This window comes from Pyrus communis, chromosome 4 (assembly GCF_963583255.1).
Source record: "Pyrus communis chromosome 4, drPyrComm1.1, whole genome shotgun sequence".
Classification (NCBI taxonomy): domain Eukaryota; kingdom Viridiplantae; phylum Streptophyta; class Magnoliopsida; order Rosales; family Rosaceae; genus Pyrus; species Pyrus communis.
This window is the reverse complement of record NC_084806.1, coordinates 4615509-4756475: the sequence shown is the minus strand read 5'-3', so window position 1 is coordinate 4756475 and position 140967 is coordinate 4615509. Positions and strand designations below refer to the sequence as shown.

Sequence of the window (140967 nt, the reverse complement as noted above, 5' to 3'; positions counted from 1 at the left end):
TTACGGAAAGAACGGAATCGAGGATATCCATGTGTATGTAACCAACTGTACTTTGTTGCCTAATTATGATCCGAGTTTTTTGTATTTCTAATTTTTAGAAAGAAAAATAGCAGGATAAAAAGTTTGAAAACTAACCAAATATGTTTAAGAGTATGCTGTTTGGCTAAAAAGAGTCATCCCCCTCGTCTGCAAATGGCTGAAATCAACAAAAACAATAACATGATGGCCTTACAGTTACATTATAAGTACTTTTTTCATAATTAATATGTCAATGATATCTATTGTCGCCAAAAGCTAGTAGGACAACTAATAACTTTGCGGGAGTGGAAGTCAATGGTTAGGTCGTAGTTAGACATAATACATACAGACCTATAGCTGTTCACCTATAATATGACTACATTCACTATGGTTGTATTTGTATTGACTATTTGAAGAGCTATGACATTTATATGGAGGGGGAGAGGCTTGAGAGCTCTCTTTGGGGGTTTGGACACTTCTCTCCCTTTCTTGTGACTGCCATCCCTCCTAGTGACGGATTCAGGATTTGAATTTTGGAGGTCATAGTGTTAAATACAAGTTTTTTAGATAAGAACAGAAAGCGAAGCATGTAAAAAACAAATCCGTTTATTCTTATGGTGGGCTTGTTGTGCACATGTCTACAGATATCCGACATATACTGAAGTAATCTGATGAGTGATATAGAAAGAACTTGTCGAGTGTTATCCACACAACATATTAAGTTATCCCTAGCATGCATTACATTAAATATTTAATAAGCACAAAGTAGACCTATACCAAAGATTCAGAATGTTCTCAAAATATCTTTATATTGTTATAAAATCGGCGTTATGTGTGCAGTGGAATAAATGAAACAAGACACAAAATTTACGAGGTTCCTCTACAGTCAGTATGACTAGAGTATGTCCTTGGGGCAGCAGCGTGCTTTCATTTATAATTTGAAATAATAAGAGTATAAAGATAACTCTCTCTATTATCTCCTCTTCTTCCTCTCTTTTCTCTCTTCCTTATGTTTCTTTTCTCGGCCAAGAGTTGTGTGTCAACTCTCCTTCTCATTCATTTTTATAAGCAAAAGATTACTGTAGCAATACTATTTACTATATAAATTTTCGGAATTGGATCCTCTCCGAGGCAATGCCTCAGGATTCTACTGACTGGACAACATAGGCCGTTGAAGTTTGATCCAACGACTACAAACAGGGGGTCCCTCTAAAAGTTATAATAATTGTAGCCGTTGGATCAAAATCCAACGGCCCATGTTGTTTGGTCAGTAGGATCCCGAGGCATTGCCTCGGAGAGGATCCAATTCCCAAATTTTCTTCAAATGAATAGTAACTCATATGTTTTTCTTCATATGAATAATAATCCATTTGATTTTTCTAATAACAAACTATTCATGTGGGCGATCCACATATTATATTACAACATATATGTATATTTTCCTTACTTAGATAGTCTGGGACCATCCATCTTTTACTATTTTTTGCTTCTTTTCCCAAACCTTCCCCCGAAAGGTTTCTAGATCCTAAGCAAGGAATTTTTTTCAGCGTGTTCATAATATAAAATAATATATAAATTGTGAGATATTTGTATTAAAAAATTACAATTTAAATTAAATTTTCTTCACTTAAATAATAAAATGTGATGTTCAACCATTCTGTCAAAATGTTAAAATTTTAATAAGCATGTTCACCTCTAAGTTATCATCTCTACATTTTTTTGGGAATTTTAATAAAAAGCTCCATGTACTGTTTATTTTAATAAAAAATCATATTTTTACACTAAAAAGTTAATCATGGTACTATTCACTATACCTTTTATTTTGTCGAGCTCAATGTTTTTTTTTTTGTTTTTTTTTTGGGAGGAAATATGTGCTCACTTCTTAACTAGGGGTGTGATATTCACACACCCCTAACTACTTTTCCCACACCCTTCCTAATTTTTTAATACTTAATTAGTATCCTGCAATTTAATCTTCCATATATGCCCTTCATACTTTTTGACTTTTGAAAGTTGTTTTTTATTGGGAAAATTTGAAATAGGTTCAATTTTATGGGCCATCTTTTGAAATATGTCCAATTTTTAGTGATTTTTGACTTTTGAAATAGGTTCAATTTTAGTTATTTTGGACCCATATCAAAAAACCCCTTTATTGTTTTTGATTTTTTCACTTAGGAATAACCAACACTCAAAGACACTCAAAAAATCAACAAAAATATATCTACCTTCATGTGTTCTTTACACATCTAAATATATTTATCTTTGAGTGTTGGTTCTTACTAAGTGAAAAAATAAAAAATAAAAAACAACTCTTATAAGTCAAAAAGTAGGAATGATACATACGTGGAAACCAATTAAATACTAAAAAATAAGAAAGGTGGTCAGGAACTTAGGGGTGTGTGAATATCACACCCCCTTAACCATACGAACGGCCATAATGGTCGAACGCGTAGACGTGCAAAGGAGGCAAATGGCGGGAGAAGACGACGACGGCGACGCCGTTTCGTCAACCCCGGGTGGCTTCCGGCTACGCTGGGACGTGTTCCTGAGTTTCAGAGGAGAAGACACGCGCTCAACAATCACGAAGAGCTTGTACGAGGCCCTCAAAAGCCGCGGCGTCCGAGTCTTCTTAGACAACGACGGTTTGGACCGCGGGGACGACATCGCCCCGAGCCTGCTGGAAGCGATCGACGACTCGGCGGCCGCAATCGTCGTCTTGTCGCCGAGATACGCCGAGTCGAGGTGGTGCTTGGAGGAGCTGGCTAAGATATGCGAGAACAGCAGGAGGTGTCTGATTCTGCCTGTGTTCTACCAAGTGGATCCCTCCGACGTCCGTCGACAGAGGGGCCCGTTTTCTGAACATTTTTCAGCTCACGAACTGCAGTATGGAAACGCCGTCGTCTCGAGGTGGAGGAGCGCCATGGCCAAAGTCGGTGGCAAAGCCGGTTACGTTTGCGACTCCTCCAGGTAGTAATTAAATCAGTAATAGTACTAAAATTGATTCATAACTAATTTCTGTTAAAATCCCACTCAAGCAGTTAAAGATCTGTTAAAACCCTAGCTAGCTAACAGCAGCATGCAGAAATTGAAATGATTAGGAATTTGATTATTTAATGTTTAAGGTTTTTTGGAGTCTATTGGAAGTATGAATTAACTGAGTAAATCTTACGGCCTAGTTTACTATTTGTTTATTCATATTCATATATAATATGGTTCGAGTTTTGGCTGCTGCATGCATTTGGATCTGGGGATTTGAGACTCATTCAGGTTACAATTTAAAGTTTCACTGTCAAAATATCTAAGATTAAGATTATGGCGCAAAACCGAGCGCAGTAGCATTCTGGGAGTCATACAGCGGCCCCATTTCGTAGGATAAAGCTTTGTTGTTGTTGTATGATTGAAGCAAAATGTTAATCAAATTAAGTTGGTCATAGTTTTTTTTCAATTGATCACGTGATTCCTCTCTTGGTTAGTTTGCTTCATGTCTTTGAAATCTTAATCCAAAAGATTAGAGGTGTAAAAGCTAAAGTTATCTTTTGTGCTCATCACCCCAAGAGGCAAACTAATGTAGTTGTGGTCATGTAATTTGACAGCGAGGAAGCAGAGGTGGTTCAGAGGTTGGTCAAAAAGGTTTTGAATGAAATAAGGAAAACCCCGGTAGGTCTTGCTTCCTACACAGTGGGACTTGATTCTCGAGTTGAAGATGCGATGAGGTTGTTGGATGTTCGATCCAATGGCGTTCGAGTGCTCGGAATTCATGGCATGGGTGGTGTTGGCAAGACGACTCTTGCCAAGGCCCTTTTTAACAGACTTGTTGCTTACTTCGAGCATCGCGGCTTCATCTCAAATGTTAGAGAAACTTCTGCAGGACACGAGGGGTTAGTAACGCTTCAAAACAGACTTATCGGTAGTCTTTCTACTCTGAAGACGCCGGTAAATGAACTTAACGTTGGTATTTCTGCAATAAAAGCGACTGTGTACGAGAAGCGAGTTCTTATTGTTTTGGATGATGTTGATAATGTAGAGCAACTAAGTGCTTTAGTTGGCAACAGAGACTGGTTTTATGAAGGAAGCAGAATCATTGTTACCACAAGAGATAGAAGTGCCTTGCCCGATCATCTTGTGAACAAGTTGTATGAGGTCAGGGAGTTGGATTCGTCTCAGGCGCTTGAACTGTTTAGCTACCATGCGCTGCGAAAAGAAAAGCCCCCTGATGATTACCTGGCCCTGTCCGAGCAGATTGTGTCTCTCACAGGTGGGCTACCGTTGGCTCTTGAAGTATTCGGCTCTTACCTATTATATCGGAGGAGAATAGAGGAATGGAGAGACAGTCTGCAGAAACTGAAACGTATTCGTCCCGGCGATCTTCAAGATGTGTTAAAGATAAGTTATGATGCTCTAAACGACCAAGAGAAGCGTATCTTCCTTGACTTTGCATGTTTATTTGTGAAAATGAATATGAAGAGAGAAGATGCCATTGACATACTGAAGGGTTGTGGTTTTGATGGTGAGATAGCAATTGCTGACCTCACCGCAAAATCTCTCATGAAGGTTTATGAAGACGGTATGCTGTGGATGCACGATCAAGTTAGAGACATGGGAAGACAAATCGTTAGACATGAAAACGTTGAAGATCCTGGCATGCGTAGTAGACTTTGGGATCGTGATGAAATCTTGAACGTCTTCAAGGATGATAAGGTACAGAATCCACTATGGTACTTTTATTGTTCACATATTCATGTGAGACAGTTTCTAGATTAGATGATAATTGGCTTGATATTTCTTCACACAGTTTCTTATATATGTTTCGATACCTTGACAACAGGGAACAAGATGTATACAAGGGATAGTCTTAGACTTCGAATCATCGATAAGGATGGTGCGGGATCCAAGTGGTGACAGAGTTTCGTGGGACAACTTTCGAAAAAGCCCCAGTTTTTGCTCTGCAGTAACATACCTAAAGGAAAGGCACAAAGCATATCTTCAAAATCAAGCAGAGAAAAAGAGAGAGGTTGTAATTTGCTCCAAACCCCTTGGAGCAATGGTCAATCTTAGACTTCTCCAAATTAATTTTGTGAATTTGAAAGGGAAGTTCAAGTTTCTTCCAGCTGAGTTGAAGTGGTTACAATGGAAAGGTTGTCCTTTGAAATTTCTTCCTTCGGATTTTTGCCCTCGGCAACTTGCTGTCCTTGATCTTTCAAAGAGCAAACTTGTAAGTTTGTGGTGCGGGCGTTACAAGGTATGCTTCACTATTTGATCAATCATCTGCTTTATCCTTTTCTATCCTACTCTTTGGATGCTTTACACTTTTTATGATTTTCTAAGCTAGTTTTCTCTGTAATACAAAGGGCGATTTTGATTGTATTCCAGGTGCCACAGCAATTGATGTTCTTGATTCTACACGAATGCTCCTATCTAACTGCTATACCTGATTTATCTGGTAACCGCACCTTGGAAAAGATTGATCTTGAGCTATGTGTTAATCTCAATAAACTTCATCCCTCGGTTGGGAATTTGAATACATTAGTCCACTTGAACCTTGGAGGTTGTTCCAACCTTATTGAACTTCCCAGTGATGTATCTGGCCTGAGAAAACTTGAGAAGCTAATCCTCACCGGTTGCTCAAAATTGAAAAAACTGCCCAGCAACATGGACAGCATGGTATCATTGAAAGAACTTCTCCTTGACGAGACAGTGATAGAAAGTCTTCCTGAATCTATCTTCAAGCTTACGAAACTCGAAAGGCTCAGCTTGAACCGATGCAAATTTTTGAAAGGGCTACCTGAGTTGATAGGAAAGTTGTGTTCTCTCAAAGAAATATCCCTTAACGATTCAGCTTTAGAAAAACTACCCGATTCATTTGGATCTTTGGCAAACCTTGAGAGACTAAGTTTGCTCTGGTGTAATTCACTGACCACCATTCCAGATTCCATTGGACACCTGAATTCGTTAGTGGAATTTCTTACTTATGGTAGTCCTATCAAAGAACTGCCTGCGTCCATTGGTTCTTTGTCAAACTTGAGGGAGTTATCAGTGGGGAGAGGCGAGTTTATGAGAAAATTGCCTGATTCAGTTGGAGGTTTAAATTCTCTAGTTGTGCTACAAATAGATGAGACATTAATCACGAATCTCCCACATGAAATCGGTGCCTTGAAAACACTTGAGAAGCTTGAGATGAGGAAATGTGGATTTCTTAGATCATTACCGCAGTCAATCGGAAGCATGAGGGGACTAACTGCTATAGTCATAACCGATGCTACTATCACAGAGTTGCCAGAATCAGTAGGGATGTTGGAAAATCTTACCGTGTTGCGCTTGAACGGATGTAAACAGTTACGCAAGCTTCCAGCTTCAATAGGACAACTCATGTCCTTGCACAGATTGCAGATGGCGGATACTGCGGTAACAGAACTACCTGAGAGCTTTGGAATGCTTTCTAGTCTGATGGTTTTAAAAATGAGAAAGAAGCATCAAAACAGGGAACACACAGAAGAGATCAATTTTATACTCCCATCTTCTTTCTCAAATCTGTCCTTGCTATATGATCTGGATGCTTATGGTTGTAATATATCTGGCAAAATTGTTGATGATTTCGAGAGGTTGTCATCACTCAAAACCTTGAACTTAAGCCGCAATAGTTTTTCCAGCCTTCCAGCCAGTCTCAGGGGACTGTCCGTTCTTAAGAAGCTTTTGTTGTCTCATTGTAAAAAGCTCAAGTCTCTGCCTCCGCTTCCCTCGAGTTTGGATGAAGTGAATATTGCAAACTGCACTTCATTAGAAAGCATCTCTGATATTTCAAACCTGCAAAACTTGGTGGAGCTGAACCTAACAAGTTGTGATAAAGTTGTCGATATTCCAGGCCTTGAATGCTTGAATTCCTTGGTGAGGTTGTATGCGAGTGGTTGCAATGCTTGCTCATCAGTTGTTAAGAAAAGACTTGCTAAGGTCCTCTTTCTCTCTAAATCTCTCTCTCTCTCTCTCTCTCTCACACACACACACACACACACGCATGCACCGTATAGAAATGGTAACTCAGTCATAGGTTTGGAAATTTTTGTTGCAGAGCTACTTGAGAAAAATACGCAATCTTAGCATGCCAGGAAGCAAGATACCAGACTGGTTTTCTCAAGGTGTGGTTACATTCTCTGAGAGAAAAAACTGCGTTCTCAAAAGCGTGATCATAGGCGTTGTAGTCTCTCTCAACCAACAAATACCAGATGAAATAAGAGAAGAACTCCCTGCAATAGTGGACATTCAAGCAAAGATCCTTGTAGTGGATTTTCCTACCTTCACTTCAGCATTGAACTTACAGGGAGTACCAAACACAAATGAAGACCAATTTCACTTGTGCCGATACCCGACTGGCGTTCCCTTGGTTTCTCAGTTAAAAGAAGGTTATAAGATACATGTGTCGAGGAGGGATCCGCCATTGATGAAAGGCGTCGAGCTGAAGAAGTGGGGGGTTCGTTTTGTCTACGAAGACGATGATGATTACGAGGGAGATGAAGAGTCATTAAATGAAAGCCAGCAATCCTTGTCACAAAAACTGGCCAAGTTTTTCGGCTCGTTTGAAGAAGGTGACCGCACCTGCACTCCTGAATCTAGTTCTAGTGCACTATGAAGAAATAGTTCAAGAAACCAAAACAAGTGAACGACGATTATCATTATATGATCGAGGGTACTTCATTTCTTGCTTCGTAGTGCTCCCCCTCGTCTTTCTGTCATTGAGTTGGTTATGGCGGTGGCTATCAACTTAAACTGTCTGGTATCCTTCTGCGCTCGAGGTTCTGTATTTGATTCTCCCCTCCATTATCGCCTTTATCAAAAGCAGTCTGGTATCCTTCTGCTCTGTGAAACTTTAAAACTTTTATTTAGATGTGTGGGATCCATTAAGAACACGCTTTGATATTGGTGTGCTTTTTAAGAGAATTATTTCTGTTGCTGCGTGAGAATAAATAGTTGTAAAATAAAGTTATTGATTGTTTGGGTTTTTTTTTTATTTTTTTATTTTTTTTATAAAAGTGTTTTTAACAAAAAAAAAAAAAAGTCTTATATAAATTAGTGTGAATATGTTAGATGATTAAAAAAGATATGATATTTAATGTGATATAATAATTGTCAAAAAAATAATGTAGATGCAAAGATTGTAATTTTGTAAAAGATGTGGGGGCATGCTTGCCATTTACAAGTCTCTCTGCGACGGCTCCCTGAATCAAACCCAGAGCTTTGGCATCCTTCATAAGTCTCTCTGCGAGAGTCATCTTCCCAACACTGCTTGATTCTTCTTTTTCTTTCTTCTTCATATCAGATTCATCATTCTTCTTCGAATCTGAGCTCTCAAACCCCTTTTCAACAAGATCCCACAACCCGTGAGACTTGAAAATGGTTTTCATCCTCATACTCCAAAACTCATAGTTATCGCCATTGAAGTTCCGTGCTCTCAACTCGCTACTACCAGACCTTGCCATGTTAGACTTAGGTCACAGACAACTCAAGCTCAATTTCGAGTTTCTTGGTAGTTCCTTCACAGATCCAAACGTCCAGTATCAATTGACCGAACCTGGCTCTGAGGCTATGTTAACATTCATAAGACTATTATCTTATATATGAAATCAATCAATGAGAATTGGAGATTATGAATTCTGTAATTTAAAGGAAGTTGCAGAGAGAAGAAGAAAATGGAAAACGTGATTTTGCATTCATTCCTTCACACGCACACACTGTGCACTTGAATATCGTTAGAAAGATGAGAGAGAATGGAATAATCTCTCGTTACATCATGTAAATCTAACAATCCGTTTCGTATATCGTATGAGATAGTGACACGTGGCATAAACCATCACTTACCCTAAAATTACATTTTAGCTGCACACTTAGACTGTGATCCAAGGGTTTACAGTAAAACTGAATTTTACACTTAATCTTTCTACAATTCCAGCAATTACACTTAAACACCAACATCAAATATATGATCTAATTATTTTATATATGATATGAGAAAATTTCCTTCTTAATGAAATTGTGATTTCACTGTGACAAGAATTGAGTTCGATGATAGTTCAGTTTATAATACGTGAATTAATAAATAGTATGTAATGACAATTGCACTATGTATTTTCTCGACGTCCAAAAGTAAACGATTTCGAATTAATATACTCTAGGAGCTTATAATCAATGGCGACCTCTGTGATGAAATTAGGAAATTTGGAAGCAAAATCAGTCAACTTAGTGGTCATTGAAAATAATTTTTTTTTTTTGTCAAATCACAAAGTTTATGCCTTTGATATTCTGGACCAGCTGTCCAGCTAAGGTAGATACCTTAAATAATAATATGTATGAGATTCTATCACAAAATTTGTATACGTATGTAGTTTCATCCACTATAGGCACTTATAGAAGGCATCCCTATATTATATAAACAAAAGTTAAGTTTTCGGTTTTCAAAAAGTGAAAATAAAAATAAAAAGTTGAAGCTGAAATAGCTATTGACAGTTTTTAGAGTTTAATTACGGTTCTATTGATTTCAACGTTGGTTGCATGCTTAACACGTGCAAGTCAAGCGGGAAATGGTGTTTCCAGAAATGGCCTTTAATTATTAAGTTTAAAAACAGTTTAAAGTTACATAAAAAAAGATGAAATAACATCTAATTAACTTATAACACGTGAATTAATATAGTGTGACAATAATTGCACTACGTATTTTTCCAATGTCAAAAAGTAAACAAATTGGAATTAATATACTCTAGAAGCTTATAATCAATGGCGACCTTTATGACGAAAGTAGGAAACAAAATCAGTGAGCTTGGTGCCCCTTTTTTTGTCAACGGTGGTCAATGGAAAATCAATTTTTTGTCAAATCACAAGTTTATACCTTTGGTCATCTGAGCCAGCTGTCAGCTAATGTAATCATCTTAAATAATAATAATAATTTTGTATGAGATTCTGTCACAAAATTTGTACAGGTATATAGTTTCATCCGCTATAGGCCCTTAATAGAAGGCATCCCTATTAGCCTATATATATACAAACAAGATTTCGGTTTTTTTTTCCTCAGTTTTCAAAAGAGTAAAAATAAAAACAAAGAATTGAAAACGAAATAGTTATCAAACAGGCCTTTAATTATTTATTTGTTCTTTTTGTATTTTAGGATTCGTACACGACAAGTTAATTAGTGAAATGTATCACACTTATTCTATATGATTTTAGTTTTCAGTTTTCAAAAAAATGAAAACAAAAACTAAAAACTGAAAATGAAATAGTTATCAAACGACCTCTTAACTGTTCATTTGTTCTTTTTGTATATCAGGATTTGTACACGACAACTTAATTAGTGAAATGTTTCCCACTTATTCGATATGTTTAAGGCTCGAATAAAATCAACATGCATGTAACATCGCAAACAAAACCCCTCCAAAGATATTATTCTGTTCTTCATATGCTTAACCATGCTAATTAAGCATGATTAGATTAGATATTATTACTCATTTCGTTCAGACTTCCACCATACATCTCTCTCCTGCGAGATTCTTTTGCGACTGTTTAGAGGTCGACAACTCTTAGGAAAAATGGAATCTTATCATCAATTATATAATTGGAAGTTGATATATATATATATGTATGTATGTATGTATATGCTTTTTCTCTTCTTTCTAATTGGTTTATGTTACTATGTAGGAATGAAAGACTAGGGTACAATATTAATAATCACGATAGTCATATGCATTTTAAATTATCATATCATATGTTTAGTGGCTAGTTAATTGTGATTAGAGTTTCTCAAAAGCAAAATAATTTTTTCTTGTGATTAGACCTTTCTTGATGATGTTATATAAACCAACGAGTATGATATGAGAATTCACACACAATGAAATTGTGCGTGTGCAAAAAAATTGTCCATAATATGATTTTATATACAAACTTTATTGTTGTAAATCAGTTATTTCTCGTACTTTTGTTATAAAAAAAATTAAAAAAAAAAAAAAAAAAAGGCATCTTCATAGAAATTTAAAACAAATTAGGAATTGTTAAGACATTTAACTATAATCAAGAAAATAAACGAACATGATAACATAGACAACACTAAAACGACAACCATTTAATTGAGTAAGTAAACGATTCAAAATTTGAATAATTCTTTCTCACAAATATTTTTCAAAGAAGACCTAAAATGAAACGGTTTGGACCATTAAACGTAAGGAACTTTAACGAAAAGCTTCCAGTATTGTTTACTTTAATGAAAAATCACATTTTTACATTGAAAAGTCAATCATGATCCTATTCAATTTACCTTTTATTTTGTCCTTATCATTAAAATTCAAAGTTTTCAAATCCTTTCAATTAGTTTTTCTTTAAATTATAATGCGGTGTAAACAAATCTTATATGACCTGAACCGTAAACAAATCCTATCCGACCCGAACTCTTCAACCGCGCCTACGCGCAACCAAAGAGCGCCAAATTAACGGAAAAACCCGCAAAAGCACGAGAGCCACGAAGCATGTTCAGTCACAGCAGAGCAAGCGCGAGTGCGCTCATAAACGGGGCAAAGGAGGCGGTGGCGCTCATCACCCAGCCACGCACGTTAGCTTCTCGTACCCTCTTCCCTTCTCGCTTAGCTAACGAACGCCTCGCATCCCATTCTCACCGCCCCTACGCCACCATGAACCGAGACGACAACGACCCAATCGAAGCTATATTCCGGCAGAAGCGGTTGCTCCGGTCCAGAATCCGCAAAGAGCTCAAGAATATGGACCCGGTTCGGAGGTCCGAAGAAGGTAGCCCGTTCAAGTTCGAGCTTCCTCAAATTGCCCTCTAAGTGTTTGTGTCTGACTGAAACTGTTGAATTCTCAGATGCTGCAATTCAGAGCATTGTTTTAAATGCTCCTTGGTTCCAATCTAGTAAGAGCATATGCGCTTACATAAGCTCTCCTGCTTTACGAGAAGTCGATACGTCAAGAATTGTTTCAGAAATTCTATCCAAACCTGCCAATGGTGCGTGTATAATATAGCATTTGTGTGTGTTCATAATTCGTCTGCATTTTGTTGTTGTGCTTAAACTTTTGGAGATCCTTACTGTTGGTTTCAACTCAAGAGGGTGATGTGCAGAACAGGAAAAAGCTTTATGTTCCGCGTGTGGAGGATAGGAATAGCAACATGAGGATGCTTAGGATTTCCAGCGTTGATGATCTGATCGTGAAGTCGATGGACATTTTGGAGCCAGCTCTTTTGGATTCTGATGGGAAACAACACGAAGATGGTACCCTTTTTCTAAACTATAATTTGCACGAGTAAATGTTCTCGATCTGTTTATACATTCATTTGTGCTAAAATTTGTTTTCAATATTTTCCTATTAGAAGTAGTTTCTTTTTCGGTTGTTGGTAATGGCGGTTAATTATATGAAGGACCTGAAGGACCTATTTGTTGCAGTTTTGGAGGCAAGCGATCCAGTTGACTTGTTCATCCTACCCGGTGTGTATTTTTTCTTAACCTTGCTTGTAATTACTTACCTACCTCAGAAAACACCGATTGTGGGAGACTTAAAAGTATAATTTCATGTTATCTCACTTCAGTTTTTATTCTAGGGCTTGCATTTGACAGATGTGGAAGGCGTTTAGGCCGTGGTGGAGGGTAGGTTGATGCATCTTTGCTTCAGATTTTTACATTATCTTCATTTCTAACCACGATAGAGTTCGTGTGATTTGTTCATTTATGATGCATGATCACTGGACTCTAATAAGGCTGTTAAGTGTTTGATGATTTGAATTGTCGAACATGGAAGCTACCTGAAATCTAGACCCATAGCAATGCATCTCATTCATTAATTTCTTTTCTAAGATACTGGTATATATTTGCTGAACTATTTGATTGCCTGGTTGAATCTTGAAGTTACTATGATTTGTTCCTAAAGAAGTACCAAGAGCTTACAAAGCAACGACAATGGAAGGAGCCCCTTCGAGGTAAATAACAATTGTTGTTAGTTCAACGGTAACTCGTAATTATATATGGTCTTGGACTTGCTGCTAGTGCTTGATAGTACAGTTTTTTCATGATGTCGTCTTCTCTATGATTTGGTTGCAGTTGCGCTGTCATATTCTGTACAGATCGTGGAGGAAGGAGCCATAGCTGTCACTTCAAATGATGTTTCTGTGGATGCTCTTGCAGTCTTGCATCTCCAGCCGGTGTCATTCCCATAAGCCCCGCTGCTCAGGAGAGGTGAAGCCTGAATAATGATTTCGGCATATCCTATATCTTTCTAAAATCCACCGGGGCAAATCGGGATCTCACAGCTCATCTTTTATTTGCCTCTAATCTAACAGGAGCATGGGATAATCAACGGATTTGTTTTCAAGATGGACCGCAGTACAGAGCGCCATCATTGTTGCAAGAATCTGTTTTAATTAGCTGCTTCATCTGTCTTCCAAGATAGTCTTGTCAATTACTAAGCACAAGCTAACGGACATAGCCACCTTCCAGCGGTCCTGCCTCATCGACGATTGTCAATTTGGAGGTGCATAATGCATAAGAACCTTGTTTGCTGGATTTGCATCCCGTCGAATTCCTGAAAATTTTGTTACGGAAAGAACGGAATCGAGGATATCCATATGTATGTAACCAACTTTACTTTGTTGCCTAATTATGATCCGAGTTTTTTGTATTTCTAATTTTTAGAAAGAAAAATAGCAGGATAAAAAGTTTGAAAACTAACCAAATATGTTTAAGAGTATGCTGTTTGGCTAAAAAGAGTCATCCCCCTCGTCTGCAAATGGCTGAAATCAACAAAAACAATAACGTGATGGCCTTACAGTTACACTATAAGTACTTTTTTCATAATTAATATGTCAATGATATCTATTGTCGCCAAAAACTAGTAGGACAACTAATAACTTTGCGGGAGTGGAAGTCAATGGTTAGGTCGTAGTTAGACATAATACATACAGACCTATAGCTGTTCACCTATAATATGACTACATTCACTATGGTTGTATTTGTATTGACTATTTGAAGAGCTATGACATTTATATGGAGGGGGAGAGGCTTGAGAGCTCTCTTTGGGGGTTTGGACACTTCTCTCCCTTTCTTGTGACTGCCATCCCTCCTAGTGACGGATTCAGGATTTGAATTTTGGAGGTCATAGTGTTAAATACAAGTTTTTTAGATAAGAACAGAAAGTGAAGCATGTAAAAAACAAATCAGTTTATTCTTATGGTGGGCTTGTTGTGCACATGTCTACAGATATCCGACATATACTGAAGTAATCTGATGAGTGATATAGAAAGAACTTGTCGAGTGTTATCCACACAACATATTAAGTTATCCCTAGCATGCATTACATTAAATATTTAATAAGCACAAAGTAGACCTATACCAAAGATTCAGAATGTTCTCAAAATATCTTTATATTGTTATAAAATCGGCGTTATGTGTGCAGTGGAATAAATGAAACAAGACACAAAATTTACGAGGTTCCTCTACAGTCAATTTATAATTTGAAATAATAGGAGTATAAAGATAACTCTCTCTATTATCTCCTCTTCTTCCTCTCTTTTCTCTCTTCCTTATGTTTCTCTTCTCGGCCAAGAGTTGTGTGTCAACTCTCCTTCTCATTCATTTTTATAAGCAAAAGATTACTGTAGCAATACTATTTACTATATAAATTTTCGGAATTGGATCCTCTCCGAGGCAATGCCTCAGGATTCTACTGACCGGACAACATAGGCCGTTGAATTTTGATCCAACGACTACAAACAGGGGGTCCTTCTAAAAGTTATAATAATTGTAGCCGTTGGATCAAAATCTAACGGCCCATGTTATCCGGTCAGTAGGATCCCGAGGCATTGCCTCGGAAAGGATCCAATTCCCAAATTTTCTTCAAATGAATAGTAACTCATATGTTTTTCTTCATATGAATAATAATCCATTTGATTTTTTTTAGATAAATAGTAACAAACTATTCATATGGGCCATCCACATATTATATTACAACATATATGTATATTTTTCTTACTCAGATAGTCTGGGACCATCCATCTTTTACTATTTTTTGCTTTTTTTCCCAAACCTTCCCCCGAAAGGTTTCTAGATCCTAAGCAAGGAATTTTTTTTCAGCGTGTTCATAATATAAAATAATATATAAATGGTGAGATATTTGTATTAAAAAATTACAATTTAAATTAAATTTTCTTCACTTATATAATAAAATGTGATGTTCCACCATTCTGTCAAAATGTTAAAATTTTAATAAGCATGTTCACCTCTAAGTTATCATCTCTACATTTTTTTTGGGAATTTTAATAAAAAGTTTCATGTACTGTTTATTTTAATGAAAAATCATATTTTTACACTAAAAAATCAATCATGGTACTATTTACTATACCTTTTATTTTATCGAACTCAATGTTTTTTTTTTTTTTTTGGGAGGGAATATGTGCTCACTTCTTAACTAGGCGTGTGATATTCACACACCCCTAACTACTTTTCCCACACCCTTCCTAATTTTTTAATACTTAATTAATATCCTACAATTTAATCTTTCATATATACCCTTCCTACTTTTTGACTTTTGAAAGTTGTTTTTTATTAGGAAAATTTGAAATAGGTTCAATTTTATAGGCCACCTTTTGAAATATGTCCAATTTTTAGTGACTTTTGAAATAGGTTCAATTTTAGTTATTTTGAACCCATATCAAAAAACCCCTTTATTATTTTTGATTTTTTCACTTAGGAATAACCAACACTCAAAGACACTCAAAAAATCAACAAAAATATATCTACCTTCATGTGTTCTATACACATCTAAATATATTTATCTTTGAGTGTTGGTTCTTACTGAGTGAAAAAATCAAAAATAAAAAACAACTCTCATAAGTCAAAAAATAGGAATAATATATATGGAAGATTAAATCGTAGGATACCAATTAAGTATTAAAAAATAAGAAAGGGCGGGGGAAAAATAGGAAAAATAGTTAGGAACTTAGGGTGGTGGGCAAGGTATCAGGAACTGAGGGTGTGTGAATATCACACCCGCTTAACCATACGAACGGCCATAATGTCGAACGCGTAGACGTGCAAAGGAGGCAAATGGCGGGAGAAGACGACGACGGCGACGCCATTTCGTCAACCCCGGGTGGCTTCCGGCTACGCTGGGACGTGTTCCTGAGTTTCAGAGGAGAAGACACGCGCTCAACAATCACGAAGAGCTTGTACGAGGCCCTCAAAAGCCGCGGCGTCCGAGTCTTCTTAGACGACGACGGTTTGGACCGCGGGGACGACATCGCCCCGAGCCTGCTGGAAGCGATCGACGACTCGGCGGCCGCAATCGTCGTCTTGTCGCGGAGATACGCCGATTCGAGGTGGTGCTTGGAGGAGCTGGCTAAGATATGCGAGAGCAGCAGGAGGTGTCTGATTCTGCCTGTGTTCTACCAAGTGGATCCCTCCGACGTCCGTCGACAGGGGGGGCCGTTTTCTGAACATTTTTCAGCTCACGAACTGCAGTATGGAAACGCCGTCGTCTCGAAGTGGAGGGACGCCATGGCCAAAGTCGGTGGCAAAGCCGGTTACGTTTGCAAATCCTGTTGGTATTTGACAGTTTACTAACTCAATACCAAAATATGTGGGTGATAAGTTTACAAACTCTATCACACCTCTTTCACTTTCCACTCTCAAATAAAATTGGACAAAGAAAGAAATAGAGAAAGGAGGGAAGCAACAAGCTTTGGCTAAACACTTGGACTTTGATATATGAAAAGGTTTACAAACTATTGGAATAAGAAAGCTTACAAGCTTCTTCACAATTGGAAGTGGGATTTGGATGGGATGATTTACAATGCTTGAGAACTAGGGTATTTATAGCAAATCAAATGATTAAACTAAGATTATTTATTACCACACAAAACACATTAATTGCACCTAATAATTTTTATTCAACCATACCTAACATTGCCTAACTTTCAATGCCTAACTTTGACATTGATTTTCAACAATAGCATCCTTGTTTGATTTGAATTTCCAACACACCTCCTCAAATCAAAACGCCTTCATTCCTAGCATTTCACGCAGTAGCCGGAATGTTTCAATTGGCAATGGCTTTGTGAAGATGTCTGCCACTTGTTCCTTGGTGTGACAGTAGACAAGTTCAATTGTCTTTTGCTTCACATGGTCCCTTAGAAAATGGAACCTGGTATCAATGTGCTTGCTCCTTCCATGTTGAACAGGATTCTTTGCAAGTTTGATTGCAGACACGTTATCTACGTGAATCACAGTCGATTCCACTTGTGGATGACACACTGACTTCAACAGATTTCTTAACCAAATTGCCTCACACACGGTTGAGGCTACAGCAACATACTCGGCTTCACATGATGACAAAGCAACAATTGATTGCTTCTTTGAAGTCCATGAGAAAGCTGTTGATCCTAGAAAAAACACATAGCCAGTTGTGCTTTTCCTTTCATCTTGGTCACCTCCCCAATCACTATCTGAATAACCAAATAATTTTGCATCTTCACCAAAATTATAAAATAGACCATAGTTTAGAGTACCTCTTATGTACCTCAAAATTCTCTTGGCGGCCAGCCAATGAGACTCCCTTGGTGTTTCCATGTATCGACTCACGAGTCCAACACCATAAACTATATCAGGTCTTGTGATTGTAAGGTACCTTAGGCTTCCAACGAGGCTTTTGTACACTGTTGAGTTTACAAACTCACCCTCTCCTCCTTTGGACAGCTTCAATCCAGTTGCGACTGGGGTATTGACAGTGTTGCACTTGTCCATATTGAATTTCTTCAATATGTCTCTCATGTACCTTTGTTGAGAGATGTAGATACCATCACTTTCTTGCTTCACTTCTATGCCAAGAAAGTATGACATTAATCCATTGTCAGTCATCTCGAATTCACTGAACATGGATTGCTTGAACTCATGGAACATTGCCTCATTGTTTCCTGTAAACAATAAATCATCTACATAGAGACAAATAATTAAGAACTCCCCTTTTTCACCATTCTTCATGTAAACTGAATGCTCGTATGGACATTTCTGAAATCCATTTTGGTGAAGGTAGTTGTCGATCCTTGAGTTCCAAGCTCGTGGTGCTTGCTTGAGGCCGTACAAAGCCTTCTTCAAACGATACACCTTATCTTCTTCTCCTTGTACTTGGAAGCCTTCCGGTTGTTCCACGTACACTTCTTCCTCAAGTACTCCATTAAGGAAGGCTGACTTGACATCTAGTTGATAAATTTTCCATTTATGATGTGCGGCAAGAGAGATTAGCAATCTTACCGTGTCAAGTCTCGCAACTGGAGCATAGACTTCATCATAGTCCACTCCATACTTCTGTTTGTAGCCCTTTGCTACAAGCCTTGATTTGTATCGATCCACACTCCCATCTGCAGTGCGTTTGATCTTGTAAACCCACTTGACACCAATAGCCTTCTGATTTGGTGGGAGCTTTGTCAGCTCCCAAGTGTCATTCTTCTCGATGGCATGGATCTCTTCTTCCATGGCTTTCTTCCAACAATCTTCTTCCACAGCTTCATTGAATGAGAAAGGCTCGTGGTCTGCATACAAGCAGAAAAGGTTGGTTTCTTCTTCTTCTTCTTCTTGTCCATAAATCTCTGTGAGACTCCTTAACCTCACTGGAGTTGAGGAGCTGCTTTCCTCACTAGATGTAGGACCACTCCTTGCAATTCTGTGCACTGGAGTTGTTGTGATTGTTTGAGCAGGTTGTTGCTCAATCGGTGGTACAACTTCTGGTTCTTCAAAATTAGTGGAGACGATCTTCTCTTTACTGACTTCTTTGTTGTTCCACGTCCATGTCTCTTCCTCACTGAAGATGACATCTCTACTAACCACTAGTTTGCCAGTTAGTGGGTTGTAGAGCTTGTATGCCTTGGACTCTTCACTATAGCCCACAAACACACACTTCTCACCTCTATCATCAAGTTTCCTCCTCTTGGCTTCTGGAACTTGAGCATATGCAACACACCCAAAAATTCTTAGGTGTGTAACATTCGGCTTGTATCCACTCCAAGCCTCTTGTGGTGTCATCTTCTTGACACTCTTTGTTGGACATCGATTCAACAAATAAATCGAACAAGCTACAGCTTCTGCCCATAACTCTTTTGGCAAATTCTTCTCCTTAAGCATGGACCTTGTCATGTCAAGGATGGTTCGATTCTTTCTTTCGGCTATCCCATTTTGCTGTGGGGTATAGGCAGCAGTAAGTTGATGCCTAATTCCTTGCTCCTTGCAGTATGCTTGGAAAGCATTGGAGGTGTACTCTCCACCTCTATCTGATCTCACAGCCACAAGCTTGTGGTTACTTTCTGCCTCTGTGAGTGCCTTGAACTCCTTGAAAATTTTTAGGGCAGCTGACTTCTCCTTGAGAAAATAGACCCAAGTCTTTCTACTGAAATCATCAATGAAGGTAATAAAATACCTATTACCTCCATAAGACATGGGATCCAATGGACCACATATATCTGTGTGCACCAACTGCAGTGGTGCCTTTGCTCTCCATGTATCACCAACAGGGAACGATAGTCGTGCTTGCTTGCCAAGCACACAACCTTCACATACTTGGCGTGTGGCTTCAATCTGGGGTAGACCACGAACCATTCCTCCACTTGACAGCAACTTTAGGCCATTGAAATTAAGATGGCCAAATCGAAGATGCCATTTCCATGACTCATCTTCCATTACACCGATGTTGCAGCTTCCAATCTTTGTGTTCAAATTCAACGGAAACATCCGGTTCTTTGACATTCGAACACGTGCAATAAGCTTTCTCCTTGCATTCCTGAGAGTGAGAAGCATGTTCTCCATATGTATAATGTACCCTTTCTGGAGCAGTTGACCAATGCTCAGAATGTTGCTCTTCATACCTGGTATGTAGTAGGTATCGGAGATGTATTCTTCTCTTCCATCCTTCTGGATGATCTTGATCTTCCCTTTGCCTTCAACTGGCAACTTTGAGGAGTCACCAAGACTTACAGATCCATAGGCCCCTTTTTTGAGTTCGGCAAAAAACTCCTTCTTTCCACACATGTGATTGCTTGCACCAGAGTCCAAATACCAAACATCTTGTTGGCTACTGGAATCATGGTGTGCTAGTAAGACTGTAAGTTCTTCATCAGTATTTCCACTTGATTCTGCTATGTTGACATGCTCACCATTTTTATGTGAACATTCATTGGCATAATGTCCATATTGCTTACAGTTGTGACACTGGATATGCGCCTTTCCTCGAGTAGATCTCCACTCCTGAGACTGACCTTGATTTTGTGCATAGCCTCGACCTCTTCCTCGGGCTCGTCCTCGGCTACGGTTGGATGAGCTCCCACGACGTGAGTTCCACTGCCCACGACCTTTATTTGGTTTGTCAATATTCAACTTTGACTCCAAAGCTTGCTCTAGCGTTGTGGGGCTTGCATTCTTCTGAATGCGTTGCTCGTGAACTAGGAGGGATCCTAGTAGCTCTTCTGCGCTCATCACCTCCAAATCCTTGGATTCCTCAATGGCAGTCACCACATGCTCAAACTTAGATGTGAGTGACCGGAGTATCTTCTCCACAACTCGTACTTCATCGAGTCTCTCGCCATTTCTCCTCATCTGATTTACTATCACAATGAGCCTTGAGTGATAGTCGGAGATGCTCTCCCCTTCATTCATATGAGCAGTTTCAAAATCTGCTCGAAGTGATTGTAACCTCACTTTCTTGACTCGATCTACTCCTTTGTAAATTGTACTGAGTGTATCCCATACTTGCTTGCTCGTTGTTGCTTCTGCAACCTTCTCGAACGTTGAATCTTCCAAACCCTGGTATAGAAGATACAGCGCCTTTTGGTCCTTCTTTCGTAAGTCCTTGAGAGTGTTCCTTTGATCCGCAGTATATACGGCTTCTTGCTCGGCAGTGGGTACAACATACCCACTACTGACAACTTCCCATAGCTCCTGTGATCCAAACAATGCTTTGAATTGGATGCACCATCTTTCATAATTTTCTTTCTTCAATGTGGGAACTTGGAGTTGCACTAAGTTGGACGCCATAACTGCTGCACCTGCCAGAATGGTATTCTGGCTCTGATACCAATTGTTGGTATTTGACAGTTTACTAACTCAATACCAAAATATGTGGGTGATAAGTTTACAAACTCTATCACACCTCTTTCACTTTCCACTCTCAAATAAAATTGGACAAAGAAAGAAATAGAGAAAGGAGGGAAGCAACAAGCTTTGGCTAAACACTTGGACTTTGATATATGAAAAGGTTTACAAACTATTGGAATAAGAAAGCTTACAAGCTTCTTCACAATTGGAAGTGGGATTTGGATGGGATGATTTACAATGCTTGAGAACTAGGGTATTTATAGCAAATCAAATGATTAAACTAAGATTATTTATTACCACACAAAACACATTAATTGCACCTAATAATTTTTATTCAACCATACCTAACATTGCCTAACTTTCAATGCCTAACTTTGACATTGATTTTCAACAATAGCATCCTTGTTTGATTTGAATTTCCAACAAATCCTCCAGGTAGTAATTAAATCAGTAATAGTACTAAAATTGATTCATAACTAATTTCTGTTAAAATCCCACTCAAGCAGTTAAAGATCTGTTAAAACCCTAGCTAGCTAACAGCAGCATGCAGAAATTGAAATGATTAGGAATTTGATTATTTAATGTTTAAGGTTTTTTGGAGTCTATTGGAAGTATGAATTAACTGAGTAAATCTTACGGCCTAGTTTACTATTTGTTTATTCATATTCATATATAATATGGTTTGAGTTTTGGCTGCTGCATGCATTTGGATCTGGGGATTTGTCAAATCTCAGTTTTATATAATATCTTCTTCCCAATTAACTATCCTTCTCATTCAGGTTACAATTTAAAGTTTCACTGTCAAAATATCTAAGATTAAGATTATGGCGCAAAATCGAGCGTAGTAGCATTCTGGGAGTCATACAGTGGTCCCATTCCGTAGGATAAAGCTTTGTTGTTGTTGTGTGATTGAAGCAAAATGTTAATCAAATTAAGTTGGTCATAGTTTTTTTTCAATTGATCACGTGATTCCTCTCTTGGTTAGTTTGCTTCATGTCTTTGAAATCTTAATCCAAAAGATTAGAGGTGTAAAAGCTAAAGTTATCTTTTGTGCTCATCACCCCAAGAGGCAAACTAATGTAGTTGTGGTCATGTAATTTGACAGCGAGGAAGCAGAGGTGGTTCAGAGGTTGGTCAAAAAGGTTTTGAATGAAATAAGGAAAACCCCGGTAGGTCTTGCTTCCTACACAGTGGGACTTGATTCTCGAGTTGAAGATGCGATGAGGTTGTTGGATGTTCGATCCAATGGCGTTCGAGTGCTCGGAATTCATGGCATGGGTGGTGTTGGCAAGACGACTCTTGCCAAGGCCCTTTTTAACAGACTTGTTGCTTACTTCGAGCATCGCGGCTTCATCTCAAATGTTAGAGAAACTTCTGCAGGACACGAGGGGTTAGTAACGCTTCAAAACAGACTTATCGGTAGTCTTTCTACTCTGAAGATGCCGGTAAATGAACTTAACGTTGGTATTTCTGCAATAAAAGCGACTGTGTACGAGAAGCGAGTTCTTATTGTTTTGGATGATGTTGATAATGTAGAGCAACTTAGTGCTTTAGTTGGCAACAGAGACTGGTTTTATGAAGGAAGCAGAATCATTGTTACCACAAGAGATAGAAGTGCCTTGCCCGATCATCTTGTGAACAAGTTGTATGAGATCAGGGAGTTGGATTCGTCTCAGGCGCTTGAACTGTTTAGCTACCATGCGCTGCGAAAAGAAAAGCCCCCTGATGATTTCCTGGCCCTGTCCAAGCAGATTGTGTCTCTCACAGGTGGGCTACCGTTGGCTCTGGAAGTATTCGGCTCTTACCTATTATATCGGAGGAGAATAGAGGAATGGAGAGACAGTCTGCAGAAACTGAAACATATTCGTCCCGGCGATCTTCAAGATGTGTTAAAGATAAGTTATGATGCTCTAGACGAGCAAGAGAAGTGTATCTTCCTTGACTTTGCATGTTTATTTGTGAAAATGAATATGAAGAGAGAAGATGCCATTGACATACTGAAGGGTTGTGGTTTTAATGGTGAGATAGCAATTGCTGACCTCACCGCAAAATCTCTCATGAAGGTTTATGAAGACGGTATGCTGTGGATGCACGATCAAGTTAGAGACATGGGAAGACAAATCGTTAGACATGAAAACGTTGAAGATCCTGGCATGCGTAGTAGACTTTGGGATCGTGATGAAATCTTGAACGTCTTCAAGGATGATAAGGTACAGAATCCACTATGGTACTTTTATTGTTCACATATTCGTGTGAGACAGTTTCTAGATTAGATGATAATTGGCTTGATATTTCTTCACACAGTTTCTTATATATGTTTCGATACCTTGACAACAGGGAACAAGATGTATACAAGGGATAGTCTTAGACTTCGAATCATCGATAAGGATGGTGCGGGATCCAAGTGGTGACAGAGTTTCGTGGGACAACTTTCGAAAATGCCCCAGTTTTAGCTCTGCGGTAACATACCTAAAGGAAAGGCACAAAGCATATCTTCAAAATCAATCTGAGAAAAAGAGAGAGGTTGTAATTTGCTCCAAACCCCTTGGAGCAATGGTCAATCTTAGACTTCTCCAAATTAATTTTGTGAATTTGGAAGGGAAGTTCAAGTTTCTTCCAGCTGAGTTGAAGTGGTTACAATGGAAAGGTTGTCCTTTGAAATTTCTTCCTTCGGATTTTTCCCCTCGGCGACTTGCTGTCCTTGATCTTTCAAAGAGCAAACTTGTAAGTTTGTGGCGCGGGCGTAACAAGGTATGCTTCACTATTTGATCAATCATCTGCTTTATCCTTTTCTATCCTACTCTTTGGATGCTTTACACTTTTTATGATTTTCTAAGCTAGTTTTCTCTGTAATACAAAGGGCGATTTTGATTGTATTCCAGGTGCCAGAGGAATTGATGTTCTTGATTCTACACGAATGCTCTTATCTAACTGCTATACCTGATTTATCTGGTAACCGCGCCTTGGAAAAGATTGTTCTTGAGCTATGTGTTAATCTCAATAAACTTCATGACTCGGTTGGGAATTTGAATACATTAGTCCACTTGAACCTGAGAGGTTGTTCGAACCTTATTGAACTTCCCAGTGATGTATCTGGCCTGAGAAAACTTGAGAACCTAATCCTCACGGGTTGCTCAAAATTGAAAACACTGCCCAGCAACATGGACAGCATGGTATCATTGAAAGAACTTCTCCTTGACGAGACAGTGATAGAAAGTCTTCCTGAATCTATCCTCAAGCTTACGAAACTCGAAAGGCTCAGCTTGAACCGATGCAAATTTTTGAAAGGGCTACCTGAGTTGATTGGAAAGTTGTGTTCTCTCAAAGAAGTATCCCTTAATGGTTCAGCTTTAGAAAAACTACCCGATTCATTTGGATCTTTGGCAAACCTTGAGAGACTAAGTTTGCTCTGGTGTAATTCACTGACCACCATTCCAGATTCCATTGGACACCTGAATTCGTTAGTGGAATTTCTTACTTGTGGTAGTCCTATCAAAGAACTGCCTGCGTCCATTGGTTCTTTGTCAAACTTGAGGGAGTTATCAGTGGGGCGAGGCAAGTTTATGAGAGAATTGCCTGATTCAGTTGGAGGTTTAAATTCTCTAGTTGTGCTACAAATAGATGAGACATTAATCACCAATCTCCCACATGAAATCGGTGCCTTGAAAACACTTGAGAAGCTTGAGATGAGGAAATGTGGATTTCTTAGATCATTACCGCAGTCAATCGGAAGCATGAGGGGACTAACTGCTATAGTCATAACCGATGCTACTATCACAGAGTTGCCAGAATCAGTAGGGATGTTGGAAAATCTTACTGTGTTCGACTTGAACGGATGTAAACAGTTACGCAAGCTTCCAGCTTCAATAGGACAACTCAAGTCCTTGCACAGATTGCAGATGGCGGATACTGCGGTAACAGAACTACCTGAGAGCTTTGGAATGCTTTCTAGTCTGATGGTTTTAAAAATGAGAAAGAAGCATCAAAACAGGGAACACACAGAAGAGATCAATTTTATACTCCCATCTTCTTTCTCAAATCTGTCCTTGCTATATGATCTGGATGCTTATGCTTGTAATATATCTGGCAAAATTGTTGATGATTTCGAGAGGTTGTCATCACTCGAAACCTTGAACTTAAGCCGCAACAGTTTTTGCAGCCTTCCAGCCAGTCTCAGGGGACTGTCCGTTCTTAAGAAGCTTTTGTTGTCTCATTGTAAAAAGCTCAAGTCTCTGCCTCCGCTTCCCTCGAGTTTGGATGAAGTGAATATTGCAAACTGCACCTCATTAGAAAGTATCTCTGATATTTCAAACCTGCAAAACTTGGTGGAGCTGAACCTAACAAGTTGTGATAAAGTTGTCGATATTCCGGGCCTTGAATGCTTGAATTCCTTGGTGAGGTTGTATGCGAGTGGTTGCAATGCTTGCTCATCAGTTGTTAAGAAAAGACTTGCTAAGGTCCTCTTTCTCTCTCTCTCTCTCTCTCTCTCTCTCTCACACACACACACACACACACACACACACACACGCATGCACGCGTATAGAAATTATAACTCAGTCATAGGTTTGGAAATTTTTGTTGCAGAGCTACTTGAGGAAAATACGCAATCTTAGCATGCCAGGAAGCAAGATACCAGACTGGTTTTCTCAAGGTGTGGTTACATTCTCTGAGAGAAAAAACTGCGTTCTCAAAAGCGTGATCATAGGCGTTGTAGTCTCTCTCAACCAACAAATATCAGATGAAATAAGAGAACTCCCTGCAATAGTGGACATTCAAGCAAAGATCCTTGTAGTGGATTTTCCTACCTTCACTTCAGCATTGAACTTACAGGGAGTACCAAACACAAATGAAGACCAATTTCACTTGTGCCGATACCCGACTGGGCATCCCTTGGTTTCTCAGTTAAAAGAAGGTTATAAGATACATGTGTCGAGGAGGGATCCGCCATTGATGAAAGGCATCGAGCTGAAGAAGTGGGGGGTTCGTTTTGTCTACGAAGACGATGATGATTACGAGGGAGATGAAGAGTCATTAAATGAAAGCCAGCAATCCTTGTCACAAAAACTGGCCAAGTTTTTCGACTCGTTTGAAGAAGGTGACCGCACCTGCGCTCCTGAATCTAGTTCTAGTGCACTACGAAGAAATAGTTCAAGAAACCAAAACAAGTGAACGACGATTATCATTATATGATCGAGGGTACTTCATTTCTTGCTTCGTAGTGCTCCCTCTCGTCTTTCTGTCATTGAGTTGGTTATGGCGGTGGCTATCAACTTAAACCGTCTGGTATCCTTCTGCGCTCGAGATTCTGTATTTGATTCTCCCCTCCATTATCGCCTTTATCAAAAGCAGTCTGGTATCCTTCTGCTCTGTGAAACTTTAAAACTTTTATTTAGATGTGTGGGATCCATTAAGAACACGCTTTGATATCGGTGTGCTTGTTAAAATAATTATTTCTATTGTTGTGTGAGAATAAATAGGTGTAAAATAAAGTTGTTGATTGTTTGGGTTTTTTTTTTTTTTTTTTTTTTTTTTTTGTAAAAGTGTTTTTAACAAAAAAAAAAAAAAAAAAAATCTTATATAAATTAGTGTGAATATGTTAGATGACTAAAAAAGATATGGTATTTAATGTGATATAATAATTGTCAAAAAGAATAACGTAGGGGCAAATATTGTAATTTTGTAAAAGATGTGGGGGCATGCTTGCCATTTACAAGTCTCTCTGCGACGGCTCCTTGAATCAACTTTGACATCCTTCACAAGTCTCTTTGCGAGAGTCATCTTCCCAACACTGCTTGATTCTTCTTTTTCTTTCTTCTTCATATCAGATTCATCATCCTTCTTCGAATCTGAGCTCTCAAACCCCTTTTCAACAAGATCCCACAACCCGTGAGACTTGAAAATGGATTTCATCCTCATACTCCAAAACTCATAGTTATCGCCATTGAAGTTCAGTGCTCTCAACTCGCTACTACCAGACCTTGCCATGTTAGACTTAGGTCACAGACAACTCAAGCTCAATTTCGAGTTTCTTGGTAGTTCCTTCACAGATCCAAACGCCCAGTATCAATTGACCGAACCTGGCTTTGAGGCTATGTTAACATTCATAAGACTATTATCTTATATATGAAATCAATCAATGAGAATTGGAGATTATGAATTCTGTAATGTAAAGGAAGTTTCAGAGAGAAGAAGAAAATGGAAAACGTGCTTTTGCATTCATTCCTTCACACGCACACACTGTGCACTTGAATATCGTTAGAAAGACGAGAGAGAATGGAATAATCTCTCCTTACATCATGTAAATCTAACAATCCGTTTCATATATCGTATGAGATAGTGACACGTGGTATAAACCATCACTTATCCTAAAATTACATTTTAGCTGCACACTTAGACTGTGATCCAAGGGCTTACAGTAAAACTGAATTTTACACTTAATCTTTCTACAATTCCAGCAATTACACTTAAACACCAACATCAAATATATGATCTAATTATTTTATATATGATATGAGAAAATTTCCTTCTTAATGAAATTGTGATTTCACTGTTCCTTAAAAGGGATACAATTCAGGCAATGCGAGGAGGCTGGAGGAATGAGAAGGGATTTAACTTTGATGATCCCAAAGCTTATGCGAGGAGGCTGGAGGAATGAGCCTAATCCTGATCTTTGTAAGGTAGATTTTTTTATTTGTTAGAAGTATATTGAAATATTTTCGTCGTCGTTACTGAGGTGTGGAGCATGCTAAATGTTGGAAGTTCTTTTCTCCTTTTGTTTTAGGGGATTATGATAGCTGTTTGCACTCTGTTGAAGTTTTTCTCTCTGTCATCTTGTTTTTTTAGTATAACTATATATTTTACACCTGAAGATAGGGAGAGATATTTTCAAATCTAGCCGTTGTATTTTGAGTACAACGATTATGGTTAATTTAATCAAACTACCGTTAAATTTGAATCAATTATTCCAAATAAAGAGCTAGACCCCTAAAAAGGGGTTATGGCCATTTCTAACCGAATGGGCTATGTTAAGCTCCGTTTAGATTATAGTCCTGTAAGAAATTATTTTTTAATAAATATTGTCAGACCATATTTATATCTCATCTCTAACCAGATGGGGCTATTTTTTAGCCTCTCAATAATTTTTTTTTTTTTTCAAGTTTGTTCTTCAATTTTATTGTTTAATTGAATTAAACTACTTTATTAAAATAAGGTTTCCGAATATATTTTGAATGCCACTTATTGGTAAATGAATAAACCCCACGACATATTTTGAGTGCCACTTGAAGATGTGGCCATTTGAAATTTACTAAAAAAAATTAAAAGAAAGTTTATTGGAAGAGGTAGGAGAGGAGCGTGCATAAAAAGAGTGTTTGATGTCAATAGAAGGTGAATAATTGAAATAAAATGAGATAAGATAGTATGGAAAGGTGAAAAGGATGCGAGAAATAGTGTAGAAATGTTTTAGGTATTTATAGGACGAAAATTAGAATTTTTTTTTTAAATTTTAATTTTGTCTTAAAAAAAAATCCAACTAGGCTCAACTGAAGAGGCTGGATAAAGATGGCCAGCCCCCTGGTCATATGGTTGGATTTTTTGGCCCATATCTCTATTGGAGATGGGTTTTGCGTAAAAAAATATTTATCCTTTGGTCTATGGTCCTATGACTGACTCAGTTGGAGATAACATAAAAGAAGAACTACATTTGGGCAACTTCTTTAGCCAAATAATGACCTAGTAGGCTTTATATAATTATAACTCAAACATTGATTAGAGATCAATTTTTTAGCTCTATTGGAGGTGGCCTAAGTCACCAACTCTCCATCCAATCTATTACCCACCAGTGATTTAGCTCATGGTCAATAAGTCTTCATTCATTGGTAACGGGTAACGTGGACAAGGTTGAAGAGTCTTCCTTTCCATGTGCATAGTATCTATAGCATCAATAATGTCCATCTAGGGACCAGTGAGGCAGGCTCCTTCACACGAGGAATATTTTTATGTATTCGAAATACGAAATGATATATTATGTGTTTTAGTAAAAGTAAAAATATATTTATGTTAAAAAATTAATAATTTAAAAAATAAATTTTTTTTTACAACTTATATAATAACGGATGATGTAACACTGTATTATCGATATAATGAAAAATTTATGCTTCAATGCAAGTTTGAAATATTTCTGTAATTTAGAATAGGGGTTTTTGAACTTTAATCATTGAAGAAGATTAAAATTTAATAAAAATCTGATGTTAGATTGGATATGATTTTAGTCCTCTAATGTGTACTTAATTCAAATTTATATTATATTTATATTTTACTATTTAATAGATATCTTATTTAATGTCATTATATTAAAATTAAAATTATTTATTAATAGATACATTTTAAATCATTATATTTATTTTAATTTGTCTAATTAATGTACTTAAATGTCCATATCATAATATATTTTACCAAATTAGTGTATCGAAATGTTTGTAGCTAAATATATTGTAGTGAATTATTGACACATAATAAAATATGCAAAAACATAGGTGTTGTGACATCCCACATCACTCAGGGGAGCGATCCTTATATGTATATTCCCATCCTTACCTAGCACGAGGCCTTTTGGGAGCTCACTGGCTTCAGGTTCCATGGGAACTCCAAAGTTAAGCGAGTAGCGTGCGAGAGCACTCCCAGGATGGGGTGACCCATTGGGAAGTTCTCGTGTGAGTGCCCAGAAACAAAACCGTGAGGGTGTGGTTGGGGTCTAAAGCGGACAATATCGTGCTACGGTAGTGGAGCGGGCCCGGGAAGTGATCCCCCCGGGCGGGGATGTGACAATTTGGTATCAGAGCCTAACCCTGGCCGTGGTGTGCCGACAAGGACGTCGGGCCCTTAAGGGGGGTGGATTGTGACATTTCACATCACCCAGGGGAGTGATCCTTATATGTATATTCTCATCCTTACCTAGCACGATGCCTTTTGGGAGCTCACTGGCATCGGGTTTCATGGGAACTCTGAAGTTAAGCGAGTAGCGTGAGAGCACTCCCATGATGGGTGACCTATTGAGAAGTTCTCATGTGAGTTCCCAGAAACAAAACCGTGAGGGCATGGTCGAGTCCCAAAGCGGACAATATTGTGCTACGGTGATGGAGCGGGCCGGGGAAGTGGTCCCCCTAGGGCCGGGATGTGACAGGTGTACCGAAAAATTTCATACCTAAATATATGATACTAAACTAGTGTATCGAAATGTCGATATCTAAATATATTATAATAAATTAGTGTACCGAAATTACCGTACCTAAACATATTATACTAATTTAGTGTACCGAAATATTTGTACCTAAATATATTGTAATAAATTAATGACACATAAGAAATATGCAAAAACATGTGTACCGAAAATTTTTTATGAAAATATTTTCTTATATAAGATACTTACCATAATGAGAATTAAAATTTATAATATTTTCATAAAATTTAATTTATGAACACCATAAAATTATAAATAAAAACCATTTAATATGCTGGCATTAAATAGAATTTAGAGGCTAAGATCAATTTTTAATCTTGTATAATACATTTTTCTAAATTTCAACTTATTTTGAGGATTAAAATCTAGTTTTTTATTTAGAATATCCCACGTAAAAGAAAAGCAAACAGATCCACTTAACGGTGATTCACGTAAGCTCAGAGTAACTGTGCCCACATCTTAGCTAAACGAACGGCCATAATGTCGAACGCGTAGACGCGCAAACGAGGCAAATGGCGGGAGAAGACGACGACGGCGACGCCGTTTCGTCAACCCCGGGTGGCTTCCGGCTACGCTGGGACGTCTTCCTGAGTTTCAGAGGAGAAGACACGCGCTCAACAATCACGAAGAGCTTGTACGAGGCCCTCAAAAGCCGCGGCGTCCGAGTCTTCTTAGACGACGACGGTTTGGACCGCGGGGACGACATCGCCCCGAGCCTGCTGGAAGCGATCGACGACTCGGCGGCCGCAATCGTCGTCTTGTCGCGGAGATACGCGGATTCGAGGTGGTGCTTGGAGGAGCTGGCTATGATATGCGAGAGCAGCAGGAGGTGTCTGATTCTGCCTGTGTTCTACCAAGTGGATCCCTCCGACGTCCGACGACAGAGGGGCCCGTTTTCCGAGCATTTTTCAGCTCACGAACTGCAGTACGGAAACGCCGTCGTCTCGAGGTGGAGGAGCGCCATGGCCAAAGTCGGTGGCAAAGCCGGTTACGTTTGCAACTCCTCCAGGTAGTAATTAAATCAGTAATAGTACTAAAATTGATTCATAACGAATTTCTGTTAAAATCCCACTCAATCAGCTAAAGATCTGTTAAAACCCTAGCTAGTTATCAGCAGCATGCAGAAATTGAGATGATTAGGAATTTGATTATTTAATGTTTAAGGTTTTTTGGAGTCTTTTGGAAGTATGAATTAAATGAGTTAATCTTACGGCCTAGTTTACTATTTGTTTATTCATATTCATATATAATATGGTTTGAGTTTTGGCTGCAGCATGCATTTGGATTTGGGGATTTGTCAAATCTCAGTTTTATAATATCTTGTTCTTCCCAGTTAACTATCCTTTTCATTCAGGTTACAATTTAAAGTTTCACACTGCAATTAGGGCTGAAAAACTAAGTCAAAATATCTAAGATTAAGATTATGGCACAAAACCGAGTGCAGTCGCGTTCTAGGAGTCATACAGCAGCCCCATTCTGTGGGATGAGGCTTTGTTGTTGTTGTATGATTGAAGCAAAATGTTAATCAAATTAAGTTGGTCATAGTTTTTTTCAATTGATCACATGATTCCTCCCTTGGTTAGTTTGCTTCATGTCTTTGAAATCTTAATCCAAAAGATTAGAGGTGTAAAAGCTAAAGTTATCTGTTGTGCTCATCACCCCAAGAGGCAAACTAATGTAGTTGTGGTCAAGTAATTTGACAGCAAGGAAGCAGAGGTGGTTCAGGGGTTGGTCAAAAAGATTTTGAATGAAATAAGGAAAACCCCGGTAGGTCTTGCTTTCTACACAGTGGGACTTGATTCTCGAGTTGAAGATGTGATGAGATTGTTAGATGTTCGATCCAATGGCGTTCAAGTGCTCGGAATTCATGGCATGGGTGGTGTTGGCAAGACGACTCTTGCGAAGGCCCTTTTTAACAGACTTGTTGCTGACTTTGCATATCGCGGCTTCATCTCAAATGTTACAGAAACTTCTGCAGGACACGAGAACAGACTTATCGGTAGTCTTTCTACTCTGAAGATGCCGGTAAATGACCACCATTCCTTGAGAGACTAAGTTTGCTCTGGTGTAATTCACTGACCACCATTCCAGATTCCATTGGACACCTGAATTCGTTAGTGGAATTTCTTACTTATGGTAGTCCTATCAAAGAACTGCCTGCGTCTATTGGTTCATTGTCAAACTTGAGGGAGTTATCAGTGGGGCGCGGCGAGTTTATGAGAGAATTGCCTGATTCAGTTGGAGGTTTAAATTCTCTAGTTGTGCTACAAATAAATGAGACATTAATCACAAATCTCCCGCATGAAATCGGTGCCTTGAGAACACTTGAGGAGCTTGAGATGAGGAAATGTGGATTTCTTAGATCATTACCGCAGTCAATCGGAAGCATGAGGGGACTAACTGCTATAGTCATAACCGATGCTACTATCACAGAGTTGCCAGAATCAGTAGGGATGTTGGAAAATCTTACTGTGTTCGACTTGAACGGATGTAAACAGTTACGCAAGCTTCCAGCTTCAATAGGACAACTCAAGTCCTTGCACAGATTGCAGATGGCGGATACTGCGGTAACAGAACTACCTGAGAGCTTTGGAATGCTTTCTAGTCTGATGGTTTTAAAAATGAGAAAGAAGCATCAAAACAGGGAACACACAGAAGAGATCAATTTTATACTCCCATCTTCTTTCTCAAATCTGTCCTTGCTATATGATCTGGATGCTTATGCTTGTAATATATCTGGCAAAATTGTTGATGATTTCGAGAGGTTGTCATCACTCGAAACCTTGAACTTAAGCCGCAACAGTTTTTGCAGCCTTCCAGCCAGTCTCAGGGGACTGTCCGTTCTTAAGAAGCTTTTGTTGTCTCATTGTAAAAAGCTCAAGTCTCTGCCTCCGCTTCCCTCGAGTTTGGATGAAGTGAATATTGCAAACTGCACCTCATTAGAAAGTATCTCTGATATTTCAAACCTGCAAAACTTGGTGGAGCTGAACCTAACAAGTTGTGATAAAGTTGTCGATATTCCGGGCCTTGAATGCTTGAATTCCTTGGTGAGGTTGTATGCGAGTGGTTGCAATGCTTGCTCATCAGTTGTTAAGAAAAGACTTGCTAAGGTCCTCTTTCTCTCTCTCTCTCTCTCTCTCTCTCTCACACACACACACGCATGCACGCGTATAGAAATTATAACTCAGTCATAGGTTTGGAATTTTTTGTTGCAGAGCTACTTGATGAAAATACGCAATCTTAGCATTCCAGGAAGCAAGATACCAGACTGGCTTTCTCAAGGTGTGGTTACATTCTCCAAGAGAAAAAACTGCGTTCTCAAAAGCGTGATCATAGGCGTTGTAGTCTCTCTCAACCAGCAAATACCAGATGAAATAAGAGAAGAACACCCTGCAATAGGGGACATTCAAGCAAAGATCCTCGTAGTGGATTTTCCTACCTTCACTTCAGCATTGAACTTACAGGGAGTACCTAACACAAATGAAGACCAATTTCACTTGTGCCAATACCCGACTGGGCATCCTTTGGTTTCTCAGTTAAAAGAAGGTTATAAGATACATGTAACGAGGAGAGATCCGCCATTGATGACTGGCGTCGAGCTGAAGAAGTGGGGGATTCGTTTTGTCTACGAAGGTGATGATGAGTATGAAGGAGATGAGGAGTCATTAAATGAAAGCCAGCAATCCTTGTCAGAAAAACTGGCCAAGTTTTTCGACTCGTTTGAAGGTGACTGAACTTCTGAATCTAGTTCTGGTGTTGAAGAAGGAGAACCGAGGAAGTGAACAAAGATTGTCATAATATGATCGAGGGTACTTTATTTCTTGCTTCGTAGTGCTCTCTCGTCTTTCTGTCATCTAGTTGGTTGTGGTTGTGGCTATCAACTTAAGCAGTCCGGTATCCTTCTGCACTCAAGGTCCTGTATTCGATTCCTTCCTCCTTTATCGCTTTTATCAAAAACAGTCTGGTATCCTTCTGCTGTGTGAAACTTAAAAGTTTTATTTAGATGTATGGGATCCATTACGGGCTTGTTTGGTATTATGATGTTTTTTTTTAAAAAAGACAAAAACTGCTTCTATTGTGTTGTAAGAATAAACAAATGTAAAATAAAGTTTTTGAGTGTGGTGAACTTTTTTTTTGTGATAGTGCTTTTAACAAAAAAAAGTGTCTCGAGTCTGTGAATGTGTTAGATGATTAAAAAAAATATGATATTTAATGTGATATAATAATTGTCAAAGAGAATAATGTGAAGACAAATATTGTAATTTTGTAAAATATGTGAGGGTATACTTTTCATTTGAAAATTTCATTAAACGGGCACCATTACTATGCTTTGAGAAAAAAGAACGCTTTTTTAGAAGCATGGTAGAACACATTTTTTTTGTTTTACCGAACACATTTGATGTTCCAAATTTATTAATAAACTCCTTTTCTTCCCAATTCAGGCTTAAAATGACGCTTTGATTGATAAATCCCTTTGATCTGTTCTTTTTCCTGACTGAAATTTCACATTTTAAGTCAGACGACGTCGTTGTTGAGCCAATGTGATGCATCGTGTTGATAGCGTTTAGGGTTCGTAAGCGAAAACCCAAGAACTTGATGCAGCGGATGTTGAAAATTACGAAGCGAAAAATGATACGAGAAAACTGTAGGACAAAGATACAACCTCGATTGAGAAAACAGCGATCGAGAACGAAAAATGGTTGAAATTTAGTTTCCCTTACACCGGAAAAGAAATGTTCTTCTCTAAGTTGAATTACTTCATGTAAATGTACAACCGTGACAAGCCTGGACATACCACTACAGTTCCCCAACACATAAAAACAGATACTGGATATATCAAAAGAGCTAGAACTACGGATGATATGGCACAACTAATTACAACTTTTCCTACCCCTCAACGTCGAAATGACAATTTATACAAAAATCTTCTTAATCCGGTTTATTTCTTTTTCGGTGTCCTTTTCATGCTGGCTCTCCGAGCGACATCCCATGCTTTTTGAGGGGCATGGACTCCCAGCTGGGAAGCGAAAAATGATTCGTATCCAGGCGAGTCAAAAGCAAATCCAGTGTGTTTTGATCCCTCCCTGGGGAGTTGAGCTACGGCAAAGCTCCTTGCCTCAGCTGGTGTGAGCTGGTTTCCGATTTCCAGTAAATCTTCCCTGCTTCTACCTTCGGGCTCATGCCTGTGAACTTCCTGAATTATTTGATAATCGAACGGGAAGAACCATCTCTGGATCCTGTATCCAAAAAACATCGATTAATTCATCAAATAACGAAGGGAAAACCACCCCTCCCCCTATTGAAAAGCTGCAGATTGCAACGGAGATCTCATTTTCTTACCCTTGGTAAACGAAGTCGCCAAAAAGTGCAAAAACTGGGACTAGCAGAAGTGTAAAGTAGAAATAGAAGGTACTCATCAGGACGTATATGACGTAATAAAGATTTTTCTGCAGTACAAATAAATCAGTTAATATCTCAAATCAAAATCTCCACGAACAAACCAAATACGAAGATAAAGAGACCCACCTTCTGGTCTATGATACAATATACGAAGATAAATATAAACCACGCTGCAATGCTTCCTCCAACACTAATATAATGCCACCTTGTGATTGAATTGCACATCATAATCAAACGAAAGTTGACTGTCACTACAACACAAGTAAAGGCCATTGTGCTGACATCCCAAAGTCCAAACATCTTTCCGGATGAATTTTGACCACGATCACTCGAGGAAGTGACAAAATAATAGAAGATTAAGGATTGGTAAACTGAGAAGAAGCCCCATACGGCCACAACCCTCCATTTGAAAAATGCATTTCTTATTCCCTCCTTGTATAGTTCAGGGTACTTCTTGGAGAGGGCTGCACTCACATCCTGATGATAAAGAACAGAAGTTGACAAAAAAAGAGTTTATACGCCTCGTCCACAAAAAAGCAACGGCCCAAACAATAATTTCTCCCAGGGCGCAATTTAAGAAAATTGGTATTATTGAGTGTATGGACAGATACAATACCTTGTCAAAAAGCCCGACAATGATTACAGGCAAGGCTGTGAATATGACATTATACAATGACTGAAACCAATCATCGTAGAATCTTTGACCAGAAAATCCAGTTTGGAAGGTGAACCAAAATTGAGTCAGTGTGAATGTAAGATTCTTGTAAAAGAAGTACGTAATAACCTGAAAAATGCAATAAGATTTGTCAGCTCGCGCCCACCCGACAAATGTTAAAGTTTTGAAAGTTACCAGAAATCCATACCTTGCATAATCTAATATATGACCACCGTCCATGCACAAGCAGTAAATCAGTAAGAAAACGGAACTGGGCAATAGCAAAATCACTAGCCATCACTGCTTGCATTCCTTCTTGCCCACTTATTCCAACGCCAACATGAGCAGCTTGGATCATGCTCACATCATTGGCACCGTCACCAATGCTCAGTGTTATCTTCTTTGCACCTTTTTTTACCATACTTGTCACCTAAAGACAGTGGCAATGTTATTAGTAAACTACATAAATATTATATATATTAGAGACAAAATTTTAAGAACTAAAACTCGTTTCCTTATGCTTCTCTAGTGCAGATATTTTAGCAACGTTACATCCTTAATTAAACCATGTTAAACAAATAGAAATTCATAAAGGTACTATATAATTCAATTCCATTTTCATCACAGGCTTATTACTCAAACACATAATCTTAAGAGTTAAAATTCCATTGGAAAACTCACCTGTGCTTTCTGTAAAGGGGAAACCCGACAGCAAACAACTGAGTTACAATTCAAGCTCAAGTTCAGTAGCGTCACTCGTAGAATGGGGTCTAAGGCATACATCAAGCACTTCCCATCTATTACAAGTGCTAGTTTTGGGTGAGACACACTGTGAAGATAGTTCTGCGCTTCCTCAAGGCACCTCCTTAGTTGTTTTTTTACTTCTTCTCTAATGACACGTGCAATTTCCACTTGGTCTCCCTAACACCAGAATCAGAACATATATGTAAGGGGAAAATATCGTGGTTGATAGTGATTTCTAATGTATGTAAAGGCTATACGTGCAAGCTAATAACTTTTTGCATACCCTGTCCTCAACTTCCCTAATCAAATCAGTTTCTGAACTGATAATGAACTGTTTCATTTCATTGTTGATCAAATTGCAGGCTGCAGCAAATTTAAGGAAAAAAAAGAGATAAATGATATCAGAGAGAGAGAGAGAGAGAGAGAGACCGAAAGAGTGATGGTGAGTGAACAAAGGTGAAGGGAATAAAGAAGCCCCAGCTCTCATAAGATACCAACTCACCATAAGCTATATTTATTGCAGTTTCCATCTTGTCCCCCGTTAGCACCCAAATCTTAATACCAGCTCTTGATAGAGTCTCTATGCAATTTGGAACTCCTTCTTGAAGCTTGTCTTCAATGGCAGTGCATCCAATCAAAATGAGATCTTTCTCTATGAGTTCTGCCACCTTCATTGATTTCAAAATTATTTTCAATAATTAATACCAACATCAATAAATAATGAGAGAGAGAGAGAGAGAGAGAGAGAGAGAGAGAGAAAGGGAGGGGGAGGGGTTGGTTGTTAAAACAAAAACGAAATGGATGCATAGAGGAATAAAACAGAAAACGACTCAAAGAAATAAAGGTAATGAAGTTATAACAGTTCATGCCAAATCTCGAAAGTGACACCGCTATACTACCAAAACCAGATTCAACAGAACATACCTCATCCAACTTCTTTTCACGATCCCTTAGAGAGGATTTAGCCTGAATAAATTTCTCATTCCAGCTTTCATATGTATCAGGACTTAAATCTCTATAGGCCAGGCAAAGAGTACGTAATCCAGCAGATCCAAATAATTCCAAGTGTTCCCTAGATACTTTTTTCAAATCATCTTGTCCATATGCCAATCTCTCGTAGATTACATTATCAGCACCCTGTCAATAACAGGTTCCTGACATAATGTTAATTTATTTGCCAACTTCTTAGCAGTTTTCATCAAATATAAAAGCCTCAATACGGTATTACCTTGCAGTACAAAACAAGCCTGCCATCTGTGTAACGGCATACAACAGACTGACGCTTCCTCGTACTAGTTAATCAATAGAAATTGCAATAAATGTTAAGTCAATCAACCATGAAATTATATAAGTACGTGGCCCACAAAATAAAAGTGAACAAATGTGTTCAAGGACATAACCCACCTATTAAATTCAAGTACATTGAGAATCTCGTAAGACACATCTTGGACTTTACCGACTTTCTCGGTGTGAGATTCACGCACATATATTGTTGTCGGTGTACGTCTGAGAAAAAGGAAGATATCAACTTTAAATTAAGCTAGACTAACTGATAACAGCTCTCTCAAAGCACTTCTAGCAGAACCAGAAAAAGAATGGAGAGCAACATTTTATTAGCACAAATAAATAGACACCATTCAAACATTTGAAATATAGATCGGATGGAAACAAATTCATGGATCAAATAAAAAAAGGTTGGTGTTAAAGGATGTGAAACTGAACCTCCCTTCACACATCTGTCACTATGTGACTTAAAAGTTGAAATATAGACAAGTATGACAATAGCAATCCCAGTCAATAGGACAGAACTGAGAAGTGTATACCTGTAAAAGAAGAAGCCGAAGTTCTTTGCAGCAATTACCAAAGCAGACTCATCAGGGGATGCAGCTTGATATGTGATTTTTTCCGGGGACTCATCACCCTCAGGAAGCACCGTGTGACATATAGCAAGGCATCTGAAGAATTCCTACCAATAGAACAAAATCTATCAATATAAGTATTATAATATGCCTTTCTGGTAAGTTAGAGAATCAGAGAAACTAATTTAGCTGTCGCAAGAATAATCCTGTATGGAATTCCCTCTAAGAAAATAAACTCCCATAAACCCTACAGACCCGTAAAACAAGATGCAAAGAGAAAAACTACAAGAGAGTGCAAACAGCTATCATAATCCCCTAAAACAAAAGGAGAAAAAGAACTTCCAACATTTAGCATGCTGCATGTAGCTCCACACCTCAGTAACGATGACAAAAATATTTCAATATACTTCTAACAAATAAAAAAATCTACCTTACAAAGATCAGGATTAGGCTCATTCCTCCAACCTCCTCGCATAAGCTTAGGATCATCAAAGTTAAATCCCTTCTCATGGGCTGCATTGCCTGAATTGTACCCCTTTAAGGAACAGTGAAATCATAACTTCATTAAGAGGGAAATTTTCTATCTCATATATAAAATAATTATATCATATAATATATACATGTGTATAGAGAGAGAGAGAGAGAGAGAGATACCTCATCAAGTTTTATACCATTCTGCTCTGCTATTCCCCTTTCAATTTCAGTGATACCAGTTCCATACACCTCCCCTCCAATTGAACACTTAAAGAACTCCATCAAGTTTCTTGTTAGAGTTCCAGTTTTATCAGAAAAGATATATTCCACCTGACCAAAGGATAGACTATCACCATTAAAAAAAGCAAATTGATAGATTTCAATAAAAACATTCCTCAGTTATACTAAAACAGTGCAAATTTTTCTAATTGCGCAGAGTAAGTAATAAATAGCATAGTTAATAAATTCGAGTATTATAGACTACATGTTTATAAAAAAAAACTTCCCTTTTCCATACACGTATTAATGATTCGTTAAATTGCACGTTTTTTAAAACTCCAGCGTACAATACACGTACTTTTCATGTTTAAAACACATTTTTCGTTAATATACATATAAAATTCAAGCATTCTACCCGTATTTTAATATATTGAATAAATAAAGGGAGACCCAAGCCAACAAGGCTCCCCGATAAAAATGTATAAAAAAATTTAAATAAATATTAGTTAAAAAGTATCGGCCGAATTTTTTTTAGTATTATTTTAACAAAGTTGCCGAATAATGCAGTACGTATTTTTCACGTTACTAACTGTGATAAATAGTAATAAGATTACAAAGTAAACAAAAATAGTAACAAATAATTGTTTTCCCCAGAATAAATTAGAGAGAAAAAAAACCTTGTGCTATTAGAATGCCAGTTTGGGATTAACTTACCTGTCCAAGTTCCTCATTCAAATTCGAAGTCCTAGCCAAAGCAGGGGTATTGCTTTCGACATGGTACATACGCAAGTCATTATTGATATATTGGGTAGACTGGATAAATTTGATCATCTGCAATCCATAAAATATTTTAGTAGAGTTTTCTACCCATCAAAAATAGCATTATACATTTAAGTAGCAGGCAGATGCATCATTGACCGAAGAAACTTGCCTCAATGGAAACATAAAGAGAAATAGGGATTATTGTTGAGTACAAAGTAATGAGGGTAAACATCGTCAGAAGGATAACCTATAAGACCGATAAACAATATAAGCAAAAAGATATAGTACAACATGAATTACTCAAAGAAATCCACTCTACAACAATTATTCTGCTGAAGCTAGAATGTTACCAGAAAACGGTTATTAGGGTCAAATGAGCTGTATGATGAGTCAGCATTCTTTTTCCCCCGGAGACCTAAGTAGTAGTACTTGTGGTTGATGAATACACCACTACAAAATTTCATAAACCAAAAACATCATCATGATGTGGAAAAAAAAATGTAAAGAATTTGAGTGGAAATATAAATTTCAAAGGAAAATACACAATCAAATTACAGGATAGCATATTCTCATACCTGCCAATAGCTCCAATCAAACACAACATAAAGAGAAAAGCAAAAAGTGCGAGTATCAGTTTGTCAAGTTTCCTCTCCAGTGTACTTCTTTTCGAAGGAACATTCATGGCATTCATCATAACCTGCAAACCAAAATAGAAGATTACCAATAATTCATTGGTATGGACAGAATATACATAATGAAGGAGGAGGAGGAGGAGGAGGGGGAGGGAAAACAGTGGGTACCAATAGGATAAGATGGAAATGCAAGTAGCTTCTTATAACACACATGAAACATACTTTAAAATTAAGGACTTGATACCCTTCAGAATCAAAGAGAAACAACTAAGAGGAATGGGACATGTAAAAAAAGCATGTGTAAGACAATAGCACAAAAGTACTTTTTTCTGAAGGGGAATCTGAGTCACAAACATCTACTGAAGTAAGAACACTGACAGACAGAAGGAAACTGCTCCAAGAATTCACGTTTACTACACTCTACACATGTAAACATAAAGGGTGGGAGTTAAAATAAGAGGCATTTAATTTACTCCACTTCTTGATAACATACCTTGGTTTCATGACCTGTAAATATAACAGTCGCAACAATGTACTCAGTATTCCTGAGACTGCAACCCTGTAAAAATATAGCAAAGTCGCAATTCCAATGAGTTTTCCAGGTCAATTTCACAGGTATATAGGAGCCGAAATCAAATCAAACAAACGATACAAGACCATTGGGGATCAATAATACAAAGATTAACATGGTTCACAACTCTATAATTAGTAGTTGACAAAAAACAATTCATGCACACCAACTAGTTCCACAGAAAATTCATATGCAAGATTGTAAAACGTAGACCATTTTTATCAGCAAAAATGAGTGCAAATCCATGAGAAGTTATTAAAATCACGTTCTAAAATAAATTCCAATACTGAGAAACAAAAACAATATCATACTCGCAGCAAAAGTTGGTTTGGAGATAGAGGTAACGTCTGCTTGTCAATAATGAGATTTCCAGTGAAGGTGTACAATGAATTGTTAGGTTGTTCACACTGCACTTCTCCTGCAATTAGGAATTAAACGTTCATCAGTAAGGCATTCATCAGAATCATCACAACTGCAACAAATGACTGGTCAATTTAGCAATCAAGTTTCACACCCATCGCATTTAACAAGATTACTTAAATCATTGTTTGAAGAACACTCAAGTATATGAATGTACAATTATAAAGACTTGCTGAATGGCAGGTTAACAGGAAATACTAAACCCTTGAATTCAGATGCTTTCTCAGGAGTCGAGTAATCCCAAGTCTTTTCTAATGCTTTTCGGATCTTCAAATTAGTCTCCCCGTCCAAATTTGCAGTCTGTTACAAAAAAAAAAAAAAAAAAAAACAAACAAACAAACAAAAACAAAAAGCAAACAAACAAAATATTTCACTTATTATTTATTTTGAAAAAGGGTGAGTCCATCCATGTTAAACATGGCACTACTGAATATTCAAAAATTAAAAGAGATGAAAGAATCAAAGACCTCAATGTAGCAGACACCATCGGGGTTTGTACCAGCAAGAAAAAGCAGATCTGCAGGGAAATATCCGTTCTGCTTGATCTGAAACCAATACAAAAACATCGGGTTCTAGGTAGTGCCAAATAACATTCCTTTTTTAATGGAAACAACATGCAAATATATAAACAGAACAATTCAAAAATTTAAATGAAAAACAGCAAACATCCAAGACAATATGCATCAAATATCTTCTGATTGCTAGAAAGAAAAAAAAAACCATCATAACCATATAAAGCATTACTCAATTCCATGTTTCTAAAACTTTGGGCAGCAAGTAAAGAGCAAGAGTGGGATAGATGAAAAGTTACAACTAATGGGAATTTCCAACCTTCTCTGCCATCACAAGACCAAGTTTATTTAAAAACATCATCATGTTGAAGAGTTACAATTAAAGAGCACTTCCAACCAATTCAACTATCACATGGTCATGTTTGCACTTTGCACACATCATCAACAGGACAAAACCTCTCTGATAGCAACAATCTCTATTCTGCTATAGTGCCAATTCAACTATCGCGTGGTCACATATGCACACATAATCAACATGCCAACAAGACCACGCATCAGCTGAACTGCAGCACTGAGTAGTTTCTGTCCCCTGCCACCCTTGTTCCCACAAAGAAAAATTAATTCCCGCATAATTGGGTTGTCAATAGTGCCAATCATCTTGGAGACTTGTTTATCCATAGAAAAATATCAAAATATAATATGACAGAGCAAAACCTCCCAATACAGAGTTTTTAATAAAGGATGCTAGGATACGAAAATTCACAAGCCTACAAAGTTCTAATGTGCAATAAACAATGATGGGAATAGAAGGGTAAATGAATAATACGATAAACTGGAGAAAAACAATCAGCAGAAAGTGAATAGATGCACCATAAGGTGAAAATGAGATGGTGCTCAAATGCTTATATAATAAATGGGAATCTTTTTTTCTGCACCAGGGTTGGGTGGGTAAGGTTTTACAACATGCAACAACTATCATCACCCACAGAAGTTACAACTGATATCCATGTTACAGGATAACACAATAACCTTATAGAAGTGCATATATCATATTATGGCGCATCAAATGCATTTCCAAGAGGAAACTTAAGTAAGAAGTACACTCACCCTAACAATATCTCCAACCTGCAACTTTTTCCAGGGAATACTTTCCCATTTTTGATCTTGCAAGACATCAACAGAAGCATTATTTATGGTCATATCATTCTGGAAGCGCTTCTGTTTAACATAAATTCAAAATAAAAAGATACATAGTTAAACATTCGTCCACAGTTTCATACTTAACTGCATAAAAATGGTAGATAAAACTTCAAACCACAGCTATCACACACACACACACAGAGTTGATATTGGAAATACAGAAAAAACAAAAAAGGTAAAAATCAAGGCTGCAGGATATAATAAGCAGACTGGTACTCACCCAATCCTCAAATGCTTCCTTAACAAGAGAAACAAAAAGCACCAAACTCAGAGGGACCACATTGGTTACAGGATGCACAGGACTGCAATATTACACATACTTGAAAACGTTATGCTTAGAATTTAACAACTATTATAAATTATTACAGTGAATCAGTTGTAGTCAGTACCCTTCAGATTCAGTGATGCCAAAGCAAATTTGTAAGCAATATTTCCAAAGTGCACGTTAGTGTGCTAATAACAAATAAAAGAACCCAAACTGAAGAAAATAGGGTTCAAACATCTCTCCTTTATGTTTGGAAACTAAAAACAAACTTCCACTTAATAATGTGCATAACTGAATGCAAAAAATAAACAAATAAAACTGGCATCTCTTATACTCAGGTGCATTTTCCCCTTCATAAAGGTTCTACCCAACACATATACTGGTTTTCATGTTAAGACTTTGTAATATAACATTACAAGATAAGTACCAAACCAAATAAAGTTAAAATACCTGATTGGCGTTGTTGATAGAATTGAGATCGTAAGAAAGTACAGGTTAGCTACCCGCCTGAACTGTCAGTGTAAACAAACAATTTCTCAGGACCATAACAAAATAAAATCATAGGTGTTGGCAACTCTAGTCAATTTGTTTTATGCATATGTAACCCATCACAGAATGATATTCCTACACTTCACTACAAACAAAACAGATAAGCTTCGAACTGCATCAGCAAGCAGGTTGATTTAAAACTAAAGTCAAATTCATTGATATTGCCCTTAATTTTAAGATTTTCAACTTTATCCACCAGGGGAATGCATCTCCTATAAACTTTTCTTATCCATCTAGTCTAGTTGTCAATACTCCAAAACAACCATAATAAGATTTAGTACACAAGCTATGGTTCTAACTTCTTATTTGGTTGGGTCAGAAATTGCCGCACCAAATCATATTATAACTTTACATTCTAATATAATCATATTCATCTATGTAGTTCAAAGGCCCGTGAATTACCTGTTCAAAGAGTCCTTTTGGCAAAAAAGTAAAGAAGTTGTACTTTGTAGTTGATATAGAATTCCCCTGGAACAATTGAACACATAATACTTAAAACCGTATACAAACAAAACGATGTAAGATTTAAAGTAGCAGATAACAGAACATAGATTATGTATCCTATAGGTTTATAGTCAAACAACCTGTTGATGGTACATGGTGGAGCTAAAACAAATCCTGAAAATATCCACCGTGCTAGCAAAATATTCTAGATTCTGTTAGGCCAAATCCTAATCTACTGTTCTGGGATCCAGATAAAAAGTGGGGAGCTAACAGCCTAACACTCTAAAAGAACAATAGTGAAGCCTCAATCAACCACAATGAGCGGAAAACTACCCACATTGATACTTCTATACAGGCGGATAATCTTGCTTGCCTATCTTTATTCCTTTTTGTTGGTAGCAAAATCCAGAAAATAATTAAATAAATTAGAAAAACACAAACACTTAAAGCAGCTTAAATTTACTTCCACAACTGCATTGCGCTTTGCATGAACATTGAGCATTCCTTAGAACCATAAGGAAGCTTCATGTAGCATAAACAGCATTTTTAGCATTAAATTTTTTTTTTTTTCCGTTACGGAAACCCTAATCTCTTCAATACCACACTATCCACTAAAACCCGACAATAATTAACCGCAACTAATTCAACGGAGAAAAAAAATAACGAAAGCAGTGAAGTTCCAATTTTCCTGGACGTTAACTGAAGAAAATCAACAATCCAACATTTCAATTTCGATTATATTCTCTCCCTAATTTTCTCGGAACCCAAACAGAAAATACAGTAAACGGAGAATATGAGGACAATAGGTAGAAAAATCGAGTCACCTACCGAGAATCTGACTGGAATGTTAGCCTCGCGATCGTTGCAGAAAATAGTGCGGTGACCCGGCGCCTGTGGCTGGACTCTCCCGAGCCGAACCGTCCGAGTCGTCGACGTCCGCTCGGGCTGCGAACTCGAATTGCGACCACCCAGCCTCGCTCCTCTCGAGGACCGATTCCACCCACTCATCTTCGGCCCGATCCAAACTCAAACGACGAGTCGTCTCCAAAGAATAATCTCCGATCGGACCCTCAATCGTCCACTCCCCTATTTCTCGCCGGTAAACGGTGGTTCAAAACGCTTCGTCCAACGGTGCCGGAGGAAGTGCGTCCGTATTCAACGCCCCCTCAAACCTGCTTTCATTTTTCTTCCTTTTTTTTTTCGTTTGAATTTTCTTTTTCGCGTAGACCGTGAATGAGGTAATTTCTCAGCGCGAGTACTCTGTGCGCGTATGGCGAGATCTGGCGGCTTTCTAGATGTGGTGACTGGTGAGAAACCGAGGAGAAGGACTGTGACCTGACGCGCGAGTGGGAACGTGGTGTTTGAAGGGTTAATACCTTAAGCGCAAAGCAGGACCTGGTTCTCCCAAATTTCTATGCGGCGTCGTTTGGTTCGCCGTTGGTAAATGTAACGGTTAGTTCAGACTCGGAAGAAGACGCGGGTCGTGGCGGTCTTGGGGGCCTGGGGCGGTTGACGGACTTTTCTAACTACCCCCTTTACGTTAGATTTTATGGGGCACATTTAGGATTTAATACCATTTTTTATAAGATGATTTAATAGCATTTTTAAACCTTATTATTTTTGTATTTACAAGCCACTTGCCGCGAAGAAAAGCTTGTGTGAGGCTCTTAATGGATTTTGCTCAATGACACTACAATTCAGTCAAAATTCATCATCTAATAAGTTTAAAATAGAGTACCATTTTATCTTTTTTTATTTTAAAATTTTCATAAGCATCTCTTGTGGCAAATTTTATTTATTTTTTATAAATATATATTTTTTAAAAAAGAATAATGCTAGAGAGATCAAATTTTTAAACGAACTTACAAACTAAATGAGATGTCACAAATAAGAATGAAACATGTTAATCGATACTTAATCAATAATCTAATCATCTATATACACATCGTTTGGTTTAAAAATTTTGATATTCCTAACATTACTCCTTAAAAAATAATGAACTTACATGCAACCCACAGTCTCACTACGTAATTTGGGTCTATTACATTTAGTAAAAATTTGCATCATATTCATGTGATTTAACTGAAAATGTCAAGTAAATTATTACCTTGCCTGTGACTATTTTGGTCCACAATTTGTTGCAAAAACCTTATCTTAAATCTCATAAAACCTCAATTAAATAATAGCATTAATTTTTACAGTCGAAGTTACAAATTTTGAATTCTATTTGCCCTATTACTTGTATGAAAAATGCTTATGAACAATAGTCATTCGGATAAAAATAAAAGAAAATGGATGAAAAAACTTTGAAAATTTTGAGTTTTAACGATAAGAACAAAATAAATGGTAAAGTGAATAGTACCATGATTAACTTTTTAGTGTAAAAATGTGATTTTTCGTTAAAATGAATAGCACCATAAATTTTTCGTTAAAGTTTCCTTAAATATAAAATTAACCCTATTATTGCTCGTACTGTTATTAATTTATCTCCATATAAAAAAAAATTTAAAAATTGAATTTCTCATTTATTTGTTACGACTTACGAGGCCAACTTCTTTGTGCAACTTTTGTTTGTTGGGCTTTGGGCCTAACAATTGTCCCCCCTTTCTTTAGCACTAGGCCCAACTTGTAAACAAATGTGCTCTCCCATGTCAATGTCTTTTCCCTGTACTCACTGCTCAGTGGGTATTTACATCAAATTAGAAGGATGGTAGCTGTAGTTCTAAGCTGAAAAACATTATATCCCAGCGAGAAAAATAGGATTCCAGAAAGCCGAACTAATTTTATTTAATTAATGTTGTTTCAGCTTAATAACAAATCATCAATGTTATATCAATGTTTACACAAGACGTGACGAGAGCAGAAAATATAGAACAAGCAGCATTCTTTTACAAGAACATTACTAATTGCCCCGGGGGTTTTTGTTTCGGTATTTATACGGAGAAGAATATGTAGCCTGCTATAGAGGCGCGATGATACACGAAGTTAAAAGTTCGATTTTTCAACACACAAACACATGGAGATGTTTAGTTACATTACTAACTTAAGCTGCATTGTAGACGGAAATGATCACAACTCCATGCCTGATGTAGGGTGTGAGGAGGAGGTCTTCGTTGATTTAACATAACGCGGTATACTTTTTTAGACAGCTACTGAAGGAGGAAGCGTTCCCTTTGTGCTTTTATTCCCAGTTTGAAGACGAGTTTTCTAGGCTATGTTGTTCTATCGAAACCACCACCAACCTGCATATGCAACCACTCGGGTGAATTGCCGCGGTTATATTCCCTTCGAGGCTGTGTACCGAAAGCCATTGCAGCACTATCGAATGTTTGTTGACCGAACTGAAATGATAAAATTGATCTGTTATGAGAATGGCAGTCCATAAAATAGAGAAATGAATCAACTCCCACCAACACATCAGTATTTTTCGGCTTTTGTTTCTTAACCCAACATAAGATTCACATTCACCAATAACTTGGACTCTTAACTCATGAATTCCTATTGTGATCGATATGGTAGCTTCATCTAGGAGAAATGCGTGCGTGAATGTGAACAGAGTTCTGACGAAAGAGAACGAAACTGTGGTCCAAAATGTTGACGGACATTTTCAAAACACAGAAATCTGGTTTTCCGTCATTAAAATGGACAACGATGGATAACAACACAGACGGGCAACTTCACATAAGTCATATTGCTTCGGTTTTACTTTACCGACTTTCAAATAAGACAACTGACATGTACATGTTTAGGCTGATGAATTTGATGTGTGCAATAATACATGGCATATGGAAAAAAGTTGGAAAAAGAAAACAAGAAGGTACTACGATGAAGCACTCAGAGAGAAAAAAAGCGAGGTGAAAGCGATTTTAAACGCTTAACAACTGCATATAACCTATAGACTTACATCTTTAGCAGGAAACGCCTCAATTCCACGGTTCATTCTTGTATTAACTGCTTCAAGCTTCATCGACAGGAACTGCAACATCCCGAACATGGACAGTGCTCGAGCCTAAGTTGCACGTTGAAAAATTCATAGTAAAAATGAAGAACGACTGCAAATTATAAACATATTCATACCTCAACCTGCCGCTGTAGCGATTGGATGTAATTAATTATCTCATCAAGCACAAGTGCTTTTCCAATAACCTGAATCGGATAACTTACCATATCAGCAGTTTTCTACATGTTAATCCAAGGCGGAAACCAACTCGGTAAAAATAAAAACCGAAAAAAATTCCATGAGCGCTATTTCGAACATATTGAGATGCAACTGGTAGTTGACTAGTAGATGAATTTATTAAGAGGATGGCCATACCCTACCTTGTTACAACCAGGGACCAGATCTTGGAGGATTTTCATCCTCTCGCTTATCTTCTCTCTTCTAGCCTGTCGACCACATATTTCCAAATTTTCAGTCAGTATCTATCATTTAATAGCTCAAAAAGATTGTTCGAAAATTCAACCAAAATCGACGACGGTGTTATGTGAACAAAAGAGAATGTTATGGATCATAAGTGCTTGATTCATGTCCTGTTTCTCAAATTTTAGCCCTTAGTATAAAGTAGCTGACATTAACAACCTAGAGTTCAATTTCAGGTCTCGTAAATTAGAGTAGTTCATAATATCGCTCGAAAATATTGGACTTGGACAAATGAAGTAAATTACTCTTTCTGCAAGACTGTGGCTATCAGTAGCTTGACCCCTTCTAGCTCGGACATGTATGTAGTCCTGCTTAGGCGGATCAGGCGGCTGAGCGTTTTGCTCCGCCGGCTTGCCTGAACTGGTTTCCACTTCGGCTTTCAGCTCGCGAGTACTCTCATCCCTGCAGCGAGCTGATCTTTTAAGCCGTTTCCCATCACAATCACTCTACCAAGACAAAATTTGGAACAAAAATATGCAGATTTAGAAATTGTTCGATTAAAGGAGAGGACTAATTCCAATTACACGTGTAGATATAGAAATTTCTAATAAAACCATTAGAAATTTCAAAGAAAATCACTAATCACAAAGTAAACAGAAATAGTTTGCTATAATTAGCAAAAAGCTAATCAGAGTTTTTAACTAAATAAACAATTGAATTATATATTGAATGAAGAAACAATAGAAATACCGCGCCAATATTGCCACTGCTTTTTGGAGACTCGTCGTCGGCCTCGCGCCTTTTTCTCGCGGCACCGCCATGCCCTCTCATCGGATTCGGATCACTACCGGCCAAGACGTCCCGAATCGCACCCGAGACGTCCCCAAACTGCGCGAAACTCTGCGAAAAGTTAGGCCTGCGCAGCCCCAAAGCTCCGCCGGAGTCACCGGCGCTCGCGCCGGTTCCATTCATCGGGAACTCCCACATCTCAGAGAAATTAAACGACGTCGCATTGGCGTTGGAGAACGAGCACTCGTTTACGAGCGTCGGCGGATCCATGTTCACACTCCGATCCGGTTCAAGTTCGGGTTTGGATTCGGATTAACGTTCGCATTCGCCGGATTCAAATAGTAAGTTCAAATAAATCTCAAAGTCGACGGATGTAGAGAGAGAAAGTGTTTGGTGCTGTGCGTGATCTCCGTGGACAGTGGAGGTTGGTGCGCACTGTGCCTACTGCGTACTGGAGAGTTTTACTCTTACTTTTCTCTTCCGCCTGCGCCTCTTCCTCCTCACAATTTCACAACACGCAAAGCACTTGGTTTTTTCATCGACAGCGACCTCGGAAGCTGCAAAGCGAAGTCACTTACAGAGAGAGCTTTTCTCGGAGCCTCCAGCGTTTCTCTGTCCCTTTCTTTTCATGCCCTCCGTCCCCCTCCCTTCTCTCTCACTCTTCTTTTTGTAAACCTTCTCCTCGCTTCTCCACCGTCCGATCAAAGTACGATCCCAGTCAATCACATTGACGGTGGGGAGACACTTTGGAGCATTAGTCATACGATCACGTGAGATAAGAACTTTTAAGATACGAATACATTGTTTGAAATGGAATACTACTATGACAGTGTATCCAAAGTTGTCCCACCATGTGTGGTGTTATTCACATATTAAAATATAAATGGATTATAAGATTATATGTCACTAGCCTATGTTTACTTATTAACACGACTATATCAAAGGTGAGCCATTGCAATAAAAAAACTACAAGTTCCGATGTAAACGCTCTCGACTACTTGAGTAACAACACTTTTACAACTTATGCATGGTATTACTAAAGAAGATATGTGTTATAACATGAATTAATAGTTAGCACCCATTGATGAAGTAAAAATTGTACTGAAAAAACTTCTTACTACGGAGAATATACAAATTTTTTTAAGACCAATTTGCACGTCCTTACGATCAAATAATGCAATAACATGTGGAAAAAAAAATTATACAAAAATATTATATTATTGGACCGAAACACCATGACAGTCAAATTCAATCCCTAACATGATCACTATTTCTTGGGTTATGAAAGATGGGGTGAAGCTGAAGTTTTCGCTGGCTAGCGCCGAGTGGAAGTTCAATGTACTCTCTTGTTTGAGGTCTCGGGTGACGATATGTTGATTATTAAGTGCATGGATTAGGCTTGTTTAATGCTTGATTAACGTAGCTTATGATCTCCTAAAAGGTGGGTTAGTGGGTTTTCTGTAGTTTAATCATTGTTCTGATTATGATGTGTGTTAAAGGTCTAATTAATATTAAAGATTCGACTAATCTATACATTTAGATTTGGGTTGGGGGAGAATTGATTGGACAAGGTGGAGGCCCCCCTTAACTGGCCTATCATGATCGTTGTTTCCCAAAAAGGAAACGTTGCAATTCCCTTTTTTGAAATTAGATGTTTATTTTTTTCAACTAATCTCGAACTCAATCTTTAACCAAATATTTACATTAGGAATATCCAAATATCGTTAGTGGATGTATGTTTTCAGGGTTTTTTTAATGATAGAGTTCGTAAAATTTGAAAATAAGAATTTTCTATAAATACCATAAAGATTGTGGATCACTAAATCAAACGTCCATTTATAAATTTATATCGCATATTTTAACCAAATGGTATCCCGTATTTTCCAATTATATACTATAAAACACTCATTATTATCGAGCTTATGAAAAAGCTAAAGGTGCATTATTAAAAACTTTTACGGTCACATTTGACAAAAAGAATTAACGGCGTTTTGATTAAAATTTATAGTAAAATGACTTATGAGCGAATAAAAAATATCTTAAATTATCTTTTTTTTTTTAAAAAACGGTAGCATTAGTGAGTTTAATTGTTGGTTGTCAGGCGGAAGAAATTTGCAGAGATCAAACTTGCACTAAGATGCATAAACATCATTACTTTTCGTCATTGCAATAAAGAATCATCTAGTCTAGTCTGCAACCTTAAATTATCAGTTAAGTTGAAAGAAAGTAGGAGCTTTCCATTCCAATTTATCTCAATCCGTTTGGAATTCTATTCCAAACCAACTTTGACAGAGAATCATTACCCCTCTAGAGGAAAAGAATCAGTGACAGCAATTCTAGCACTCACCAAAAAAAGCTTCGAATTTGGTATACTCCACGTGCAAATATATATACATAGAGATATATAGAGGTGTGCATGAAATATTGGGCAGATGCTTTTTGGGTAAAATAAGATTCCCATTGCACGCACATTTCTACCGAGTAAGTGTGCTTGTCTGTTGCTCGAGTATAGGATATAACCTAGGACCACTTCTCAGCAATACTTTCCTTTCCGTGACTAAAATGTATTTCTCACGTGTTAGAAAAAATATCAACAATATCCATTGCATATATGCATGAGAGCATGACTAAGGTAAATCATACATGCGAATGTTGATCCTGATCGTTGATGTATGCAGAATTCGTAAAGTATTGATGATTAGGATCACCATTCGAATGCATGGACGACAATCAGGATCAGTTTCTTACATGCAGTGACGGATGCGTGTTGGGACAAGGTGATTCCAAGATCACCTAGAGTCTGAGAAATACATTTGAAAGTCTTTTGAAGACCCTTCAAATGTTTCGTACGTGTCTTTTTTGTGCCCACCAAGTATTTGACGAAATGTTTCTTGCATAGTGCTTCGACAACACTTGACAAAGTTCTCTCAATAGCACTCATCATATTGCTTCGGCATAGATCAATATCTTTTAACATGTGCGCAACTTGGTTAAGCTAACAATAACAAGCCCACCAAGTGTTCAACGAAATGCTAGTGAATAAATTGAATTTTTTTTTAAAGTTTTGCGCTCTGTTCTTTCTATCTAAACAACTTGGAACTATAACATTGGGACCTCCCAAAATTTGAATCCTAGATCAGCCATTGCTTGCATGCATGCATAGAGTTTTCTTTATTTTATTTTATGTTATCCCTAAATAAATGTGAGATTTTGAAATGAAATTAGAGGCTTCGAAAAGGCTCTTGTACTCATTAGTACCCCTAAAGAACAATCATAAGGTCGGTCTTGCATGTGCGCAGGTTGCAGGTTGATAATGACGATTTATGCATTTGTAGCTCACAATGCATCCACAATCAAAATCACCGCATAATTAAGAAGCGTAACATAAATAAACATGTGAATTTGGAATCGGTTATTGGATATCGTACTCGTACTTATCTTTAACAACTCTTTGATATAGCAAATTGAAGTGGTAAGGTTGTGTCATTGGCCTGACCTATTGTGGTATACATACAACACGCATTTGTCAAAACTCATAAGATAGTAATTGATGGATATGATGAACGCTTCGAGTACAAGTCGTGCCAAACCTTTGCCTCTTTCTACTATCAATTGTGGTTAGGCACGCGCAGTTGCCGGAAAGGATATGCTGCCCTTGCTCCAAATAACTACCACACCTTAAATCGAGAAATTCAACTCGTGCAGTTAATCTATTTTATCACGTGCGTTGATTGCGACACTGGTCCTTTTTTGTCGTCTGTGTTCAATCCGATGCAATGGATATGGCTAACAGCTACCAGCACAGCAAAGGGAAATAAGTTTGGTAGCCTTGCCTTTTCAAAGATTAACAACACTATGTCCTCTTCATCCATCATCATCGATATTGATATTTTAACGCGCTAAGTTAATATTTATAACTTTGTATTTGAATTTGTTTCGAATGTAATGTTGAGATTAATTGATCGGAAATATTTTACTCTCATCATATTTCGTTTTATGTTACTCTTCATATCGATGTCTCTTGATAGACTCTTTTCATGTTGTATTGCATAACATCGTAAATTTTTTTACTTTTAGAATTCAGTAGTATATCGCTTCTTCTTTAAAACCAAAGTTTACTTTTACATGGAGGAATTAGTTCAATTAGGCATGCCATGTGGGAGAATAGTAAAGATGGCAACGAAATCACCATGCGATTTTGTGCCAGATGCTTGTACTACGAAATTTCTGTCGACCATTTTCTCATTTGGGTGGATGTAGCAATTTTATATAGTAAGTAGACAGATGGGATGGCACCATATGTGCGATACTATTCTCAAATCGTGAGCAAAATGAGTCATATTGGGGTAAGAGCGCGTTTGGTCGACATTTCATTTGAATTATTTAACGAAATGATACTCAATCTTTGCTTTGTTAGTGAAATTCTAAATATAAATTTCATAAACAATAATTGTAAATAAAAATAAAAAAAATAAAAATTTGATGCTATTGATAAGATCCGCAACGATTATCAATTTCTGCATAACTAGATGATCATTTAAAGTTGCCAGTTAACGACTCGTATATGATGGTTTAGATCGACAAAAAATTGGACCACTGACAAAAAAAGGGGCTTAATGTTAAGGATACTTAAATGGGACCTAACTGGCCGTGGATGATAAAGTGTTTGATAACTGTAGATGTCAGAACAATTTTATGGAATTAATATGCACCTATAGATTGTCAATTTTCAATCCAATTTCCTCAATTATGATTAATGATGGATATTTCAATGCTGGGAAAAAAGTAGTTGTATGGGGATATTATCACTCGCGGGTTTTCTTAATTGGGGAGTAATCATAAATTATGGAAAAAGGAAAAATTGATGAGATTTGACAAGTTGCATGCATAAAGCGTGTGTTTTTTATATCTTACAATTTTAATGTCTGTTTGGAATTTGATTTTGTAAGACGTAAGTTTACAACAAAGTTTTTTATGTTTGGGATTGTTTTTGTAAGATGATAATTTTTTGTGTATGTTTTTTCGTAGATGATAATTATGATATAGTGTTGTTAGATGAAACACATGTTTAATATTTGATGGAAAGTGTTAGAATCTAAAGGTATTCATTTAAGTAGGTCAAAGACAGAATATATAAAGTAAAAGCTCAGTGATAATGAAAGTCCAAATAAAATAAGAATAAGGATAAAAGATCAGAAAGGACTAAAGAATTGTGGCACATATAGAGTGCAAGTTCAGTGCAATCCTAACACATCCTTGCATTATATCGGTAATCGATTCTTTCGGGTTATCGAAAAAGGGAATTGTTATTAGTACTTTAAAAATCTCATTTGGCACTCCAAATTTTCCATAATTGAAAAGAAAAATACACTTATGAGGCGTATAGAATAAAATTTTTAAAGTGCTAATAACAATCTCTTTTTTCTTTTGACGTTAAGAAAAAGGAGGAAGAAAACAGCTCGCGCTTAGCTGCACCACATTAATAATTTGGACTTTTATCTAGCTGGGGCATATATCAGTATATCACAGTTGCAGTGTACGTCTGGAATGAAAGTATGTACTGTGTCCTGATTTCGACCATATTTTTTAGCCCAACAAAATGACATGTGGCCCAGGAGACACTGGGCTAATCATAATAATTCGAAGATTAGATATGGGGATTGGGATCCAAAACATCCCATCGAAGGATCTCTTTCACCAAAACCATCAAATCAAATTTCATCTAACGGTCGACTTGTTTTGACCATTTAAAAGCTGTGATAATTTTTGGCCGTTAGATGAAATTTGGAAAGTCTAAATCACTTGATCTAGTGGCCTTGGTGAAAGAGATCCGGAAGTAATCTCTTTCCCTTTTTATCTACCAATTAAAAAACAAACATGCACATCTCTTTGTCAAACGATAGATTTTGTAAAGTTTGTTGTTGCTGGTAATGAATGTTACATTTGATTAAAAAAAAAAAGAAAAGATTTTGTTAGAATATTATATTAGTTACCTATTGACACAACCCGATCTAAAATCAAGACGTGCTGGCTGTCACGCCTTGATTTTAGATTGGGGTGTGTCATCTATAGAATTTGAACTCACATCGTCATATAAGGGCTCAACACATTTCTATTACTATGATAAATGATCACTTATATTTTTTAGATTCTTTTGAATTATTATTTTTGTGTTTGAAATGAAAGCTGTTAATCCTGATTATTTGGAAGATAAAGGCAAATGGTGCCAGACAGCCCAAGTGGAGAGTGGACAACCAGATGGGGAACATATGTGATAAGTTTTTGAATTCTTTCTCAACATGCTTTCATCATCTTTGCGACCCTGTTTGAAGCTAACTCCAGACACAGTTAATTGGCCGGAATGATCAAGCGTTGAGAGTGTAAACTCTTCCGCTGGATCCATCAAGTGATATCACAGGCGCATCCACGATTCCAACTTTAGAAGTCACAATTACAAAAATCTAGTATTTAGAAAGAAACAATATGCTAAGTGTTGTCAAGACTTTGTGCTGCTTGATTTACCAAGGTATATCGAGCATATATTATTTCAAACACTTGGTGGGCTTCATTGACGTGCTTTTCAGCCTCCAATGGGTCCCAATACAACACCTTGGTTCATATGTGGATCCAACTTTGTTGGTGATGATTGATGCATTGTGGACCTAAGGTGTAATTTTGATAATAAACATACATGTTATCACTTGTTCATTAAATAATATCATTATATGACGGTATAACTGTTACATCGAAAAATTTGTCATCCGAACTTTTTCTATTAAGTATAATTGATGGCCTAGAATGGACGTCCACCATGCATACTTGGCATACCTTTTGTTCCAAACGAGAGATCTGATCGTTGTGATATACGTCATCAAATTAATTTCAGTAATTACTTACACAATGGTTGCCCACGCTTCCATAATAATAGAGACTATTTGATGTTGAGGTAAAAATAATTATAATAATAAAAAAAACTGGTTTATAGTTTCGAATTAATACGTATAAAGATTTTGTTGACCAATTTTTTCTTATTATTTTCACTTTATTTTTTTTGTGATATTAATTTGGGCCTAAATTTATTCAAAATTTTATCAATCGAGACATTCCGATTTATACACATGACTCGATTTCTATACATGATTTAATTTCTTGGAATAAAAAAAAGTAGTGTTATTCATACACTTATTTTTACTTCTTACATACCCTTTTCAATTTTTGTCTGGCAAATCGAATAAATTGAAGAAGATTAATGATAAAAAATTATTAAAGGTGTGTAAAAAGTAAAAATAGGTGCGTAAATAACATTTTTTTTTTAAAATCGTTGTCACTTGCACACTCGATTAGAAATTAATATTAATTAACAACATTATTTAATTGTGGCACGCTTGCACAATCAATTATTGACATGTTACTCTAGTGAGGTAAACTCTAAAGTAAGGGGCATTACTTATAATTGGCTAGTCTTGAGGGAAAACACTATTCTATGCACTCAAATTCAAATTTAATTATATTGCTTTGATCGAATTTATTGTCTTGTTAAAATAAAGGAGGACTTTGGATGCGGTCCCTAGTTATGAATATTCTTTGACTGAAACCTTGTTGGTTTTCAATTTTTGATCAAAATTGTCACATCCCGGCCCGGGGGGGACCACTTCCCGGGCCCGCTCCACCACCGTAGCACGATATTGTCTGCTTTGGGCCCCGATCACGCCTTCACGGTTTTATTTCTGGGAACTCACACGAGAACTTCCCGATGGGTCACCCATCTTGGGAATGCTCTCGCATGCTACTCGCTTAACTTCGGAGTTCCCATGGAATCCGAAGCCAGTGAGCTCCCAAAAGGCCTCTTGCTAAGTAGGGAAGAGAATATACATATAAGGATCACTCCCCTGGGCAATGTGGGATGTCACAATCCACCCCCCCTTAGGGGTCCGACGTCCTCGTCGGCACACCACGACCAGGGTTAGGCTCTGATACCAAATTGTCACATCCCCGCCCGGGGGGGACCACTTCCCGGGCCCGCTCCAACACCGTAGCACGATATTGTCTGCTTTGGGCCCCGACCATGCCTTCACGGTTTTATTTCTGGGAACTCACACGAGAACTTCCCGATGGGTCACCCATCCTGGGAATGCTCTCGCTCGCTACTCGTTTAACTTCGGAGTTCCCATGGAACCCGAAGCCAGTGAGCTCCCAAAAGGCCTCGTGCTAGGTAGAGATGAGAATATACATATAAGGATCACTCCCCTGGGCGATGTGGGATGTCACAGAAATCCCTAAAATTATTGTGATAATTTATTTCTATGTATGTTACTATATTTTTTAAATTAAAAGTTAAAGTTTATAGTTGTTTATATTAATGAGATTTTAAATAAAAAAATCATAATTTGTGGGATTAAAAATATTAAAATATAATTATACTATTGTGTGTGTGTGTACACACACACACACACACACACACACATATATATATATATGTATATATAAACATGGGTACATTCATCAAAATTAACCAAAAAAATTTTGTACCAAAACATGGGTACATTCTTCAAAATCACAAAAAAAAAAAGATATTAGGCATAATAACATTATTAAATTTCTTCGATTAAACTTGACATGAATACATTCTCAAATTAAAAAAAAAAAATGCACCCATATAAGTTTAAAAATGGATTAGAAAAAAAAAATGAATTAGAAAAAAAGAAAGAATAGATTTTATATAATTTTACATATAACAAATTGATATATTTAAGAATGATTACATTATAAGATTAAAAATTTGAAAAAAATTACATGAATGGGTACATATGACACACCCCTACCCGGAATGTCCACTAGGACCCCAAAATCGAGCTATGTTAGCCGACACCTGGAAGGTGACGAAGCCATAAAGTGTGATAATGTATAAAATGTGAATAAATTTGAACTTAAAAGTGTCTAAATACCAGAGTAAGCTATGAGTAGTAGCGAACCCATTTCACACGCGATGTCAAAGCATAAGTAAAGTGCAGTAGTGTGAGTAAGAATCATACCCTTAAAAGTAGACACCAATACTAAGATTAGCCATAGATCCTCGTCAATACGGACTTAGCAGTTATAACCTGGAGGGGTACAAAACAGAAAGTGTGAGTAAGCAGTAAAACCAAGCTTCCCAAAACTATTACCTTTCTAACAGTAATAACCTCTCACTATAAATCCCTTATTGTTTTCTATAGAATAGTAATACACACATATATATATATATATATATATATATATATATATATATCTATCTATATCTATATATCCACCCATGCTAAAAAAAATGGCCAAAACCATGGGTATGCCATGTCCATAGACTCTACAATGCATTAACAAGTAGGCCAAATGAACTTAATCGATATAAAATGATACATCAGTTGGAATCACCTAACGTGACCTGTACGACTGTACTCATATCACATCAATCAATGTTAGCACATAAGTTGGGAGTCACTTTTAGTGACCTGTACGACTTATCCATATCTCATTGATCATCCCTGCACACGAGTCGGAACCACCTCTAGTGGTCTGTACGACAAGACTGGGTGTAAATAAGTACGCTCAAGTGCTACGATCACGTGAAGACTGGGTAAATAATCTCGTGTCACCTACGAGTCGAAACCACCTATAGTGGTCTGTACGACAGGCCTGTGCACTTACCTCGAGTCCAAGGTGAGTGTAAGGTGCTGGAGGTGAACATCACGTGAAGGATTGTGCCCTGACTACGGGCAGGAGCACTAATACCGGGGTGCAGGTATCCATATCTTATCAATCAATGCTAGTATACAAGTCGAGAGTCACCTATAGTGACCTATACGACTTAATCTATAGCTCATCAAACATCCCTGCACACGAGTCGGAACCACCTTTAGTGGTTTGTATGACAGGACTGAGTGTAATAAGTACGCTCAAGTGCTACGATCACGTGAAAACTGGGCGAATAATCGTGGGTCACCTACGAGTCGGAACCACCTATAATGGTCTGTACGACAGGCATGTGCACCTACCTTGAGTCCAAGGTGAGCGTAAGGTGCGGGAGGTGAACATCACGTGAAGGACTGTGCCCTGGCCACGAGCGAGAGCACTAATACCGGGGTGCAGGTTTATGAGCTCTCAATGCATCTCAATATAATATGTACAACTCATGGGCAAACAGTACGACAATATCGGAGTTGCTTAACACATAAATGTAGTCATGCTATAACTCCATCAATTCAACTAATACCATAAACTCACCTGAACTTACCTGGGTGTCCTGCGTTCACCTTTGCACTTCAAAGCATTCACAATAATTATGTGCAAGTAATATACATATGGATATACCATGATGCAATCAAATACTCAACCATGTCGTAGTATTTTAAATTATATACAATACGGTGTAAAATGTACAATCAATAACGCCCTACTCCCGAACTACTTATTTTCAGGGATAATTATCCGTGACAAGCCCAATTAACATTAATTTAACTAACTAATTCACAAAACTAAAACTTGCCTTTACCAATTTCCTTCGCATTACTCAATTTCCCAAATCAGGCTTTTGTCTCAAATATATTATGGCTGCATCTAACGTCTCGTTAGACTGCCTACGTACCCTAAATAGTGATCAAGCCATTCATAGTTCATATAGTACTTCAAGCATTCACAATAATTATATGAAGGTAATATACCTAAATCAATTTAAAAGTGTCGATGGAACTATCAATAATATGTACGATAAAAGGAAAAGATCCATTCACCTGAAGTACACGTTATGATTCTCTAGTGCACGCATCAAGGCATCTCGAATGATTGGCGCCTGCCACGAAGTCCAAAAGTGGACGGAAGATGGTCAATTTTGCATACAAAGTCGGCGGGTGCCTAAAGCTTCCCGGTGTCGATTCGTCTTCTACAGTGGTCTAACGGGGTCAAGGTTCGTTGGGTTTTTCTCCTGGGATGATGGGCTACAAAGCCTAAGTGGTGGCATCGGCCATTGCTTTGCCGATTTGCCAGAAAATCGAAAAGAGTGGCCGGAGCACCGTAGATTTTCGTCGACTTTCATCGCCTCCAACCGTCATATACCATGGTTAATCAAGGTGGTTCTTGGGTGAGTTTTGTAGAGGGGAATGAGAGCTTTAAGATGGTGATGGTGGCGTCGAAAAACTCCACTGGAGTTGGTCGGAATCGGCCTTGGAAAATGGGAGCTTGCGGTGGGTGTGGGTCGATGGGAAGGCTACTTCCCTTTTTTTTCTCTTTTCTTTCTTTCCTCATTTCTGATTTGGCTTCACCCCACAAAGTGGGGATTTAATTTAATTAAAACTAAACCTTGAATAACCAATTTCGAACGTCCGTAACTATATCGTTATAATCCGGACTCACAAACGGTTTTCGCCTATACGTTCGTACCAACGAGTACTACGAGGATATGCTAAAAGAATATGTCCCACATCTCTCAAGCCGATGGTCAACGGAAGTCAAAGTCCTTGCCTCTAGGGCAATTTCGTAAATTCATGCTTTTAAAATAAAATAAAAACGTAAAATTTGTAACGGGTTGTCACAACATATAAGATTAAAAAAATTGAAAACATTTTTTTTAAAAAGCTAATGGGTACAAACTTATTCTAATTTTTCTTATTTATTTTGGAAATGTTTTGAATTGAAAATTAGTTAGGAGTTTAATAAAGGTGTGAGTATTAAAATTCTAAACTAATTATTAACTTTTATTTTAAAAAATTATGTATTGACATGTAAATTCATTATTACATTAATGTTAGAAACTTGGATCAAAATATGAAAATTAATAAAATTTTAGTCAATGAACATTAATAAATAGGGACCGGATACAAATTTTTTCTAAAATAAAAGTTCGTCACAAGCATGTACAACTTCATGTAATTGCTTAGGCACGAAAATACAGTTTGCTCGTTTACACGACCAATAGTGTTAAGTCCACCGAAGCTCCAACATGTTAATCAACCCTAGATAGTAGATTTCCTAATACAAATTGTTAATTCCTTTCGCCTCTCCTTAATAATTAGGGTTCTCTTTACTTTCCGACTTGGAATTAGGTTTTCCTTTTCGCAGAATAACCCGGAGAAGGTAATATGTAATAATTAATAACCTAATAAAAGCCCTAAGTTATGAAGGAATCCTACTACTTACAGGAAACTTCCAATTCCGAATATAATTAGGGTTTGTTTCCCAGTGGGAGCCAATGGAAACTATATATAGAGGAGTCGATCAACTTTTCTTAGAAACAAGAGAAGCCAATGGAGTCGTCACTTGGAAAGTTGATTTCTAAATCTCTAAAGAGACCTGGCGATTTATTTTTCCCCACCCATGGCAGCGAACTGGCCCCTCCTGACCTGCAGACTAAAAAAATTCGCATGACTTACAAGGCAAGCATGGAGTACGGTGAACTTAAACCGACGGCTAATCGACAAAACCCCGCTGCCGACTGCGATGAATCGTCCAATGCTCTTCCCCTTGATCCAAATCCTACTACTGCGAGGAGTCATTCAAGCACCCAAGGAGATCAAAATGCTGATTTGTTTTTGAGTCCATCTGCAACCCCCAAGGCCAAGGCGCCGATTAATATTGCTGATGCCACTCCAGTTTTTTCTGCTCATGGTTCGTCCCGTTCCCACGATCAGAGGTGTTTAACAACAACGCTGGATTTAGCCCGAAATTGGCCACGTCCCGTTTGGCATAGCCCGTGGAAGATTTACAGGGTCATCAGTGGTCACCTAGGATGGGTTCGCTCTGTTGCTTTTGATCCAAGCAACAGATGGTTCTGTACAGGATCCGCAGACCGGACAATCAAAATATGGGACGTAGCAAGCGGGACGCTACAACTTTCTCTTACCGGACACATTGGGCAAATACGAAGCCTTGCCGTTAGCTCCAGGCAACCCTATTTGTTCTCGGCTGGCGATGACAAACAAGTCAAATGCTGGGACCTTGAACAGAACAAGGTTATCCGTTCGTATCACGGTCATCTTAGTGGCGTCTACAGCATGGCTCTCCATCCGACTCTTGACGTTTTAGTCACCGGGGGACGGGATAGCGTATGCCGTGTTTGGGATGTTCGTCTCAAGAATGTGCAAGTTCATGCATTGACTGGACACGAAGATACAGTTTGCTCCCTTCTCACCCGCCCAACGGATCCACAAGTTATTAGCGGGTCTCACGATACAACTGTCAAGCTGTGGGACCTTAGAAAGGGAAAAACCTTTTCAACTTTAACGCATCATAAGAAATCGGTGCGAGCACTGACACATCATCCTAAGCTAGATCGGGGTAATTGCTTCGCATCGGCTTCAACAAACACCATCAAAAAGTTCAACCTTCCGAGGGGTGAGTTTTTGCACAACATGCTCTCCCAACAGAAGTCCATTATCAACGCAATGGCTGTCAATGAAGATGGAGTTATGGCTACAGGAGGCGACAACGGTAGCTTGTGGTTTTGGGATTGGAAGAGCGGCCACAACTTCCAGCAATCCCAAACAATTGCACAACCGGGCTCGCTGGAGAGTGAAGCTGGGATTTATGCTCTTTGCTACGATGTCACTGGCACAAGGCTGGTTACTTGTGAAGCTGACAAGACAATCAAGATGTGGAAACAAGATGAAAAGGCCACCCCGGAAACTCATCCTCTAAATTTTAGGCCTCCTAATCTTAGAGACGTCGGGCGGTTCTAGCTCACGGTGTGCTTACTTTGTTACTACGATATTGAAGTTTACAACTTTTTTATGATGTTTATTTTAATTCTGCTTCATCATGTATGCGTTACTATCAGGCCTTGAATTTTATATGCGTAATTCAATTGCTTAATTGTACTTCAAAACTTGGTTTGCTCTAGTTAAAAAAGTAGCTAAAGATTGAGGTTTGAGGAAGTCGTAGGAAAGGAAGCGAACACTTAGATTAAACATGTAAAATTTACTTGCCTCTGACAGGTACGAGTCGAACTTATTGTTCCATCTCTTGTAACTTGTTCTGATCAGCTGCCTTGCACTTTTGCGATAGAGGTGAAGCTGCCTGCATTTTTGAAATATCGAATTAAGTAGAGTACGTAGTAAGATGGTCATCCCTTGGAAATGAGTTTGATTGCATTAAGCATGTATTTAAAGTTAAACTGAGACAATTTCTTCGTCCCAGTGAATGTATCATTTGCTAATACCACAACGTAACTATCTCATGACGGTATAAGATCACAGCATAAAAGCATGTACTTAAAGATCACATATAACATTATTTACTAGATTGACCAAAATGTCTCGTTCAATACAACTTCATACATGAATTAGTCAAGTGACAAGATATGGAACCATCATACTTTGAAATGTTCTTCTATCCATCACTTAAAAGGCATGGGGGCATAGATGTTTTAAGTCCAGGTATATGTATCATCAGTACCGTATCTGTTCATAGCTGAACTTGATTGCGGTGTCGAGCGGTGTCGGGTGGTGTAATTGGTGTTGGGTTTGAAAGGTTTCAAACTTCTCTACCTCTTCGTTCGTTCATACTTGTAACATTGTCTTGAATCTTCCTTATGATGATCCCCAAGCTCCCAACTTCGAAATGCAATGCCTGGTCATGGGGAATGTCAAGTAGAGTTTAGAACTCAACAGAAAAAAGCTGGTTAACAATTCGAAAATTCAACATTTGTTAAGTTACCAGAGCTTTGTAATCGTGAAAGAATATGTTTGGATTTTTACTAACCCATTCACACATCATCTATCAAGCTTTGACTCTTAAATCCTAAATTCGGTTGGCTAAAAGGGGTGATTTTGAGGTTTTATAGCTCCATAGATGACGTTCAATTTATTTCTCAACACCATCACTTAAAGCTAGTGACGTTATCGATCACATATATCTAGTTTTCAGTCTCGAGACATTTTTAGGATAAACTTTTATTCCAAAATGTTAATTAACCCTAGATAGTAGATTTCCTAATACAGGTGTTAATTCCTTTCCCCTCTCCTTAATAATTAGGGTTCTCTTTACTTTCCCACTTGGAATTAGGTTTTCCTTTTCGCAGAATAACCCGGAGAAGGTAATATGTAATAATTAATAACCTAATATAAACCCTAAGTTATGAAGGAATCCTACTACTTACAGGAAACTATTTTAGATTCCAATTCCGAGTATAATTAGGGTTTGTTTCCCAGTGGGAGCCAATGGAAACTATATATACAGGAGTTGATCAACTTTTCTTAGAAACAAGAGAAGCCAATGGAGTCGTCACTTGGAAAGTTGATTTCTAAATCTCTAAAGAGACCTGGCGATTTATTTTTCCCCACCCATGGCAGCGAACTGGCCCCTTCTGACCTGCAGACAAAAAAAATTCGCATGACTTACAAGGCAAGCATGGAGTACGGTGGACTTAAACCGACGGCTGATCGACAAAACCCCGCTGCCGACCACGATGAATCGTCCAATGCTCTTCCCCTTGATCCAAATCCTACTACTGCTAGGAGTCATTCAAGCACCCAAGGAGATCAAAACGCTGATTTGTTTTTGAGTCCATCTTCAACCCCCAAGGCCAAGGCGCCGATTAATATTGCTGATGCCACTCCGGTTTTTTCTGCCCCTGGTTCGTCCCGTTCCCGTGATCAGAGGTGTTCAACAACAACGCTGGATTTAGCCCGAAATTGGCCACGTCCCGTTTGGCATAGCCCGTGGAAGATTTACAGGGTCATCAGCGGCCACCTAGGATGGGTTCGCTCTGTTGCTTTTGATCCAAGCAACAGATGGTTCTGTACAGGATCTGCAGACCGGACAATCAAAATATGGGACGTAGCAAGCGGGACGCTACAACTTTCTCTTACCGGACACATTGGGCAAATACGAAGCCTTGCCGTTAGCTCCAGGCAACCCTATTTGTTCTCGGCTGGCGATGACAAACAAGTCAAATGCTGGGACCTTGAACAGAACAAGGTTATCCGTTCGTATCACGGTCATCTTAGTGGCGTCTACAGCATGGCTCTCCATCCGACTCTTGACGTTTTAGTCACCGGGGGACGGGATAGCGTATGCCGTGTTTGGGATGTTCGTCTCAAGAATGTGCAAGTTCATGCATTGACTGGACACGAAGATACAGTTTGCTCCCTTCTCACCCGCCCAACGGATCCACAAGTTATTAGCGGGTCTCACGATACAACTGTCAAGCTGTGGGACCTGAGAAAGGGAAAAACCTTTTCAACTTTAACGCATCATAAGAAATCGGTGCGAGCACTGACACATCATCCTAAGCTAGATCGGGGTAATTGCTTCGCATCGGCTTCAACAAACACCATCAAAAAGTTCAACCTTCCGAGGGGTGAGTTTTTGCACAACATGCTCTCCCAACAGAAGTCCATTATCAACGCGATGGCCGTCAATGAAGATGGAGTTATGGCTACAGGAGGCGACAACGGTAGCTTGTGGTTTTGGGATTGGAAGAGCGGCCACAACTTCCAGCAATCCCAAACAATCGCACAACCGGGCTCGCTGGAGAGTGAAGCTGGGATTTATGCTCTTTGCTACGATGTCACTGGCACAAGGCTGGTTACTTGTGAAGCTGACAAGACAATCAAGATGTGGAAACAAGACGAAAAGGCCACCCCGGAAACTCATCCTCTAAATTTTAGGCCTCCTAATCTTAGAGACGTTGGGCGGTTCTAGCTCACGGTGTGCTTACTTTGCTACTACGATATTGAAGTTTACAACTTTTTTATAATGTTTATTTTGATTCTGCTTCATAATGTATGCGTTACTATCATGGCTTGAATTTTATATGCGTAAGTCAATTGCTTAATTGTAGTTCAAAACTTGGTTTGTTCTAGTTGAAAAAGTAGCTCAAGATTGACGTTTGAGGAAGCCGAAGGAAAGGAAGCGAACACTTGGATTAAACATGTAAAATTTACTTGCCTCTGACAGGTACGAGTCGAACTTGTTGTTCCATCTCTTGTAACTTGTTCTGATCAGCTGCCTTGCACTTTTGCGATAGAGGTGAAGCTGCCTGCATTTTTGAAATATCGAAGATCTTACGTAGTAAGATGATCATCCCTTGGAAATGAGTTTGATTGCATTAAGCATGTATTTAAAGTTAAACTGAGACAATATCTTCATCCCAATGAATGTATCGTTGGCTAATACCACAACGTAAAAACCGTGATTAATACCATCTCATGACGGTATAAGACCACAACATAAAAGCATGTATTTAAAGATCACATATAACATTATTTACTACATTGACCAAATGTCTCGTTCAATACAACTTCATACACGAATTAGTCAAGTGACAAGATATGGAACCATCATACTTTGAAATGTTCTTCTATCCATCACTTAAAAAGGCTAGGGGGCATAGATGTTTTTAGTCCAGGTATATGTGCCATCAGTACCGTATCTGTTCATTGATTGCGGTGTCGAGCGGTGTCGGGTGGTGTAATTGGTGTTGGGTTTGAAAGGTTTCAAACTTCTCTACCTCTTCGTTCGTTCAAACTTGTAACATTGTCTTGAATCTTCCTTATGATGATCCCCAAGCTCCCAACTTCAAAATGCAATGCTTGATCATGGGGAATGTCAAGTAGAGTTTAGAACTCAACAGAAAAAAGCTGGTTAACAATTCGAAAATTCAACATTTGTTAATCGTGAAAGAATATGTTTAGATTTTTACTAAACCATTCACACATCATCTATCAAGCATTGACTCTTAAATCCTAAATTCGGTTGGCTAAAAGGGGTGGTTTTTGAGGATTGATAGCTCCATAAACGACGTTCGATTTATTTCTCAACACCATCACTTGAGGTTAATGACGTTATTGATCACATGTATCTAGTTTTTAATCTCTGAGACCTTTTTAGGATAAACTTTTATTCCATGTTTTTGGTATTTTAGGAAATGTTTAGGATTTTTTAATTTGCTATTTTATTCTCCCTTGGAAGTTAGAGTTTGTTACGATTATATAAACAACCTTTAGGGTTGTATTTTGACAAGGGTAATATTAGAGAAACTAAATTTATAGACAAAATTTACAAACTAAATGATATGTCACCATTAAGAATGAGCACATTTATCAACCGTTAACTAATAAACCAACTATCAGCTTCTATGTTTTTTAGTTTTCAAAATTTTGTTTACAAATTTAGTCTCTGTAGTATTATTCTTTTGACAATCATTCATACCATTATCAATTAAGCTTTAAAGTTCTCCATATTTTCTAGATTGCTGATGGAATTTAGCTTATGTTCTAAGATTTGACGATAATCGATTCTACCAATCCCGTTTCTTGCCGTGTCACAGAGGAAATCGTCATGTGTTTCTCCATGTTTACCAACACGTAACAAATTAGGACATTGGGTCAATAGGTGCTTAAAGTTATTTTGTAGGACGGGATTGAAAAACAAAAGGAGAAAAGAGCTCATGTTCTTGTCCTGGTCTTCTTGTGTAGTGTTTGGTTTGGGCCTCTATATGCACTTCTCGTGTTTGGTTCGGTCCTTTTAATGAGGCCTTTTGCTTTGCACAAGTCAGTTGCAATCTTTCAAAAACTGGACCATCGACAAGGAAAGATTTTTCAATGTAACGAGCACACGAGATGGTACATTATATATCATTATACAAATAGTGGAATATATGTGTTAAAAAGTTAATAATTTAAAAGTAAAATTTTACACCACTTACATAAAAACACATGATGTACCACATGTATTCGCGTAAACTTTGTGATAGAGGGAGTTTTAAACCAGCAGAGCAGAGCAGTGTTGTGTGTTTGTGAGCGTCCAAAAGAGAACCGATTTGGAATGCCAAATTACAACCAAGACCATTCTCCTCCGATACCAAGTAGCTAGCGCAATGTATGACGAAACTTGTGAACTGGCGCTCCAGAACTAGATGAAAGAAAGCAGGAGAAGGAAGCTGCCGCCGGCGCGCCGCTTTCCCCTTGAAATTGCGGTGGCACTAGAAACAGGTGATGGTTTCGTTTCTGCAAGCACTCTGTTTCGTCATGCAACTCTTATACTCTGTCTCATCATCTTACCTTTGTCAATGCCCCCTGCTCGTTTCTGAGTCGTCACAGGAACCGTGCGTGCCTGCCCAGAATCAAGTCCAATTTATACGTAGCATGATCAATTCATTAAACGAGGCGGGTAAAAGTAACATCCTCATTCACTAACAAACCCAATTTAGTAAAAAACAAATAACAGCCAAGGTTAATAAAAAATTACAATCGAGTTTTTGAAAAACAGATCATGAGCGGGAACGCCGGGAAGGGTATAAATCAGTGGTATCACCTCAAAGTTTCTTGCTTCCAAAGATACAAGTTCAGCATTGTCATCTTTCTCTCTCTAAACCCATTTCTCAAGTTCTTTTTCTTCTTGTTCAAACTTAGAAAGGATGAAGAAATACCCACTGTATTTTGATAACCGCACCTCCTTCGGCCCGCCTATGTTTTCAGTCCAACTGGGATTCTCCGAAAAATTAAGCGACTTGCAGAAGAAGATCCAAGAATCGCACGGGATTCCGTTTGATCAACAGAAATTTTTACAACATCGTCTCCAGGGGGAAACCATGTATCTTGAAGACGATTCCGTCCCATTAATCGATTTGGTATCGATACCGAACTGCTTCCTCTGCGTCACTGGGTAAACGTTTTCTTTCAGTTCTTGATTTTCCGTTCTTTGTTTATCGGAGAAGAAATATGACATTGTAAATAGGAGCAACTTTCTCTAAGTCGATTTTGTTTTTGATTGGCAGTGTAACTCCCATAGCCGCCGCCGGAGGAGGAGAAGAAGAGAAAGATGAGACCTTCGAAAAGGATTGGCCGCGCGAAATCAAAAGTAGCATGCAGATTATGGACAAGTTCGTCATTAACTGGTTCGCCGCCCTTATTCTTGTTTATTTGACGTCGGCTTTATTTTCCTTCCGAATTTCGGATTATGGCTTCAATTTCTTGAACTTTTCACGGTTATTTAAGTAGTTAAATTGTTAATAAAAAGCCAAACTCTGGGCAACGCCGGCAACCCACCACCGGCGGCTCCGCTAATGTAGCTCTGGGACTCCGGAATCCGCCCGTGAGGTTGTTTCCGCCGAAGAAACCACCCTGAGGGAAACCCCTCTGGGACCGACCCAGATAGGCGATCAGGGTTTATAAACCCAGTGACGTTGCTGTCGGAAAGCGAGAGCCTTTGAAGGCTTCGCAGCCGCAGAAGGCCGCGGCCGATGTGATCGGACAGCCTTGGCGACTCTTCCGGTTGTCGGGTCACATTTGACGCAGGCCCAGCTGCAGGGACTGTCGTCGTCTTCGCTCCATGAGGCGGGCTTGGCTTCCCGACCCAAAAGCCCCTCCTTGACGACGATCACCCAAACAAATGGCCGTCGTTGAAAGTGGGGAAGAGGGAGCCAAGGCTAAGAGAAGCCATATTATATTAAAGTTTCAATGTAATCATTTTTCATTGATTTTCTCTGTGGTCAATTTGTTCATTCAGTTGTTTCCAGTGAGCAGTTAATTGATTTGCTTGTTTGTATTCTGAATTTGACAGTGCCATTCCTCGGGGAGTAAAAACCGAAGAGCTCAGCGTCAATGTGGTTGTCTGTCGGCCAATACTAAGCCTGCAAGCAATACAAGACAATCAGATTGGGCTGAAGGCTCCTCGAGGAGTAAACTTGCCTGCCGTTGTGGTGCGGGTCAACACCTTCCACACTTTGACCCTTCTGAGGATCGAGTTGGATAGATTGAAAGACAGCCTGAAGGCCTTCCTGGTTCCGAAATTCTACTCCCTATTTCATTTTAATACCGACGATAGGTTGAGTCCCTACACGCTCGTCACTGAGCATTCTACCTTCTCTGAACTTGAGATAAAGGATGAGGACGTTGTTCTTGTTTGTGAGCTTCCTTTTGCAGTTCAGAGGAGTGATTGGGTGGTGACAGTGCGCCATCATGAGCACAATGCAAGTGGAGGTGCCGCGGAAGTCTCTGTGGAGATAGAACCTTGGAAGACTCTGGAGAGTTTGAAGAAGATACTGGTAAACCATCCATCAGGGTTCCAGACCCCAGAGCTGCAGAACTACATGTTCCTCCATCGCGGAAAGTTAATGAGGGAAAAAGAGTCTTTTCTCTGGCACGGGGTGTCGTTCGCTGACCACATTTGTGTGGTTCCTGTTGCCATGGGACCAGACCAAGGAGACAAAGAAGATTGATCCAGAGCAAGTGAAAGATGTGTGAAGTACAGTGACACCGTGGAGTTGTAATACATTTTTTCTGTTCCGTTTTTTTTTCCTTTTTTTCAGGTAAGTAGTAGTAGAAAGCAAGTGAACCACAAAGTCTAGTGTCAGTAGTTGAAGTATGCTCAGTGTTGATACTGCAGTAGGAAGGAAGGCAAGAAAGTGAGTGTAAAAACGGTCTTTCTTTTGCGTTCTGTCGCCGATACAGTCTTTAGGTTTATGTTGTTGTATGAATCTCTGATTCCGGATGTTATCCAGCTTTGCTTTTATGCCAACAGACTTTTGGTAGGGTGGTTGAGGCAAAGAAGACGATACATAAGTGAGAATTTGTTGAATAAAACGTTCTTCTGGCTGTTATTCCAGCTTTGATTAGCCTTTCTTATTTTTGTTTTTGATTGATCCTGTTTTGCGTGTTTGATTTCCTCTGAGTAAAGTTTGAATCTTAACATTGCAGTGAAAATATAGGATATCAAGCTGGAAAACCCATCGCGTACTCTTTGATTATTGCTCATGACATGAGGTAGCTTGGTGCTGAAACAAATTTGAACTTGCTCAATATGAACTCTGGTGTGTATTTAGTTGTCCTCTAGGTGTTTCACGTTTTGCTCCAGTGGAACTTAATTGTTAGCACATTGAGGTTGGTTTTAACAACTCTCTATCTCTCTGTGTGTTGCTTTCAAATTTGCATACTGTTTCCCATGATCCTCCCTTGAGTCTTGAGATATCCTAACATCACTGTTCCAATTTCTTGCAGTCTCTCCGTTCCAAGTACGGAGGGAGTGTTCCGTTGCTTCTGATGAACACAACAACGACACATGAAGAAACCGCTAAGGTTTTATACTCGTAGCAGCTTGTGTAATATAGGTCTTGGAGAAATATTCCAATTCAAACTTTGATATTCATCCTTTGAACAGTTTTTCATATCTAACTCATATCTTATTGAATACATGTGTTTGCACCTAAAATGTACCCAATTTTACCCATTTGGGCTATTCGGGCTAAATATGGTATTTGAAGGATCATTGTGCAAGAAGGCTAACTTGGAAAGATATTTAGCTGCAAGTAGGGTAGTTTGACATTATAATACTGCTTTCCCCTTTTGTTTGGATGGTGGAGGTTTGCCAAGAGTTTTGTTTAATAAAAAGAATAGCATGCTTTCTCATTGCAAATGGATTGGAAGGCAACATACAGACATGGAAGTGGACATCTGGTGAAAGAAGCCAACTTGCTTCTTTTAACTATTAGTTTATTGCAAGTGGTGGAGACATGTGGTGGAAGTACAAGTTGTCATTTTTAATATCATTTCACATACAAGCTGGCAGAAAAGTTTCTTTCGGGCAAGCTCAATGTTCTCAGCAAAGGTCTTTCTCAGATCTCTATATAAAGAAGCAGATGCACAAGGATTATGGACACTCAACCAATCAAACAAGCAAACATACAAACTCTACTCTCAAGCCAGATTTGCATCCAAAAGCTGTAATCAGCCCAGATCCAGTTCTTTTGGCAATAGATTCCTTAGAAAAGCTTTCTTTTGTCTAGATTATTAGTTCTGCTACTCACCGGTAGTATCGATCTCCTTTGTAGTTTATGTACAACTCATTTCCAGTCATTTAGTTCACAAGTAATCTACAATACCAGTCATTTACTTTCCTCTGTCATTGACATTTCTAGCAACCTTGTCATTTACATGTTGTTACATTTCTCCACATAAGTAAAGTCCTTATCTTTAAGGCAAATAAAGAACCTTGATTTGAGCCACTCCTACTCAATGGCACAATATCTTAGTTAGAAGTTGAACTCAGGTGCAATCTTAATATTCAAATCCCGTCTACTAGCGGCATCTAGTAGTGGCACACTCGCAACCCACCAATTCCTTGTTCGAGTAAATTCCCGACATGTCTGTGATGCCCATGGCGAATTTCGGGAGTGAACAACGTGGTTGTTTTTCTTTTCCTTCCCCTTTTTGGATTATTGGAAGCTTGGATTAGGACTTACTTGTGAATGTATATGTTCTAATTTATACAGACCCAAAAACCACAACTCAAGTGTATACCATCCAATACATCTATCATGCCTGCACAATCACAAATTAATTTCCTTTGACAGTAAATATATTGTTGACCAGTTACACTACTTCTGTTCCTTCTGGTCATGGAGCATTGTTCCTTTCCCTTGTGAGAAACATGAATTTGAACCAATGTATAAAAGAGTACCTGCCGAGAGGTGGTATCTGAAAGGTAAACTTGACTAAACTTCTCGAGCTTTCCTTTTCAGGGTAACGAGTATATCCTTGATTAGCATATATAAATTCATTGTGTTCATATTCTGTTAAGTTATCTGTTCGCATTTATTATTTATTAGCATATATAAATTTGTCATTGATTGTTGATGTTTATCCAACACTTGTAACTTGTTCCCATCTGCCTCACTTTTGAGATGGAGGTGAAGCTGCTTGCATTTGAAATATCGAAGTGAGTAGAGTAGTACATGTATACATTTACTCTCTTAGAATAAGTAAGATGAACATCCAGGGAAACCTTTATGCTTCTAGAACAACCCACTCGTGTTCTGTGATATCGGAAAATGACACACTTGCTCATCAAAGCAGAAAATGGTGCACTCACTGCAAGTGAAGATAAGATATTATCTCACTTCACATACCATGTTTGATGCAAGCAATTTTGTTTCTACGAGAGAGAGCTGTGATTCGATGTACACATGCACTCTACTGATATGGACGTTTCAAATACACGCAGCTTAACCTCTTCTCAAAATTGCAAGTCAGCTGGGAACAACTACCTAACTTGGACTCATGCGTGTCAAAGGCAAGTGAATTTTACAGGTTGTAAATTGAAAAACTCATCGATTGGTCATTCTGCGTTGAATAATGTAGGTGTTTGTTTCCTCGTTGGCATTGGCAGTTTAACTGTTGCAAGTGTCTCACCAAATGCTATAAAGGTACGAAGTTGTGCTGAAATCTGTTTCATGCGATGATTTATATGGTAATCTAATTCTAATTCTTCTATTGCATTAGCAATCAGCCCAACGATTTGATTGATTTTCTTGCTTGCCGAATCTAATGGTCAGGATAATTGCACAACATCAATGCATATAGATTCAGAGTGCTCAACTCCCATCATATCATTTAAACCATTTGAGTGATTACAATAGATTTCTTGAACATAATCTTAAGGTTATCTTAAAGTTTACAAGCATATCGGTAGGATGATGCAAGATATGGGCATTGGAATTGGAGCGTGTTGTATACACTTATGCTCATATTGAACGCCCGCTACACAAGTTCTTCACCATTTTATAACCGCCTAGGAGAAAAACTTCGATAGGCTACATTTCAAATGCGTGTGTTTCATGATGAAAATTTTAATTTTTTTTTTTATATTAGTATTATGATTATTTTAAACTCGGTTTCTAGTCTATGAGGTAAGAGAGAAATTACAAATTCAAGCCTACGGGGTAATATATTATGGACTTCCAGCTGTCTGGTTTTCCTTGGAGACAACGAGGTTAAGTTTGAATTTGATGACCATTGTTGCCATCTTTCAACGAGGTTAGTACCAAATCCATTAGGGAAACTCAACCTTACCAAATTTTGTAAGAAAATCAAACATGTTGTCAAGGATTTTAGTCAAGAAAAGACAGCTCATTAAGTTGAGACGTCAAGTAGAATTTACATGTCAATAAGTTTCATCCTCAAATAGAACTTGTATGCAATTAAAACGTCATTGTAATGATATTACAGATTAATCATACAATGTTATATAAACAGACTAAAACACATGACAATACATGATAAATTTATGATATTACCATGTTAAAATCTGAATTGCAGTTAAGTTTCTCTCGTCTTAACTTCGAAAGTATTAGTAAAAAGATTTTCTTGAATGCTACGGAATACTGAATACTCAAAAAGTTTTAATAGGACATGAAGTGTGAAGATTGTTGGATCGGTGTTTGTAATAGGACGTACAAAAAGTAAAACCTAGATGCATCATAAGTTGGCGTGCAGATTTACCTGGACGGCACATGAGTCAACTACTTAACTACTTCCCAGATGACATTTAATGGTCCCTCCCCTAACTCGAGGAATGCCCATCACAAGCAAGTAGTTAAACATTGGTCAACTTTGGTTTTGCCATATGAATATGGTACGTCACTCCGTTTGAACTTTCACTTGTTTTCTTTTCTCTTGGATTGTGGAGATATTTCTTTTTTCTTTTTCTTTGGTAGTAGAGATTTCGATACATTAAGTACCCGTGCATAAATCATGTGTCAAAGTCGTAACAGATTGATATCGATTCTTGTTTAAACAGTCATTTATGATGGCATTAGAAAAAAAATTGATTTTGTTTTTAGGTTGTACCAGCATTTTGAAAGAATCATCTACTATATGTTTCTTCATAAAGCAATTTTAATAAAAAAAACACTTTTAACGAAAGTGCTTATGAGCGTGAATGCAGTCGACAGAAGCATAATGCATTGGTTTTTGCTTTTCTTAACAAAGAAGAAAAAAATATTAGAAGTTGGGGGTTTCAAATTTGAGCTAACATTTTACAAGTTATCTTGAATATGAGTTTCAAATGTTATAACACAAGTTATCAATTACGAATCATAGAATATAAAAAGTATTGTACATCTATATTATAATTCGTAAATTAACGTATAATATTTTTATTGAGGTTGCTACTGACTTGTATGAATCGTATGTCTGAATATTATTTTTTCAATTTTGGTGCTTCCATAAATTTCAAATCTTAAAGGGACTAAAAAAGAAGTTAATCCCAAGAGTAAAGTAGCTGGAAACATACAAAGGTTTGAGGCTTTATGCAGCTTCGTGCCGATGGCAGAGCCACCTAAATCCTTGGAGTAACGAGCACTCCAATATTATTTCCAAACAAACATGGACTTTGATTCCCGATTAGGAGAATAAAGTAAACACCAATTAAAGCTCTTTTACTACTTAATTGCATTAATTAGTTGCTTCACCCTCTAAGAATATTGCTAAACAAGTCATATAGTTTGTTTGGTAGAACAATCATTAAATAAACAAATGAGGAATCATGAATTAACAATGGCACACTCTACTAAATCATAGACCATACATGAAGTTACTCAAAGATTCAAAAAAGGAGATATTTTTAGTATGCTTGTAACACAGAATGATACACCACATATCACTATACAAGTGGAGAGACGCTTGAAAATTATCGCCACTTATATAATAACATAGGACATGGATCCTCTCCGGATCCATTGGTCCTAATCCACCAACTCACATCATCCGAACCATTGAAATTTAATTCAACGGATACAAACAGGAGCTTACTTTAAAAGTTAAAATAATTTTAGCCTTTTAATCAAATTTCAATGACCAGGATGATGTGACTTGATTGATGAACACCAATGGATTTGAAGAGGATCCATGTCCAATAACATTGATCAAGTTACTCAAAGATTCAAAAAAATTGAGAGATTTTTCAATGTGTCAGGAACACAGAATGATACACCATATGTCGTTATATAAATGAAGAGACAATTAAAAATTAAAACTTATCTCCACTTATAATAACATGTTGTGTATCATTCTATATTCCGAACACGTTAAAATAAATTTCCATTTGAAGGACGTGCAATGCATCCCAATTGCAATTCCAATGTCAATCCCTACCACCAATGGCAAAGGTGGTGTGGACGTTTGGGTGTCGCTATCGGGGACATGCACGAACGTTTCCTCATGGAATTTAGTGTTCGTGTCGACGTTTGTATTCATCAATTCATTATTTGCTGCTTATTATTGGTTTACCGCCTTCACACCTGCAACGTGGGGCCTTGCCAGGTCACCTACACGCAACAACATATATGGCAGTACACGAGTCCTACTTCCAACATTTTGTATTTGTATTCGGTATTGTATAAAATTTATTTAAAAAAATATAATGTAATTTTCAAGATTAGTTTAAAGTTTTAGTATAATTATTCTTTCTTTTGTATAAAATGAGAAATTACAACAACAACAATAAAAAAAACCCTCAGCATAATACAAATATTTCTAACAACAAGCATCAACAACAAAATTCGCCGATATAGAAATATAAATGTATAAAATATTTTTCTTGCTGTCATTGTTATTATATTTATGATACATAAGTTTATTCAGCTAAATATTTATGGTAGGCGATGTGACAAGCTTACATATCAATCAAAATTTGTGTTTTTGTACAATAAATTACAAAATTTCCAATAATCTTTCTTCCCCGTACTGAAATTACCTTTATACCTTGCGTACGTACAAAATACAAAGAACAAAATCCTACAAGTGAGCATAATATTATACAATTACAAACATAAAGCAATGAAAGCATGGATTTTATTTTAATTTATATTTTACTTGCGGAGTATCAAGAGAAAATATTTTTTTCTTTTTTAAGAAAAAAAAATCAAATCAATTTTGGTAGGTGAGGAATGAGTGGACAAAACAAAAGGAAAGCGTCGAGATATTAAGATGGGAAGGGGAAACCCATCTTAACTATCCACCATCACCAAAAAGTGGTTCTTCTTTCTGTTTCTTTCTCTTTTTATTTAGTTCTCTCTCTCTCTCTCTCTCTCTCTCTCTCTCTCTCTCTCTCTTTGTAGTTAAGAAATAATAATAATATTATTATTATTAATTAAAATAAAAGGATTTTCTGATTTTTTTTTTCCCTAATCATTTCAGTAGAAATGGTAAATATAGGCTAGCCGACCTTATTGTAATTGTCAAAGGACTGTAGCACAGCTTTATCATCTATGAGACGACGACGTTTTTTGGACTCACTATTAGAATGGAAAGAATAAGAAACCAGATGGAATGGAACAACGAATACTGCTTTGGTCCTTACCGTCAAAAGTCATTTCTCTTTAGAGTTAGATATTTATATTTGGGTAATGCCGGAGGTTAACTTTATAGATGAAATTTTAGAAATTAAAAGATTTAGAAGTTGATAATTTGTTTATTACTTAAACGTTGATAATCATGTTCATTCATATTGACGACACATCGTTTAGCTTACAAATTTTGTCTTTAAATTAATCTTCCTAGACATTTTATAATGAATGCATTATTGAGTGACGTGACCGGAAGCCACGTAAAGTTAGGGGATCAAAATAAATAATCTTATACTTTTACGTGAGATGCACTGAATGACATGACAAGAAAGATATCTAATTAGATTTTTGTAACGAACTTTTGATACAAAAATATAAGAAAGATAGACTATATATTATATAATGCTTTAATCATAATTAAATATTAAACTCGTTATTTACTAAAGAAGAATAAAACAAAAATCAGACAATTGCACAACGGCGTAAATTTGAATAAAAAAAAAAAAAAAACTTTTCCAACTACACCGTGAAATTTTTCGGAACAACGTAAGCCACACGCCAGCGTCGAAACCGACAGAGAGAGAGAGTGAAAACCCACACGTTCCCGGGTCAAGTAAAACCACATGACGCCACGTGTCAAATCATTTGGATGCGTACTCCCGTCCCCGACCCCACCACCCACTGGCCGCTATAAACTTAATAGAGATGCCTTACGCTGCCACAACGACTGCCGTCTCTCGCTCCCTCCCTCCCTCCTTTTTCCTTCCTTTTATTTGACTCTGCCTGCCATTAAAGCTTCCGCTTCGAGCATTTGCTTCCAACAAACAAAAACCAACAAAAAACCGACGACCAACAAACAAACGCTACCTCCTTCCAGCTCTCTTTCTTTCTCTCTCTCTCTCTAATTATGCTATGGTGAATTGGCGACGGTTGTTTTGTTGATATCTGAGCGCGAGAGAGAGGGAGGGAGGGGGTTATGGGGGCGTGCGTGTCAAAGCCCGAGGGGTGCGTCGGAGGGAGATTGAGCTCGTCGAAGAGGAAGAGAACCCGGAAGAGGAGGAGAGACGGGCGGGCTAAACAGAGTCCGGGTCGGGCCGGTCGGTTGTCGGAAGGATCGCCGGACAAGTTTGATCGGTCCACCCCGCCTGATCGCTCCACCTTCAACAACCGCACCTTCCAAGGTCCATTTTTTCATCTCTCCCTCTCTCCCTCTCTAGAATCCTCTGTTTTAGAAGTTGTAAAATGGTGAAATTTTGGAGCTTCTTGTTCGGAATTGAGTTATTTTTCTGGAATTTATAATTCTCGGTTTTTCTTTTTTTTGTTCATGGGAAACTTTGAGCTTTCTTGTGAGTAGTTATCTTGATAATTAAAAGAACGTGATTGATTAAGATAATAATTAAGAACATCATAATTAAGATTGGGCAATTGACCAGAGAAAAAGCTGTAATTTAATTTGAGAAGCACCAAATGTTTAATTTATGCTATGATTTTGTTTCTGGAAAGGTTCAGTCTTTAAGTAAATCCGTCTCGGAGCTAGTTCGTACTTGATATGAAGCAAGAAGATATTGCTACTGAAAGATTATGTTGTCTTGGTCTTTTAATGCAAATGGCATTCCGGAACAGAATTTTATCCGACAGATTATTCAGGATTTCGGTGGCATTTTCTTTTTCTTCGAACATTCTAATTCTTAAATTGCGTTTTACTGTAATTTTTTCTATGGCAATGGTTCCTGATTGTTGTTAAAAATGTCATCGCATCCGCAGAAAGTAGTGAAGACGCATGGTTTGATCCGGTTGCAAGATTTGAGTCTGACTGCGACGAAGATTTCCATAGTGTTCAGGATGGTAAAGTTTCACAGATGTCTAATTTCAGTCATATTGTATTCATTTTCATGTCTTTTTCTGATTAATTAGATGCTTTTAGGTTTGAATTACTGAAACTCTTGATATTTGCAGAGGTGTTATCTGTGAATGGATTTGAACGCGTATCCGTATCAAGCAATTTGTCATTGAGAGATGCCAATTGCGGAGAGTATAATATTATTGACCTGCATGCCTCATCGACTGATCAGATGCATAAGAGAGGGGATTCTGCAAACAACTCTGTCAGTGTGGTTTCTCAAAAGAGCATTAATCATGTCATGAGTGGTAAGGACGTTGATGGACATTCGACAGCTGAAGCAAACCAACCTGTGTTCCTCGATGAAATCTCCTCTTCTGTGGATGAATCTTCTACCAAGGAGGAAGGAATATTGGACAATTGTGGGATTCTTCCAAGCAATTGTCTGCCTTGTCTTGCTTCAACTGTTCCCTCGGTTGAAAAGAGAAGGTCACTGATTTCTAGCCCGCCAAGTGCAAGGAAAAAGGCTGCCATAAAACTTCCCTTCAAATGGAAAGAAGGACATCCTAACGCAAGTTTATGTAAGAACCAGAACAATGTTTTGATGTGCCAATATGTTACATGCAAATGGTAGACACACATATTATCCTCTTCTTTTTTATCGTATTATCATGAGTATGCATTTTCTTTAGTCTTTAGACGCAGTATTGGCATTCGTCAAAGCAGGTATGTTCAGTTTAGCATAAAGATGTCATAACATTTTGTTGTAAGTCTTAGTGTTCGTACATTGTAAGCATCTTGACTCTTTCTTTAGTCTAGCGTAAAGATATCGATATGTAATTCCTTTAACTAATCCTTTTTTTTGGGCATATTTCCAGTGTCCTCAAAGATGCTTCTGCAAAGACCAATAGCAGGTTCTCAAGTTCCTTTCTGCCCTATGGAAAAGAAAATGTTTGATTCTTGGTCACATATTGAGCCAAATTCTTTCAAAGTTCGGGGACCGAATTATTTTAAGTAAGATTCCCGGAGGAAAGTATTCAATTAGTTTAAGCACTAGTACATGTACATATGTACATTCATATAGGGACAGGACATATTCATAAATAAATTCACACTTTTTGATATTCTTTATTGCAGGGACAGAAAGAAGGAACATGCTCCCAGCTATGCTGCATATTATCCATTTGGTCTCGACGTATTTTTATCTCAGCGAAAGATAGATCATATAGCTCGGTTTGTCGAACTGCCTGTTGTTAATTCTTCTGGAGATCTTCCCGCTATTCTTGTCGTAAATGTACAGGTAAATTTGATCTCCCTCTGCTTCTCTCCCTGCCTCTCTCCTTTTCTATTTCTCCTGTAATGCACAGTTGTCCATCTTTTCTAATACTCCGTTATTCTTGTGCGGAGTATGCCCTTAGTGGTAGACTTCCCAAACTATCCAGCTCGGATTCAGAAAATAAGTTGAATCGAAATACTTTCTAAATAGCGAATAAGCTGTAACAGTCGAGGAGTTAAACCCTTCCACCTGTGACAATAACTTTCCAGGCTAGGTTCTAACTTTAAGGCTCTCCCACTCTACCCACCGTCCACTGCTTAAACAAATGCATCTTGCTTGTTTTAAATTTTTAGCTCAAATTGAGTTCAAGATGGGTAGTTAGTTTAGATACCTTCTCGTTAGTTAATGAGATTCAAATGGCTTTGCTTTCTAGATATGTGTAAATATATTCAGATTTTGTAATACTGTCCCTTTCGTTAATTCTACAGGTACCGTTGTATCCTGCTGCAATTTTTCAGGGAGAGACGGATGGAGAAGGGATGAATTTTGTTTTGTACTTTAAGCTTAATGATATGTACTCTAAAGAGCTGCCTCCTAATTTTCAAGAAAACATCAGAGTAAGATGGGGCCATTTTGAAGATTCTGTTGTAATCCCATTTCGTACCGAACTTTATTCGTAAATATCATATCATCATCAGTTATGATGCTGGGGAGAATCGTAGCATAGCTTAATAATTTACTAATCCATGTCCATGCCTTTTTTCAAACCAGAGGTTAATTGGCGATGAAGTAGAAAAGGTCAGAGGTTTTCCTGTGGACACAACTGTTTCCTTTCGAGAAAGGTTGAAAATATTGGGACGTGTTGCTAATGTGGAAGATCTTCACTTGAGTGCACCAGAGCGGAAACTTATGCAGGCTTACAATGAAAAGCCCGTTCTTTCACGTCCTCAACATGAATTTTACATGGTGAGTGTGTTTGGATTACTTTAATTTCTTACTTGAGTCTTCAATTCGCATTCGATTTATATGGCTTGTTAACTTTCTTTTCTTGCTAACCGTAATGGATTTCAGGGAGAAAACTACCTCGAGATTGATTTGGATATGCACAGATTTAGTTATATCTCTAGGAAAGGGTTTGAAGCGTTCCTAGATAGACTAAAGCACTGCATATTGGATGTCGGGCTCACGATTCAGGTGATTTTCCCAGTAGCAAGTTTTAAACTTCTATGATTAATCCCCTATTCTGTTCTTTTGCTGGCCCTTTGAAGTTATTCATCTATATCTTACATTTGCATTTCCAAACAGGGAAACAAACCCGAAGAGTTGCCGGAGCAGATCTTATGTTGTATACGATTGAACGGAATTGATTACATGAACTACCACCAACTAGGGTTGACCCAAGATCCCCTTTAACCCCCCTGTAAGTGATGGGATAATGTAAATCTTATATTTATTCATTAATGCAGCTCAAATTCAAGAAGAAATTCTGTCATCTTTTGTGTAGTTTTATATTCTAAAGAACTGAGGGAACAAGCATCCTTCAGTTTTCAAACTACTTAAGATCAGATGCTTAATATTTAACGTACCGTAAGCCCGAGCATGTACGAAAGAAATATAAATTTATATAAATCAGAGATTTAGAACTCTATTCCAAAAGTTATTTGGCTACATAGATAGGAGGCCTTCAACTAGGCTTTGCAGGGAGCCAGAGGCTTTCCGCATAAGCCATTGTTGCCGGAGTAAGAGCTTTTCGGAAAGTCACTGAGCGGTTTACCCTCTGGGATTTTCCCCTCCAGAAGATTGTCTGATAAGTTCAACGTTTTTAGCGCTCTCAACTTCAAAAACCCGTATGGAATTTTCCCGAAAAAGCGGTTTTGCTGCAACTCGAGAGTCTCTAGCATGCTTAGATTTCCCAAGGCCTCTGGCAAGTTGGAGGCTAACTTGTTTGCGTGGAGATCAAGCAAAATCAACCTTTGCAAGTTTGCGATTGAGTCGGGGATCTTTGAAATAAGTGAATTATTGGACAGGTTTAATGAGTAGAGCGCCTGAGCAAACTTTCCATCTCCAATCCATGTCGGAATGCTTCCGGTGAGATTGTTGGCTGATAAGTCTAGTTCTTGTATGAGAGTCGGAATCGTGCGTAAGAGCTCTGGAATTTGGCCCTGAATTCCGCAACTTGCCAAGGAAATTCGAGAAACAGGCAACTCTGCAAACCATTTTGGAACGGAGGAGAATCTCAAACGGTTGAATGACAGATCGAGCGAGTTAAGATTTTTGAGGGAAGACATCTCAGAAGGCAGTGATCCTTGAATCATATTGTGAGAGATGTTGAAGTATGCAAGATGTGAGAGTTGACCAATGGATTTTGGAATTTCTCCTTCAAGCTTGTTATTTGATAAGAAAGCAACTTCGAGCGAAACCAGATCTCCGAAGTTGGGTGGTATTTTTCCGATGAGTCGATTATTCTGCAGCCTTAAGAGCCTGAGAGAAGTCATTTTCGCAGAGCTTGACGGGAACGGAATTGGCCCCTTAAGAAAATTAGTGTCCAACCAAATTACTTGAATGGCTGAAAGATTAGCCATTGAAGGTGGAAGCTTACCGGACAAAAGATTGTTTGAAAGATCAAGGTCTTGCAAGACTTGCAACTGACCAATTCTCCGTGGGATGTGACCAGTTAGAGAATTGCTATTAAGATCCAAATGCACCAAATTTGTCAAACTTGCAAGTGAATCTGGCATACAACCCGAAAGGCGATTCGAGTACAATTGTAGCGAACTCAGATTCTTAAGGCTCCCAATGCTTGATGGGATTGCCCCAGAAAATTTGTTCCCAGGCAGAAAAAGTTCTTCTAGATTTGAAAGCTTACCAATGGATTCTGGTATTGGTCCAGTGAGGCTGTTTTGGTAGAGGTAGAGCTTTCGGAGCTTTGGAAGGCGAAAGCCTATGAGTTTTGGGATCTTCCCGGAAAGGCCAGAGTAACCACCAAGATGCAGAACTTCAAGGAATGATATGAAAGTTATTTTGGAAGAGAGAGAACCTTCCATCCAGGCATCGAAAGGAGCATCATCTTTTGTCATGAAGCCTGGTAGGTTGATCTCTGTCACTCTGCCGGTCCTATTGTCGCAGGTAATGCCATCCCACGCGCAGCAATCACTGCCAACCCATGTCGCTAGGCGGTCGGAAGTGTCAACGTGGATTCCGGCCTTGAAACTGGTTAGGCCTTTGAGGTCATCGGGGTTGCATGCTCTGTTGGGACTCGTGTTTCCCTCTCCAACTGTTGAGAGGGTGATGAGTAGTACAACCACCCATAGAAACTTGGTCATCTTTGCTTAATTAATTGGGGATTTGGAGAATATTTGCTCTGAGTTTAACTTGTATTTTAGGGCTTAATATATATAGGCATGGTCGGATTAAACTTGTCTTGTACTTGAAGAGTAAATCTTTGCAACTATTTGTTCGACGCGTTAAGATGCCTTAATTATGCACTTACTTTGATTTGAAATCCAATGGTTGAAATGCCTTAATTATGCACTTACTTTGATTGGTCATGTATTCTCGTATTATTGTTAGTTGCGAAGTCAGAAATTCTACCAATGCCTTAATTATTATGCTCTTACATTGATTTGAAATCCAATGGTTGAAATGCCTTAATTATGCACTTACTTTGATTGGTCACGTATTCTCGTATTATTGTTAGTAGCAAAGTTAGAAATTCTACCAATGGGGAGTCAACCTTAAATATCAATAAACTTAAAAGTGAAAAATAAAAAATAAAAAAATCATGAAAGCTTGTATAATAACGCAAAATCATAGTTTGAAAACTCATTGAAGACAATTTAATTTAAATGTATTATGTATATTAACTTCTAAATTTCTAAAATTGGAAAGTATTTGTAAACTTGTTTTACGCATGAAGAGTAAATCTTTTGTATTATTTGTGCGATGTGTTAACAAATTTCAATTTAAAAGTAGATTTTGCATATTGCTTGTAATCGTAGAATCTTGTATATCCAGTATGATAAACGAAAATCTTATATGTATTTTGTAAATTATTTAATGTATGACTAGAGCAAGAAAGCACGATGAGTTACTTGTCTGATAAATATACTGTAACGTTTTCTGTTTTGTTTCTAACATAGGTAGCTTTTTTCCTTCCTCGATAATTTTTTTCATGTGGTTTACCCAGGACGAAGTTTTTTCAGGACCACACTCTTGTCCATGCTCTCTGATTAGTTCCTTAATGACCAAGGAAAGTGTTTGCACGTGATGGTATTTACCAAAAACACAATCCTCCATGTGATGGTCTTGTCTATTGTTTAAACAAGTCAAGGGAAATTAATGAATCAGAGTATTTTGCTTCTAATTAATCATAAAAAAAATTGTAGAATTTTCCTTTTTCTAGTAAACTAAAGAGTGGTTTTGCATTCCGATTCATATACCCATCTACATATGTTTTATTTCCTAATTTAAGTTTGAAATTATTAAACTACATATGTTTTATTTCCTAATTTAAGTTTGAAATTATTAAACATACCAATCTAAATGTGCTTCTACTTTAATACCAATGTACATGTGCTTCTACATATGTTTTTGTTTGGGCCCAAAATACTATTGTTGGGCCGAGCAACAGGATGTGCTCGGCCCAAGGTAATGACAAATACTATAGGCCGAATAATAAATCACGGGCCAGCTGGCAGGGTCGGCCAAATCCTATCCTAAGTAGTCCGGATGAATAGAAAAGGTCGAGGAAGTCCTGGTGAGACCAGGATTCTCGACCGGCAAGGAATGGAGTCTCGAAAAGAAGGAAAATTCAGAATCCCAGTGGGAGTAGGTTTGTTCGAGTTAGAGTCGAAATAGGGCAAGGATTCCCAATCCAAATCAGAATTGGTTTCAAGGAATGGGTGCTATAAATACAAGAAATCATGTAACAGAAAACCCCCTTCAAATCAGCATACAATTGCCCTGCGCAAAACTTCTCAAACACCTTGAGATTTTTCCTTTTCTTTTCTTGCCGACACACCTTCAGTTTGGATAAACAGCACTGTGGAAGCACCCGGCGAGCATCTTCAGTTTGGATAAACAGCACTGCTGCCGCAGAATCAACCAACCGAGAAGCATATTCAGTTTGGATAAACAGCACTGCGTCGAGGTCGACCGGTTATCTATCTGAGTCTCGGCCGAGAAGGGTTTTCGAACCTTTGTTGGCAGATGTCACCTTACTAGCCTTCTCAGCATAGTCAGGTGTTACGAATTGCATTACTCGGCGTACTGGACGCCGAGTGGTTTTATGATTGGATACTCGCAAGTAAGTTTCAGGGTTCGGCATTCCGACGGCCGAACTACGTTTACCATCAAGACATACATCACGTTTGAGTACCTGTGCCCATATAGTTTGGTCTCGATTCGACGTGCTTATACTCTTACGAATATAATCACAGTGACCGAATCGGGCTCCGACGATTTGTGAACTCCGCAGAATTAGTAGCCTTGTCTTCAGGCTGTAGAACCCAGAGACCGAGAGTGTTCCTTCCTCGGTCGCAATCGCAAGACAGAAGTCAACAACGCGCTCAACGCGACATCAACAAATTTTACTCCTCGGCCTAGCTCGGCCGACGAGTTGGCACGCCCCGCATCCGACTGAAGGACGTAGTTAGCTTACTAGTTACTCGGCCTGCGCGCCACGTAGGTTTTGTAATTTTTTGAGTCAACAGTTTTATTTCTTAATTTAAGTTTGAAATTATTAAACATACCAATCTACATGTGCTTCATTAACTTCAATACGTACAAGATGTAACATGAATGAGAAGCACATGTGGGTTTAGCCAGTTGTTTATGATAGTACCTTTGGCCCCGAACTTACTGATCAGCAGTTCCATATATATCATCGTCCAACACATTTTAGCCAGTTATTTATGATAGTATCTCCAGCCCTGAACTTACACACTAGTTCCCTGTCAACATCTTTGTAGCTATTTGAGCTACTTTGGCAAACCAGTCGTCCTCCGGCCAAACACTGCCCAAAATAAATAGTTTTATCAAAGGGTTACACTTACACTGAGCAATGCTAATAGTTTTATCAAAGGGTTACACTTACGTTAAGTGCTAATATTCCCTGATAAATTGATCACGGAAAAAGCAAAAATAGCTATCAAGCGAGTTTTACAATGGTGCCATTTGATTCTGAGTGCCTAAAGAGATTCGCATGTGTCACTGGTTGTTTATAATTATGTATCTATCTTTCTCGTCACAAATTAAATTGTTTTTCAATTTTTTTTTCATCAGATGTGATTATGAAAATTAGAGAGAGAGAGAGAGAGAGAGAGAGAGAGAGAGAGAGAGAGATTGGGGACCTTATCACTCATGGCGTGGCATTTGGTGGTGACGTAGACATCGTGGTCGAACTGGGATGTTTTGAAGGCCTTGGGGCGATCTTTGAGCGGAAGATTGCCTTCGAGTTCCCACTAGTCTCCGATGCTCGACGAAAACGATCCGTGTGAAAGATGTGAAATCGTCGTCGAGTCCATTGTTAATTAATTGGTTTTTACCTTTTAATTAATCTGTAAGCAAAATCAATGCGGTGATTTCATGATTTTGGTCAGAGATATAGAGCTTGCAGCGAGAGGAGGGAGACACAGGCGGGAAAACGATATGCTCATCCTTTGCAACCATTTTACAAACACCTAGGACTCGCTCGCTTTATTTTATTTGGATTTGTCGTAACCATCCGTTGGCCTAAAGAATGGAATCTATCATAGCCGTTGGATCTTCACCTATATCGTGTTTTGTTTCTAAAATTGTTCGTAATATTAGAATTCTATCTGTTTGTAACTGTTTTTATAATGATTAATTAAAAGTGTTGCTAAGAACATTTGACAGAAAAATTTAAGTATTTATAAAAGCAATTTGAGGTGTTTTTTAAGTTTTGCATATGAATTTCGATAAAAGTTTCAACGTGTTCTTTTATACAAAATATATAGAGAGTGGGAAGGAATTTTTTTCAATAAAAATTACAGTGTGCTTCTAACCGAAGTTTTTTTAATTAGCAAAAACAATTACGAGCAGAAATATTTTCTGCATAAGCATTTATGAAATTCCAATGCATGAAATAACCCCACAATTTGACTTTCATAACAAAAAATATAATCCAAATAAGAATAACTGGTAAACTTTTTGTTCTTATCAAACATCAATTTCATTTGAAATTTGATTATTCCCAAATAAACAATAGGAAAATATAAATACATATTTTCTTCTTGGTAAACATTCTATTTTCCCGTGCCATTTATTTCTACATAAACATTTAACCAGGCTAGAAAAAGTATATTCAAATAAGCTAGTAAATCAAAGTTTTAAATACATCTGAAAAATAATTCCCAAATATAAAGCTAGCATCCCATGACTTTATTGGGCTTGAGCAACGGCTTCTCAGTCGTCACCGTCCCATCATTTCCGGCAAGAGCCCGGTACTTATCCTTCCTGGTGAACCCGGTGCATTCATACGAAAGGCTGGCCGCTATAACCCTCTGTATATAATTCGCCACCTCATGGCTCGACTTCCCGCCCCCATACGTCAGCTCAGCCGGCAGCTTGTTCAAAAACGTCACCTCATACGCGGGGGTCGGGTTCATGAAGAAGTAGAAGGGGTCCATCCCTTTCCACCCACGTGCGGTGGTCCCGTGAAACATGCTCATCTTGTTCACCATCGCCACCGGGACCAGTTCGTCCGTCAGCTCAGCGAAAAGCGCGGAGAATCTCAAGAGGAAGGGTTCTCGACACGTGGTGCCTTCCGGGCAGATTGCCAGGTCACCCTCTTCTAGAAGCTTCTTGATCATGGCGGCGTCGAGGGCCCGGTCGCGGTTGAGGCGGACGGTCTTGATTGGGGAGATGAACTCGGAGAGGCGCGAGACGGAGTAGGTGACGGCGGGGATGGGGCGGCCGAGGGCAGTGGAGAGGAAGATGGGGTCGAGGAGGGTGCGGTGGGAGCAGATGAAGAGGACGCCGGTGTGGCTGGTGGATTTTTTGGGGGCAGGTGGTGGGGTGCCCTTGACGGTGACACGGACGCCGAGGGCCCAGAAGGCGTAATAGACGAGCGGCATGGGGAGGAGTGCCCCGGCGGCCATACGGAGGCAGGCGAGGAAGAAGCCGATGGGGAGCCAGAGGAGGGTGAGGAGCGCCATGAAAGGTGTTGGCTTTTGAACAAGGCGGCCGTCGTGGAAGATTATGGGCTTTGGTAGCTTGTCGTTTGTTACTGCTTCCACTTTTGGTTTGGCTGGCACCATGTAACCCTCCTGCAACAATTTTTCACATTTACATGTTTCAAGTAAATTTAGTTAATGACAGGAATAATGTTAGGAATGCTAAATTTGTAGACAAAGTTTTGAAAACTAAAGGACATAGAAGTTGATGATTGATTTGTTAATTACACGTCGATAAACGTGCTTATTCTTATTAATGGCACATCATTTAGTTTGCAAATTTAGTCTCCAAATTTGGTTTCCCTAGCATTACCCTAATGACACTAATTAAAATAATACAAAAAGTAATTGTAAAAATGTCTTATGGCATGTAGTATTTACCCTTATTACATTTTTCATAACATATTCGTAGTGACACTTCTTGTATTTTGGTGCCTTATTAAGACTTCGGACACAAGAATTCCTCTAAATTGAATGGATTAAGGATTAAAATTAAACAAAATAATACTAAAAACGAATAGCAAGAAAATTGTCGAACCTTGCACAGTTTCATGAAAGGAATGTCAGTGTGCCTATCACCAAGCCCAATCTCTGGCAGGACATCTCCAAAAGCCTTCTTAAGAGCATCTGCCTTGTTCTTTCCCACAAGCACACCAGGTGGGGAAACAAACCCTGTAGCCTTACCCTTATAAGTGGCCACTTCCGTTCCCAAAACGGTGTCGAATCCAAGAAAATCCTTAAAAAAGGGCTCCACCATGATCCTCGGATTTGCAGTAAGAATACATCTCTTTTCGCATGCAGAGATCACGCGCCAAGACTCCGGGTGCAAATCGCTCGAGTAAAACTTAGGCAGCACGGCTCTGGCCACGGACTCGATCTCCGAAACCCTAACCCCCGCAAACGTTGCAAAGATGAGAACTTGGATTCCGGCTGATTCCGAGACAAAGTAGTAGAGGAGTCCGGCTAGTGGTGTAACCAAGAGCAAGAACAGGAGCCTTAGTATCCCACCAACCTCAAAAGCAATGAAAGCAAAGTAGGGGAAAGAGCTCCGGCCTCTAAGCAAAGTCCCGTCCATATCGGCGACCACCGTGTGCTTTTCCCGTCCATCCGATGTGCATTGATCAACCGTCGGGAAGGTCGTCGTAGTCATATTGTAACAACTTTTGTTGTTGTTACAAAGTAAGCTAGAGATAGCAAATATTGGAACACTAAAACCTTGATGATATAATAGAGGAAAGAGAATTTGAACTTGGGTTTAACGTCTAGATATTTTTTTGAAATAGAAGTTGTGCATGCTAGGTATATATAGAGAAACATAGAATTTAATGCCAGGGTGTGTGACAAATATGGATTAGGGTCTAATTAATTGATTAGAACAATGAGGAAAAGGTGGCATTGATGAGAGGCAACTTAGTAATGTATGGAAGATCCAAGGGTCGGAGACCCTTGTTTTTGGAGTAGCAGCAATTGCGTGCGCGGCAATTTGCTGCTGTCGTTATTTGTTTCCAACGCCATTTGTCTATTTGTGTGTAGTTGAGCATTTTACAGATGCATATACGTATCTGGTATAAAAGCTAAGTGCGACTTTCCTTACCAGATAACTGCTAACGTATATAATTAATTAATTTTTGCTTACTCAACATGTATTATTCATGGAATACAGCGGGATGGCTTGGAGCATATCTAATGGAGACGTCAAATTCAAAACATCAAATTAAAATTTGATGGTTAATATGGTAATTTGACATATTGTCTATATTTTCCTTCGACCCGGTATGCCAAAATTTATTGTTTCATTTATGTGTTTTTAAACAAAAATAATAAAAGTTGAGTTGTTGTTGGTTTAAAATAATAAAATAATACTTAAATATGTTACCATTTAAGGTATGGCAGGTGGAATGCTTTTGAAAATAACAGAAATCAAATTTGAATGCAGCTTCAAATTTAACATCTCTTTGTCTATGTCATCTTAGCCTTGATTTCCATGTCATCTTTGCATTACAGGAAAATGAATTATTAGGGGCAGATTAAAAGAATCGCATCTGTTAATGAGCTTTTAGAGGCATAAATATTAATTGCCCCTATTAGTAGTATTAGGTGCGTTTAAAATAGCATCCAATATTAAAGAGGGATTGGGTGGGAAGATTGCTGCCAAAAAAATTCACCAAAAATTTCCAGCTTGTTGCAATCATATTTAGAATAGGAATGTAATTGTGTAAATACTAGTAGATATGAGAATGTATCTTATATTCCTATTATGAGTTGATTACCCATTAAATGTTGTAATCTTAAAGGAAAAGGTTTTTACCTATCCTACTACTATAAATAAAGGCACAATGGGGGTGATACAAACATATCTCACAATTAAATCACTCTCTCCTCTCTCTAATTGCCACCGGCCCTCTCTCTCAAAACCCTAAGATCATTCAATCAAATAGGCCTACAACACGTTATCAACACGCTCTTGCCAGAAGCTGAGGAATTGACAGATCGTAGGAGTCAAGCCATTCGTAGTTCACTATTTGTGTACTTTATGGCTACATCTAACCTCTTTGTTAGACTGCTTACGTACCCTCAACAGGAATCAAGTCATTCGTAATTCACCATTTGTTAAACTCTAAACTTTTCGTAAAATACTTCTAGCAGAAAACATAAAGTACCATACTACACATCAACCATAAGCCAAATAACAATTGTGATCTTGCCATGCACACAGGTATGTCATTCACACACATATGCTTTCCAACACTATTCCACAATCATATCAATCAATAATATATACAATGCACCAAACTGCAGGGCTAGAGCAACACAGTTGGGTCAAAGCCTACATCTCTGAAGAATGAGATTTCGGACCACTCAACGAAATCCAACAACATCAAGTTCCAGACCACTCAACGAAACCAAAATACCAAGTGGGATTCCAGACCACTCAACGGGTCAGGGGTCCGATTTTGGTGGTTGGCTCTCCCTCATTTCTCTTCCTTACTCTTTTTTTGATTGGTTGACATCCTACCCCCTCATCCAGATTGGCAGCACCCCACCATCCTTTCTTTCCTCTTCTTTTCATCCCATCCATACACATGGCACCACAGATCATTACTCCAGCAAATTTGGAGCCTTTTAGATTTATGGTCAAATGACCACTTTGCCCTCAATTTTGTTCGTTTATCACTCTTTTGTTATAACTTCAAATTACGTTTCGTTCGCGCTCACGCGTCCGTATCGACGAGTACTATCCAAATATGTAAAGAAATCTGGAAAAATACATAAGGATCAAATATGACCTCATAGAATTCCGTTTCATCCACTAGGGGTAATTTCATCCTTTTACTTGTCGAAAAAAATTATACGTCACAAATTCAAACGCGTCAAAACTAAGAATACGAAATACGTAATTTTAAATAGTGAAATCCAGGGACGGGATTTCACAGTCTTCTTCCACACTCACGACATAAGTGTTCTTCACAACAACAATCTCCCTCTGAGCGTCAATCTCCTTCTTCGCAACAGTCATTCTCTCAGTGCCAATCACCTTCCCAACATACTTCATCATCTCGTCAGAATATACTTTATCAATATTTTCCTCTGTATCCATATCCATGATCAACACAATTTTATCGCCCCTAGCCGTACCAGCCATCGTTGTTCCATCCCATGCCTCACCAATCACCATCCTGGAGAGTTTACTGGAATGCTTAATGACACAGACTTTTTGCAACAAGTCATGTCTCCACATGAGAAGGTTCCTACAAATCACGATTGATGCTTTTGGTTTTGTACTATTTTGTGGTACTTGGAATATGTTTTTATTAACTTGTTGGGATAAATTTGATACTTTTATATTGTATTATGTACGCTTTATTGAAACATTTGCGTTATGTATTATGAGACAAGTTTTATACCTTTATTTTATGTACAATATTTAATGTTAAAATTTCAATAATAATGCATTTAGCTTTAATAATATGAATTTAAATTTGGTTATTAAAATTATGAATGTAAATTTGGTAATTAAAATCAATTATAAATAATATTGATGTTTTTTTTAATTTAAATTTTATTTAGAGTGAATAAATCTACACCAAATGTAAAAAATCAAATATAATTAAATGATATATTTAAATGTAAATAATAAAGGAGGGGCATTATTAATCGTCCCTAATTCTATAAATATCCGCATTTAATATGTTTTCCACGCCAGATTAGCTTACGTGCAGAAAATGTATTAGGGGCGGATATAAGTACTTATTTGCCCCTATTTACTAATAGCCATGCCACTTTTAGGTGCAAATCTAATATCCGCCACTCCTAACTATTGGGGTCACGACAGTTTCATACCTCATCTTTTAAAATTGACAATGTCATAGCACATCTTACGAATTTGTGACAATGTCATATCTCCATCAATTTTTCTGTTAGTTTTTCTGTTAAATGCTGACGTGGCAAGAGACGGGGACCACTTTCTATTAAAAAATTAATAAAATATTATTAAAAACTAAAAAAATATTTAATATATTTTAAATATTAAAATAATAAATAAAAGTAAAATTAAAAAAAAAAAAAAAGGTAAAGTACAAAAAACTACCTCAACTATTGGGGTCACGACAGTTTCATACCTCATCTTTTGAAATTGACAATGTCATACCGCATCTTACGAATTTGTGACAATGTCATACATCCGTCAATTTTTCTGTTAAGTACTGACGTGGCTTGATTCGGGACATACTTTCTATTAAAAAATTATTAAAAACTAAAAAAAAAAAATTTAATATTTTTTAAATATTAAAATAATAATAAAAAACAGAGGAAAAAAAAAAACCATCAGTTCGTCCCTCCCCTCCCCCTCCCCCTCCTCTCTCTTCTCCCCATCTTCATTTTCTTCCCCCCACCTGCAAACCCAAAAAAATAAAAAAAATAAAAAAATTTTGAAAACCCAACAACCCTTTGCGGAAGAACAAGAAGGAGAATGAGGAGGAGGAGGAGGAGGAAGAAGAAGAAGAAGAAGAGGAAAAAAAGAAGGGAGAAGGAGAAGGAGGAAGAAGAAGAAGAGGAAGAAAAGGAGGAGAGGAAGAAAAAATAAAAAAAAAATTGAAAACCCATCAACACCCCCCTGCGGAAGAAGGAGAAAGAGAAGGAGGAGGAGGAAGAAGAAGAAAAGGAAAAAAAGGAGGAATGAAATTTTTTTTTTTTTTTTTTTTTAAACCATCAACTCCCCTGTTGAAGAAAAAGAAGAAGAAGAAGAAGAAGAGAAAAAAAAGAAGGAAAAAAACAAAAGAAAATTTTGAAAACCCATCAAACCCCAAATCCACCACTTTCATCCATTCTCCACATCCTCTTCCGCACTCATCCTCCACCTTCTCTGCTCACCCATCTTCCTACCGACGGGATCTGGGGTTTTTATTTTTATTTTTATTTTTTCTGGGTTGCAGGAGGGAGAAGAGTGTGGGTGGGTGTGGGTGTGGGTGTGGGTGTGGGTGTGGGGGGAAGACAAATTGGATTTTTTTTTTTTTTTTTTTGTTGGGATTTGCAGGTGGGGGAAGAAGATGAAGATGGGGAGAGGAGAGAGAGGAGGGAGGAAGGGGGAGGGGAGGGACGAAATGAGGGGTTTTTTTTTTTTTTCTTCTGCTTTTTATTATTATTTTAATATTAAAAAAATATTAAATAATTGTTTTTTAGTTTTTAATAATTTTTTAATAGAAAGTAGGTTCCAAATCAAGTCACGTCAGCACTTAACAGAAAAACTAACAGAAAAATTGATGGAGGTATGACATTGTCACAAATTCGTAAGATGCGGTATGACATTGTCAATTTTAAAAGATGAGGTATGAAACTGTTGTGACCACAATAGTTGAGGTAGTTTTTTGTACTTTACCCTTTTTTTTTTATAATTTTACTTTTATTTATTATTTTAATATTTAAAAAATATTAAATATTTTTTTTAGTTTTTAATAATATTTTAATAGAAAGTGGTTCCCATCTCTTGCCACGTCAGCATTTAACAGAAAAATTGACGGAGGTATGACATTGTCACAAATTCCTAAGATGCAGTATGACATTGTCAATTTTAAAATATGAGGTATGAAACTGTCATGACGCCAATAGTTGAGGTATGCAAATGTTTTGGCCTTTACTTTTTCTTAGTTTTGTAGTGTTGACATCTCGGTTAGAGTAAATGATACATCATTTGTTACCGATATGTATCTATATGGTATTTTTTATATCTCTTTTGGAGATGATCTTAATCGTCTAGGACGAATTCTAGGTTTGTATTTCACATGATATGTTCTGGATTCGATTCTTGATACTCATGAATCACACGATGGTAACTAGAAGAAGACTGAAATATCTCTGTGAGGTTGTCCGACCCTGAAAGGAGGACTACAAAGGTGAAGCCACCGTTGGCTCTTTTTATTTTAACCAAAAAAAAAAACATGTGGTAATCATGTAGTACGCGTGACTTAAATCCAAAAAGAAAACCTACTCGATTGTGACTGTCATCGATTCATCCTTGTATGAATTTTAAGCCACGGGAACGAATTCAACCTAATTAATTAGTTGCATGATGCTGAAAAGTTTCTATTTGACAAAGTACCACCTATAAATTGATCTTTTGAGAACTGCAAAGTAGCGTTGTAAGTATGTTGTGAACTGTAATAGAGCGCGTAGGTTGTGGAACCGACATAAAAAACGCATTATAATGTAATGGATCGTAACATTATGCGATATTGTAACGATTAATAAAAAGACAAAAGACTTCTCTCTTCTTTCTATTTATGAGGGAGTTGCATGGTCTATAGTGGACCTTTGTTACACCAAAATTAACATCGAACCAATTATTATTTAACGATATCGTTTGGTTCTGTTTCAACCAAGGCCTATAAGCTATATCGAAGGTTATACATTCGTCATTCCTACTTGATATTCCAAAGAAATTCACTTAAAATTTCAGAGTTTTATGCTTGATAGAATCTTATGCAAGTGGCGCACACTGAGGAGTAAGACGCACCTCAATGGTCTCAAAAGTTAATTTTGAACAAAAAGAAACATTTGTATCAAGTTCGACTTGTTTCCTCTTAAAAACTAAATAATCAAGTTACATTACAAAACTTTGCTGAGATTAAATTTGCTAAATCATTTTTATAACGGTATTTGAGAATTTTTCTTGCCACATACTCACCTGTTTGATTTGATTGTTTTTATTTGTTATAGAGAAAATAAAAATTGTCATGGATAAAAGAAACAATAAAATTTCTCCTTCTAGAATTAGAAAACGACATGCAATTGGACGTATGGCTGACTTTTTATTTTATTATGGCGATAATAAACTTAGAATTTCTTCTAATACTACAAAAATAAGCGGTGTGACATATCCTTTTTTTTATTTCTCACACATTCTTTTAATTTTTAACTATCAAATCGAATAAATTGAAAAATAACAAATGATAGAAATTACCAAAAAATGTGTGAGAAGTAAACAACACACCTCACAAAAATAATAATCAAATTGTCTTCAACAATTGCTTATGCTTTATCTGCATGACCTGAATTCTCCTTGAAGTAATAACCATATTCATGGCGCGAGTAAAATATCTATTATGAAATGGCTTCTCATTTTTAAATATACTAGCATTTTTGTATTCCAAATTTGCCAGCAGATAGCTAGAGCTTTACTTAAACTATTCATTGTACTCTTATCATTGTGTGGTAAGCCACACAGCCATTCACTTACGTGAGGTTACTGTCAATATTTAAAAATAAAGCATCATTTGAGCAGTTCCATACCTGTTTTACATACGAGTAATGGAGGAAAAGGTGATCCTGATCCTCCTCATGATTATTACACAACGGACATTTGTTATCCAAGGTTGTTATAAACTTGCTAAGCCTATTTCTAGTTTGTAATTTCTCCTTCACAAGGCTCCAGGTGAACAACTTAATTTTGGAGAAACAACTTGCTTCCAGATCTTATTCAGAAACCTTTGCTTTGAAGAGGAATCCAAATCCTCGATTTGAAGCCACGTTCCTGATTACGTGTTTTGATTTTCTGCTAACCTCCTTTTAATCATTTTTTTGTTGTTATTATACGAAGGGGAACAAATCTCAAAAAGAGAATAAAAAGGTGACCAGGTGGTCCACAGGTGAAGAATCCGAGGGTGTATGAAGTTCTATGAACTACCCCATAGTTTTCATTACAAAATTTGAATTTGAGAAATATTAAGACCATCTTTAATTTTTAGATTAAAATTTAAATTGTTAACACAAAACATTTATATTTTAATTCAGAAATAAATTTTTTTACTCCAATTATTTTGAGTTAAATTTTGAGTTCATAATTATTAAGAAAATAATTTAGGATAATATTTTTTTGAAGTAACTTTTTTTTTTAAATAAAAATTATGTAAACTATCATAATTTAATTTTATGAACATTTTAACCTAAAAATATTTAGATTCCGATAAATATTAAAAAATCACTACACCGACACCATGAAACTCATGGAACACTATGAAAGAATATGAAACATATAAAGAATTTATTTTTCAGTTACTTTAACTGTTAGATTTAAATTTGAACCGTTAGATCTTTTTTTTCAACCGTTGAATTTGATCATATTAGATCTTAGCCGTTGAATTCAATAAATTTATAAATATAAAACTAAACAAATATATATATATATATATATATATATATATATATATATATAGTGGACCATCCCTACTAACTCGAGGGAATCTTGACCTAAAGTTGCCCAATAAATGATTTTTGGGTTAAAACTCATATTTACCCTTAGGGTTGGAGCAGATTTAGAACCTAAAATTTGAGTTTTACTCCAAGGGTTGAAATATGTCTAAAGAGACTATTTAAACAATGAGACTTTTCATAGATTCATCGTCACTTTATTTTTTTTGCACAATTTTCATACTAAAAATATAAACTTGATCATCTTAAATTTATGGGTAAATTACATTTTACCCCCCTTAAGTTTGGGATCGATTTCAATTTCTTACATCTTTAAAACATTTCAATTTCATACATTTACTTATCATTTTATTTCAATTTCATACATCTGTTAGAAAATCCGTTAAGTGATGACTTGGCAAATATGAGATCCATATTTGTGCTGTCATGGCTGACAAATTTATGCCAGCGGTAAAAAAATAATTTTTTATACATTTAAAAACCCACCTCCCTCTCGTCCACTTTCTTCACCTCCCCTCCCATCCAAAAACCCACCCCATCCCACCCCACCCCACCTCCCCCACTTTCCATAACCTCCTCGTCGTCTCCCTTCACCCCCTGCACAGCATCGCCGCCGACAACAGGCCCAGCGATGGCAACCTCTTCAAAATCTCCCAAAGATAGCTCGCCGGCAGACCGCCCAAACCCGTAGCCAAATCTATATAGTCCCCGGAGTCTCCGAACTCGTCAAGGTCCGGAGAGTCAAAACCGCCACCCAGCTCGTCACCAAGATCGCGATCAACGTCACCATGCCCAGCCAGAAGACCATGTGCTCAAGGACCACTAGAGGCTGCTTCAGCGATCGGCGTGCGTAAAGGAAGATCCACGCTCCGGTGAGGGAGACGACAGTGAGAAGAGAGGAGGGGCTGGAGATGAGGGAGTAGGCGACTGAAGGGGGATGAGGGAAGGGGTTCAGGGGATTTTGGGATTTTTGGGAGGAGGGGTGCGTGGTGGGCGAAGGGGATTTTGGAAATAAATTTTTTTTTAATTTTTCTTTAATTAATTTTTTAATTTTTTAATTAAGTGTTTAGTCATGTGACACAAATGTGGCAGCCACGTCATCACAAATGAGGACTCCATATTTGCCACATCATCACTTAACGATTAATTTAATAGATTTTTTAACGGTTGTATGAAATTTAAAAAAAAGAAAAAAAATACTCAATGTATGAGATAAAAATGTTTTAAAAATATTGTATGAGGTTGTAATTGTAACGAAACCTGAGAGGGTAAAATGTAATTTACCCTAAATTTATTTATTTTTTTATAATTAATTTATGTTATTTGATCATCGTAAATTTCTTCAATTTGACATTGAAAATTGAACTGTGATTATAAAAAGAGAAATGCTAACGAGATTCTCTCAAAGTGAGACTCTTTATGGACTATCTGTCACCTAATAATTTAACGTCAATTCTTGTGCTAATATTATAAAATATTGTACCAACAAATAATTTAACGTCAATTCTTGTGCTAATATTATAAAATATTGTACCAAAAACATGAGGTGACAGATAGTCTATGAAAAATTCTACTTTTGAAAGAGTCTTCTTGACATTTCTCTTGTAAAAAATAAAAAAGAAGTGTGTGAATAGTAGGAGTGTAACTCAGGTGGGTTAAGCAGGTTGGATGGTCAAACCAACCCTTCACAATTCGGGTTTGAATTCGCCCAACTTTATCCAGTTCAATCTTATAACACTTGATTTTGCATTTAAAAAAAAAAATTGAACCAAAATATCATCATTCATACAAAAGTTGAAACAAACAACTTGGAAATTATTTCTAATGTTTCAACCATGCAAAATTAAAATTAAATTATAAAACGCATACCAAAGCTTCAACCAAAAGCAATGTAAAAGTGATACTCTCATTCATTATCCATATGAAAACCGACAATAAATATCAAATTAGCATTCAAAAATTTATATATAACTTATATAATATGAAGTGAGATGGGTATTATGTGCATAAACGAATTTGTGCTTAAAATCGGGTTGTGTTTGGATTGACATGGGCGGGAAAGACATCAACCCAAGCCAACTCAAGGTGATTGGGTTGAGGTCCGGTTGGATTTGGGCAAGTTTTTTCTTCGTTCTAATCTGACCAATCGAATTTGAAATCCAGTAGGACATGATGGGATACCAGTTGACCCAACTCAAGTTACACCCCAACTAAATAACACCAACTTAAATAATTATTAAAGGGGGTGTGTTATCCACACACACCATTTTTACTTCTTTCATACTCTTTTAATTTTCGGCCGTCGGATCGAATGAATCAAAGAATATTAAAGGATATAAATTAACAATGACTGTGAAAAAAAAGTAAAAAATAATGTGTAGTGTAGATAACACATCATTTATTTTGTAATAAATAATTAATTACAAAAAAAAAAAATTACTCTAACCACGTGCCGACACCATGTCGGACTTATTTTGTAAGCTAGTTCCGTAAAACGGCGCGGTTACACTCTTGTGGATTCTGAAACTAAACAATATTTAGAAATTCAAAGGCGTCAATTCGCCAAAGACTAATGTCTGAAAAATTCAAGCTTTCTCTCTGCCTGTGGGTGCGAATTAACCCTTGATTTTCCCCAAATTCTTCAAATTTAGGGTTTACAGCAGGAGCAGCATAGCAGAGAAAATCAGTGCCGGTGATCGTTTTATGCCCATTGTCCTAAAAGGGCAAAAGTTTTGAGGGGTGTTGTGGGAATAAAAGTACCCAAATGAAGCGACGCAAGTTCGATTCCTTGCTGCCGCCGAGTCGACTCAGAATGTTTCAGGTTTTATTTGGGGCAGTGTTCGTCTACTTGCTCCTGATCAGCTTCGAAATACCCCATGTTTTGAAATCCGGGTTCGGGTCGTCGGGTTTGGACGACGGGCTGCTCGAGACACTGGAGGACGCATTTCCCATGACGTTTTGGCTCGAGAGCGAGGAGGAAATGGGCGAGAGGGACGCCCCGAGCAGGCCGGCTCACCGTACCGGACTCCCCAGCGGCAAATGCGGGAGGTCAAGAAAGTTTCCGGCTTGGTGTTCGAGGACACTCTGTTCGGCGGCAATGTCAGTAAGGACCAAGTCTCCGAGCTTCACAGAACTGCCAAGAGCGCTTGGGCAGCTGGGAAGGAGCTGTGGGCGGAGCTTGAGGCCAGAAAGCTTGAGTCTGACCTGGAGACCAAGCCCGAGAACCGCTCCGAGCCGTGCCCGGGCTCGTTTTTTCTGTCCGGGTCCCAATTCGAGTCCCTGAAACGGGTAATGGTTATTCCCTGCGGGATGACTCTCGGGTCTCACATAACGGTGGTGGGCACGCCGAGGTGGGCCCACTCGGAGTACGACCCGAAGATTGCGATACTGAAGGAGGGGGACGAGGCGGTGATGGTCTCTCAGTTTATGATGGAGTTGCAGGGTTTGAAGAACATGGAGGGGGAGGACCCGCCGAGGATACTGCATTTCAATCCGAGGTTGAAGGGGGATTGGAGTGGGAAGCCGGTGATCGAGCAGAACACTTGTTACCGGATGCAATGGGGGTCGGCCCTCCGCTGCGAGGGGTGGAAGTCCCTGGCTGATGAAGATACCTGTAGGTGGCTTCAATGTGTTCTAATTGCTTTGCTTAATGAATTGAGAAATAAGGGGTCTTTGTGTTTTTGGGTTGTATTTAACTAAATTATAGTTTGGTAGGTAAAGAGTATATTATATTAGATGTGCCAATCTGATCTAAATAAAGCGGTTGCGATTCCATTATTTGGTGAGATTGTTATGTGTTTTCTGATTCTTTTGTTTTGTGAAGTTGATGGACAGGTGAAATGTGAGAAATGGATTCGTGACGATGACAATAAGTCGGAAGAATTGAAGGTCACATGGTGGTTGAACAGGCTGATAGGACGAACAAAGAAGGTGACCATAGACTGGCCATACCCTTTTTCAGAGGGAAAGCTGTTTATTCTTACTGTAAGTGCTGGTTTGGAAGGTTTCCATATCAATGTTGATGGTAGGCATGTCACTTCTTTCCCTTATCGCACTGTGTACCTTTGTGTTGTGATATTAACCTACAATGTAAGGAATGCGGAATATCTTAAAATCTTATTCACGGATTGACAGGGATTTGTTCTTGAGGATGCTACCGGACTATCTGTAAATGGAGACATTGATGTGCACTCTGTGCTTGCAGCCTCCTTGCCCACATCACATCCTAGTTTTTCGCCTCGGATGCACCTTGAAATGGTTACGAAGTGGAAATCTCCGTTTCTTCCCTATGGGCATGTAGAGTTGTTTGTTGGCATTCTGTCTGCTGGCAACCATTTTGCGGAGCGTATGGCTGTGAGAAAGTCTTGGATGCAGCATAAATTAATCAAATCTTCGCGTGTTGTGGCTCTTTTTTTTGTAGCACTGGTAAGGAATGTAGAATGTTTGTTTTGTGCTTTGATAAATGTCAAGTATTTACAGTATTTGGAATTATATTTTGACAGCATGGAAGAAAGGACATAAATGTAGAGCTTATGAAAGAAGTAGATTATTATGGGGACATTGTTATAGTTCCTTATATGGATAACTATGATCTGGTAGTATTGAAGACTGTTGCAATTTGTGAATATGGGGTAAGCTTCATAACAGGACTTCAAATTGGCTTTACTTATTTTTTTCTTATGGATATACTTAACATCAATGTATGTGGTTCTTTACAGGTTCGCACTGTGCCTGCAAGGTATATCATGAAGTGCGATGATGACACATTTGTCAGGGTGGATGCTGTGCTCAAGGAAGCACGGAAAATTCATGGGTATAGAAGCTTCTATATTGGAAATATGAACTACCACCACAACCCTCTTCGCCATGGTAAATGGGCAGTGACATATGAGGTATGCATTCTTCTGCTCTTCACCAATGATTCTAAACAACAAATTATACAAACTTGAGATTGATGTACAACTTCACTGTTTGTAAGTCCTTTCTGGTATTCTCTAAACCATTAAGTAATTCTGATCTTCTCAAGCTGTATATGTCCTTTAAATATATTGCTTAATGCGGTTAACATTCTTTTCTCTGATTTTAAGGACAAATGTTTACAACTTGTGATTTACAAGTTTATCTTCGAATGCTTAGCTTTGATCTTGTGCCTCATGTTAATACGTTTTCTGGTAAATTCTGTTTGTGACTACTCTTAGTTGAGTGTTGATGCTTTGGATTAGAGTAATATTTTTTAGCAATCAAGAGACAGAGGAACAAATTTTTACTTAAAAAAGGAGATAGAGGAACCACCATTAATTTGACAGCCTTAATACTCTTACCAAACTCTAGCTTTTAATGTGAATATTTTATTCGGTTTTCTTATCTACCTGATTGTCATTTGCCTCATTGCGTATGTTGTCGTCTGCAATTGTGACTGGTGATAAGAATTAGATAGTATTTAGCTCCTAACAATCAATATGTCATTTAAAGGTGTTGCTTTTTAGTTCACGTTCATATAGAATTCGTATATGGGTTGTGTCATGAGCAATCTCTCATCCTTCATATTTTTCCTTGGTGAGCTCCAGGAATGGCCATAAGAAGATTATCCACCCTATGCAAATGGTCCAGGATACATAATCTCCTCTGACATAGCAAAATCCATCGTATCCGAGTTTGAGAAGCACAAGTTGCGAGTATGTGGTGAAAATACTGTTTTTTCTTGTTAGCATCTGTAGTCCGTGCACAGGTCTCCATATCTTTAAATTAACTTCTGTTCTGTGCAGTTGTACAAGATGGAAGATGTGAGCATGGGAATGTGGGTGGAGCAGTTCAACAAATCTAAACCGGTGGAGTATGTGCACAGCTGGAAGTTCTGCCAGTTTGGGTGCATCGACAACTATTACACCGCGCATTACCAATCTCCGAGACAAATGATATGCATGTGGGACAAACTGCAACAGCAAGGGAAACCCCAGTGCTGCAATATGCGATGACCAGTAATGACGCATTGATCAACATTTTTTTGCTTACAGTATAAAGAATGTGAAAAGAAGAAATACAGAGAAACAAGTTTTGCCGTCATAGTATGCCGTTGTAAATATCCGGTGGGGGTTAGCTCTGTCAAAATTTTCTCACCTAGGTTGCTTTCTCGGTCCCTCATTTACCGTTTTTACAATTGTAAAGAAGCTAGATGGAGAAAGTTACTGTTCTGCCCCTGTAGAATCTAGCCAACCATATGTGGTGATGTAAATGTGGATACAGAAAGAGCCTTTGTAATGAAAGTTGATTCTTTCTGAGTGGTGATAATGCTACAAAAAGATGGAACCAAATTCCCTAATCTTCTTTTTATATGCCATTTCCTTTGGGTTTTTGAATTCTTTTATCTTATTTTTTATATAACATCGGGGCAAGATGACACGTACATTGGTTTAGCTAATTGGCTTAACCTAGTTATCGCTACGAACATTGAGGAGAAATCTCAACAGTTTACAACAAAAAGTTGAATCTCAACATATTTTATAGGATTCATAAAAAGTTCAAACCTCAACTTGCATTTGAACTTTAAAATCCATCTACGAAATTTCACAATCTACACTACCAAAAGCAATAACCAAGCCAAGCAATAGATTAACCAAGTCCCTGCAAAAACATCACAAACAAACTAAGTTGATTAGACCAGTGTACTCTTTGTACCGTCCTGAAATGTGAATAAAAAAATTAAAAAATGAAACCACAAAAGGGTAAAAGGAGAGATTGAATACGTACCAATCTGCCACGATCGAAGCCTTGAACCGTTATTATATGAAGCTCCAAAGAAACAATCATTGGTGGTGTTGATCCCACTGGGGCAATTACATATAAACGAGTTGTAATTCCCATAATACCCGCAAACTCCATTACTCCTCTCACAATTAGCACACGAACTCGGATACTCGTTGTTCACACTAAACTTGTACTTGAGGGCAATCCCGTACTTCCAACTATTAGGATCAGACTCACGTTCGTTGAAGCTGTAAAACCCTGAGTAAGAGCTGCACTGCAGCTTCTCCAAATCCATCTCGAAAGCCGGCCCGAGATCCACCGGCGTGTAAACACAACAGGTGGATGTCGGGAGGTTGATTGTGCTGATCGCCTGACATGAGTACAAGTAGCTACAAATCGGGGCACCTTGGTTGGCACATAGGGAGATTTTTGAGCTGTTTTTTTTGACAGCGTATAGGGAGTTTTGTTGGAAGATTGGAGAGGTGGAAAGTGAGCAGTCGAGTAGGGCAAAAACGTTGTCATCTTGGAAATCGAAGGGTGCGTCCCAGTCTAGGGCAAACCCTTTGGATTGTTGTTTGCATGAACATGTTGACATGGAGGGGTCTGAGATGTACATGACCTTGTTTGTGTAGTCTATGTGGGTGATGGGGTAGGATCCGGTGTGGGTTGTGAAGATGGGGTTTCCCTGGCTGCACGACACGTGAGGGTTGAAGCGCGGGTCGCCACAGCCGGGGTCGCTGCCGAATGGGAACTTGAGGGGGAGTTCGCCGCAGGATCTTTGGCAGGTTTGGGAGGAGATGAAGGTGAGTTGGAGGAGGAAGATGGAGAGGAAGGTGATGGAGAGAGTTGGTGTTGAAGGAGAGCTAAACTTCATATTGTTGTGAGTTTGGAGAGGAGAAAATGATTAGTTTGATGAGAGGGTGTGAAGTGAGGCCTTGGTGCTGTGTTGGTGTCTATATATATTATGAAGTGGAACAAGAAAGCTTAGTGAGTTTACAGTTTCGGGTCTAGAGGTTTTCGATAAATAAAACTACTTGTATTATCTCAACTAATGTCGAGCTAGTGTAAGGTATACTTAAAGAAATAGTATACCAGACGATCACTTGAGATGATACAAGTATTAATATTTCGCCGAAAAGAAGGAGCATGTAGTTTTGGATCTCATCAACCCTTTCGATTGGCAGTAGCTAGTTTTGTTTTTGTTTTCTTCATTCCAGTGAAATAGAGGAAGTCCGGAATCAAACTCGATACCTAAAGTGCAAAGTTAAATGTCCATACCCACTTAGCCAGAATACTAGCTAGCTTTAGATGTTCCGTGATTCTCTTTTCCCTTTTAACAGATGCCTTTGTTCCCCCTGCCTACCTTTGAATTGATTATCTCCCTCCTTCTCAAATGACATCTCGAACAATAATTTAATTAATGGAGACACGAAGTAATAAGTTAATAACCATTTAATCCGATGAACAGTCTAGGAATCAATATTAATTCACCATGCAGTTCTTGGTCACGTAACTCACATGGCTTGTAACCCTAACTATCGACTTGCTTCTGTAGAAAGCACTTATGCTTGAAAGTACTTTATTAAAAACGCCGACACCGGTTTTTAGAATCCGAAATTTTTTTATTTGTTTTTGTCAAATGCACTACTTTGAGCATCCTTAATTAGTTATCTGAAATCACTTTTAACTTTTTCAAAAACATTTTCAAACATAATATATTTTTTGTGATTTGAGATCCCAATACGGCTACCTACCCATAGTTTCGTCCCCAAAGCAATTGTAGCCCTGGCTTTCTATATATTTTTTGAATTTCCATTCACAAACTCAACTTTTTGCTTGGAGTAATGAGTATATATTCCCCACCACTACCACTTCAGCCCTAAATCAGAAAAAAAAGAGAGAGATCAAAAGCATGGTGTTCTGGAATTAAACCGGATTGAAAATGCAGCAATGATGATTTCTCCTCCATTTATTGAACTTTTGCAAATTATTTATGTCATCATCGAAGACATTATTTGTTGATAACGAATTTTATTCTTAATAAGTTTCCTATAATATATGTAACTGGGGAATAGTTCTGTTGGTAGGGTATCCAAACTAAAAAAATTGTTAAGCGCAAGTCGTGGATTGCCTTAGGGGAACTTTACATGTACATGTGAGAGGGGGAATTATACCAAGGGAGAACAACTTACTCAATCACGATGAGTGGCAAGATTATAAGTTTATCACATGACGTTATTTGTTTGGGTGTTTTTCTTTTTGGTACAGTGATGTCCTACCATTAGAGTAAAGGGAGAGAGAGATTTGAGTTAAGTCGCCTAATGATTTTGCCACAATGAATAAGTATTAAATTTGTCATTCAAGTGAGCTGAACTGAAGACCTTCTATTTACAAGTGAAAAATAATACAATCAAACTCTAATGCTAGTAGTGTCATTTGCGGAGATGGTAAACTTGAGATCGACTACCTATGTGTTCTAATTGCATGCAAGTTTCTCTCGTTCAAGTTAAAACACACAATAATATATTTTATAAACTCATTTATCATTTTGAGCCCGGCCCAAGTCTTGGTATTTGATGTCAATAAATTGGCCAAACATATAGGGCCCAGTTAAATATCTTTATCCAGTATTGTTTCTCTCACTAAAATTAAATACCTGCCGGAGGAGAGTGGAGGCTGAATGAAACTCGAGATATTTACAGGCAACAGCCATCCTTCTGAAGACAAGTTTCTGGGAAGTTGGAAGCTTTCGAGCTTTTCACAGTCGACCACTTCTAAGGTAACACCTCTCATGCATCCCAGCTTCAAAAGCTTGTCCCTTTTGCCACCTTGTTTCTTTATTTTTCAGTTTTGAGTACTTTTTATTGATTGCTCACCAAGTGTTTGATAGAATGCGTGAACCACTTTTAATTTGTTTTAGTTAGTGACGGAGTGTGCGTGTGATTGTGAATGTCAATTTGATGAAATTTTTGAACGTTTTATCGGTTTCGGAATCAATGTAGATAGTAGCAACTTGAATGGTTTTATTGCTTTTGCAATCAGAATTTGTTCATTGTTCAGGTATTGCCATGCAATGCAAGTGTGCTACTCTCTGCATTTTAATGAAATTCTCTGTTTGTAAATGATGTTCGGCGAACGAACAAAAGTTGGTTATGTTATGTATGCTTTGATGTATAGGCGCTATATTTTGTTTTACGAGAGTTTTTATATGTTTAGTGTTTGTGTTTAATTGTTACCATATAGGTGATGTGATGAAGCAACCTCTTTGCTTTCGTTCTTCTCAATGGAGGAAAGCCGCTGCATTACTAGAAAAGGGTCCCAAAAATTGTTCTTGATGGGTTCCTTGAGTAGATATGAAGAGGCGCGCCATCTTGTCAGTCTATTGTTTTCAGATCTCCTATCATCGTCCTTGCTTAAATCTTGCTGTAAATTCTTCACTATTCATCTTTAGGAGATGTTTGAGTCATGGAATTTCCTTAGGAGCAACACATACAAGGCCTTTTCCTGACTATTCCCCCAAGAAACCGTCCATCAAAGATGCCGAACTTGTACATCGCATCTCCACCACAATTAAGCTTCGCTGCTCTGAGCCCTTTTGCAGTATTCTGAAGCCTTATGAATCTCATTTCAGGTCTGACCATCTTATTTGGGTCCTCATGAATATTAAGAATGACTATAAACTAGTGTTGGATTTGTTTGACTGGGCATGCTTACGAAGGGAGCCATCATTAGAAGCCCACTGTGTCGTTGTACAAATTGCTGCAGCATCAAGGGATCTTAAAACAGCGCATGAGCTTATTCATAATTTTTGGGCAAAACCCAAGTTAGATGTTAGTGTTTCATTCGCTCGCTTTTCTGATCGGTTGATATACACTTACAAGGATTGGGGTTCAGATCCCCATGTGTTCGATGTTTACTTCCAGGTCCTTGTTGAAACTGGGATGCTCAATGAAGCAAGAAAGCTTTTTGATAAATTGTTGAGCTATGGGTTGGTTATCTCTGTTGATTCCTGTAATTTATTTCTTACTCGGCTATCAAGCACCTTTGATGGGATTGAGATGGCAATAAAGTTTTTCAATGAATATCCTGAAGTGGGTTCTCACTGGAACACCATATCATACAATATTATCATTCATTGTCTTTGTCGATTAGGGAAAATAAAAGAAGCCCACCATTTACTCCTGCAAATGGAGTTGAGGGGTTGTATACCTGATGTTGTAAGTTATAGTACTTTAATCAGCAGATATTGTTATGTTGGAGAACTACAGAAGGTGTTGAAGCTCATCGAGGAAATGAAAATAAAAGGATTGATTCAAAATTCCTATACGTATAACAGCATAATACTCCTTCTATGTAAGACTGGTAAACTATCTGAAGCAGAAATGTTACTGAGGGAGATGATGGTTTTGGGAATACTTCCTGATAATGTTGTCTACACTACTCTAATTGATGGATTCTGTAAGTCGGGGAATGTTCCTGCTGCAAGTAGGCTATTTGACGAAATGCGGGGTAGGAAAGTTGTCCCCGATTATATAACATATACTGCCCTTATTCATGGATTTTGTCAAATAGGGAAGATGACAGAAGCAGATAAGCTCTTCAATGAAATGGTTAGCAGAGGATTAGAACCAGATGAAGTTACTTATACAACACTTATTGATGGTTATTGCAAAGCAGGTGAGATGATAGAGGCGTTTTCTCTTCACAACCAGATGGTTAACATGGGGCTTACCCCAAATGTTGTCACTTATACGGCACTGGCTGATGGCCTTTGTAAAAGAGGGGAGGTAGATGTAGCAAATGAACTTCTTCATGAGGTGTGTAGGAAGGGCCTTCAGCTTAATGTCTGCACTTACAACTCAATTATTAACGGCCTTTGTAAGTCGGGAAACATAGCGGAGGCAGAAAAATTGGTGGAACAAATGGAGGCTGCAGGGCCCTGTCCTGATACTATTACTTATACCACTTTGATGGATGCATATTGTAAGATGAGAGACATGACCAAGGCTCAGAAGGTCCTGCGTGAGATGCTTGATAGAGGGCTTCAACCTACAGTTGTCACATTCAATGTGCTGATGAATGGATTTTGTTTGTCAGGAATGGTGGAAGATGCTGAGAGGCTACTCAAGTGGATGTTGGAGAAGGGTATAGTGCCTAATGCCGCAACCTACAATTCTCTCATGAAGCAGTACTGCATTAGAAATAATATGCGTACTACGACGGAAATTTATAGGAGTATGTGTGCTGGCGGGGTGATTCCTGATAGCAACACCTATAACATTTTGATAAAAGGGCATTGTAAGGCAAGGAATATGAAAGAGGCATGGTTTTTGCATAAAGAAATGGCAGGGAAGGGATTTATTCCCACGTCAAGTTGTTACAGTGCACTTATTAAGGGTTTTTTCAAGAGAAAGAAATTTGCAGAGGCAAGGGAACTATTCGAAGAAATGAGGAGACATGGTGTGGTTGCAGATAGAGAAACATACAACATTTTTGTTGATATGAACTATGAAGAAGGGAACATGGACATTACTCTTGATCTTTGCGACGAAATTATAGAGAATTGTCTTGTTGGCAAGCCCAAGAACGAAGACACGTAGCAGAATTGCTCTAATGGGATCTCTTGGACAGAAATTCAGTTTTAGTTCCTGCGGAATCGCATCTGCGATATTATCATCACGGTAATAGTTCTCATCCCGATGTGTTTAGTATGATATAGGATATTGCACAGCCTCTCTGAAATGATGATATATTGAAATGTTAGTAAGTTCTTATTGGTATCATTTCTAGACCTTTTCCCATTACTTGATCAATCTATACTGCGCAGGTTATGAGCTATTACTCTTTGTTAGCCAGGGACCTACGTGTGTACCTGGCTATCGAACATTTGATACGAAATCAAAGATAGATGAAGCTGGGCCCTAAGTAGTAGGGCTGTTCCGTAAACAGATCCAAGCAATCTCAAGATGGCTATTTCGCTCGAATGTTCTGTTGGATTTCATCACTGCCCAAATGTTCTGTAAACACGAACCTCCTGGTATGTGTAGATTTTTCTTCTTTCATGATTTGACATGAAACCGTTCCATGCAGCTTAGAAATGTTATGTCAGCATTCTTCTGATCTTAACTACTGTGGCTGGGTGCAGCACTCTTGGTAAAGTTGGAGGATGTAAAAGCAGAGAACATGCAGAAGTGCCTGCATCCCAGAAAATCAGCAAAGAAAAAAGTTAAGCTGATACGGCGTCACCAGGGGCTAATCGCAAATACAACTGCTTCAAGGGCCAACTTAAGACCAAAGAGACCGAGCGAGAATGAAGGACTCGGAAGGAACTCGGAAGAATTGCAAACTTCGGGCTGCCCCCGAAATGCTTTCTGGTCTCAACGAGCCATTCCATTGCTTTGAACCCCCGATAGATTTGTAACATGACTGTTTTTTGCAAAGATTGCCGCTACTTGTGTTACTGTGTATGTTTACAAACAAAACCAACAAATCAATACAAAAAATAGTCATTAGTTTTTCTAGTAACGATTTTGAATTCCATTTTCTGTACACACTTCATGTGAATTATGAAATCTACACACAAGTAATGAAAATCAGTTTATTCAAGAAATTCAACTCGGCTCACAGCTGTGTGATGTCACTTTTTTTTATATATCGATATTATAGAAAGAGTGCACACCAAAGCAGTAGCACCAGTGGTCTAGTGGTAGAATAGTACCCTGCCACGGTACAGACCCGGGTTCGATTCCCGGCTGGTGCATTTTCCATGATATTAATTTTTTTTTTCTTCTTTTGTCTTAGTTTCGTAAATATGACAGTATATGATATCTCCTTTATCAATCTTTTATCACATTTATTTTTTTTGTGAGAGATGTGTGCAGGGATCAAGTGCGTTCTGACGTGCAAGAATAAGCCACGCAGTTCCAGTTGTCGTCGTCTTACGTGCTCCCACCTCCGCCGCACGACACACCAACTACCTATCTGACAATACCGACTAGAACTAGGTTCAAATACGCTGAAAGTCAATACGGCAAACAAATCACTGTCGAAATTTTTTAGATCCACGAGTTCGAAGGATCTTACTCTAACACACTGATATTATTTCTAATTTTATCAATTATCCAATCCATTAAATGTGAAATTTTATTATAAAAAAATCTGTATTAGTTAAAGTAAAATAATCATATTTAACTTCCACCACCGACGTGGGATTGCCACACATATTGTCATTACTTTTACACCAAACTGTCACTTTCTAAGCCTCTACCTTCTCCTTACTATCTTTCATGCACATTCATAAATAACCGGATCCCAAACCACAGATTTTGCATCTGCATTTTGAGAGCCTTTCGAGTTTGCGAGTAAATCTGAATCAATCATGGCGAAGAGCAACGTGAAGGTTTTGGGAGCTTGGCCGAGCCCATACGTGATGAGGGCTCGGATCGCGCTCAATATCAAGTCGGTGGAGTATGAGTTTCTGGAGGAGACATTCGGATCCAAAAGCCAGCTTCTGCTCCAGTCCAATCCCGTCCACAAGAAAATCCCAGTTCTGATTCATGGCGACAAGCCCGTTTGTGAATCTCTCATCATTGTTGAGTACATCGATGAGGTTTGGTCCTCTGGCCCATCTATCCTCCCTTCTGACCCGTTCGATCGCGCTACTGCAAGATTCTGGGCTGCCTATATCGATGAGAAGGTAACTGCATGGTTTTTCTTCATGTCCTTAATTTTTAATTGTTGTAGGCTGATCTCATTAATTTATTATTATTCTTTTGGATTATCCAGTTAAATGTAAGGGATTTGATGAATGATGCACGTCGCTTTTTTATTCTTTGCTATTTAAAATATGGGGTGGTTGCGGCGACGGCAGAGAAATCACGGCTCCGACCCTCCAAAGTGGGGCGGACAACCGCCAATCTCCCTGGAGCGGAGCCTCATAATTTAACCAGTGTGATTCATTACTTGATAAAATATGTTTAAAGGTTTTGTTGCTAGTCTTTCTCTTTATTACGTCTCGAATAAGATCTATTTGGAATTGCTTATAGAATGATTAATATCTGCATAATTACTTCGTACAAAAGATTTTTCCAAACGTGTTTTAAAATATGTTCACTTTTGTAAACATTGGTGCCGCTGGTGCAGTGGTTTCCGGCGATGAAAGGCATTGGTGCTGCTCAAGGAGATGATGCAAGGAAGGCAGCAGTCGAGAAAGTTGCCGAGGGGCTAGCTCAGTTGGAGGAAGCCTTTCAGAAAACCAGCAAAGGCAAGGACTTCTTTAGTGGAGACAAAATTGGGTACCTAGACATTGCGTTCGGGTGCTTCTTGGGGTGGCTCAGAGTCACAGAGAAAATGAATGGGGTCAAACTTCTGGACGACGCAAAGATCCCAGGGCTGGTCAAATGGGCTGAGAAGTTCAGTGCAGATCCTGCCGTGAAGGATGTTATGCCGGAGACTGACAAGCTGGCTGAGTTTGCTAAGATTCTTGCGGCCAAAACGAGAGGTGCATGGGCTCCCAAGTGATGAATTAGTGAATCTAATTAACGGATCTTGTTTATTTAAACGAGTGATTAAGTCGGATGTGTTAGACTGCTGTAGTTTGGTAAACTCGTGGACTTTGGCCTGTTTTATTTTGCGTCTGGTTTTTATGTTAATTTGACAGTGAAATAAAATCATTTACGTGCTTCTATTAGTTCAATATTTGTTTTTTATATAAACCATTCTTAATTATAATATGCGTAAACGATACAGTTGAAAGAAAATAATTATGTGAATAATTGTCAACTATTGATACGTTGTGAGATTCACTTGTGCTACTTTCGTCTTGCGCACAGGGGCTCAGAATCAGAACAGTTATAGGGTAGGGTTAAATTCTTGGAATGAATCTAAAAACTTCACTCAAAAGTCAAGGCTTGCAATTTTTATTTTGGCACAAGCACGAAAAATCTCTAAAAACAACCCTAATTTAGTGATTTTGGAAAGAGACTTTTCTACATCTCGATGCACCGCTTGTTGAATAAGTGGCCAAGTGGCCATACTTTAGATTAAACAAACCAAAGGTGGGAAACATCTTTCCTTGTTTTGGGGAAGAAAATAAGGGTTGCTTTTTCTTTTGTCTACCACCCGTGAGTTTTGGCTCTTTAATAATGAAGGGTTTGGTTGCTTTCTTCCATTCGGTTGTGTGAAAACAAGAGAGAAGGGAGAGTTGTAGAGAGTTTTGCATAGAGTTTTGCAGAGAGAAAGAGGGCAGAGAACAAGGGGTGCCGCATCCCCCATTTGAAAAGAGCTCCTCTCTTTGGTTAGTAATCATTTACCAAAGTAGTTGTTGTTGTAATAGCTTTGAGCTATATGTATAGAGAATAAATTATTCATTATATTTCTTCCTCTATTTGTTTCTTTGGTGTGTGAGAGCTATTGGGTGTATTGGGCTTTTGTGTTGTGAGATTGCCAACACTTTGTAAACTCCCATTTGGTTGATAGTGGATTATTGGGTGAGCTTCTACTGCTCCGAGGACGTACTCCAGTTACACTGACTGTGGAGGAACCTCGTTAAAATCTTGGTGTTCTTTTATATTTTGTTCTTGCATTTTATTTGATATATTTCCTGTGGGTTAGCTTGAGTTGGTTCCAAAATTGATTTTGTGCTATCCTAGCACAACAATTGGTATCAGAGCACTGGTTGCTCTTGGGTACTGTCTAGTTGCCAAAGATGTCAGACGGGCAAGATGAGAATCCTTTTGGAAGCAGCTCCGGGTTTGCAAGAACTACGGTGCAAAATGCAAAGTTCGAAGTGGAAAAGTTTGATGGCACAAACAACTTCGGGATGTGGCAATGTGAGGTTAAAGATGTGTTGGCTCAACAAGATCTTCTTGCCGCCTTGGGAGAGAAGCCTGAAGCTATGTCGAAACTGGAATGGGAGAAATTAAATTTGTGGGCTTGCTCTTCAATTCGGTTGTGCCTTGCAAAAACTCAGAAGTATTTTGTGATGCGGGAGACTTTGGCAAGTGTGTTGTGGCAAAAATTGGAAGACAAGTATATGACGAATAGTGCAGAGAACCGGCTACACTTGAAGAAAAAGCTCTACCGCTTCCAATACAAAGAAGGTACAAAAATGATTAGACACCTTGATGCTTTTAATAAGTTGATTGCCGACTTGTTAAATTTAGATGAGGATATTAAGGATGAAGATAAGGCCTTAATATTGTTGAATTCCTTGCCGGACTCTTATGAACATTTTGTTACCACTATTATGCATGGTAAAGAAACTGTGAAATTTGAAGATGTGTCAAATGCCTTGATGAATTATGAAATGAGGCATAGAGATAAAAATCATGATAGTACCTCTGAAGCTTTATTTGTTAGAGGTAGATCATCGGAGAGGAGATCCTCTTCTAGCAGGAAAAAATCACAGTCTCGACCTAGAGGAAACTCTAAAGGTAGAAAACCTTTGGAAAGGGATGAATGTGCCTTTTGTCGTAATAAGGGCCATTGGAAGAAAGATTGTCCTAGATTGAAGACCAAAGGCAAAGAAAGTTCTGAAGCTAATGTTGTTGAGGTTGAAACAGATTTTTCTGATTTTGCTTTAACCACTTCCTCATCATTTGATTGTGCTACTAAGTGGGTGTTGGATACGGGTTGTACTCATCATATGACTCCTCACAAGGATTGGTTTTCAAGCTTGAAAGAGTTTGATGGCGGTGTTGTGTTCATGGGAGATGACAATCCTTGCACAACAAAAGAGATTGGTACAGTTCGTTTGAAGTTGCATGATGGCATGGTTAAAGAGTTGACAGGTGTTCGGTATGTACCGAATTTGAAGAAAAATCTTATTTCTTTGGGAACTTTGGAAGCCAAGGGCTTCAGGTTTCATTCAGATGGGCAGACATTGAAGGTGACTTATGGTGCACTTGTTGTGATGAAAGCTCATCGATGTGGCCATTTGTATTTATTGCAAGGAAGCACTGTGACAGGTGAAGCATCTATAGTCTCAGAAAATATGGGCACATCCAATTCTGATACTACTAGATTGTGGCATATGAGATTAGGCTATGCCGGTAAGAAAGCTCTACAAGGGCTTGTGAAACAAGGTCTTCTAAAAGGTGCCACGACTTGTAAGCTTGATTTCTGTGAGCATTGTGTCTTGGGGAAGCAAACTAGAGTGAAGTTTGGTACTGCTGTACATCAGACGAAGGGCATTCTTGATTATGTGCATTCGGATGTTTGGGGTCCTACAAAGACTCCCTCTTTGAGTGGTAGACATTGGTTCGTGACCTTTGTTGATGATTATTCAAGAAGGTCTTGGGTCTACACTATGAAGCACAAGAGTGAGGTGTTGAGCATTTTCTTGGGTTGGAAGAAAATGGTTGAGAACAGACTAGGAGAAAGATTAAGATTTTGAGATCGGATAATGGTGGTGAATACACATCTGACCCTTTCTTTAAAGTTTGCAAAGAGGAAGGGATTGTGAGACATTTTAGTGTCCGGGGAACACCACAACAAAATGGAGTTGCAGAAAGATTGAATCGAACCTTGCTTGAGAAGGTTAGATGCATGTTGTCTCAGTCGGGTTTGAGCAAGTCATTTTGGGCAGAGGCAGTTACTTATGCATGTCACATCATCAACCGATTACCCTCAGCTGTTGTTCAGGGTAAGACGCCAATGGAGGTATGGACTAGAAAACCTTCTACTGATTATGATTATATTCGTATTTTTGGTTCACCTGCTTATTTTCATGTAACTGAAAATAAACTTGATCCTAGAGCCAAAAAGGCTATCTTTCTTGGTTTTAGTAGTGGTGTCAAAGGTTACAGGTTATGGTGCCCGGAGATGAAGAAACTTGTAATCAGCAGAGATGTGACATTTGATGAAGAAAATATGTTCAGAGACTCTGAAAAGAATGTGAAAGATGTCCAACAGGTGGAGCTTGAGAAAGTTGCCTCTAGTACTTCAAATCCTATTTTCGCTGATGTCGAAGCCACTACAAGTGAAGAAGTGAGAGACCATGAGGATGTTGAAGAAGTTGAACTTGAAGATTCTATTCAAGTTGAAGAGCAAGTTTCACCTCAAGAGTCTATTGCCAAGAACAGAGGAAAAAGACAAATTACCAAGCCAACTCGGTATAGTGACTATGTTGCTTTTGCTCTTCCTATTATCACTGATGAGATTCCATCCAATTTTGAGGAAGCCATTGAGAGTGAAGAAAAGGAGAAGTGGTGCAATGCCATGGGCGACGAGATGAATTCTCTCATGAAAAACAAGACTTGGGAGTTAGCTAAATTGCCTAAGGGTAAGAAAGCTATTGGTTGCAAATGGGTGTATGCCAAGAAGGAAGATGTTGCTGAGAAAAGCAATGTCAGATTCAAAGCAAGATTAGTTGCTAAAGGGTATGCACAAAAGGAGGGCATTGACTACAATGAAATCTTTTCTCCAGTTGTGAAGCACTCATCAATTCGCATTATGTTAGCTCTTGTTGCACAATATGATCTTGAACTTGTGCAACTTGATGTGAAGACGGTTTTCCTACATGGTGATTTGAATGAAGAGATCTATATGTGTCAACCGGATGGGTATAAAGTGAAAGGGAAAGAAAATTTGTTTTGCAAGTTGAAGAAATCACTTTATGGCTTGAAGCAATCTCCAAGACAATGGTATTTGAGGTTTGATAAATTTATGAGAGGCCAAAATTATTCTAGAAGTCAATATGATCATTGTGTGTACTTCAAGAAGTTGCAAGATGGGTCTTTCATTTATTTATTGATATATGTTGATGATATGTTGATTGCCTCAAAGAATGTTGAAGAGATTGAGAAATTGAAGAAGCAAATGAAAAATGAGTTCGAGATGAAGGATCTTGGTGAAGCAAAGAAGATCCTTGGCATGGAGATCACTAGAGACAGAGAGAAGAGTTTGGTTTGTTTGAATCAAAGACAATACCTTGAGAAGTTGATTCGGAAGTTTGGAGTTCATGATTCAACTAAACCGGTTAGTACCCCTTTGGCTCCTCATTTTAAATTGAGTTCTCTACAATGTCCTAAAGCTGATAAGGAGAAGCTGCAAATGAAAAATATACCATATGCAAATTTGGTTGGTAGTTTGATGTATGCAATGGTATGCTCTAGACCGGATATTGCTCATGCAGTTGGCATGGTGAGTCGATATATGCATAATCCTGGTAAAAAGCATTGGAATGCAGCTAAGTGGATATTGAGGTATCTCCATGGTACTCGAGATGTTGGTTTATGCTTTGAGAGGGATGACTCTGGTATTGGTCATTTTGCTGTTGGTTATGTTGATTCAGATTATGCAGGTGATCTGGATGGAAGGAAGTCTACTACAGGCTATGTATTTACTATGGCTAAAGGGCCAGTTTGTTGGAGGTCCATTTTGCAGTCGTCTGTTGCCTTGTCTACTACAGAGGCTGAATATATGGCAGTTGCTGAAGCTATAAAGGAGGCCATTTGGATACATGGACTGATTAGAGATTTGGGGGTTGATCAGAAGCAGGTGGAGGTATATTGTGATAGTCAGAGTGCCATTTATTTGGCTAAGTATCAGGTTCATCATGCGAGGACCAAGCACATAGATGTGCGTTATCACTTTGTTCGTGAAGTAGTTGGTGAAGGGGAGATCATTCTCCAGAAGATTCCAACTAAAGACAACCCCGCTGATATGTTGACTAAGGTTGTTGGTGTAGCCAAGTTTGTTCATTGCTTGAACTTGGCTCACATTTTGCCTATATAAAGAAGGAATTGAGCAGTATGAGTTTTGGAGCATTTGGCTCGGCATGAGTTGTTCTCTTGCTAGTGATTGGGAGTGATGTTGTGTGTTAATTGTGTTGTTTGGCTTATCATGGCGTTTTTCGGAACTTGGCCAAGGTGGAGATTGTTGAATAAGTGGCCAAGTGGCCATACTTTAGATTAAACAAACCAAAGGTGGGAAACATCTTTCCTTGTTTTGGGGAAGAAAATAAGGGTTGCTTTTTCTTTTGTCTACCACCCGTGAGTTTTGGCTCTTTAATAATGAAGGGTTTGGTTGCTTTCTTCCATTCGGTTGTGTGAAAACAAGAGAGAAGGGAGAGTTGCAGAGAGTTTTGCATAGAGTTTTGCAGAGAGAAAGAGGGCAGAGAACAAGGGGTGCCGCATCCCCCATTTGAAAAGAGCTCCTCTCTTTGGTTAGTAATCATTTACCAAAGTAGTTGTTGTTGTAATAGCTTTGAGCTATATGTATAGAGAATAAATTATTCATTATATTTCTTCCTCTATTTGTTTCTTTGGTGTGTGAGAGCTATTTGGTGTATTGGGTGTATTGGGCTTTTGTGTTGTGAGATTGCCAACACTTTGTAAACTCCCATTTGGTTGATAGTGGATTATTGGGTGAGCTCCTACTGCTCCGAGGACGTACTCCAGTTACACTGACTGTGGAGGAACCTCGTTAAAATCTTGGTGTTCTTTTATATTTTGTTCTTGCATTTTATTTGATATATTTCCTGTGGGTTAGCTTGAGTTGGTTCCAAAATTGATTTGGTGCTATCCTAGCACAACACCGCTCTGGGTGTTCGAATAGATCACTAATTGAGTGTTAACTTAGTTAAGTAATCGTGATGAGGGCTGCATTGCCCTTAAGCTCAAATCCGTCGACTACCGAGTTTCTTTCAGGAGGCAAAGATGGCAGCAATCGAGCAAGTGACAGGAGGGCTGGCGCTGCTGGGGGAAGCCTTTGAGAAATCCAGCAAAGGCAACGACTATTTTGGCCGAGGTGAGATCGGATACATGGACATTTCATTCGGTTGTTTCTTGGGGTGGCTCGTTATAAACGAGAAGCTGCATGGAACCGAACTGCTGGACCAAACGAAAACGCCGGGGCTGGTAAAATTGGCTGACAAGTTTTGTGCACATGCTGCTGGATGTTATGCTTGAGACTGACAAGCTTGTTGAGATTGCTAATTACATTGTTGATGCCAAAGCAAGAGCTGCAGCGGCTCTTAGGCGAGGAACTTACATGTATCTGAGACGTCAAAGTGATCGTATGCAGGCGAGACATATGTCGACTATAGTTTGATAAAACTTATAGCCTGGTCTTTTTTTATGTCTGCATGTAGTGGAGTGTGTGCTTATTGAGCACTCACAAAAGAGAGCGCGTCTCCCGTGTCAAGTATTTTCTTTTTCAAAAGAGTAATGATAATCATATTATGTTTTTATATCACATTTTTATACCATCTTAGGTGACATTTGATGTGGACAGTCATATCATTTGAAAAATTTGTAAAATCCAAGGAAATGAAGGAGAAAGACTTTTCGTATACCACAATCATTATTTAATTAACTAGTTTTTCTTAATTATTAATTTATTAAATAATGAAATAAATTTAAAAATCTAATTAATTCAAATAATGTGTCTGTTCACATCAAATACCACCTAAGATGATATGAAAATGTGATACAAAAACATGGTATGAATAACATTACTCTTTTCAAACTCTTTTTAACTCCCTAGGTATAGTATCTTCATAAAACAACATACAATATGAATATGGGAAGACCGAGGGCTCCAATGAGCTATCATCATCTTCTTTCAAATATTGTCGATAACGAGCTAGCCTTTCCTTCAGTCCGAGAACACTAAAGAGCACTCAAATTCTAAATCTATATTCTTGTATTTTAGTATTAAAAAAGGTGATGAATTTATGTATTTTGGTTTTGTTCTTCAATACAAAGACTCAAATATTTGAGTTTTGAGTCTATGAGAAGAGTTTTAACAATTCAGCTATGTGCATTGGAGATGATTGACTCAAAACTCATATTTGGATTTTAACAACCCTTTCCAAAGTAAAATGACCTAAAACTTTTCTGTTCCAAAAGTCATATTTTCAAATGGTGGTGTTATCCACACATCTTTTTTTACTTTTACACACTTTTTTCAAATATTTATTGTAGATCTTAGAAATTGAAAAATATCAAATAACAAAAATTAACAACAAATTTATAAAAATATAAAAATAAATGTGTGAATAGCACCAACAATTCTCAAAACTTGCACATCATAAAAGTGAATATCCACAGGCACAGGCGTCGTTGTGTGCTTTTGTTATTTTCCCCCATATTGGTTATCATTGGGGTGGGATTGAAATTGAACCCCGAATAGTGAATAGAATCAGATCCAAATTCCAGATGTTACTGCCCCAATCGCATAAGGAATAAGCCCAATACCAAGTTGGGTCTGATTCTGATATGCCTTACTCCAAAATATGACAAGCTTTTTAATACGTTTTACTTATTAAGAAAACTATACATTGAAATGGCACCTGGTTGCTTATGGTATAAGATTTGTTATTTTCTTTTTTACGTGGACGAAAAATGATGCGTAAACGACAACGAAAAAGATGATTTATTATGAACAACGAAAAAGATTAAACAAAATTAATTAAATAAGATTATCATTTCTTCATTTCGACGGTTAACGCATAAGAAATTTAGTACACGTTCCTATTTGAATGTATATGCATTACATGACGTATCAATCTTCGTGTATCAAAATTTGGTAAGTTTTGGTACATAACATATCTACTTTGTTGTTTACAAAAATAATATGTGATTTATTAGGATAAATATGTGGATTATTAAGCCATTGAAAAAATCACACGAAAAGACTTCTTTAAGAAAATCAAGAACAAAAGGGCGAGTAGGCCGATGCCAATATCAGACCACGCACCAAACCAACCGTGACAGCTGAGAACGACCTTCGTATTTCCTCTACTATTTTCACACTGATTTTCCGATTTACAGGCAAAAGAAAACAAAACCCAGCACCGGTTTCTGCAAAAAAGCTGTCTTCTTTTGATCGGCGGCGAGTAGAGTGGTAGCCTCAGCTAGCTAGAGAGAGTTAGAAATGAAGGGAGAGTTAAAAGTGGACAAGTTTGGATACGAGGTGAGGACCTCTTCAGACGCCTGCATCTCCGCCATCAACGCCTTCTACGACCAGGTGGGTACCATCGATTTTTTACTCTTTCTCGATTTCTCTGGCTTTGGTGTGGGAAAATCTGAGATGGGTTTTTGAGATTTTCCATTTTTGACGAGTGAATGAAGGTTTTGAATTATGGCCGACGGCGGTCAGTGATATTGGAGGCGGCAGCGCACGACGGCCAGTGCGTGCTTGCTAACATACTGGCTGCCCATTTCCTCTCCTCCTCCGATCCTTCTCGTGCTCCTCCTCATCTCCAAGCCGCCAAGTCCCAGCTGGTGAGTTTCTTTGGTCAAATTTAACCCTTTTTTTGTTGATTAATTTTGGATATTTACTTATGTGGCGTGATGGGAAATTTGTTGTGCAAAGGAACAAGCTACCCCGTACGAGAAAGCAGTGTTTGCTGCTGTCAATAGTTTGATTTCTGTGGATAGAGACGATGATGTTGCCTTTGAGTTGCATTCAAAGGTGGGCCAGCGCCAGTTTCTTTCTATTGGGTTTTTATTTCCTTGATGAGCATATCTTACTTGGTTTCTTAAGCTTTTAATTTGCCAGGAGAATCCTCTCCGCATCCTCAAATCGTGACCGTGTACATCGTTTATCGTGCGATGAGTTTTCGGTCGTATACTATTCATATTTAATTTAAAATAAAAGTATTTAAAATGATTTCTGACTCGACGATGTACGATGAATATACACTGATCTCATATCCCCACAAAGAGGATCCGGAGAGGATCCTCGTTCTTTAATTTATGGTTTCTTGGCAATTGTAACAAGGTCGTTAGTAACTATTTGGTCAGTGATGCTGGTATGGCGGATGATCCAGCGCAGAAACTGAGTTGGAAATCTGCCTCAAACTATAAACTTCTTTCACTTCAAATTCCAATTTTATGTATAAAGAGTTCACTGCTTAATCCTTTACATGATTGCTCAATCACCTGTCTATGGAAAATCTGCTCTTATGATTTAGTGGCATCTTCTCTAGTTTGCATAACCGATATATCATCCCGAAGCCAAGACATAAATGGGTGTTAATTAAGCATGATTTTGCTCGGATGTTTTCAACTATGTTTTCAATTGCTTGCTTCTCTTTGTTTTTGAAAATGGCAGATATGGTAGGAGACACACTGTGTGGTTCAAGTATTTTGTATAAGAATGACAGCCCTTCAACATAAGTTTAGTCTTTATTGTTTGTAATGGCTCTGTCGGTTAAATGTTAGTTCTTTATTTATTTTTTATTTTTATTTATTTTTTTGCAGCTCTTGAAATGTTTCCCTAAAGATTTGGCTTCTCTGAAAAGGGCCCAAGTGCTCTGCTTCTACATTGCTCGACCTGATCTATCGTTGGATCTTGTTCAACAGGTTCATTTCTGTATGTGATGTCTATATTTTCGTTGAATAATGTTGAGCACAGTGGAAGATATGTAATTTGTTAGCCGCTATTTTTCTGGCATCTTGCATGAGTATTGAGCAATTTCAACCAAATAATAAAAGTTTATGGCGTAAGATATAGGTATTAGGAGAGCACATTTTTCTGCGGTTTTGAGTGTTTTAAATAGTAGTCGAATCATTTTACATTTTCTCAATTCCCTCGTAACAATTTTCTAACAGGTTCTTCCCAGTAATGAAAAAGAAGATTACGTGTACGGCATGCTTGCTTTTCCTTTATTAGAGCTTGGACGAATGGAAGAGGCTGAGAAAGCTGCAAAAAAGGGATACGAGATCAACAAGCATGACAACTGGGTGCAACATAATGTGAGCTTTAATCATTTACTCTGCTTCATATCACTATCTGTTAGTTGTGCAAGAAGTTTCTAATGCTTAAGTTCTTGATTGTAATTCATGTGTTCTTAACTTCTTATGCAGATGTGCCATGTTCTTCAGTATAATTGCCACTTTAAAGAAGCAGTAGAGTTCATGGAAGAATGTTCACCTTCATGGGATTTGTGTTCGTCATTCATGTATGCATATTGAATTAGTTTATAGTTTGAATTTTTTTTTTTCTTTCACTTTACTTGGTAATTAGATGCTAATAAGTGTGACAATCATCAGGCTTACACACAATTGGTGGCACGTAGCTCTTTGTTATTTAGAAGGCCATGCTCCAATCCAAAGAATCCGAGATTTATACGACCATCGAATCTGGAAGGAGTTGGAGAAACCTGATGCTGCACGTCCAGAGGTTTGTTGAAAGTATTTTTTTAGATCACCCGGCTCTTTTGCATCTTCGGTTCCTAACGTCTTGTGCAATTAGGTCTACTTGAATGCCCTTGGGTTGTTGTTACGGGTGCATGTTCGAGGTGAAATGGATGCCTTTGAGGACCATTTGAAGACTTTAGCTAATTGTGTGACAGATCAAGTAAGTTAAACCTTGGGTTCATTTTCATTTTTCTCAAGAGGTGAGCTCGTTTATGCAGCAAAGAATAGTGATTTGAAAAGTGCAGAATACACCCATAGAATAAGGGATAGCTTGTATAAATGTGTAGAAGGAGAATATTTATTAATTTTTCGATCGCTAGAACTATAATTTAGGAAAGAATTATATGAATTGGTATCTCTTATTGCAATGTTATTTTGCTAGGTGATGGGCATTCCATGCTTTGTGTGCTTTAATTGTTGTCAGACACAGTTCTGTTATCTGAATTTGTTCCATTTTGTTCAGGCCAACTGGTATTTAGAGTGGCATCTTGACGTGTTAATTTTATGGGCGTTGACTTGTACTGGTGAAATTTCAAAGGCAGAAGAATTACTTAAGGGCTTAAAATCCAGGTGAAATAACCTTCCACTCATTCAAACGCACTCTATCAACCATTATCTTTCAATGTATTAATTCCTACTTTGGTCCTCATGTAGAATTGCAAAGATGAACAAAAAGAAGCAACAGTTCATGCAGAATGCAATGCTGGTTTGTTCATTTCTTTCTGCATCGTCTCTTCAAAGTTAGCTTTATATTTGTATTCTATGTTGGTCTCATGTTATACCACCTACTGAATCTTCTTCGTAAGGGGAGCATAGCATTGAACGTTTTATGGGCAGTAAGATATCGTGTTGTTACTTTTATCCAGGGCTCTTTTACCCATACTATCAGCAAGAGAATGAATTTAGAAGATTATCGTTGTTATGTTTGGTTTGTCATTATAAATAACAGGACAATATCTTCGTTATCAGCTTGCAGAAGCCACGTACGAGTATGGGAAGGGTAATGAAAAACAAGCATTAGAATTGCTTGGTCCTGAATTTGATGCAGATAACTGCAAGGTATTAACATTGAGAACTGATTTCCTCGTCTTATTCTTCTCTATTTCCACTTAGAGTAGCGCTAAAGAATTCTTATGTACTATCATTCAAGATGATCGGAGCATCGGGTGAACAGCTTGATATATTCAATGAAGTCTGGTACTGTATGCTGCTTAACAATGGACAAGCTGCAAAAGGTATGATACACACGCTATTGTTTCGCCATCAAGCCCCACCGGTGGCTTTCTTCTGACTTGTGTGCGGATTTCAGCGATTGAAGTGCTTGAGAAGCGGATCAAAACAAGAGAGGGTATCCCCTTCTTTTGGCGCCTGCTGGTATATATATCTGCCATACTAAATGACATACTTTAGCTTCGTGCTCCTCGATTAGAATATGAGCAACAGGAACGATTTCAATCTGAACAGTTTCATGTAACAGCTTCATGTCTTGCTTGCAGGAGAGAGGCTATAAACTGGCGGGCAGGGAAGAGGAGGCAGCAACTGCAAGTGAGGAAGCCAAGCGTTTGGAGAACGCATATTTCCCGTAACCAGTAAGATATCACAGCCAAGCCGAACACTTGCACATCTCCATGACCGTGGAGTGAGAAAACCAGGTGTTGTATATGTCCCCTGTATTATGTGTACTATCTTTCAACGTTACATTGTACTTCCAATGTTCCATCTACATGGCATTCTCGTGTAACATGAACAAATATTTACATTTTGTTTCAACTAAAAGAACAACCTAGTTTCCTACTTTGGAAACAGTTAGTTGATGCTTCTTTCGCAATTATGTGTTTACAACGGGAAAACGAAAAAACAGGGTAAGACAGCCTAACCAGCTTGATGGTTAGACACTCCCACAGGAAAACAGGCTCCGATGTATTTGAGTACAACTTGTACACTCGCCATTCCACACATTTAACTTCAACATGTCCGTTTCTCCTGTTCCCTTAACTTGATAACGGGAATATAAATTCGGGATGGCTAAAATCCTCCACTTTCGTAGACAAATTAATTGAGAAACCAAAATTGAAAATTCCATGCTAGAAATCACATTTATTATAATGCTTCGATATATGACACAAAAACAATGAACGATAGATGTGCGGTTTAGGATTCAATGGTCGACGATTGATTGAATTGGAAATATAACTCAGCAGACGTGAACAAAACGCCAAAATTTGATTTGGAAGGAGATTATAGAATACAGAGAGAGGGAGAGAGTAAAAGCCAGAAGTAGGCGAAAAGCAGAGGGGAGTTCCAAAGTTTAACCAAACACAAATCCATTCCTGTACTCACATGTCGCAGCTATCTCTGACTTTCCCCTCACTCTTTCACTTCAGTGACTTCACTTGTCGGTCAAAACCCACACATGCACACCAGACCCCACGCCCCGCCCACGGGCCCCGCACACGTCCAATCAAATCATCCCTTTGCCACGTCCTCACCCATCACGTTCGAACTCGAAGCCCGGGACACCCCACGTATGCGGTTCCTGATCCGCTTCAGCTCCTCCACCACTTCCTTGGCGTCCGGCCTGTCGTCCTTATCCGCCGCAACGCACCTGAACGCCAGCTCAGCCGCCGCATACACGCCGTCGGATACGTCCCCGTCGACAACCAGAACCGGGTCCACCACCTGGTGTAGCAGGCCCGTCTGGATTTTCTGCACCACCAAATCCGCCAGCGCCAGCTCCCTCTTGTCCCTCCGCTGGTCCACCGCCTTCAGCCCCGAAACTAGCTCCAGTAAAACGACACCGAAACTGTACACGTCACTCTTGTCGGTCAACCGGAACGACCGGTGGTAATCCGGGTCCAAGTACCCAGGCGTCCCCTGCGGGCCGGTCCAAACGTACCCGGAACTGGACGACGTCCTTTCGGGGAAAACCAAGAGCCTGGAAAGCCCAAAGTCCCCGACTTTAATCCGCATATCTTTCTCGACGAAGATATTCGACGACGTTATGTCTCTATGGACCACCGGTGGCACCACCGAGAAGTGCAGGTACTCCATAACCATTGCGGTTTGCAGAGCAACGTCGACTCTCACCTGCCACGTCATCGACCCTTTCCGGTAGAGGCTCTTGGGGCCGTGGAGGTGGTCCGCGAGGGTGCCGTTGGGGACGTAGTCGTAGACGAGAAGGAGGCCTCTCGGGTCGCTGCAGTAGCCGTGGAGTTTGACTAAATTTGGGTGGTCAATGGAGGAGAGTATTAGGATTTCGTTACAGAAGCATTTGTTGGAGAAGGCTTTACCGGATGCGGCGGCGCCGCGGAGGGGTTTGTGGAGGTGTTTTACGGCAACGACTCTGCCGTCGTAGAGCTGACCCAGATATACAGACCCGAACCCGCCGTCCCCGATTTTGCGTTTCGGGTCGAATTGGTTTGTTGAGGATTCAAGCTCTTCGTATGTGAAAACTGGCGGGAGGAGGTTGGCGGAGCGGTGGCGGTGGAGGAACAGAGTTGTTGGGTCTTCTTCTGTTGCAGCGGAGCTTAATCTTTTGGACCTGAAGACGGCTATGACAACAGAGACGACGAGTAGGAAGCAAGCCAATGTGAACACGGAGGACAAGATGGCGATTCGATTCGGGTTGTCTTTGCTAATCCACGGCGGCGTGAGGTGAGTTTCGTCGTAAAAACAGAGGAATGGCTTATTTGGGTCGGAGGAGTTAAAGCCGCAGAAGCCATTGTTGGACTTGCAAGCTCTGCAGCTGGAAAAGTAAGAGTCTTGAGCTTCGTCCCACTCCAGCTCGATCCCAATTTTGAGGAAATCGTCGAGAAAGCTCAAGACGTCGTCGTGGCAGCCCTGCTGGGTGACAGGGCGGTGCGGAGATCCGCAGTCGTTGAGAAGCTTGAGTGGGTGTTTGATGAGCTTGCAGTCCCAAGGGCAATGGCTGCAGTTGGGAAGATTTGGCGGGAAGCAAGGCTCGAGAACTGAGAGGCGGGAGCAGGAGGCGTCGGATATTCGGAATGGGGTGGCGGAGATGTTGATCGAGCGGCTAGGAATGGAAGGATAGTTAGAGGACGAGCAGTTTGTGACTGTTGAGTTGGTGGTGTGGGGAGAGAGGAGAAGTGAGGAGGCGATGGGATCGTAGCCGATGAGAGAGAAAGAGAGGTTATTGATGGAGATGGTGGAGTGGGGGGCAGAGCATTTGATTTGGAAAGAAGGGTGACCGCAGCCTGGTGAAGAAGAGAAGGGGAACGGCGGCGGTGAAGTGAATGGTGGACATGAAAATGTGGAGGAGGACGATGGTTTTGGGAAACATGAGTGGGCGGCGGTGGCAGCTGAGTAGAGTGTTAGGAGGATCAGGACTGAGAGCGCGACGGAGTGTGGTGGTAGTGGTGGTGGAGGCATGGATGTGGAAGGGAATGGGAGTGAGAAGGGAGTGTAAAGAGTGAAGTTCCAGTAGTCATGAAAGGAAAAAAAATTGAGATTTTGCATCCGAGGGTCACGTGAAGTGAGGTGGAGATCGAGAGAGAGGACAAAAAACCTCGAAAGCGGTGGTGGACCTGGTGGGTGAATAGTGGTGATCGAGGTGGGTTGAATAATGGTGAAGAGCTTTTCATTGTGAGCTGAGTTTTACGTTGAGTACCATTTACCGTTATAAGTATTGGACGATCTGTATTCACGAGATTACAGTAAAAATAATAATTCAAATTATCCTAGTTTATATAATGTTAATCACGAGCTGGTGATTTAGTGGTAAATGGTGGATTCCGAAACTTCTTTCAAACTAAAAACTGAAGGTCTCGGGTTCGAAACCCGCTGCTGGTATGGAAGCCAGACTTGTGGTTAAAAAGAGGCTAAAATGCTTTTATGAGTCTTTCCGACCTTCAAAAGAGCCGCGGCAAGCTGGTTGAAAAATGCCGGACGCAGGCTCGCTTACACGAAGGTAGAGTAAAGTCAGCCAACCGTTAGCAATCAACGCTAAAACTTCTATGCTTAATAAATTGTGGAAGCTTAATATCCCTCCTAAACTTAGTATTTTTGCACCACCGAGAGTATTTTCAAACTCAATGAAAGAACTAATTTGTTATTTTATATAGATATATTCAATGAGTTTTATGGCAATGTATTTTTTATTCGTGGTGGCAATCAAGGTTTGTGTTCATGCAGTAAAACGTCTTCTACAAGAAAATTTTAATTATTGTGATCAAAGATCCAACAATTAAAATTTTCAAATATGCTATAACAATCTTTATATTTCTCGAAGTTGAAATTACAACCAAGTAGTCTAGCTTTATCTCCATTAAATTGATATGTAACAAAAATAATACTTTTCTCAATTTAATCTTCACAGTTCAATTTTTGTAATACGGATTGCTGAAGAAAAATTAGTAAAACTACAAGACGAATAAAGTGGTGGGAATGTTATTTACCTCTTCCTTCCCTTTTCCATTTCTTCTATTCTCTTACCTTTCATTTTCCATGGTGAAGAATGCTTTTACTTTTATCTTTATAGAATGTCACATCACATTCAGACATACTTTAATTTTTTTGGAAGAGAATCCTCTCTTGAGCTTAGGATGAGAATTCTCCTGATCACAAAATTCGGACCGTTCAAAATTAATTTAACGGCTTCAAACAGGAGGTTCTCTAAAAATTATAATAATTGCAACCGTTAAATTAAATTTGAACTGTCCGAATTTCGTTGTCAAGAGGATCCCCATCCTATGCTCAGGAGAGGATCCTCTTCCAACTTTTTGAAGCTCTGAAATTACTTTGGTATTATTAACAGAAGCTTCAGATCTCTCCCTTCAAAATGATTGCCATTTTATTATTTGCTTGATTACTTCAATTATGACACGATTTTGCTTTATATATGCAAGGATTCTTATCAAGAATGAAGTTTGCAGCTGTTTTGTACGGTCAATGGTAAAAAAAAAAAAAAAAGGTTTGTAATTGCGGGATTAGGATTCTTTTTGGGAGAATTCTAAGGATCAATTAATTATTGTACATCGTACGGTTATAAATTATTTTAAATTTTAAATTGAATATAAATAGTACCTACAAAAACTAATCTCGCAATATACGATGAACTGACACGATTAATTAATCTTCAAATCTCTACAAAAAGAATCCAGTGAGAATCCTTGTCTGTACCTGCGGATAATTAATTGTTCTGAACAATACAAAAACTGGGTCCGTCTGGTGTGCGTGTTTAGGGCTGCGGCTGATGGAGGGATAGATGTGGTGTATGTTTTTTTTTTTTTTTTTTTTTTCAAGTTTTTCTTTTATTTTTTATGAATTAGAAAATGTACATTTGATTAACGGTATAATCTAGCATTTATATTAATTTTGCTGTTTTACATATTTTTCATATTTAACTTTCATGTGGTGTATTTTTGTTGGTTTACATTGCTGTCATTTCCGAATCCCTTCCACCTAATCCTTCTCATCAAATAATCCGGATCTTTGAAATTTGATCAAATGGTTAAAAATACAGGTTTACTTTAAAAGTTATAATAACTTTAGCCGTTTGATCAAATTTTAAGGATCCATATTATTTGATAAGCAGGATTAGATGGAAAATATCCGAAAAGGATCCCCTTCCAATTAGATAGTATCAGAGGTTTAGTACAATTTTGCATATTATATTTCCGATTTGTCTGCATCATTGGAGATGCTCAATTAGATAGTATAAAAGGACGGGAGTTCCAGTCATTGTACCTCAAACCTGAGGTAGGCCCACGTCTGGATGTGTACGTCGATGTTATTGTGGAAAGCCCATCTCGTTATTAATGGCCCAGTATAACTTAAGTTCCTTGAGACAAGAAATTGCATGGCCCATACAAAAAGTTGATAGGATTGCAATGCACGAACTAAAACTGCATGGCCCATGGCACTTTATTTCTCGGTTTACTTTTTGTATTTGGTTTATTTTTCTTTTGTTTAATTATTTAGACTAGCGGCACGTAGTGGACTAATCTGGTGGTTGAGAGCCTTTTATGCGTCACGATTTCAAATTTTCTCTAACTCGTATTAGCATAAATTAATTTAGAATATCATTTGTAATAAAAATTTATTTAAATTATTAAGTTGTTTAAGTTGCAATCAGTTAGAACCTGATGTATACATTGTATTGCAGAAGTCGACTTCATTTTTTTTGCATTAAAATGCTCATAGTAGTGTATCTTAATATTGTTTTAGTTTAAGACTCGTTTGTAACTGCTTTTAAAACTGCTAAAAGTGTAGTTTGTGAAAATGTTTTTGAAACTGATATTTAGTAAAATGCAATTGATCCTGGAAAATCACTTGAAGTGTTGTTGCTTCTTGCAGAAAACAATTTAAATACTTTTGGAATCCAAAAAGATTTTCCTTAAAATCCGTTCAATCATTTTAAAAACCTTTTCAAAGTGGCCCTTAATCTCTCTTAGTTTAAAAAGGACAATTGAAGGGAATGCATGAATCTTTTTAATATTTGGTAAACAAAAATACATGAATTAGTTCTTATTATTTTTGGTACGAGATAAATTATCGTTAGAAACAAAGAATATAGTATGTGAATATCATAAATGTTTTGTTTTTTTGGTCAAATATCGTAAATATTTTGCTAGTAGTAGAGGAGTCGGGTCCAAAATTTTTTGACCGACTGACTGCATGCGAAGAATTGTCCAAAATAATCTGGTCTGTCCACTAATGTGAAGTTCTAGATGATACGGCAAACGCCCTCGTACGCGTTGCCATTCCAAGACAAAACCAGTCTCTATAAGCCATCGATAGTCACAAGCCCTAACCCTAATTCCTATACATATGACGTGAGCCCAACTTCTTCGACTCGTCAATGAATTGTTGCCACCGGGAAATTTCGTGGGTCATCACCAAAGTCCCTTATCGTCATTTCCTTCTCATTTTTCTTCTTGCGCAATCCAAACGCTTGACAATACTAATCTTCCAATCAAGTGTCTATTTGTTTTTAGGAGGTGAAAAGATCGTTCTCTTAACTCTTTTCACTCGAGTTTAAACTATTTGTCATCATATCATCGTTGCATGATTGTTATATTATCGTTACATGATTGTTATATTATCGTTCAATCATCACTTGTGATAAATACGTATTCGTTATTAAATTCATGAAACAGGTTATCCCTACTGATTCCCCTAAACACTTCAATTTAACTTTAACATATTGTTTTATCACTTTTACCATAAAAACTCTTCTAGGATAAGTGCTTCCTACGAGTCCATCCCAAACGAGCCTAAAAGTGACTATAATATAAACCATCTAGAAAAGCAGTTTAATACCAACAAGCAAAACCCAACACACCCACCCTTTTCCCAAACCCCAATTTTATTAAAAATTTCACGTACTATACTCCTAGTCAATTTTCATCCGCATCCACAATCTCATTTTTTGACCATCAATCATGGAGTTCTTCAACACCGCCAGGGCGGTCAAGCTGCGAAGCCACCTCGACAAGTACCTCGTCGCCGACGACAACATGGAGTCCGTCCGCCAGAGCCGGAACGGCACCTCCCGAAAGGCCCGGTGGACGGTCGAGCTTGTTGAGAACAAACGCCACGCCATCCGTCTCAAGAGCTGCCACGGCCTATACCTCACCGCCACCGACCTCCCCTTCCTCCTCGGCATGACCGGCAAGAAAGTCCTCCAGGCGGAGGCCGACAAGCTCGTCGGCTGGAAGTTCGAGTGGGAACCCATACGCGACGGGTTCCAGGTCAAGCTGCGGACGTGGTGCGGCAAGTACTTGCGCGCCAACGGTGGGCCGCCGCCGTGGCGAAACTCCCTCACTCACGACGATCCCTCCACGTCATCCACCCACAACTGGATTTTGTGGGACGTTCTGGAGGCGGAGGTTCCGGCGTCAGAGTCGTTGACTGACTTCTTGCTGTCGCAGCAGTCGAGTTTTTCGTCGTTTTCCGACGAGCCTAACGGGGTGGAGTACGGGTCGCCCCTTTCGGTGTTTTCGACCAAGTCGCCTAGAATTATGTCTCCTAAGCCGTCGTCGAAAAACCTGGTTATGATTCCGAAGCCGTCGTCGAAAAACCTGGCTAAGCAGGTATGTTTAGTTTTTGCTTAATTAATTTTAGTTAATTAGTCATATTAATCGGGATTAAATTTTAATCAAGCATCCTTGTTTGATCATGACTTACCATGTTGATTGTCTCTGATTAACCATTGTCACATTTCCATTTTTTTCCTTTTCACACTCGTGTATTCTTTTTGGTTTTTAATTATTTTTCAATCAAACAACTATAAAAAAAAAAATAATAATAATAAATGCATGATAAAAATAAATAAAATTACGTAAATCACTTTTCTTAATTAATTACCAGATAAATTGCTGGTTCATGCTAAAAGTGCTTAATGGTTGAATTAAATTATATGGTCATGCATTTAGGCAATGGAATAATGTTTGGTGATTGGACATGCATGTAGTGTGTACACTCCTGATTCCTAAGGGATGTGCTATCCATACATCCCATTTTACTTCTTACACACCTTTTAATAATTTATATCCGTTGATCTTATTCAATTCATCCAATCCGACAGTCGAAAATTAAAAAGATGCGTCACATCCCATTCCTAATTGAGTGAGGAATCTTGCATTTTGGGCAAAAAGACATTGACCGATTTGATGCATGTATTGCGCAACTTTTATTTTTCTATTTAAATTTTTTCCACAAGAAATTGTTAGGAATCAAATCAGAAAGTTCCTTTAAAATATGAAATGAACTTACATGTCATTGAGTCTGTACTTTTAAGTTACTTTTCAATATTAGATATATAAATACATAGTATATGCTCAGATAATATGTGTGTTCACTAGTGACCAAACCATCTTGATAAAAAAACCATCTCGAAAAAATGAGACGGATGCGTAACTATCATCAATTAGCCCGTGATTTAGCCCTAATTAGCAATGTTGAATTGCAACTAGCGTGTAAACGTATATTTACGTAGCTACTAAACACAATACCATTTCCGTATATTTATTGAAGTTGATGGAATTTAGTTCTCTAATTGCAATATAATCTCAAAAATGCACATACTATGTCACCAACCCTTCCCCACTACAACTTAATGCCGCACTACTTCATTAGTACACATCACATTTGGTCAAGTCTTCACTCCTTTCCTCTCGATCCCTCATCGTGCCGTATTATATTGTACACGTGTCATGAAATAGACATTACACCTTTGTAGTGGAAGTGGACAATTTGTAGTGTAAGTGGACAATTCTACCCTCATCTACAAAAATATATTAAGAAAACACTTGGTAGATTTTACTTGTCACGGATTCGATATTTTTAGGTTGGCTTAAATGTGTGATATTTTTTGGGCTAGTTAGGTGTGCTACCATAAATTTAAAAAAAAAAAAGGGAAAATTTTCAATAGTATCTTAACCACTAACCTCATTTTATTATTAAACCTACCACTTGAAAGATTTAGTCAACTCAAGTCTAAGTGAATGACTTGGTGACAACGCAAATCTAATAAATTTTCATATAAATTAACATTTTTTTATTGTTGGTGAACTAAAAATTTACTAGTTTGCGTTGTCACGAAATCATTCACATAGAATGGAGTTGACTAAATTAGCATTCTTATTCATTTATCCAAAAGGTAAGATGGTAATTTCAAGAACAAATTTGTCAATTTGGATCTTCTTCGAACCTTAGTATCTGGATTTGACTAAAAAATTCAAGCTCTTGGTCAGTGTGAAAAAAAGATTGGAGCCCTGAGTTTGTGTGAGGTAGATCAATAAAATGAGTTAGTAGAATTGTCAAATTCAATATGAATGATCCGAATTGTCTGATTCTTAAGCTCTGAACAATGAAATTCAGAGAGGATCTCTGTCGCATACTCCTCCCTAGGAACTCCCAACCCCATATTGTCCATGTTTTGAATGCGACTCTAGGTTTGTTTTATTTGGTGACCCTATGTGTAATTTGCGTCTGATGCATCCTATATCAATAATAATTAATAACAAGAAAATGCACTCGGGCCAGGCCCATGAAGGGAAGTCGGCCGCTCAAAGGCTCTCCACGCGGAACCCATAAAGAGATTAGGCCACGTGAGTGACACGTGTACAGAACCGCGTGGCAAATCACGCTGTAGGTGATGTAAGCTCACTGGCATTTGTCGTTGCTTGATCAGTACAAGTTTGAAATTCATCACATCTTCAAAGCGTACACTCCACATTTGCTTGTCCGAATTAGATTTTCAGAAACCGAAAAATCCGTTAGATCTTCCGATTTTTTAATCCGAAACCATTTTTCCGCAGATGCATACCAACAAGTTCCGAATCGGAATGGACTTCTTCCGCAACGCCAAGGCGGTGCGCCTCCGCAGCCACCTCGATAAGTACCTCCTAGCCGAGGAGGACGAGGAATCCGTAATCCAGGAGCGAAATGGATCATCCAAGAGAGCCCGGTGGACCGTCGAGTTCGTGCCCGACTCCGACAACATCATCCGACTCAAGAGCTGCTTCGGCAAGTATCTCACCTCCTCCAACCAGCCCTTCCTCCTCGGGATGACTGGCCAGAAAGTGCTGCAGACTCTGCCGCAGCGGCTCGACTCCTCGGTCGAGTGGGAGCCCGTCATGGATTGCAAGCAGGTCCGGCTCAAGACCCGGTACGGAAAATTCCTCCGAGCCAATGGGGGACTGCCGCCGTGGCGGAACTCGGTGACTCACGACATTCCTCACAGAACCGCAACGCAAGATTGGGTTCTGTGGGATATCGATGTTGTCGAGATTCGTACCACCTCTCCGGCTGCTTGGCCCTCCGGACCGCCGCCGCTTCCCCATTCTGATTCTCTGGATTTCGATTCCAGCTCCCCATCAGCCGCTTCCGTCAAATCCAACCATTTTTCAAGACAAGGGGTTTGTTTCTGAATTGGGTTTTCTTAAAGTTCGATTTTTTTTTCTTCGATTTAATCTAATTTAATTTGATGAATTATAAATTGCAGTCGAGTGATTCTTATGTGGAGTCGCCGCCGAAGGAGGGGAGGACTATATATTACCAGATAGCTGAAGATAACGGCGATGTGAATGATGAAGCAGTGCAGGGCTACTCTATGACTTTTAAAGGAATCGGGGTTGATGAATTGACTCGTAAGCTCGAGGAGGAAACCGGGATTGAGGGGATCATCGTTTGTGCTCGAAGCCCTTTGAATCACCAGCTCTATCCACTTCGATTGCAGCTTCCCCCGAACAATGTGACCATGCAGGTTGTCCTGGTGTTGCCGAATTCAAAAGGTGAGGCTTTTGTTAATTTCGATTAATCACTGCTACCATTAGTTCATGTTCAACGTACTAATTGTGATCAATTCTGCGAGTTCTGATGCCGTTTTGCTGAAAAATTTTGTGAACCGAAAGTGACAACTAGATAGCATTGGCTTCTCCATATAAAGATGTGCTGTTTTAGTCTTATAAGGAGCGAAAATGTCGATTTGTAGAACGGAAAAATAGAGTGTCTATTAAATGCATTACAGTATATGGCTCGGAATTGAAAATCTCATAACCATTTCCAATTAGAGTATTTAGAATCGTGCTACTTGTAGCAAGATTGAAGTTAAAAGACAATGCTTGTCGAGAGAGCGATTCAATGCTCTCGTTAATTTCTTTTGGTTTTTCTTGTTAACTGAGTTGTAAGTGACATAATCTGTTTGTAGATTTTCAATTCCCGATTGAGAGACTTGGATTGGTCTTGTCTTGTGCTGTTGCGTACGCCTGACCAATTTTTCCCTTTTGGTGTATCAGCTGGGAAAGATCTTGCAAAACAGGGTTTGTTATAGGAGGCATCGTCATCAAACGGAAATCAAAGTTTTGGTCCGGCTGCAAATATACACTCTCATCATCTTCTGCACATATTTTGATTTAGGAGACTTCTATGTATGGTATATACCAAGGATTTGAATCACCGGATAATGCGAAGTCCTGCCTTCGGTTGGTGTCGCAACAGCTTAAGTACATGATATGCAGAGAGTTGAAGGACTTGTGTTCTTGTCCTTTTTTTTTACTTGGGACTTAGTTAAATCTGTAAAAATTATGCTTTTGTATGAGCATTTTTAGATGAACTGGTGGCTTTGTTCCTCCGGTGATATTACATTTTATATATATATATATATTTTTTTTTTCTTCTTAAATATTAGAATTAAATTAAAATCTTCTAATTTCATACATCTTCTAATTCCAATAAATCTATCCGAAGTCCCTCTTGATCTACTTGAACCTGTGTACAAGTTCTTCGAGAAGGAGCCGCTTCCTTGTCTTCACTCTCAGTGTGCAAGGATTTTCAGCAATTCCAACTCCAAGTTTTGTCGAATGGTACATTCAGATTCAGACGCCGCCAAACCCCCACTTTTATTGGACATAACCGTGCCATGGATACCACATCCGAAACATTCCCTGCCCCTAAAACACCTAAGCCGCTCGGGTCTGTTGTCTCTGCGTACGGACACATCTACCATATTGCAGATCCCTGGTCAGGAAACTTGGGAGACACTGCCTCATTTTCCGTATTACATAGAGTGCCGCTACATGTTTATACGTGGTTACGCTGTTTGTCACGGTTGGATTTTGTTTTCCCTGCGTCACATAAATGGGGTCCAATTACAAATCTATGTCTTTCATATCAAGACACAAGAATGGCATCGAGTTACATCAGATCACACTGGCTTCGTCGGGAGGGCTGTGGTTGTAGACCAGACTATCTATGGCTTTTCGTTAACTTGTGATAAAGTGCTAGCGATCAATTTGGGATCAGTTTTGGTGAAGAGGGTAGCAATATTGCCTGTAGACTAAGCACACCCATACCGTTGCAAGTCCTGGATAGTGCTCTTAAGCCATCTCGATTCAGTGAGTTGACAGGGCAGTTGGTTCATCTGGGAGACAAGGATTTTTGTCTTGTCCAGACTAGAGACGACGAGTACTCTTTTGTTCGTCAAGATATTTGTATCACCACTTTTCAGATGGTTGCCGGAGAAGAAGGATGTCCCATGATCAAGACCGTGCATTCAACTGTGGACACCAATGAGTTGGTCCTTTTGGTATTTACTGCAGCTTCACGCCGTAAGTTTCCTTCAAGTCTCTCATTTTTATCATCTATAATGGTAACTTGTACGTCGCGGTTGTCTTTACCAGAAACACACATAATCTCAAGAAGTCATTGTCCTCACCTGAACAACTGGTTTGATCATTGACCTCACCTGAACAACTGGTTTGAACAAGTGCAAGCAGACCAAAATTATGATGCCCGTCGAAGAAATTTTAATGATGGGACCCAACTCTTTGTGCCTCTTTGGCGCACAAATATTTCGTAGGTTTCTATTTGTTTTTTTTTTACCTTTTTCTTTCAATATTTGTAGTTGCTTACGATTCTGTGCAGGAACTTACTGAGGGTTATTTGTTTTCTCTTTTTGGCAAATTACGTTCACGAAGGGCTGGCGAACTATGTCACTGGCGATCCGCTTCGACTAATCAATGTCCAAAGGAAACATTATTAGCTACTCTGAATTCAAGAAGGAGCTCATGCACTTTAGGAAACTAATGAGTACTTCGAATACTTGCTGGTCGGAGAGGGATGCATTTCTGAATTACTTTGATCATTGCAACGACAATATTCCGTAAGAGTTGTTTATGAATTCTCTCCATTTCAATTTTTTGAGTATTAAATAGTATTCTAATAAATGTGCTAGCTACTTTTCAACTTTTGATATGAAACATTATATGCGTTATGCTTTCATAGGGAAATTGAAATCTATCTATTAATTGAGATGATTTTTCAGGGTACCGGTATACATTGAAATATTGCTGGGCTATCCGCTTTTGAAGACTGCAAGAGAAAGAATGAACTTCATTAGCCATGTTAAGGCTGAACATAATAACTAGTGGACTTTTGGGAATTGGCAGAATGAATATTCTGCTTACGTGGGGTGGAATAAGAATTGGGAAACCTGGCCAGGATTACAACTATTCATGTTATACAAGAACTTCATAATCTCTCTTACGCTTCTTGAGGAACGTGACCTAGCACTATGATGAACATGGTGTTAGCATTGAAAAGGTTGACCAAGTCGTTCAGACTTATTTTCCTGGCTTTGTTGAAAGGTTACATGAAAGGTGCTACAGGGATGTGAAAACCATTGCTTCACTGGTGTGCTGGTAAAGTTTAGGGTTTAGGCTAAACCCTGGTAAAGTAGAGCAATGATGAATTAAATTAGACTATCAGGAGTTTGTTTTTGGAATTGTAGAGGTCAATACACATCCTTGTAGCACTTTTCATGTAACGTTTCAACAAAGCTAGGAAAATGAGTCCGAACGTCTTAAGTCAACCCTTTAAATGCTAACACCATGTTCATCATAGTGCGTGCTGGGCCACATTGCTCAAGAAGAGTAAGAGAGATTTTGAAGCTCTTGTATAACCTGAAAAGTTGTAGATCAGCTGCAAATATCCTGGTCAGGTTTTTACCAATTCTCATTCCACCCATATAAGCAGAATATTCATTCCGACATTTCTCAAAAGTCCACCATTTATTATGTTTAGCCTTAACATAGCTAATGAAATTCATTCTCTCTCTTGCAATCTTCAAAAGCGGATAGAATGGTACACTGAAAAATCATCTCAATTAATAGATAGATTTCAGTTTCCCTATGAAAGCATAACACATATAATGTTCCATATCAGAAGTTAAAAACTAGCTAGCACATTTATTAGAATACTATTTCATACTAAAAAAAAAATTAAAATGGAGAGAATTCATAAGCAACTCTTACGGAATATTGTAGTTGCAATGATCAAAGTAATTCAGAAAAGCGTCCCGCTCCAGCCAGTAAGTGTTCCAAGTACTGATTAGTTCGCGAAGCATGTTCCTAAAGTGCATTAGCTCATTCTTGAATTCAGAGTGGCTAACAATCCCAAGTTTCTTTTGGACATTGATTAATCGGAGCAGATCGCCCCCAATGACAAGTTTTTTTTTTTGTTTCTGTGTTTTTGTTTTGGGCTCAACCTTTGGGTTTGGTTTTTGTTTTGAGGTCCATATTTTAGTTTTGTGCTTTGTTTGTATTGGGCCTCTGTTTTATGTTGTATATTATGTGTTTTGTTGGTTATGAATTACCTTTGTCCAAAAGATAATCAAAAGCTTACAAATTTCAAGTAAGAACATACTCAAAATAATGAATCTCACGGTACATATTTCAATTAACAAACCACAAATAAAGTGGAATTCAAATTGATAAACTGGCAGAGGAAAATGCATTGACATTTTCATGCTATCCGCCTTGATGACAATATTCACGAGTATGAGATTTTATAGAAATAGATAATGAAATGAGTGAGAAAATAACAAAGAATGTTCATCCTTTTTCAACCAGAAGAGCAATCCAAAAAAAAAACAAAAACATAACTAAAAAAGAACCATCTTTCAATTTTAGCTCTTTGACACCATTGAAAAAACATTACAAAAAATTTTGGAAATCGTTACTTTACGCTAATAGGATCGTCCAATCGACCACCAAATACTTCTCGATGCCATAGATCTCGTCAACGTTGAACCAACAACCTAAGGGTGCGTTTGTTATACCGGACTGTCTTGGTCTGGACTTGCTTCAGGGACTAAGCTGGACTAGCTTAGTAAAGCGTTTGGTGCAGTGTCGGACCAAGAAGTAGGATAATGAAAACAGTACTATCGCTAGTTTAGTGTTTGCTCATACTATGACTACATTATTGTTCTATTTTAATTACTTTTTTT

The 140967-nt window shown here is 38.4% G+C and overlaps 16 protein-coding genes, 1 non-coding gene and 3 pseudogenes across 17 annotated transcripts in view; 14 read left to right on the top strand and 6 right to left on the bottom strand.

Moving 5' to 3' along the window:
* Window positions 1-108, top strand: part of LOC137732095 (5-formyltetrahydrofolate cyclo-ligase, mitochondrial-like) — a 2268-nt gene extending 2160 nt beyond the window's left edge. Inside the window, exon 8 of the mRNA XM_068471388.1 lies at window positions 1-108. This exon is cut by the window's left edge and continues 254 nt beyond it. The gene's annotated coding sequence lies outside the window, so the exon portion shown is untranslated.
* Window positions 109-2481: 2373 nt separating this feature from the next.
* On the top strand, window positions 2482-7959 carry LOC137731681 (disease resistance protein RPV1-like). Its single transcript, XM_068470862.1, has 5 exons — window positions 2482-2985; window positions 3612-4716; window positions 4844-5257; window positions 5389-6963; window positions 7082-7959. Exons 1-5 carry the CDS (start codon window positions 2489-2491, stop codon window positions 7637-7639), a joined length of 4149 nt encoding a protein of 1382 aa, XP_068326963.1. The 5' UTR covers window positions 2482-2488; the 3' UTR covers window positions 7640-7959.
* A 3554-nt stretch (window positions 7960-11513) lies between these two features.
* LOC137731378 (5-formyltetrahydrofolate cyclo-ligase, mitochondrial-like) lies at window positions 11514-13709 on the top strand (annotated as a pseudogene).
* Window positions 13710-16056: 2347 nt separating this feature from the next.
* LOC137731376 (toll/interleukin-1 receptor-like protein) lies at window positions 16057-16610 on the top strand. Its single transcript, XM_068470485.1, has one exon. The coding sequence runs from the start codon at window positions 16095-16097 to the stop codon at window positions 16608-16610; it is 516 nt and encodes a 171-aa protein (XP_068326586.1). The 5' UTR covers window positions 16057-16094.
* Window positions 16611-22170: 5560 nt separating this feature from the next.
* On the top strand, window positions 22171-26626 carry LOC137731139 (disease resistance protein RPV1-like). Its single transcript, XM_068470233.1, has 4 exons — window positions 22171-23335; window positions 23463-23876; window positions 24008-25582; window positions 25710-26626. Exons 1-4 carry the CDS (start codon window positions 22346-22348, stop codon window positions 26292-26294), a joined length of 3564 nt encoding a protein of 1187 aa, XP_068326334.1. The 5' UTR covers window positions 22171-22345; the 3' UTR covers window positions 26295-26626.
* A 4172-nt stretch (window positions 26627-30798) lies between these two features.
* LOC137733027 (disease resistance protein RPV1-like) lies at window positions 30799-34457 on the top strand (annotated as a pseudogene).
* A 606-nt stretch (window positions 34458-35063) lies between these two features.
* Window positions 35064-46355, bottom strand: LOC137733026 (phospholipid-transporting ATPase 3-like). The gene is made up of 27 exons (XM_068472253.1): window positions 45898-46355; window positions 45028-45093; window positions 44527-44588; window positions 44032-44113; window positions 43719-43829; window positions 42567-42644; window positions 42303-42399; window positions 41991-42097; window positions 41602-41667; window positions 41052-41173; window positions 40827-40926; window positions 40646-40723; window positions 40429-40545; window positions 39676-39825; window positions 39452-39556; window positions 38986-39128; window positions 38567-38668; window positions 38391-38454; window positions 38087-38299; window positions 37665-37830; window positions 37446-37525; window positions 37100-37339; window positions 36627-36848; window positions 36380-36547; window positions 35890-36240; window positions 35704-35810; window positions 35064-35600 (listed from the first exon to the last, which is right to left on the bottom strand). Exons 1-27 carry the CDS (start codon window positions 46075-46077, stop codon window positions 35303-35305), a joined length of 3675 nt encoding a protein of 1224 aa, XP_068328354.1. The 5' UTR covers window positions 46078-46355; the 3' UTR covers window positions 35064-35302.
* A 1613-nt stretch (window positions 46356-47968) lies between these two features.
* On the bottom strand, window positions 47969-50883 carry LOC137732053 (transcription factor BHLH089-like). Its single transcript, XM_068471348.1, has 6 exons — window positions 50180-50883; window positions 49735-49935; window positions 49390-49455; window positions 49147-49215; window positions 48974-49045; window positions 47969-48410 (listed from the first exon to the last, which is right to left on the bottom strand). Exons 1-6 carry the CDS (start codon window positions 50486-50488, stop codon window positions 48282-48284), a joined length of 846 nt encoding a protein of 281 aa, XP_068327449.1. The 5' UTR covers window positions 50489-50883; the 3' UTR covers window positions 47969-48281.
* Window positions 50884-62490: 11607 nt separating this feature from the next.
* LOC137730693 (protein pleiotropic regulatory locus 1-like) lies at window positions 62491-63921 on the top strand. Its single transcript, XM_068469658.1, has one exon. It carries the CDS (start codon window positions 62491-62493, stop codon window positions 63919-63921), a length of 1431 nt encoding a protein of 476 aa, XP_068325759.1.
* Window positions 63922-65455: 1534 nt separating this feature from the next.
* LOC137730660 (protein pleiotropic regulatory locus 1-like) lies at window positions 65456-66886 on the top strand. Its single transcript, XM_068469632.1, has one exon. It carries the CDS (start codon window positions 65456-65458, stop codon window positions 66884-66886), a length of 1431 nt encoding a protein of 476 aa, XP_068325733.1.
* A 12160-nt stretch (window positions 66887-79046) lies between these two features.
* LOC137731665 (uncharacterized) lies at window positions 79047-82861 on the top strand. Its single transcript, XM_068470845.1, has 9 exons — window positions 79047-79489; window positions 80073-80153; window positions 80265-80729; window positions 81027-81162; window positions 81286-81448; window positions 81913-82041; window positions 82196-82390; window positions 82496-82618; window positions 82730-82861. The coding sequence occupies exons 1-9, from the start codon at window positions 79285-79287 to the stop codon at window positions 82835-82837; spliced, it is 1605 nt and encodes a 534-aa protein (XP_068326946.1). The 5' UTR covers window positions 79047-79284; the 3' UTR covers window positions 82838-82861.
* A 251-nt stretch (window positions 82862-83112) lies between these two features.
* Window positions 83113-84747, bottom strand: LOC137731375 (LRR receptor-like serine/threonine-protein kinase ER1). Its single transcript, XM_068470484.1, has one exon. The coding sequence runs from the start codon at window positions 84745-84747 to the stop codon at window positions 83113-83115; it is 1635 nt and encodes a 544-aa protein (XP_068326585.1).
* A 3844-nt stretch (window positions 84748-88591) lies between these two features.
* LOC137732233 (glycerol-3-phosphate acyltransferase RAM2-like) lies at window positions 88592-90901 on the bottom strand. The gene is made up of 2 exons (XM_068471536.1): window positions 90158-90901; window positions 88592-89712 (listed from the first exon to the last, which is right to left on the bottom strand). The coding sequence occupies exons 1-2, from the start codon at window positions 90767-90769 to the stop codon at window positions 88810-88812; spliced, it is 1515 nt and encodes a 504-aa protein (XP_068327637.1). The 5' UTR covers window positions 90770-90901; the 3' UTR covers window positions 88592-88809.
* Window positions 90902-101336: 10435 nt separating this feature from the next.
* Window positions 101337-104584, top strand: LOC137731818 (hydroxyproline O-galactosyltransferase GALT6-like; annotated as a pseudogene).
* A 95-nt stretch (window positions 104585-104679) lies between these two features.
* Window positions 104680-106216, bottom strand: LOC137731817 (uncharacterized). The gene is made up of 2 exons (XM_068471048.1): window positions 105070-106216; window positions 104680-104943 (listed from the first exon to the last, which is right to left on the bottom strand). Exons 1-2 carry the CDS (start codon window positions 105938-105940, stop codon window positions 104894-104896), a joined length of 921 nt encoding a protein of 306 aa, XP_068327149.1. The 5' UTR covers window positions 105941-106216; the 3' UTR covers window positions 104680-104893.
* Window positions 106217-108309: 2093 nt separating this feature from the next.
* Window positions 108310-113755, top strand: LOC137731362 (pentatricopeptide repeat-containing protein At1g05670, mitochondrial-like). The gene is made up of 4 exons (XM_068470467.1): window positions 108310-110662; window positions 111212-111291; window positions 112410-112762; window positions 113209-113755. Exons 1-4 carry the CDS (start codon window positions 108420-108422, stop codon window positions 113584-113586), a joined length of 3054 nt encoding a protein of 1017 aa, XP_068326568.1. The 5' UTR covers window positions 108310-108419; the 3' UTR covers window positions 113587-113755.
* Window positions 111756-111826, top strand: TRNAG-GCC (transfer RNA glycine (anticodon GCC)). Its single transcript has one exon. It is a non-coding gene; the product is annotated as a tRNA-Gly (tRNA).
* Window positions 113756-121711: 7956 nt separating the features above from the next.
* LOC137731657 (uncharacterized) lies at window positions 121712-126026 on the top strand. The gene is made up of 14 exons (XM_068470835.1): window positions 121712-122040; window positions 122145-122297; window positions 122389-122487; window positions 123279-123380; window positions 123630-123773; window positions 123885-123979; window positions 124071-124200; window positions 124273-124377; window positions 124681-124787; window positions 124872-124923; window positions 125187-125276; window positions 125368-125452; window positions 125527-125591; window positions 125714-126026. Exons 1-14 carry the CDS (start codon window positions 121948-121950, stop codon window positions 125801-125803), a joined length of 1410 nt encoding a protein of 469 aa, XP_068326936.1. The 5' UTR covers window positions 121712-121947; the 3' UTR covers window positions 125804-126026.
* A 281-nt stretch (window positions 126027-126307) lies between these two features.
* Window positions 126308-128862, bottom strand: LOC137733031 (LEAF RUST 10 DISEASE-RESISTANCE LOCUS RECEPTOR-LIKE PROTEIN KINASE-like 1.5). Its single transcript, XM_068472256.1, has one exon. The coding sequence runs from the start codon at window positions 128691-128693 to the stop codon at window positions 126684-126686; it is 2010 nt and encodes a 669-aa protein (XP_068328357.1). The 5' UTR covers window positions 128694-128862; the 3' UTR covers window positions 126308-126683.
* Window positions 128863-132484: 3622 nt separating this feature from the next.
* LOC137732267 (uncharacterized) lies at window positions 132485-137352 on the top strand. Its single transcript, XM_068471573.1, has 4 exons — window positions 132485-133270; window positions 135500-136099; window positions 136186-136474; window positions 136979-137352. The coding sequence occupies exons 1-4, from the start codon at window positions 132620-132622 to the stop codon at window positions 137011-137013; spliced, it is 1575 nt and encodes a 524-aa protein (XP_068327674.1). The 5' UTR covers window positions 132485-132619; the 3' UTR covers window positions 137014-137352.
* The last annotated feature ends 3615 nt before the right edge of the window (window positions 137353-140967 follow it).

What these genes read in the sequence shown, in the direction of transcription:
- LOC137731681 (XM_068470862.1), top strand. Translation starts at nt 2,489, where the DNA reads ATGGCGGGAGAAGACGACGACGGCGACGCCGTTTCGTCAACCCCGGGT. An exon ending in TGTGGTGCGGGCGTTACAAG is followed by an intron (nt 5,258 to 5,388) that starts GTATGCTTCACT and finishes ATTGTATTCCAG; the next exon opens with GTGCCACAGCAATTGATGTT. An exon ending in TTAAGAAAAGACTTGCTAAG is followed by an intron (nt 6,964 to 7,081) that starts GTCCTCTTTCTC and finishes TTTTTGTTGCAG; the next exon opens with AGCTACTTGAGAAAAATACG.
- LOC137731376 (XM_068470485.1), top strand. Translation starts at nt 16,095, where the DNA reads ATGGCGGGAGAAGACGACGACGGCGACGCCATTTCGTCAACCCCGGGT.
- LOC137731139 (XM_068470233.1), top strand. Translation starts at nt 22,346, where the DNA reads ATGAGGTTGTTGGATGTTCGATCCAATGGCGTTCGAGTGCTCGGAATT. An exon ending in ACGTCTTCAAGGATGATAAG is followed by an intron (nt 23,336 to 23,462) that starts GTACAGAATCCA and finishes CCTTGACAACAG; the next exon opens with GGAACAAGATGTATACAAGG. An exon ending in TGTGGCGCGGGCGTAACAAG is followed by an intron (nt 23,877 to 24,007) that starts GTATGCTTCACT and finishes ATTGTATTCCAG; the next exon opens with GTGCCAGAGGAATTGATGTT.
- LOC137733026 (XM_068472253.1), bottom strand. Translation starts at nt 46,077, where the DNA reads ATGAGTGGGTGGAATCGGTCCTCGAGAGGAGCGAGGCTGGGTGGTCGC. An exon ending in CTATCAACAACGCCAATCAG is followed by an intron (nt 44,114 to 44,526) that starts GTATTTTAACTT and finishes GTAATATTGCAG; the next exon opens with TCCTGTGCATCCTGTAACCA. An exon ending in CTAATCCTGATCTTTGTAAG is followed by an intron (nt 39,129 to 39,451) that starts GTAGATTTTTTT and finishes TTCTATTGGTAG; the next exon opens with GAATTCTTCAGATGCCTTGC.
- LOC137732053 (XM_068471348.1), bottom strand. Translation starts at nt 50,488, where the DNA reads ATGGATCCGCCGACGCTCGTAAACGAGTGCTCGTTCTCCAACGCCAAT. An exon ending in GCCACAGTCTTGCAGAAAGA is followed by an intron (nt 49,456 to 49,734) that starts GTAATTTACTTC and finishes TGTGGTCGACAG; the next exon opens with GCTAGAAGAGAGAAGATAAG. An exon ending in CGCTACAGCGGCAGGTTGAG is followed by an intron (nt 49,046 to 49,146) that starts GTATGAATATGT and finishes GGGATGTTGCAG; the next exon opens with TTCCTGTCGATGAAGCTTGA.
- LOC137730693 (XM_068469658.1), top strand. Translation starts at nt 62,491, where the DNA reads ATGGAGTCGTCACTTGGAAAGTTGATTTCTAAATCTCTAAAGAGACCT.
- LOC137730660 (XM_068469632.1), top strand. Translation starts at nt 65,456, where the DNA reads ATGGAGTCGTCACTTGGAAAGTTGATTTCTAAATCTCTAAAGAGACCT.
- LOC137731665 (XM_068470845.1), top strand. Translation starts at nt 79,285, where the DNA reads ATGGGGGCGTGCGTGTCAAAGCCCGAGGGGTGCGTCGGAGGGAGATTG. An exon ending in CAACAACCGCACCTTCCAAG is followed by an intron (nt 79,490 to 80,072) that starts GTCCATTTTTTC and finishes TCGCATCCGCAG; the next exon opens with AAAGTAGTGAAGACGCATGG. An exon ending in CTCAACATGAATTTTACATG is followed by an intron (nt 82,391 to 82,495) that starts GTGAGTGTGTTT and finishes AATGGATTTCAG; the next exon opens with GGAGAAAACTACCTCGAGAT.
- LOC137731375 (XM_068470484.1), bottom strand. Translation starts at nt 84,747, where the DNA reads ATGACCAAGTTTCTATGGGTGGTTGTACTACTCATCACCCTCTCAACA.
- LOC137732233 (XM_068471536.1), bottom strand. Translation starts at nt 90,769, where the DNA reads ATGACTACGACGACCTTCCCGACGGTTGATCAATGCACATCGGATGGA. An exon ending in CTTTCATGAAACTGTGCAAG is followed by an intron (nt 89,713 to 90,157) that starts GTTCGACAATTT and finishes AAATTGTTGCAG; the next exon opens with GAGGGTTACATGGTGCCAGC.
- LOC137731817 (XM_068471048.1), bottom strand. Translation starts at nt 105,940, where the DNA reads ATGAAGTTTAGCTCTCCTTCAACACCAACTCTCTCCATCACCTTCCTC. An exon ending in GCTTCGATCGTGGCAGATTG is followed by an intron (nt 104,944 to 105,069) that starts GTACGTATTCAA and finishes ATGTTTTTGCAG; the next exon opens with GGACTTGGTTAATCTATTGC.
- LOC137731362 (XM_068470467.1), top strand. Translation starts at nt 108,420, where the DNA reads ATGAAGAGGCGCGCCATCTTGTCAGTCTATTGTTTTCAGATCTCCTAT. An exon ending in AAGCCCAAGAACGAAGACAC is followed by an intron (nt 110,663 to 111,211) that starts GTAGCAGAATTG and finishes GGCTGGGTGCAG; the next exon opens with CACTCTTGGTAAAGTTGGAG. An exon ending in GAAAATCAGCAAAGAAAAAA is followed by an intron (nt 111,292 to 112,409) that starts GTTAAGCTGATA and finishes CTGCATTTTGAG; the next exon opens with AGCCTTTCGAGTTTGCGAGT.
- LOC137731657 (XM_068470835.1), top strand. Translation starts at nt 121,948, where the DNA reads ATGAAGGGAGAGTTAAAAGTGGACAAGTTTGGATACGAGGTGAGGACC. An exon ending in AAGCCGCCAAGTCCCAGCTG is followed by an intron (nt 122,298 to 122,388) that starts GTGAGTTTCTTT and finishes TGTTGTGCAAAG; the next exon opens with GAACAAGCTACCCCGTACGA. An exon ending in CTGATGCTGCACGTCCAGAG is followed by an intron (nt 124,201 to 124,272) that starts GTTTGTTGAAAG and finishes TTGTGCAATTAG; the next exon opens with GTCTACTTGAATGCCCTTGG.
- LOC137733031 (XM_068472256.1), bottom strand. Translation starts at nt 128,693, where the DNA reads ATGCAAAATCTCAATTTTTTTTCCTTTCATGACTACTGGAACTTCACT.
- LOC137732267 (XM_068471573.1), top strand. Translation starts at nt 132,620, where the DNA reads ATGGAGTTCTTCAACACCGCCAGGGCGGTCAAGCTGCGAAGCCACCTC. An exon ending in CGAAAAACCTGGCTAAGCAG is followed by an intron (nt 133,271 to 135,499) that starts GTATGTTTAGTT and finishes ATTTTTCCGCAG; the next exon opens with ATGCATACCAACAAGTTCCG. An exon ending in ACCATTTTTCAAGACAAGGG is followed by an intron (nt 136,100 to 136,185) that starts GTTTGTTTCTGA and finishes TATAAATTGCAG; the next exon opens with TCGAGTGATTCTTATGTGGA.